This window comes from Diuraphis noxia, unplaced genomic scaffold (assembly GCF_037042655.1).
Source record: "Diuraphis noxia isolate RWA-SAM2 unplaced genomic scaffold, SU_Dnox_SAM2 contig0002, whole genome shotgun sequence".
NCBI classification, from domain to species: Eukaryota; Metazoa; Arthropoda; class Insecta; order Hemiptera; family Aphididae; genus Diuraphis; species Diuraphis noxia.
Window position 1 is genome coordinate 20135265 of NW_028301712.1, and position 123345 is coordinate 20258609.

The following is a 123345-nucleotide window of genomic DNA, read 5'->3' on the forward strand; positions in this document are numbered from 1 at the left end:
ATATTTTAATTATAAACAAATGTATATAATTGTACGCGTACTTTATGTGAATAAAATAATTAAAACCTAACAGAAATTTATATTTGTAGTAGGTACCTTACTTGGTTTTATCATGTATATTTTCCATAACTTTTCTCTACTTTGATACATTTTTCATTCTATACCTACCTAGTTGGTTGATCACTCCAGTTTATCGTTATGTTCATTTATAATTCCAACTATTTGTACAATATTTTCAAAAATTTAAGTCGAAAATGTGGCGCAGGTTACATATTCATTTTTGTTTTCTGTTGTAGTGCAACATTATACGTGTTATATTTTTATATTTTGGCGTAAATTTCACGCGCACTCAAATGTACTTATTTATTAGTGGCCAAAATTACAAGTACCTAATACAATCGGTGCAATAGATACCATCTCTCTAAAATATTGCAAGAACCGTAACATTTATAATTTACAACTCGTTTAAAAAAAATACTAACATGGGGGGAAATTAAAATCGTGTGATGGAAAGTGAAGACTTTCGAGGTGCCAAGATACAATATACAAATAAACGTCACTTCGATAATTAAATTACAAGTTACAGGACTTAAGTTACAAACTACTATAATAGGCACATGTTATACTTTCCTAGCACGGTGGGAAGTCAACATTTTTAATTCAGGTTGCCAGGATAATGGCATACTGGTATACGCATATTTTGTTGTGTGAATTGTTTTCATTCTAAACATTTTCACAAGTTGATAAATTCGAGTATGTATCAAACAATTTTTGAAGATTATTCGTTTTTTAGCTATAATCGCATTATTTATTTTGTTTTAGTTTTTAAATTATTTCACAACAGTACCTTATACGTTTTTATTTTCCCCCATATTAACTATTGCCATGTCGTGTTTACATTGAAAACATTTTACACTCGTTGATTACGAAATTGTTAAAAAAAAAATACAGGGAAAATCGATGCTCATATTTTCTTGGTATTAAACTTGGCAATATGATACATATGTATTGTATAATGCAATATATTATAATAATTAATAAATAATAGCACATTAACATATTATGATCACAATGCAGTTTCTTACTTTTCAGTTTTACTGCTAATGTTGTTTTTATAGTTATAAACTAATTGTCCAGCTCCTATCATTTTCACCAATGTATGACCTCTTAAAGTTGTCATATCTATTATGTATCATTCAATTAAATTTACCATGATTTAAGTGACTAGGGGCATACCCAGTATTTTTTCAAATGAGAGTCTATTTTTTTTTAACATGTAAAAGTACAAAAAAGTCATTAATAAAACAATAAATATATTATTTTTTTTTTTTTTTAATTTGCCTTTTATTAAATATAATTATAGCAATGCAATTATAAAATAATTCTGTATCAAAAAAGAAAATAGACAAAAAAATTAACAGACAATGTAATTAAATATTAGCGTTAAATGAGGAAGCCAGCGGTATGAATGAATTGGATAAGAGGACTGATGATAGGGATGTAACGGGAGTTGAGAAGACGATTAGAATCGGGAGAAATATAGCCTAAAGAAGAAAGAAAAGAGAAAAGGAGTTGTCTACTAGTTATGAAAGAAGGGCAATTGAAAAGGATGTGATCAAGATCGCATATCGATTAGTCGTGACAAAGAGGAGAAGAGTTTAGATTAAGTTTAGAAGAATGGTGAGGAAGTAAGCTATGACCAATGCGAAGACGAGTGAAGGATACGATTAGGTGCTTAGAAATTTAAACCAAGGATGTTTGGGAATAGAAGAATAAATATTTTGATTTATAAACTTTTCAATTGGTAAAAGAAATAAACATAACATTATAATATTACAATTAAAATTAAATAATGTGTTAAATATAATATTTATTATAATTAATATAGTTTTTAATAATTTACAATTTCAATATGATATTATCCCTCTATAGAAGTCGTCATTCATTTGTGCAAATGACCCAAAGCTTACCTGAGTAGAACATGTTATATCATATGGGTGAATTTATATTTATTTTTGTTATATTAAGATTAAGTGTACAATATGCATAGTAGTATATTATACGTATTGCGTATTATAATATAATAAGTTAAATAGAGTATTATAAGTATAATACTCGTAGTATACCTGAAATCACAACTTTTAAAAGGTTGAAAACGTAGATAATTTCTGATTGTGATGATAAAACAGAATCTAAGTCTAGTAGTTTATTTTTTAGAAATTTTTAAAATCAATTATTTAATATATTAATATATTAAATATTTTTTTGGAGTAAATTAATTTATAACGTAATATATTTTTGGGAATTTTCTGATACGAATATATTTATTAAATTATTTATGATCCATATAATTTTCACAATTTTTGTCATACGTTTAACACCAATATTTTTTAGACCTTGTTGTTACTCCCTGTATAAAGCTATATAAAGCTATATAAAGCTATATAAAGCTATATAAAACTATATAAAGCTCGACCAAACGATTTATTAGATATATCATAAATAGGAGACCATTTCAACCGAATAATATACATACATTTGCCCAAAAGATATGCAATTTTGGGTTATTCGGCCAAAACGAAAGCTTCCCATATTTACAATCAATATTTATTATATAAAATAAACTGTTGCATTTTTTTTATTGCGACGGAACGTTTCGTGATTATTTATTACTATATAATAAGAGACCAATCAAATGTATTCTAATATTCTATTTATATTTTATACAATGAATGCATTATTATTGTTCGATATTACAAAGTACAAACATTTTAAGTCAATATAGGTAGAGATAGGTAATTTTTCTTTTATACCTAAAGGTCGAATAGGTGACCAATTCTCTTTCAACGACGAACGTGTTCACGATCAGTTGTGCCATTGATTCTATAATCAATGGTTGTACATTATAATTTTATTTCTGATTAATTTTATCAGAGTAATATATTTTTAAGAAGACACACACATCATAGAGCCACACCCGCATTTGCTGTCTCCGTCTACGTTCAGTATATCACGTGTAGCTTCGTTAATTAGTCTTAATATTAGTTCGAGTTGGTATAAATAATATAATTAAATATAATTTGAGTTGATCTAAGACTTAAACGCAACAGCATTGTTTTTATTTTTATGATATTTTGATTAAGAGCAAGTTATGAGCATCTTTAAATTTATTGCAAATAGGTACTCTGCAGGGTAGTTGATACTCATAACTCGCTTTAAAATTGAAATATCGTTCAAAGCCACTGTATGATTATAGAAAATGCAGTGTCATTAACATTTAAGTTTGAAAATAGTCAGTAGGTGTTTAAACTCTAATAATACACTGTACATACCTATTATAAAATGGCATTCACAAAACCATAAGTTATGATTCATAACTTTTAATCTCAAATCACAACGGTGTGCGATAGTATTGATGGTCTCTGCGAGAAAGGGGCCGATATATTCCCATCACCTAGTTTGTTTCGATATTATAAATTATTCGTAGGTACATTCGGTTTCATGTATGCATTACCGTGTACAAGTAATGATATACAGCTATAATAATAATAATAGTAGTAGTTAATGATATTAATTAACGCGGTTCTTTGAACGGCCATCGCGAGAAAAACAATTCTCAAGGTTAGGCTTTGGATCTAATTCAATGCAAATAATATTGCATGAATGTAATTTTAACAGCACGCGCATGATCTCTTGTGAGATTTTTTTTCAATTCGTTTTTATTCGTTACCCCGTTGCCAAATGGATTATTTTTACAATTTTTTTCACGTTCACCCCCACCTTGACCTGACCTAAACCCAATATGTAACCGTCTATACATGTTTACTAACGGATTCATATTTTTATCAATAACGTTATTACGATTATAATGTATGGTATATAATTATTTTAGTAGGTACATTAAATGTAAATATAGTGTTGACCATCTGGCACGACGACTTTCTCTATATACTATGTACTATGTCGCATACTACATGGATAATATCATTGATTTTAATACATACTTGTATTTTAAAATAAATGATACTACTTAAGCGACAGTAATATTCATACAGATTACGTTATTTATAAGACGCTTAAAAATTGCAATTCAAACCCACCGTTCGTTTTTTAAAATATATAGATAACAAAATACAGCAATTATAGTGAATGGCCGTAGGAGATTGGGAACTATCTAAATTTAGGGTTTTTACGGTTTGTGTGACATGTGCTTTTGTGTAATTTATTGATGTTCGATTAGGTAAGGTTAGTAATTTATCGTTTATGACAACGGTTTGTGTGGATTGCATGGATTAGTGTTCCATAATATAAATTGTAATTAATGTTTACTAATGATATTTTAACATGTGTTTACAACGTTTCCGGAGATAATTATAATGTGTATTCTGCAAAAGAGCCGTTTATTAGTTCGACGAAGAGTTGATGTTGCGGAAATCCTATATAATAATAGGTACGTATATAACGTTCCTATCGGGCTGAAAAACGCCTCAACTCCAAAGGATGTAGGTACATTAGCATGCAGCTCAAATGTTTACCTATATTATATTTACTTACCGTGGTGAACATCGACAACAACAGCTTAGTACTTCAGGATTTTACGAGATAACTTTCTTATATTATAGCAGTATAAGTTAAATGCGCACCATGGACTTTTATCGATTGCAATGATGATTTTCATAAGTGTAAGTATTTCTGTAACGTGATAACTACACTCTATACAATATATACTTAAATACAAGTTTTGATTTACACAAGGAACCAGATAAATTATAAATTATAATGTATGCGTATACGTAGTTTGTGTTGTTTGTAATAGTTATTAACTGCATACTCGATAATGCAGTTATTGCGTTTTAGTATTATACGCAGATGAGTACATACACAGTAGTATAGTACATTAAAATATTAAAAAATAGTTAGAATAATATTAACGGGATTATATTTTAGTATTTCACATATCGAGATCTTAATGTATGTCTTGTTATCATACGTCGAATCATAACAATATTAATAAAAGTGTATTAGATAATTATCCAATCAAGTTTTATACCTCTAAACTTGAGTTGTGTTTCAACGTAATCCAATTTGTTATCCATCTTGTTAAGCGAGCGTTTACTTCCTAAGCGACAACGATATTGTGATTTTCAATTTTTTTTTCCTCGTTGCAGATTGGAAATAAAAATACTGTACTTCGCTTCTCTGAAAATCTAATATTTTCCATGATATATAATTACAAGAGTCGATTAGGTACAAAATGGAGTAATGGACTGATTTAATAGTTACATATATTTAAGTAGAAAAAAGGGGGGATAAGAAACAGCTCTGTTATACAAATATATGTAAAATGCTCCTTGTTCTTGAGTTAACTACTATATGATGTATGTGTTTAACATGTACTCAATTTTTTTTTTTTTTTTTGATAAGTATTTTAGATTCAAATTTTGATAAAATTCGTTAATATCACCAACATTTGCAAATTGTTTTGTGATTATAAATTTATAAAGACGTGCTTAATTTTTATATCCAAGCCTTGAAAATTTAGTGCAAGGTTTCTCATAACATTTTATTTTGAGACTAAAAAATCTGAAAATAATATTAATTAGATTTTTTTGAAAATATAGGATGTAAGATTGGAGACATTTTTGAAAAAATTCGAAATTCAAACGAAAAATATAGATTTTAGATGTTTTAGTATAATTAAAAAATATTATTTATGGAGATTTGAAATTTTTACAGTATTTACGTATAATATTGTATTTTATATACACGTAAGGTCAATTTATAAATATTCAAAATAATTTTATGCTTATTGCCTATTCATAGTTTATAACATTCATCCTGTATTTCTATAATAGTAAAATAATTAACTAATACAATAATTATATTAATATCAATATATTTATATGATAATAGGCCAACAACTACAATTTAACACGTCCATTACAACTAGTAATCTACTCATAACTCATCGTTGACAAGGTACATTAGATTCTTACTAAACATGCAGCAGAGCGGTTACTTACAGTCTTTTTTTACTTTTGACATCCTAAAATACTGATTAGATCCAATTTGCTACCAAAAATCAGCTAGTTATATCAGCTCTTTCAAAGTCAAAAGCCCAAGCATTTTTTTTTTGCACATTTAGAAGAGCTAAAGCGTTAAAACAGTGTTTTTAGACAAAAAAAAACCACACACCCATTATTTTAAAATCAATGGATTTATCGTTTTGCTTAGAATCTTTAAAAATAACATACATATATTTATTTGTATATTTGTCATATTATTATAAGAATTATAAGTAGGAAAAATAATTTTCAGCCATATTTAACAGAATTAGAAGGTTTAAATGTAGAAATCCAAATATTAAATTATCCTGCAGTATAGAATGAATTATAGATTACCAATAATATGCTTTGTGGACCCAATTCTTTTTTTTTTCAAGTTATTCACTCAATTTTGTTATCACACCACTATCGAGTGAATTGAACGACTAATATATACATTTCACTACTACAGTGTTTTATTTCGAATCATATAAAGCCTCTTCATTGATGCATTGCCGCATTGATGCATCGGTGCATATATCTGAGCTTTTTCACTTCTCCAGATTTTATATTAATTTATTATTATTGGAGTACTCCTTATCAGATAAAAAAAGTCACTTACGCTTTGAATACGTGACAAGATTGAAAAAACTATATCAGTGTATTATTTTTAAAGGAAAGCCAATATATTTACTATACAATCAAGTCAAGGTCGTTTCTGGGACTAAGTTTAGTTAGGGATTTTCTAAATTGAAAAAATATGTTAATTTAAGTGATAAATTATAATAATTTGGAACAAATAATAAATTATTATGATAAAAGTTTATTTTTTATCAAATTTAAAATGCACAATAAACGCAAGTCATCATTTATCAACTAAACTAAAGAGCAGAAATCGAAAAAAAAAACAATTCATTACCTACATGCAATTTTCATCATTACAACCAAAACCTTTAACTATAATAAAAAAAAATTGATTTTCTCAAAGACATCCTGGCACAATGTGCGTTTGATTCTCGGTTCATTGAGTCGTTGCAAAATACTTTAGCCCTTTTTACTGTTCCGAAAAGTGTTTTCTGAAAAATAAAATAAGTGAGAAAAACATTTTATTGTAACAACAAATAAATGGAAGACCGTAACAGCTGCCTAACTACTAAAACATAAAAACATATTTTATACATACCAAAGATTCTAAAAAAATTTAACATATTTTTTCATGGGTATATGAAATAGACAATAATTAAATCTGGATATCAAAATCTTATTTCTGATTCTTTTAAGTGGGTACACTAATTATCTCGAAAAGTATTTACTTTTTTCAAAATAGTTTTTTACATGGTTTCAATTTGTTAAAAAACCAACGTTTTTATTAAAAAATTATATTTTTAAATATTTTTTATTCTTTTTAAAGTTTAGACAAGCGGAGTAGTGGACAAACATTTTGTGGGGTAACCCCGTACCACTCCTGCACTCTGCCAATCTAAACTTTAAATACTTATAACTAAAAAACTATTAGCTCTAAATTCGATTTTTATGAATCAAAATACTTAGAAAAATATTCTGCTTTGGAATATGAATTTAAAACTCTATGTTGTCATTCAAAAAAGGAAAAACATAAAAAATGATAAGGATGAAAAATATTTAAAAATATAATTTTTTAATAAAAACGATGGTTTTTTAACAACTTGAAGCCATGTAAAAAAATTATTTTGAAAAAAGTGCATACTTTTCGAGATAATTAGTGTACCCACTTCAAAGCATCACCCAGTATATCATTAGCAGAACACCTTTTCCGATTTTTTTTTCAATCTAGTTAAAAAAGAACATAAACATATTTTATTTATTCAGGCCTTGATAAAATTAAAATTCCAATTCCCTTATTAATTTTTATGTACTAGATTTAACGATATTATTTTTATTCTAATCATATACTTGTTCGAAATATATTAGATTTTAAGCATTCATAAGTATAGTTATAAATTAAGTTTAACCATTCGGGGAAATTAATGCTCATTCAGAAATGTTTTTAGCGACAAATTTAGCGTAACATCAGAATAAAAATGTTTAATTTAAACAAGCAATTAATTGTAATCTAATTTCGGTATTATGAACAATAATTTTTCTTTTCATAAAATTTAAATTTTACGAATGCAACTTTAATTTGAATGCAATTTTTTAAACAACTGATTCATTTAATATTAATACCTATTTGTATATACTTTAATGGAATTATTACGTACCTACGTTGCGGAACGTACATAAGCGTTTTAAATCGTATCACGGCTCCTAGTATAGGCAAGATATTGTACTCGTTAATATTCCGAGACAACAAAGTGTTAATTGGTGGATAAACGGCTATTTTTTTATTGCATTTATAAATATAATATATTATTCATAATATGTATTTATTATTTGAACCAAATATTTATAGTCATACATGTTAATCGCCATTATGTTGATTCTATTTTTATAAAATAATATATTCGCATAGCTGCTCGTGTAGCTGAATTTCCGCATCAGCAGATAATTAATAATGTAAAGAATATTTATTTGTAAATAAAATAATTACCAAAGATATCACGTATTTCCTCCTACGTCGATTACGATCGTACATCAGTCAGATGTAAGAACATCATCATTCGTCACAAACCCATGAAGTCGTGGATTGCGGCAACAGTACATATTTTAAACGGCAATGTACCATTATAATCTTCTCGGTAGGTATATTATTATTATTATGGTGATAGGTATGTGTAAGCTCTATCATAATATTTTACAGTGACCGAATAGGTACGCGTGTCGACAGTGTGCACCTTACGGCAATAAAACAATACGATTTACATTAATTTCTTTCAAATGTTGCATTTTAGATCTGATTTATTGACGTACTGCAGTTGCACACTAATTAGTAATTATACCTGCACCAGTGTCGATACAATACTGCAGTAGTAGGTGTATACCAAAAATATTATACTCACTTGTCGTTTTATTAAAATATATAACTAATAGTGACGGTCGCGTTTTGTTCGCAAATAAAAATGTTAATATTTCTTTTTTTTAGCTTAATTTATGTATAACAGTATATTATTACAGCGTATAAATAGTAATTAATATATATAAATACCTGGTTAAAATAATATAACAATTATATAATCAAATATTTAATTTTAAAAGTTCAGATCATATTGTTCTTTAATTTATATATTCATAATCGATTAGAAAATGTGATTTATGTTATTATTATTTTTCTAAATCAATCTTAGATTAGGTGAGTACCAGATTATACTAGTTATTTTAATGCATATTGATTATTCATAGTTATTGTTCATCAGAGATATATAAAAATAAAATATATTTAAACAAATGTATAAGAATATGTGTGCGTTTTATACTTTCAGTTAAAAAATGCTTACACTTGGCTGAGTTTATGTTAACCATATTATAATTTTATTAATGTTCTTGATTTTTTTTTTTTTTTGGTTTACGTAGTTTATAATATTATTTTAATGAAACTTTTGATGATAAGATGAATCTTATATGTAACTAAATAATGTAATATAATATACCTATATTAGTATTAAATGCCATTTTATAAAAAACATTCGGAAAACACTTTCTACTGTATAGTAGTTTTTGAGTGTATCTCATAATTAGGTACGTTACACTGTGATGAAAAAATTTAATTTGAATTCAATAACGAATCATTGTAGACCTGTTTATACAAAAAACCATTTAGAGTGGTTGAGACTAAAATGCTGCATCTATTTTGAAGGATAGTTTATAATTAAAAAATATTTTTTTCTTCGAAAAACATCATATTCAAGTCAGTACCGTTAAGTTATTAATTGCTTAACATGAGTCTAAATATTTTTAATTTTAATATTAAATATCTTAAAACAATAATAATTTAAATGATTATTCTGGAATGTGTTAAGCTACTTTTGTGATTAATATTTTTTGTAGTTACAAAAAAAAACTAATACAATCTGAGAAAAAATCATTATTTTTAAACTTTTAAGTATTCAACTTGTTAACTGTTAAAAACTACATTTTTTAATTTTTTTTTAAACGTACTGCAGTTGTTTGAAGTTTTTTTATGTTGATCACCCCAAAATACCAATTTGATTCAATTCGCTACTAGTACCATATTCAAAATTAATGCTTGGAGGTAATTTGTTCTTAAATTTACAAAACAAGTTGACTGCAGACACATACATAAAAGTGTAAAACAATTAGTCGTTAAAAAATCAATACACATTCCTCACTGTATTTTGAATTTAAAATAAGTTTGATATTATGTATATATTTAGCAATTTAGTACAATCACACAATATAAAATATATCCTTCAAAAATATTTGATAAACAATAGTTTATTTATAACATTTGAATTATTTATATAAAAATATACTTCAACACTTGTAGTTAGGTAGTTATTAGGTTAAACAGAAAAATATCACAAACATTTTTTTACGATAACAACTAAGAACCAGGAAGTTTTCTCGTATACTTATTTAATGCACTGTTATGTATATTTTTTTATATAATTTGTTCCATATGAAAGAGCACATTGTCATAATATTATATTATGTTCCATTGTTCTGAAATGTTCGTTGCAATATGATTATTTTATATCTTTTCTTTGATTTTACACGAATATTATACACTATAATATTACATATTATTACAAGCTATCATGACGGCCAGTTGTAGTAAAATGTCTTGAGAATTGTTTCAATTCTAACCTAACCTATGTTAATTGAATTTTAAAGACATTCGTGAGGCTATATTATTTATGTACTTGTGATTAGTCACCATATTGGACAGATTAATAGCTTATGAGAATTTTGGATTTGCGATGGTTTCAAGTATATTTGTAAATATCGTCATGATATAAGCAATATAGATATGTCATAATACCTATAGGTGTAGGTGACAAATGGTGACTTAAATTTAATGATTTTATTGGGTAGGTACACTGTTCACTATTATTAAGTATACCTACATAGTACAGATTATTATCATCATAAAAAATGATATGTAATGAATAAAGAATAATGATAAATGATTGATAAATAAATAAAAATCGTGTAAAGAGAAAATAATACGACTGCAGTCTTCTATACAAAACCATTAACTACACATCTATTATTATGCGTCACATGGTTACATTTGTACTTGCCATATTTTTAAAATATCAAATTAATTTCACACATTACGCGATACTGAAATATGGGGCGATAGTCCAAATAGTGTACTAATTTCATTTTATACTTATTACATAATTGATGGATTATAATAAGTGATCACTATAAATGATGATAAGTCTTTTAAAGGGATGTGCATATATGGTTATTACACAAAAAAAATCGTAATATTTTCATAAATATGTTTTTGTTATGTCCCATAAGTAATAATATGGTAGTTTAATGCGTAATGGTAATCGTACCATAACGTACTATACCATCCAATAGTACGCTTCGACGTAATTTGACGAAAAAGTATACATTAATATTATTAATGTTTTTAAAATATCAAAGATGAAGATTTTTAAAAATTTACGTTTGTTAGTTTGTTGCTTATATGGAAATATGGGTTAGAACTTAAAACCGACAATATTGTAGTTTATAGGCGCAATTTTTAATCAATTTTAATGATGTCAGTGTTTTCATGATTAGATTATCAAGTGCTAAAATATATAAGCAAATAAAAATAATAAATCCACGAAGTAGTTATTTAAAATTTATATATTTTCATAATATTACTTATTTCATAAAAATTAAAGACTAATGGTAATTGTAAGTTAAGTGTTTAATTCAATTCCATTATTTATATTCATACTAGATGGGAAATTATGCGTTATGGGGCTTACCTTGAAAATAGTATTACGTTTAGTATACACATTTGAGGGATTAGTATGTTTTGCTTCATTTTTTAAACCAAAAAACTGTTTAACAAGGGCTATAATTACTTTTGTTTATAAATCTTGCCTTTGGTAATAATTAAGTTTTGACGTAGTTCATGAATTTTAAATTTATTTTAACGGAAGAATAAATAGCATGTTTAGATAAAATATGATGGCAGCATTACCCGTATATCAATATATAATATTCAATTTTGTCAATTTTGGAAATATTACTGTAGGAATTGCGCCCCACAAATGTATCTTGTAATAATATGCGTATAATATGTTGTCAATTTAAGTTAGTTTAATCGTTGTAATCGGTGTAATGTTTATCGATTATATCATAATATTATCATCATTCGTAATTTGGACAACAGATTTAAAAAAAAAAAAGACAAAATTCATACTAAACATATAATCATGTCTCTACCCTTAATTTATAAGATCTATATTTACTATTAATAGAATATTACATATTTTTTACTAAGCAATATAGGGGTTATATAGTATATACAGAGTAGTTTGAACACATTTTCCAGGGTGACAATCAAAAGATTTTAACTATTATACACCTTGTTCAATATCGCATAAAAAAATAAAATAATAATTTTAAATGTCAGCACAGTATCATCAATACGATTTGCGTAGTAATGTTTAAAAATATGCAATAGATATAAATTTAAAATGTTATGAATACTTATTTAAACAATTGTTCGTACCTAGTAAATTTGTACCTGTACGTCAATACTATTCTGTTTTTCTTGAATACATTTTAAAATTATAGTATGTATAGTATAGATAAAAATTGTTATACTTGACAGTTGATGGTATCCGACATAAACTGGTCAGTAAATATCTTTGATTACACATCTGCAGAGTCGAGATAATATTATGTCAGCAGTCCTTGTAAATATTCATAATTATTTTTTCTGATTGTTGAATATTGCGCTTAAGATTGTCATTAATATGCCTGTCTTAAAAAGTATTTTTTAAATGTTACTTGCTTGTTACAAGCTCATCGATGAAATTTGTAGTGCAAATTTTTTTTAAGTTGCACCACGCAGTTGTTTTTCGTCAAGACCATTTTATCTGTGGGGTATTGAAGACGTAGTAAGGCAGTAATGAGCAATTTTCCTACCCATAATTACCTAAGGAATAATATGTTTTATAACTTTGAACTGTCACTTATATTTTATTTGGATTATTTGTTTCTAAGTTTTTAACACTATATTATAATATTATGATCAAAAAAGGAAAGAATTATTATTTTTACTCGAACAATCTTTTTTTCTGACATCTATCATTTTCGAATTCTGCTGACAAAAAATCTGAGGATGGAGAGGGTCAACATATAATCTCTTGCTATGCCACTGCATTCATGTTTTTTCCCTAAGTATAGTTTACTAAGTTTAACGATTTTTATATTCTACTCTGGGCTTGTTCATTTTCTTTATTACTTACTTAAAATCAAAAATGTAATTATTTTGAGGAAATTACATACATAGGTATTATTGTTGTCGATAAACCTGTTAGATAGTTAATCTTATTGAAAAGATGTATTTATAATGTGTATTATTGATAAATAAATAGATTTATATTCTATACATAAATCTACATGATCCAATGTTTCTTCAGTTTTTTACTGCTGTAATTTAATTGAAAATATTTATGGCTTTGACAGCTAATGTCTATTTGTCTTGCATGTGAATTTAATATTATAAATGTATAATAATTAATACAATAAATGTATTAAAGAAATCCAAAATTTTGAATTATGTTTCCTACATTTATACAATGAATCTCATACATTATAGTATACTTGATTTGTCGAAGGAATATCACAGTTTTGACAACGTTGCGTTTTTGATGTATCATATCACACATAATTGTATGTTTTTTTTTCATAAAAATGTATTTGTCGGTTTGACCTGCCGACAATATGATGCAATCATATAACTATAAAAAAAGATATAACACGCGTACAAACATAATTTATTAAACTTGATCTAACAGGGCATAAATTCGTACATTTATAAAAGTTGTCAATAATTTCTGATCAGCGTAGTATAAATTTATTACTTTTTTTTATTTACAAACCAAAAAAATATACAAAAATATTGGTGTGTAAGAATATTTTACCAAGAATTTTGTTTTTATAAACATTTTTATAGTATACATTTTTTAAGGAAGTGTGAAAAACAAATATTCAATAAATTGTCGACTAACAACACAATTATTGTAAATTTGACGTTTTGAAATAAAAATCATTTTTTTTTTTTTTTTTTGGATTGTTGGTATTATTTTTCATTATTATGTTAATTACAAATAGAAGGCTATAATATCACACTAAAAATATTCAAAATAATTTAAACAACCTTAAGGATACTTTAATAAGTACGTAATATATATATTATATATATATATTATTATTAATTTTAAAGTTCAATACAATTTATGTACACAATAACAACATAATATTTTGTATACAGCATTATTATTTAAATAAAAATAAACTAGCTTTACCAAAAAGGAAAATATGATTATATACCTGGGTTAATTTTGTTCAAATTTAAATAAATTATTATATAATTTATAGGTATATTATACCTATCTTTACACACTTTCTAAATTGTAATTCATTTATAAAAAGGATATGAGAAAAAGTTTAAGAATAAAAATATTACATTAACTTGTTGTCATAATAATATATTATACGGTGTATAATGTATATCCACGTTTTATCGTATTACATAAAATAAAGACCATAAATTATGATTGCAAATTTTCTGGTGGGTTGAACTTAAAATTTGCAAAACTTATTTCATAAGGATCAGCAATATACAACAATTAATTTTAAATTACAATCAAGCTTAATGTGAAAAACCTATACAGGTTAAACAGTCTTTAATGTAAAATTTATCTGTTTACGTTTCAAAAGACAAAATTTATATGCAGAATGATTTACCATACATGCTCACCCTAATTTTTTTCTCGAATAATTTATTCAATTTTTAATTTTTTTAATTTTCAAATATACTATATAATTTTTTAATTCATAAATTTTTGGTACTCCTTATAAGGAGTTTTTCGTGATGATACACACTTCTGTTTTATAAAGACAATTCCCTTTTTTACTGTAAATAGCTGTACTTAAATGGTCTTCAAGTATGTATAAAAATTCTAAAATCAGGTTTAAACTGCTTAAATACTACATTTTTAAAGAAAAAAAGGAGGTGAGTATGCTTGTCGAATGACTCTGTATACTGTATTAATAATTTAAAAGGATGCCACTTCCACACGTGTTGTCTACGTCTTACAATAGTACAACATGGAAAATAACCGTTTGTTTGAGTACATTTACTTTTTTTTGTGACTCGTTTGCATGCAAATGTACAACTCAATATTGCGCACACGAAATTTTAATACCTGTAATAATTACACAAACGTAGGACGTATTTGCGCAAATTAGTCATGATAGTTTATTTTTTACATTTGTATTTTCTGTGTCTATTGTACTTATGTAGTATATGAATATACTTATATAATAATAGTTTATCGAAAAATATCTTCTATATTTTTTAAATTTAAGACTCTTCAATTCACTTGAAGTACATAGAAGTCATCATTTGCTTTACGTTTTATTTAACTTCTTAAAATTTCTCTAGGCCTTTGTTACCTGGCCAGTGTGTGCCTCATCATCCACATGGTTGCAGTATGTGTTTGATGTATTAATTACTATAAATGCTTTACTCACTCTTGAAGTACATTTTTTATTGGTTGGTACATCTAAACAATAGATAGCGAGATCCCTTGTTTTTAAAACTCGAAATCCTTTAAACTTATAGTTTTTACTATTAAAACAACGTTTTTTTCTGCGAGTTTCAAATCGTTTGATATTTAAATAACCATGGTCTACCTGCTACAATAAATAAAATCACCAAAGCTCTGGTCAAGTGCACTATAGGCACATAGCCTATGGCAATTCGTGTTTCGTTAAAATCGCACATTCAACTAAACCATAGGCATGTAAAATAATAATACGCACATATTTCTCTAAAATCACATTATCGTACGAGTTGTCAGTTTTTAGTTAAATAATTGACTATACTTTGAGCATAAGAGAATCACCGATCAATTTTATCTATTTATAGATTTAATATTAGACCTAACTTAACTTAAAAGTAAGAGCTATGGCTGGTATTGGTTTTTTTCCATTGAAAATCTAAATCAAAATCAAAATCCATATTTTGGTACTTTGGGCATTTAAAATATTTTAATTTCGAAACACGGTATGAGTATTTTAATATTATAAAAAGTAACATATTCATAACTTATTTATAGCAAAAATAAATATTGTAGAAAATCAAAGTACAAACATAGCTAATGTCCTTAACTTTAAATCAAGTTATAGGTGAATGAGATAAACCTCTTATAAAATTAACTATAATGACAGAACATTTTTTTTTCGTTTATTGTTACTAAAATTGTTCAGCATGTTAGGTGCTATTATAAGTACAATGACAAAAAAATGGTTATACTGAACTTACATTTGGAATGTAAGAGAGAGAGACAACATATGCGGGCGTGGCATGCTATTAAACCTGCAGCAAATTGTAAATAATAAATAACATGACAAAATATCCTTTTGGGAACAAAAGTTCTCCTAAAATTTGAAAAATGAAATCAAGGAATCAACATCACCCACCAATTCTCATCGAATAACAATAAAATGCAATTTAACTCCACAAATATAAAATATAATATTTTAAGTAATATTTTTGTCGTAGTATTTCGAATTAATTGAATACGATTGTCAAAAATGCTTTTTGGCTTATGGTCAAAAAATTAATATCATAGTTCATTAAATTAAATTCATAATGAAACGTTATTATTCAACAATAACGTTGCCCTTGGAAGCATACACACGTATTTTTTGTTGTATTGTTTTACAATAGGTATGTCACCTATTCGTATTAAAATGCTCGATTGTATAGGTACAAAACTATTATAATAGTTTATAAGATTATAAGTGATGCATCGTAAAACATAATGCATTAAGATTATAATATTTAAAATTGTATAACTTTAGATCATCATAGTTCATTATTTTACAAATCAAAAGCATAATTCAACTTTTATATTAATTTCAATTTGATCGAAAATTTACGAAACCTGTAATAGAATAGCAGATAATTTTATTTTAAAATGTGGAACATTTGCTATTCAGTAATTATTATTTTAACACGTTTTTTTTCAATATTGAAATAATTAAACGATATAAAAACTCTTCCGAGGTGAGATTACATTACTAAAAGTATGAAACTAATACAAATGATATTATAGTTTAAGTATATTATATATGCATAATATACTCACAACAGAACAAATATTAAAATGCTTAAAGTTAAAGTTATAATTATATATAGTGAAGAATAGTAGATGTCATGATGGGATTCTCTTTAAAATATTTATTTTAAATTATGGAAGTTTTCATGTAGACTATAACAATACGAAACTTTACGTATTACGTAAACGAAATTATATTTCGCTTATTTAATATAAAATAAATAATAATGTTGTTGAATATTGTTTACGTGGACACACAAATAGGATTTTAAATAGATTACAAACTTTCCAATAATGCGAATGTAACAAAATTAAAAAATAGTATTAAAAATAATTAAGTTTTACAACCTATCTAAGTAAAAATGTGAAATGATGCAATATATTTCAAGGGAATAAGGTATAGGTAAACTATACAGTTCGTGTTCTGCAGTAGGTATAATATTTTCTTGTTGAAGTCCTATGTCTAAAATAAAACGTATATTTAACTAACTTAAGATTTCACAATAACGATGAATAATAATATTGTGTTGAAATTTTAATAAAAAATGTCAATATAACCGTAGTATTTACATAAATATTTACTTTAAGAGCCTGTAATGCGAATCAATTTATTCCAAAGGAAGATATCTACATAATTCACTTGAAATAAAAATAAATAAGAGAATAAAATTAATTACAATTACGTATAAATTATGTTAAATTAAATAATAATTAAAATAAAATAGATTTATAGTTTAATGTCTTCAATTTTTTTTATGTAGTTGTTAATATATTTTGACCGAATTTATGACTTTTGTTCTCAAATTAAACTGAATATAATATGTTTTTTATTATATTATGTACACCTAATATTGTTAACAACTGCTGAGAGACATTTGTTAAATAATAATATTATAATTAGACTTACCTATAAACATTTTTAATCTAATAAAAAAGAAAAATATTACGTAAGGTACTTCTGAATATCTTAAGACTTATAAGAACGAATATACAGAGGGATTATTTTAACAGCCCATGTCTAATAATTAAAATACATTGGAATTTTCCAATTGTTTTATTTGAAAATATGTAAAATCAGTCAAATTTCAAATTTCAAATGTGTCAATTTTGTTCATCATTATATTTTTATGTTTTTTTTTATTTTTTATAGTAGTATCAGTTTTTGATTTTTAAATTAAAATACACATACTGGGTGATCCATTTAATTAGATACACTAATTCTCTCGAAAAGTATTAACTTTTTTTGAATAAACCGTATAATATTTCAATTTCTTTCACCCTTATATTGATTGGTGAAACCATTATCAACTTTTGGTTTTCGAATGCTTTCATATAATTAAAATATCACGAATTAATAAAATCATTTTTTTCATGAAATTACATGTTAACATATTTACTTTTCATTGATTGGTTTTTAAAATACAGCTCCTCGAAGTATTGGTGGTTTTTACTATTTTTCCAATATTTTTTAAGACCAGGAGCTTGTGATAAATTAGATATCGCTGAATCTGAAAAAAACAAAATAAATCCAATTAGTCCAATTAGTCGATAAGTTAATACATTGTTAAGGTTCAAAGTACAATAGTAATTTTTAATTAATTGTTGTTTATTTTGTTCCCTCAGATTCAGCGATATCGAATTTATCACTAGCTTCTGACCTTTACAATTATTGGAAAGATAGTAAAAATCACCAATACTTCGAGGAGCTGTATCTTACAAACCAATCAACGAAAAATAAAAATGTTAACATGTAAATTCATGAAAAATATGATTTAATAATTCATGATATTTTAATTATATGTTACCATTTGAAAATCAATAGTTGATAATGGTTTCACCAAATAATTGGTGAAAAAAATTCAAATATTATACGGTTTTAGAAACACATAAACCTAAAAGCTTAGAAAAAAAATTGAATACTCTTTTCAAGATAATTAGTGTACCCACTTAATGGATCACCGATCATCCTGTATATATGTGTTTTATTTTTAATAATTAAAAAAAAAATTATGATCTATAAATTTAATATAGCTTTTAATAAATGCGAATTTCAAGTTTAGATAAGAAGGTTGAAGTGGTCAAGGGGTACCTCGCGAAATGTGTGGTGCACTATCTATAAACTTGAAATGATTAAAGAAAGAACTATTCGTTTAGTGTTTAATATTTGTATTATTCATGTGTCAACAGTTTTATAAAAAGTCTTGTTTTAAATTACGTATAGGAAAATATGAAATTAAAAACATTTATGTTAGGTGTTTGGGTAGGTGGCCATCTGAAAATCAAAAGCTGGCGGTCAATGCTTTTCGAAATAATATGTGTCTTTATTGCTGTTATGAAATAATCACAGTGTAGTATATTATACAATCTATACTTGTGCTAATGACTAATAATTATACATACTATGCACATATAAGGAAGCATAAATTATGAGTACTTACGGAGTACGTAATATTTTATAAAATGTAATCGAATTTAATAAAAAAATTTTTCCAAACAATCAGTGCAGTTAGATATATACGAGTATATATATATATATATAAATAATATTTTATGGATGTCTAAATAAAACAATGTGATTACGGATGATACGATTGTCTCAGTGTTCAAAACCATTTTTTTGTATTATCTACATTAAATTTAAATTACATTTATTTGTACTAATTATCATAAGCAATAATTTGTCTAATGATGGTAGATAATTTTAGTAATATTTTTAATTTATCTCATTATACTAATTTTACTAAATTAAATAGTTATATTTTATTGTAATATTTTTGTCTTTCTGCTCACTAGGTAATAATAATAATATTGTCATAACTCATAAAATATGTTTACCTACATTAAGATAGATACAAATCTAAATCTAAAAAGTAGAATCAGCTTATAATGCCACTTCAAAAGCATAACTTGTGGTGGATGCGGTGAGTTAAAAATACAACATATTTTAACACAATACATACTAAACTTCAATAAACAATATACAAAATGAAATAAAAATACAATTACAAATTTTATTTTTAAATCATACCATAACATGACATGATTAAGATTAAGATCGTTTAAATACTTTTTACAACAATACTTATTTCCGTAAAATGATAAATATTAATATTGAGTAATATTGTTTGTATTTTCTGCACAAATTATGCAATTTTATGAAATAGGACTCATGTCCGTACATTGAAATAAATAAATAAATTTAAAAAAGTATACTTCTTTTCCAATAATTATTATAAGACTTAATCATATACGTTAATAATTATACTTAACATAATATAGTTTGAAGAAGTATAAAAAAAGCTTATCGTTTACAAGTATATTATACGAAAAACGATTGCGCAAACTAATACGCAAAAAGTTTGTACTGATAATTATATTGATAAATGACTGATCGTATAATATTTATCTATTAGCATATTTAGCTTAACTAAGTACCGAATTCATTGTGCTAGTGCTATAACCACACTCACGATATAATACGTTGAACCTGGTAGTTAAGCAACTGTTCAACTGGTCAAGTGTGGTTAAATAAGGTTAAACAAACTAGGTACCTAGAATTATATCTTACAATAGTGTGATAGTGATTTGTTAAGTTATTGAATTGTTTTTCGATCCTGATAGTGACTTCAGAGCCATCGAATGATAGAGCCCACGATGACAATTTTCTCAAAAATAATTAAACAGGTTTATCACCCTTGCACAATTCAACAAATAGCGAATTGAAAATCACATTATTGTACTCATTAATTCAAAATATTGTTCTTTAATTTCACAATGTAATAGTCATACCAGTTACTACTTTGGTATAAATGCGTGGTCATCCGTAATGATATATTATTCATTATATGTTAACAATCGATGTATAGCATAAACTTACATTATATACCTTAGTGTTTATTTATTAGTATAAAAATATTTGACATTTTACAATATTATACTTGCGATAAAACACAATAAATATCGTACACACACACACACACACACACACACACACTTTAGATATACCAACTATAAGTGTGTTATCTTGTTGTATTAATGTTTTTTTTATTTTCAGTTAATAAAACAGTCTGCTCCCACGGACTGAAGATCATTTACGACGCCTCTGCCGTTTTCGATGCAGATACAATAAATATGTAAGTTACCATAATTTTAAATATATTATCTCATCCCTTTCCAATGAGCAATATAATATTATATATTATTACAACACGCGTTCCGTGAAACTTGACGTTCTTACCAATCATAATATAGTGTATTTAAAGTCGTTCCCCACACTGATATTTATTAAAATGTATTCATAAGTCTCGGATTATAATAATATTTAACAATAAAGACAAGCTTATACTGCCAGTTTATATAATATAATATTATATATAGTAATATTGCAATATATTGTATAAATAAGTGTTAATAGTAATAACCATTAATCGACTAATAAAAAAAAAAATAACATAAAAAATGTGTTTTCTAAGGTAGTATACTATAATATTTTTTTTTTTTATTATTATTAGAATTAAGCCTCGGCAGCTATGGCCATTAGCAATATACTATAATAGTATAGTCTGCGCACTACGAATTTTAAATAAAAGACGTTCGAAGTTAAATATATGTATAATGCATATAAATTATACAAAAAAAATCGTGAAAATTGTCATAATAATAGACTATACAGGTCTCTTGTGCATAGAGCTTCGTAATTATTGTTTATCATATCCAAACGCGGAAACATACGATTGTCAAAATAAATTTTAGTCGTTCGTGATGCGACAAAAAATAATAAAGGTAGGTAGGTCTTACCGGAAAACTAACGTTTTAAGTGTTAATCAAACCAACTCGATGATTATTACATAATATATACAATATTATGCACGACAAATGAAACAAATATACAGTCACCCATAAAAGAAACACATTTAATACAACAGTCTATATAGGATAACATAATATTATATATAGTACTTTATAATATACAGGGTGATTCACCAAGCATGTTCTTCATACATTTTTTTCATTCAATATAAAATTTATTAAAAATCTGACTTAGGAATCTATAACCTATATCCTGAAATTAGGTACGTTTAATTATTCCTTAATATACCTGACCAGAAAACACTTGTGCAATTTATTGTGACATAATATGCAGTCCACGTACCGTAAACCGTACACCAAATTTCTAAAAAGTACCAAAAGTCCCATCTCAGGGTATAGACGACTCGACGCTATTACGTCCCCATATTGAACCGTAACTCGTATAGTGCCTATTTATTATATTATTTACTACGATAGTGCGGTAGAAATGTAGAATCTTCGAGTCGTTAATGTTTTGCTGGCAATCTAGCTACAAGTATCTCTCGCGAAATCTTTACGACGAAAATGTAATGTTTTACACATATATTTAAGTATAAAGCATTAATATTAAAGGTACACTATGTATTTTACCCATAACAATCAAACGTTAAAAATATTTACGAATATGTCATAAAAACTTGTCATTAAAGGCTTGAGCGTGTATTGCGTAGGTACATATAATATATTGCAAACCATATACATAATATATAGGTACATATATATATAATATATATGGGATATTGATATACAACATGACGTATAGGTTAGCTTTATTATGTTATAGAATTGGATAACAGTTGTTATGAATTGTCCACACGATCGTCAATGTCGGTCAGCGGTGGTGGGTAAAATATTAGGGTAATTTTTTTTTAACATTTCGTCTTATTCCTATTTATTTGATTATTTTTCAAAATTTAACTTTCCTTATTATCATTATGGTAATCTAATTGTATTCATTTAAATAAATACTTATGTAATATTATATTGTTTAGGATATTTTAAATCGATCTTTCTATACATGAAGTGTTGTTTTAAGCAACGATTTTTATGAATCCATTATATCTAGTAATTTGTAATCAAACGACTCAATTAGTAATTACACAAAAAAAAAACATCGCAAGAATTTGTTTCAATGTTATACATCGTGATATTTTTTAGCTTACATCCACTCTTTTTAAAAATGATTTATCAAAAACATTGATTGCTTTGTCAATTAAAATATAATATATTTTTACAAGATAAAAATGTTACTTGGAAAATGTATAAATAAATCATAATATACAAAATCAAATTTAAATGATAAATATAATATATGTATAGCTATAACTTTATTTAGTAATGATAGTATGAAGAATATTATAGTTTTTTTTTTTTTGTTAAATGGCGAGTGTATATTCTGAATATTAAGATGTTAGAATATTATAATTCGAGCTCTGTGTGGTAAGTTGAAGTGAGTACCAATTTAATTTGATAACAAAACGTGATAAACTGGTGGCAAGACCTGGTAAAACTGTGATAGCTATACAAATGTTAAGTAATGACTAAAGTAAATTCATACTTTAAAAGGCAATACTTCATATTTTTTTCATACTTACATAATGGAAATACATAAATTATTCAATACATGCATAGATTGGAAAGCAGCAACGTAAAATTAAACTTTTTTTTTCACTTTCACTCAAAATTATAATATTAAAAAGAGACTTTTTGGTACTGTTTATCGATCCCCCACTATTTTGAGGATTTATAATTGTATATAATCATCTTGAATCATATTGTAAATTTTGAAATTAATTTATACATAGTTCATACATTAAATGTGGATAATTTTACACAAAATACCACACACACACACACACACATATAGAATTTGGTTAAAAAATAATAAGCTGTTATATTAACTATAATAATAAAAACTATTTATTTTATACACTGAGTTATCGATTTTTTGTGGTCGCATAACGGACACCAACAACCAAATCCAAACATCCTTTGATGTTCGTCAGAATATGAATTATCATTTATCAACGTACGTTCGATCCAAACCAAACGCGATATGTACATTTTAATATAAAACTAGCACGGTAGTGTGCTGTGGTACTGTATTATCACAAATCTGCACGTTTCACACACCGACTATATACGCGTTATAAATGATAAACTTCCAAAATATTTCATAACTTCAAAACCAAGCCTGACCGTCAATGTTTAACTTCACCGTCGTTTTTATAACACCTAACATAAACTAGGATAAAAAAAAAATAGAAAGAAATAGTACCAGATAAAGTAAGATTATACCAAATTTTCATTTCGTTGTGAATTACGAGTGCATGTGTACTTCACCACTTCTGGCCGTAGCCTATGTAAATTGATTTTTATACCTAACCGATAGTCTTCACGTCACCAGCCTCGATTTTCTATATTATTTTGTAATGATGTGGTGTAGTACCTATCACGAAATTTCGATGAAAAAAGTCTTAAATGTCTCCATATCTTCTCCAACTCTACAAAATGCGTCTCTTATTTCCCGAAGATTATGCACCGAGTGGCTGGTAAAGTGGTAAAGGTAAGATGCACATAAGAATATGTTTATTTAAGTATATAAATCGTTAATCGGTATTAGAAAAAGTAGTTTTTGAATTATTTAACTTAGTGTGGTAAATATAATAGGTCCATAATAAATGGGTTTGGCAGGAAGAAGTTATGATTATTCAGCAATATTATATAAAGTAAATATTAGTAGTACATTAAAACATCTAAGGGGGGTTGGTAACCTTTTTGATGTCAAGGGGCAAAAAAAAATATATAATTTCACACGAGTCATAATTTGAATATACCTTCTTTTATTTTTGTACCTAAATGTAGTCGTATACTCATATCAAATTTAATTTAATTTCATAACTATTTAGATTTATTAATTTAACTAGGCATCTACAAATAAACAACGTTTTAATCTGAATTTTCCAGTCCATACTATTTTAGTTCATGATTTTTATACGAATTATAAATTACATTCATTGCTCACATAAAACTACAATGAATGTTTCATACGGCAAATGATTAGGACATTAAATATATTACATATATTTGATTTTACCAATAGGTACGTTTAATATTTAATAACTCAGAAACCACACGTTCTATAATTGTTATTTTAATAAATCTTACTTAAATAAGTAGTAGGTACTCTTCAATAGGTAACCCTGTGCAATTTGTTGCCCGTAAAAATTAAGAACTCTTAATTCTTATATTATAATATTAACTTTTATATTTCAAACTTGGTTCGATTTTGAATTAATATTTGGTGAAATAGTGTTCAAAAATAAAAATGAATCGAAAAAAGTTTAAACTTAACTCAGCTGAAATAGTATAGTATTAGGGTTGGGATTTTTTTTTTAACTCGCGGGACACACAATTTTTTTAAATGTAATATTGTAAAAAATCGGGATATTAACGTCCCGCTTTATTAAAAAGCGGGAATCGGGACAAAAAAAAAATTGTAAATTGATTAGGTATCTTAGTCTCTATAATAAAGTAAAATAATTATGAAAAATTATGGATATTCTTAAATTAATACAACTGATACAAAAGTAGTTATAAAATCTAAAAACAAATCAATAATGTTTTAATGATGTTAGATGTTACAAATATTTTGTTTCAAGTAGTTGTAAAAAAATCGGGACTTTCTTGACCCGCTGGCTTGACGGGACAAAAATTTAAAAAACTCATAAAAATCGTAACATACGCGTCCCGCTAAACATTGAAACAAGACGCGGGACAAGTATATATTAAAAATCGGGAATGTCCCGCCAAATCGGGACGCATCCCAACCCTATATAGTATAGTACTAATTGTATAGTAAGTAATAATACTAATAAGTAATTTTTTTTTTACGAGAAACAAATGTGTTAGTAAAAATAAGCAAATATTTGGTTGTGTTTTTAATCCGCTCGGGTAAAAAATATAGCGATTAAAATTTAATTGTCAAATACAGGTCAAAACTATTATCCAGTCATGATAACGATTTAATTTCATGCAACCAGTAGCAACTATTTATATATAAAAAAAATTCGTCTTTCATTTTGAATCTTTAAGTCCTTTTGTGATCACCACTCTAAAGTGGGAATTTGGAAAATCACGTTTTATTGCACCAATTAATTTATGGCGGAAAGAACTAGAAAGATATACCGTAAAAATGTTAAATTTCTCGTTATCATGTATAGTTAAGTCTGCACCCTGCACGTCTATCAGTCTGTCAGTCTGAAACTGAAACTCTGAACACGTTCGTTTTATATACATAGATTAGAAGGATTAAGTAATAAATAAACAGATGATTTTTTTAAAGTAAACACCTATTTTCTCAAAAAATAATAACGTTTATGGAAATATTCTTTTTATAAAGTTTCGTAGCATAATTTGATGTCGCTTCATATATAATGACTTAATAATTATTTGTAAAATATGTCAATATTTTTCTACGAAATCAGTATTTGCATTTGAAAATATCACTCTGTACAATAATAACAATATCACGACGAACGGTCGGGTTAAATAAAAAAATACAAACTACGTCGTAGACTGCCGCGAGCGGGAATAATTATTGCGTTTTGAAACACGTCACGGGCCAAAAATCCTCGGCTAAGTTTAGCCACGGTATTCCGAAAATAAATGTGAGATCGAGCTAAAGGTACAGTGTATACAGCAAACGTGTACCATTTGCGTGACATATCGTTGGCGTGTATAATATTATACTCATACCCGAGTTCTGTTCCGCGCGAGTTCCGGTAAAGTCCGCAAGTCGTATGTGACACCTCTCGTGCTTTCCCGCGCACTATATACGAGTTACAGTCTATACTCACACGAGTTACGAAAATCATAATAATTTAATTTCATTGACATATTTCAAATCACCTTCAGTGTTTCCGTCTACACTATTATCCTTATTATCATCCAATCACGACTTAACCTACCATTTATCACGGTTGCAATCGACTTTATAGAATTTTTGCTCGCGTCCTGGCACACAGCTGCGGCCAATGCCGCTACTAAATGTCAATAATACATTGGTACACCGTATACTCACAACTCACAGCACGATCGAGGTAGAAATTCTTCAATTTTTCATACGATAAGCTATATATAAAATCAGTCGCAACTGAAACATTTAGTGTTAAATTTATTTTTATCAAATCGATATTTTGGACACACTATACCGTCTGTGAGTCTCGATAAATATATTATATACTTGTCAAAACGGAAAAATTGTGATCATTATCACCACCGCCGCCGCCACCACCGCCACCATCACCACCATCATTATCTTATGTGATGGGAAGAAATTACAAGAAAAAGAAATAAAATTACTGTGCTGTAGCGTGTCTGGGATTAAAATTTCACAAGAACGATTATTGAAGAAGGGCCACATCAAACTGCAAGTAAGTCGTTTTTTGCAGTGGTACTAGATTCTTTGTATTTTATTATAATAATAATTCATCTAAGTATTATATTACGAAAACGATTAACAGTTATAGTTAAAATTTACCTATTTTATGTATAAGCTCTGTACGCCATGTTACCATTATTGTTTTCACTATCACTAATATTCGCAATTATTATCAAAATATTAAAGTTTGTTTTGAAAGTGATTAAAATTTGACACAATATGGTGGTAATCTTTGTAAATAATAAAAACTTGAATCTTACAGTAACAGTTTTGGAATTCTTTTCACGCAGAGAGTATTTTTTAAATTTCCTAGAAAATTTATTCTTTTTGATACATACACGATTTGTATTTGATTCATTAAAACTAATTACAGTATTATAAATATTTGTTTGTATTCTCATATGCGTAAGATATCTATGATAAGATATCTATGATTATTAATTTACACTAAGCATTTAAATCGAACACTTAAATATAATAAGAATTAGGAACAACTAGAAGAAAAACCCCACATACTTTTAATTCATAAACGTCAGATAAAATTATGTAGTGTACTTATATTTTTTGATTTTTATTGATCAATTTTCTTTATTAATGTAATTTGTCTTATAATATTATAACACTATTATGACGTGTATTATCATCAGTATCTTTTCGAAAATTTTATCCATAAGGGTAAATATTTAAACTATCCCACCACTCATACATACATACATACAATAAAAACATGCCTACCTATAATCTATATTTTTTTACTTAATCTATAACTTTCAATAATATAAATACCCTACCTACGCATATAATATCATATGATCTTTCCAGTTCCAATACAACGATAAAACGATAAGCATGTTTTGTTACACATTAAATTAGTTGAATTTTTGAATAAACCAGTAAACTAGATAAAAATGTTAATTATTTAACAATATTAGTTAAATATAAAAATATTTTTCCAAAATTAATAATTACCAACCCACCAAAAATTGTCTCCTAAAAACCACACTAATTATAATCATAAACGGTTACAACTTAAAGAACGGGCTCTGTGAATCTAGTCAGTAGTCATACTGATCGTATATGCGCTAGTCGTCGGATCGATCATTATTTCTTTTAAAGTAGAGCTGCTTTATGACAATAATAAACTCCGAAATTACGTCATTGCGTGGTTCGAGTTTTTGGTTTCGTAAAACCCTATTAGATTTTGATTTCATCTCGATTAACGTTGTTTTATCCGCGTTTCCCCGTTGTGAGCCTAACAACCTAAACAACCGCACACGACTTTAACACTGGTCACCTACTCCAAAATAGAATATCATTCGCTAATAATAATAATAATAATAATAATTGTTTCAAGAGGTGTCCCGCGATAGTATCCATCACCTGTTGAAGCGGCGCTTTGAGGTGAGGTGAAGGCGTGGTGTACGTGTGCGTATTATATGCGTATGAGTGTGTGTGCGTGTGTGTGTGTGTGCGTGTAAGTGTGTATTACTCACTGCGCGATACAACGCGATTGTCATTGTCGAGGCTGATGGACGGACAAACCGGTGGCAGTTTATACCGGGCTTTCGACGAAACCGGTTAATCCGACGAATTCGCTTGCAAGTCTCCCGGCACTTTTGAACTTGTCGGTCAAACGCATCATTCGTTTAAAATATAATCGACCCGCTGCCGAGACAACAGCAGTGACTCCACCACCGTCCCCTATCGTTCTGTCAGCTTCGTATCATTATCAATCCCTGCGACACGTCGTATACGGTAAGCCTATATATATTATCATATTATTATTATACAGTACTACAGTTTGTACGGATTCGTGTACAATCACATGGTTATTATAAGAGCTTGGATTATTTACAACAACAGCGTATATTATCGTAAAGCCTGGTTGTGCTCCACAATACGTGATCTACAAAAAAATTTTAATTAAATAATAACGCGATATTATTATTTGTGTAATTACACGATCTACTGATTTAATTTTAACCGTTATAATCCGTTATCAAAGTTTATTAATTGGAAACAATTTATTAAATTATAGACATTCATCGAATAGATTATCATATTTTTGGTAGATCTCATGTCGAAAAAAACAATTATTGTTGGTACCTACCTAATCTTAATAAATCTTGCACTTATTATTCGGTTATAAAAATAATTTTGTGTACCAATGTCCAATAGGGGTCATATTTTTATTTATTTTTTAAAATTTATTTTTATTGATCGAACGAACCAAATATACACACTACCTCTATAAATTAAAACATGTATATATCTTGAAACGTATAACAAAACATCCTCGTGATATTGGTTCCTCTTGGATTTTATATTTAGCAGTTATTAAAATCAATTTTACTAATATAATATAAATATTTATTATATTATATTATATTATAATAATGTACCATAAATAGGAGAAAACTTACGTGTGAAACAATAATTTTTATAAACAGAATTATATAATATTCATATTACAATATTGTTTAGCGTCGTCTGTCGTTATGAATTATTAAAAACATAATATAGAAATGATATTCTGAGAACATTCGTTCTCGCGTAACTATCGGTTTTTATCATGTTTAATTTTTCAAGTACCTATTAACTATTACCTATATATTTTTTGCATTGCGCGTTTTTTTGGAATTCGTAGAATAGCTTTAAAGTTTAGGTTCTACTTAAATAGTAAATACTGTTAATTTTTAAGCAATGAAATTTAATATAATGTTTATTATTTCTGATTAAAACGTAAAATTTATTCTTTTATGATGTAAAAAAGTCATATTTTTAGGTATATTATAATCGTTTAGGTAAAATTAAAGATTTCAAATATTGTTGAAGTCGTGTTACCTTAGTTCTGAATGAGCCCAATAAAACAAGATCAATTACATATTACGACGATGTTTCATAGTAATTTTTATGAATTAATAAATTGATTAATATTAAAGTGAAAATAAAAATAAACGTTATGGTATGTACAATGTATAAACAGATGATTTTATAACAGTGTGGATAAAAAACGGATTATAATTTTAATAATCAATTTTATATTATTAGGTAGGTAGTGTAAGGCAGAATTTTTATGGCATACAACTGAGACTACCAATCAAATAGTTTAATTTTCAAAAGTCGTTACTATAATCTTAAAATAAATTCAATTAATTTGATTTGGTATACCAATGTTATATGTATATTTTCTAAAAAATTGTTGCATTTGTAATGTATATAATTATATATATATTTACACGGATGATACGAAATATTTACATGAACGCACATGTTTGTATTGTGCGTGTTTGTGTGTGTGTGTAGTGATGGTCATTGGCGGAAGAAATTATATACATTTGTTGTAATATGTAATATATAATAATATTATGTGAGGAATATTAAACCATATTGGCTCGTAGGTATAGGTATGACCTTTCGATAAATATTGTTATTATTTCCATAATCAACTAATTTGAACGTTTTTATAATGTGGCCAAGAAAAAACCTATTCCAGATATTATATTGTCTTTGATTTTACTGTTTTTTAGTGCTTATCCTGAAAACGCAGAATTTAAAGCTTTAAAGTTATACAATGTATTATTGTAGCTTCAACATATTATGTAGTGCGAAGGTTCTTGAAAATCTATTACATATCAACCTACGACACAATATTATATACCTGAATACATAAGGTCATCCACATTATTATATAAATGTCGATATATCGTATACATAAATACCTATCGTTCATATAACAGAAAATAAACTTTGTATAAAATGATTAAAAAAAAATTCTCATCGAAACAAATATAGAAAATTTGATGATAAAATTCAGATAACTAGGTAAAAACTAAAATAACATCGTACACACATTATAATACCTACCTACCTAAATGGGTTTATGAGCAATGGGCGTATATATAAATGATGATTAATAAGATTTTTGTTGAAACGTTTCCAAAGTGCATTTACATGTTATATATTCACAATTGTCTTTTTTTTAAATTGGAAAATATCTAACTTCCCACACAGGTACTTAAATTATGGTTTTTTGTTTAAAAAAATATGAAATAAATGTCATATAGGTAGCTGCGCTGTAAAACCTTTATAAAATAGATAATATTCACATAAATGTATATTTAATATGCAAGTGATTTTAGTGAATTATTTCCAACAAGGATGGATGAATAATTACACATTAATATAAGTATCTAATACTTATACATAATTTTTTTTTACCAACCCATCACACCATATTTTATAAACACGACTAATTTTAATTTAAAAAAAAAAAGTGTGTATAGTTTTTTTTATATTTATGCCGGATATAGAATTATAGTATCTATAGTGTTATGTTTTGCACTAGCAAGTTCATTATTAAATATATAGGCTATAAAGCTGTTAAAATACTCCTAAAAAATTCATTATCACGCAATAATATAATACCTAGTGTAATATTGACGTAACCATAAAATATAAAAAATGTACATTTATTTTTATCATCGAATTGGTTTGATGTCAAGTTATAAAACAAAAGCTTCACTTAAGTATGATGTACTAATTTTCATCAATTTTGAATTTATAGTTTAAACTATATTTAGTACAATATTAGATATAGTTTATTATGTTTTTGAATAAAATAAGAAGAGCAAATTAGAAGAAAATCTTTATAAAAATCAATTTTTATTTATAAATACACCCCTATAATTATAATTATTGTATAACAAATGAGACTGTTGTATAAGCACTTATATTTATATATATATAAATAATACTTATTAATATTCAATCACATTTTTGTTGCCTATAGAAGACCAAAAATCAAATTTACCAAATTTTATTTAATCAAAGGCACATTTTTATATTTAACCAAGAAGATATTTTATTATTAATATGCGTAATGTTCAATATAAAAAAAAATTAAACACTTGATATATTCGTATGCATAGCCTGCCTAGACCTGCTAGTCTTATATAATAAACAATTATTATTATAAATATAAACATATTATAATATAGTCATATAGGTGATAGGATTTTAGAATATAGACTATGTGTTGAAAAAAATTAACACAATATTGCCTCATGATCATTATCACTTAAAAAATATTTAACTTTAATATATTATATAGTGATATTTTAACGTCTATAGTTTATACAGAGTGATTATTTTAACAGCAAATACATGCTTTAGCAAAAGCATAAGCCTTTTTATGATATTTTTTACATTATTTGAAGTCATAATAAAACCATTTTTCACTTTTTCGATTAAGTTTTGTCGTATTAAGTAATTCAGTAATAAAGTATTTATATTAAATTATATTTTACAATATTATTATTACATATCTTTAAACATTTCAAAATGTGTTTTCTTATTACTGAAGTATATTATTAGTTTTTAAATGAAACATTATTTTAAATTAAATTAATATTGTTTTTTTAAATAGAAGAATATTTTCAATGTTACAATTTTAATTTTGATTTTGATTTCAATTACATTATTTCCGTAGTAAATGGTTACCTATTTAGTATTTATAGGAAATATTTAGCAAAGCATATGAAAATATTTTTAATATTTATTTACTATTTGATAAGCTGCCAAGATTTTTATTAAAATATTTATAATTTTAAAAATATTATTATTGGTGAATTCAAAAGTACAACCTGCTAAGTTTATCTCCAACAATGACTACTTAGTAACCTAATTCAAATATACAAAACAATTTACTAGAATATTTAGTAAATTTTTAAATATCACAAAAAAAATAATGTTGATGTAAAAAAAATTAAATTATTATAATAACAATAATAAACTATCTATATAGTTATAATATTTCCGTAATTCATATTTCGAAAAAAATAAAATCGTAATATTAGTGGTTGACGTGTGTTACAAATACGTATATACAACTATAAATTATAATTAGTTTTTGTAGTTTACTTTTTAGCTGTGAATTAGTATAATGAATAATGAGTAAACTATGATTAATTTGATTTGTTTTTCAAATTTTTTTACTAATTATATATTTATATACCTATATTGTTATTAGAAACATAAAATGGAAATAAATAAAAACATTTTCTTTATATAAATTTATCATTAAAATATTTTCATAATAAATTGAAAAACACTATTTTATACTTTAAAAATGTATAATGTACTTATTACTTTCATAAGCGTTGTAATTTTGTATTAAGCTAATATTATTCTATAAACCTCAATTTCTTATCAAGTGAGTAGTTTTAAATTTATAAGAAATATAATAATATTCCGTGATATTTATTTCTAACTTAGCAATAATTTAAATATTATTTTGTACATTTGTGTAATGTAGGACACGCTTAAAATCAATATTTTATGGATATATCTATTTTAAATCAAGAACGAATATGCCGATACGATTATATTTATTTTAATTTTTCTGTGACTTATTTTAGCTAATTTAAATTTAAATTCTCCTTAGGTTTCATGTAAGTAACATCTTTGTATAGATATAAAACCATCTATCAGCTATCAAGTTATAAAATGGTACTTGGTACTTACTACTTGGTTAATTACTCTATATAGGTGTCTTAGGCGTAAATTATATCCATAAAAAATATTGAAGGAATCCCATTAACTCAAAATTTGTGTTCACATTGTTTTTTGTACATAAATGAATAATGTTGGATTATCAATATTTTAGAGTATTATTAATACTTAATACATATATCATTCTGCAACGAAATGATGAGACTATATAGTTTTAAAAGGATATGGTAACTAATATTAATTCAAATTAGGGCGTCTCAACTGGTCCCTCACTAATAATCCCTTAAAACACCCTTAGTTACTCCAGACATATTTAATTTCATTAAAACATACTTGAAATCGTGCCTAACATGTCTAGTCAATGTATTCCAGATTCTTAAGTTCTGCTGTTTTTATTATTATTATTTTTTTTTTTGTGGATATATGATAATGGATATATTTCAATAAAATAAATCTAACGCCTTTGACGAATATTCATAGCTTATATGGACAGCACTCCGTTATTATATGTCTTTTAATAAAAAACTTTAAAACATTAAATAGTTATATTATATTATACTAACATTAACTACACAAAAATAAATAAATAAGGTATATATTTCTTATAAATTTAAATTTATTATTTTTACGTAAATAATTCTATGTAATAATTATATTTATAATATAACAATTTAAAGTCAATGGTAAATAAACTGAACTTTAATTTAAAATTTAAGAACAATAATACAATACGCTAGATTAGAATTTTGTTGAGTTTTTTCTATACAGAATTTTGACTTGTATTCAATATTTATAAATGGAATAATTTAAATATAACCATTATCATATATATTATAATAATAAAAATAATAGTAACAATGATATTATAATTAGATATCTTAAGGTTGATAATCGTTTAACAATGAACACTCATGCGAAAATTAATACCTATCTTTACCTATTTTAATTTATTACTTAATTGATTATTATAATTTATGGAAGACGTACTTAACTTATAATAACATAATTTTTTCCAACGCAGGCAATACATATTAGTACATCACACTTCAACATTATAATATTATGGTGAAAACGACGAAAATATATTTCAATTTGAGCTTAACAATCTTTTTCATTTAAATTTCGATTTAAACTACATTTTTAATTACCTACTGTAATTTATATAATCATATTTTATCAGTATTTTTTAGTTTATCATTTTTATAAATTCTATATTTTTCTTATTTATACCTATATTTGTAACCAGAACTTAATGTTTAGATAGTTAATATACAATAACAAAAAATAAGTAGGCACACTCTACAAACCATCATTTGCTGAACTCGTGGAAATTTAGTTATATAGAAGAATGAATTGGACATTGGTTTGTATTAGTTTGATAACAGTATTGCCTCATATATCAATGCTAGTAATAGGTACTACGTTTTACTTTTGTAATTGAGTATTGACTACTAAAGTGTATAATTGGATTGAAATATTTTTTGTTAATAATATTAAAATAAAAATTGCTCAATAATCATATAAATTTCTGCAGCTAGTCGAAAATGATAAAACCGCAATTTTGCACCAGGAAGGGTTTGTTAAATAGATAAATAAATAAATAAGTAAATATTATCATAAATAATATCTCAGTTAGTAATAGTAAACCTTAGAATATCACACAAAATATTTCTCTTAAAACTTATTGTATCAATTTTTCACCTATTTACAATTTATTATTTTGTAAAAATGAAGTAAACTATAATATGTATTTTGAAACGCCAATAGCCCCGGTAGTTGAGGCGTATTTGTTAAATAAAAAAAAGAAATATAGCTCAGTGTTATAACTATATTATACCAGTATCATTAAATTTTAACAGCTATTAATTATTTACATATCAATTTACAGACAGATGGGCGATTGTAAATTCCATCGATACCTACCTTTTTTCTACATAATTTCCACCAGTATAATTTTTGTACCTGTGAAAAATAAGTAATACCACTTGTACCAACTTTTGACTTGCAATATAAAGTTAATTCCTCCGATAATATTTTTTTAACAATTTTAGTTTTATACTTTTAAATTAAAACTAAATTTGATAATAGTGACATACATTTTCTTTCCTTTCAAAGGTAAAATAATTATATGGTTTACTTTATATTATTTTATAATATTATATTAATAACATTGAAAATAGTATAAAGACTAAGGTCAAATTAAAACGTACAACAAGTTAACACATTATTATATTATATACTATTTAAATTAATTAAGTTAAATCGTAATAAACAATTTATGATTATTATTTAAATGCAGGTACCTATTATTGATAATTTAGTAATGTATTTTAGTATTTATCATTTTTATACATATAAATTGTATATTATACTTTTTGATAATATAAATTAAGCTGTTTGACCATTGAGGCCCAAAATAGGGTATTAATTTAATTTTTCAATGAATATAAACTCATTTAATACAAGATGTTCTAATTGATCAATTAGTGTGATCGTGGGAAATTAAACTGGCAATGTATTCTTATTAAAATATTTAATTACCGTAAATAAATTAATGCATTCGATAACGCTTACCTACTAGAAAAGTTTTTATGTGACGTACGTTCGACATTTATTCTACAAGTATATTATTTATTACATTGTAGTAATTATAATTAAGATACAAATTAAATTATACTAATATAGTAATAGCATTCAAGATAAACTAATTACGGTAAATACGCAAATACAAATTTAATATAGTTATATATGTATATATATTTCAAAAAGAAGTTTTTATATTTAATTCAATATAATCGACCAAATAAAAAAAAATTGGCCGTTATTCAAATATTTATTTTTAATTTATTACCATAAAACAAATTTGAAGTTGTTAGTTATAAGTTCTTTACGTTTGTTTAATATTATATAATAATATACCTTTATGACACTATACCTACAACCTACTAATAATATTAATTGATTCATTAGGTAGGTATGTTATTGATAAACCCTCTTTAAATGCAACAATCATTGAGTCATAATGCATAAAAAATTCTTATAAGAATGTTTAATAGCCATGGTAAATTTTCAAATATAGGTTTAGGTACCTATAATAATGATTTAAAAATCATAATCCATAATTATAGCCATTACGATTAATGAAGTAGACCATAATAGCTATACATCTAACATAAATATTTGCAATCGATAAATATCATATTTTGAGTGAAGCGATAGATGTATTGATTTTACAATACTGTGTCAAAAAAAAAAAAAATGTTAGTGTTATCCTTAAATTTTACCTTTTAAGGCAAATGCTTCGATATTCTATATGCCATGTATTATGTATACCTTTTGTGGTGAAAACTGAATTCATTTTTATATTTAAGGTTTGGGAATTCCATATAATATGATTCTTCATAGTTTTCCTAACTTTAATGAACAAAAAAATGTACCGAAAGGTCACATAACTCACATTAATTTTGTATAAACATTCGAAGTTCAAATGTTTACAACATTGAATATCCATCAAACTTTTTATTATTTAGTTGTAATTCAATATTCAAAAACGAATAACCAGAAACTTTTAATCAAATGTGTATAGTAAAATTTTCTATATGTAATTTTCAAAATTTTCAAAATATTTTAACTTTTTCAAGCTATTAATAACACTCGAAATTTGGATTTTTTTCAAATTTTATTGTAATAAATATTGGTTAAAATTTGAAAATGTAATAGGTACCTATAAGGCTCCTCATAATAAGTTGTTAAAATAGCAGTTCAAAAAATTAAAGATACTCGAGCAGGTTTTTTTATAAGCATTCAAAATTCAAATTTTTATGAAATTCATCAATTTACAAATATTGTATAATTAAACATTTATAAAATGTTTAATTTTTATAGCTAAAGATAAAATATTTAAAATAAGGTTTCTCGTATATAAGTATAGTTCGTGCCTAAACCGAAAATATTTAAATAGTTATTTTTAGTTAAAATTTGAACAAAATCAGTTATTTAAATGAAAGATTACAATTGTGAACACAAAAATGGTATTTTCAAACGAAATGTTTTCAGTATAAAATATTCTTATTAATATATAGGCTGACAGATCGTCTTTGCTTAGAATCGTTTTTCGTAAAGGTACAAAGATGTATCATTGAATTCAAATTTAACACATCCATTACAGTGACGCACACAACTCAGTATAATGTTCAATAGAGCGGTACCCACTTGCCCAGATTTTTTTTTAAATTTCTATACAGTTCGTGTATCGTCGTATACACTGCTGATGTATCCTTTTTTTCGACACATGTGAGCATTATAGACTACAACTGCGTAGTTTTTTTCTAAACTATTCAATGGATTCCATCTGGAGGGACGAAAACGAGTATAGGAAGTGAGGTGTATGGTTTCCCAAATTCCCGTACTCAAAATCACACCCTTATTTAACAAAACCAACGCCCAAACAAAAACAAAAAGCACAAACAAAATATTTGTGAACGTATTCAATATATCGAATATTTATAACATAGCATAACTGTATTAACTCGGTGGAGAAGTTCAATTCGTATATTTAGTACATTTAATCCATATTATACATTTAAAATGTTGATGAATTGTTCTTATTCTTGAAGTTATTAAAAACTTACCGATAATTTTGGGTATAGGTACTGCATACGGTTCTATAATTTGTATAATTGTAAAGATTGTCCCAAGTATTATGACTCGAAAAATTAGTATTGATTAAATAAAACTACAAAACTATAAAACTTATAATACCCGATTTTTACATTTAGGGTCAAATGGGGTAATTGTAAATAAATTTTGTTATTTTTTAATATTTTTTTTATTTTCTAAATTATAATTAACAATACATTTTCTTTCTCATCAAAACCATTCATAAACATATCCTAGGCTTATAAAATTTCCTACACAAGACCAGAATATTAAATCACTTAAGAAAAAAATAATAATTTACATATGCCCCATTTATTTGGGGTAAATGTAAACAATGATTTCACGTTATAAGAGTGAAATAGAATCTGGATCTGGGGCATATGTAAACAACCTGTATTACCTTTTATTTAACGTTTTGATAGACCCAATACACACAAATTTACATTAGCCCCAAATACTATACTTTGACGTTCATACCTCCATGTTATTAATATGAAATACATTAAAAATGATTGGTTAATTTCTTATGATTATTATTTACAAATGCCCCGATTTACAATTACCCCATTAGACCCTAACCATACAACAAAAATCTGATTTTTTAGTAACTTGTTAAAAAGTTCTTTTTAAACTTAAACCCAACTTGAATTTTCAAGAGTCGTGTTTTTATTTTTATTTATAATGTGGTCCATTGGCGTACGCAGGATTTTTCAATGGGGGGGGGGGGCTTGAAAATAAATAATTACTAAGTTGTCACTGGTTTATAAGTTGACGTGTAGATGTGTTGTGTGTCACATGATTAGACATTGATTTAGAATCATTAATATCATCTTCAGCAGTAGACACAGAATTAATGCAATCATCCTATAATTTTTATAATAAAAGTTCATATTTGTTTAATTGTTTAAATATATAAATTACATTACTTACAGTTTTTTTTTTCTTCGAACTGAAAATCGAAAACAAACTTGTCCTTTTTTCTGACATAATGAGAAATTAAAAAAATGAAATGGTATTGTCAAAACTATACAACTTACACTTCAAAACGATTACAAAAAACGTTTACAAAATACCTCGACAGTTGACACTCAAGAGAAAAAAATGAATCAAAAACAACGGATTGCTGTGCAAAAAAATTACATAACCAAAAATATTTCTATAAAGCTTAAAAGCTATATTATATTATATATAACTCGGACATCGGAATAACGATGCTTGGATAGACGGATAGTGTTGCTAACATCAGTTCGATTGTTATCATAGAATATAGATTATAGATTTATATGGACTGTGGCACGGCTATAGATAGTATCATTAATCGTGTTTACTGACTATGGAATGTATAAAAATATTAGCTATGAACCTTAGGAGTTTAGCCAGTTTAGGACAATATGGTCTGCATTGTTTGCAATAAGTAGGTAAACACACGGTTTAAGAAGCTATATTAAATCGAGGTAAATATAAAAACAAAAAACAATAATACGGGCAATGGGGGGGGGGGGCTTCAGCCCGTTAGCCCCCCCCCCCTACGGACGCCACTGATGTGGTCCTTTAAATGCATGTACTATAATATGTGATAATAATAAGATGCTATTAGAATGTGATTACTCGTTCCTAATGTTGCAGCCAAGGTTTAATTAAAACCGTTATCATCCGATACCTTTCGATGATGTTTATAGAAAATTCCAAATATCAGCTCTTTATAATATGTATTTTAAAGGATTCTAGCTTATATCCAAAATAGTGATACATACCTATACTTACACATAACAAAGGAAAAAAAGAAAAATTATCATCGCTCCGCACAGAATCGAAAAAATACAAAGGTTATTATTATATATAGTTAAATAATGTAGTAGAAAAATAAATGTACAAAAATGAATTGTATAATTATTATTATACCATTACTATAAACTCAGACACAATGTTAATGACTCGCCGCTGAGTATTTAAAAAAAGTTAATTAAAATTCCTTACATTTATAAATAGCTTACAACAGTTAACAAATTCAATTCAATCTATGCAAATACAAAGGTGTAACTAGTAGCGTACGCATTGTTTTTATATAACCGTATTTTCTCACTCCGTAAATATTATTCGTATATTTTTCAAGGTGCTGGTGGAAAAAAACTTCAACATTCATTTATGCACGTTTTTTTTTTTTTAAAAAGCTTTCTAGAGCAATGCAATATATTGTTCTATATTTCTATACACATAATAGTGTACCTACATCAACTGCAATAATATAGATTCTAATAAACCGAACAGTGGTTATCATCGTTTATTACGAGTATCATCATCTTCATAATAATTTACAGTAGGTGGAAGTAAAACGAACACCTTATGACTTATTATAATAATGCGCTCGCGGAACCCATTTCTTCACAACACCATGATGAATCACCTATATAGAGTTCATTAATCTAGCAATCGTTTGAAGCCATTTTAAATTTATAACATTGGTATAATGAAGTAAGAGTATATAATGGCAGCAGAAGATTTTATTTATTAATATTATTTCTGATGATCGTCAGTAGGTTTTCCTATGTTTTTTTTAACGTAACTATATGTTTCAAAAGGCTTATCCTTCTCAATCAATACACAAGAAGTGTAAGACAGGGCCATATAAGCATAGGTATTCGCCCGAAACACCTGCAGTTCTATTTATAGGTCTACTCAGAGCCCTTTAAAATTTATAATTATATTATTTTTAATACATGTGTCCTAAGTTAATGTCATGTTTAAAAAAATAAACGTAACTACACCATAAAATTTATATCCGACTTAAATAGATAAAAAATGAAATTTAAATTTAAATTTTTCGTACAACATCAACTAAAATCTTAATAAACCTAACCTATAGGTCAAGTTATTTATTTCAGGTAAAATGCATTTTTTATACGTCAATGATTTTTTTTAAATTTTTGGTCTGAACTTTTTATGGAGATATTTTGATCTGCTTCGCTCTGCATAAATATACTGAACGAAATTTTTAAATTTTAAAAGAATTTAATGACGCATGACTGCAGTAAAAAAATTATTTTATATTATACGCTGGCTGCTACTCATATTATGCAAGCCTAAGTTCATAGTATAATATGAACGTTTTACACTTATACGTATACCTAACTTAACGACACCTGGAACGAAATATATTTTTGAACTTACCTAAGATGGTTCAAAAATAATAGATATTTACCCTTTTGTATTTTGTCCTATAAAATTATAACCATAAACCATGTTTTAATAGAACGCGAATTCAATATACGTCGGCATTATGATGATGTCGTCATCGGCGCCATGTCTTGGCGTTTCGAGAAACGTTGTATACGATACTCGGTATTAACGGTACGCCGCCGTAATCCACTGTAGATACATGATTATGACGTATAAATGTATAATGATAATAATAATAGTAATCGTAATGACGATAAACGGTAATTGCCGAGGGAAAATCCACGGTCCAAAAACGTGGTGCAGGTTTATGGCGAAATATTCGCATAACAATTTCTTTTTTTTTCGACGTGCCGATTTCACGGTAATATTATAATTATATGGAGCGCGCATAGCTCATGGGCCGACATAAATTTCCCACCGCCTACTATACCCATCCCTCCACCACTTTTCATTAACCTCAACATAGCATTTATATTTTATTTTTTAGTTTCCCTTGGAAATACCACGGATAACCCAACCATTTACACATCATACACACTGGTTTATGCCCGAAACGGGTCCCGTGGGATAGGGTATGGAGGTCGGTGGTGGGACGTGGAGGGGCAGCGTGGGGGTGAAGTTTCGTTCCACGGGAAAGTCCGACAATCGGTGCGCACGGTGCGTCATAGCCGTCGAGAATCGAGATGAATGGACAAAGATTTCGTTACGTGATGACGACAATTATAAAATGTACGATTCTCCGATCTCGTTACTATATACCTGTCGTCGCCGTGATATCACTATGATAACCCAACGTTTCCCGTATCCTCGACTCCCCCCACCCCCAACTGCACTTCGATCTCCCACCATTGCATTCGAGCGTCTGATGGACCCCCACCCCGTACGCCCCCACTAAATAAACTTCAGCGGCAACCGGTTCTGACTAATAATAATAATAATATATATATATATATATATTTATATTATTATATTCTACGCGGCAGAGGCGGTGGCATGCCCATACACTGGTGGCACACCGAGTAGGTACCTTCACCCCCCTACTCTTCCGCGGAGAACGCGTATTTTCCTTTCAGTCACGCACCGCACACCGCACCGTCCGCAATAGTATTACACACTCTACTACAACTACTACTACTACTACTACTACTACTACTATTACAATACACTCCGCGACCGCATTTTTTTCACATATTTTATACCAAAGATACCTGTATGATAGTAATGCTATATATTTAAATTTAATATACCTATCAAGTATAATAGTGCAATTTTTTTTCGTACACATAAATACGTTCGCGTGTGGATCATTCGCCTTATTTACGTACGCATCACGCTCGCATCTACAGTCGCGTCATACGCTATATACGCTTTTTTTTTTATTATAATATAATACAATTTAGGTACACGTCACACGCTCAAATATACATATATATATATATATGCTTCATAAAATAACACATAGCGTTTATATATATATATATATTGTATTTCGCGAGTGCGGCCTATATATGTAGATGATAATATATAATATAAAGCTCAGTTCTCGGCGTCTCGTATAGATCACATCGTATTTGCAGTGCACCGCGATCGATCTAAGCGCACCGAAAGCGTTTTTCTTCGATGGGATTTCGCAATCCGTACGTGTCGATACTTTCGGTCGATTACAAGCTGCGCGCCAAACTGATACCACTGAGGTCTTAGTATTATAATATTTTGTATATTACATATTTTGGCTGCATTAGAACTCGCCAGCGAAAACCAAAATTCATAAACACCGTCGTCGACGACTCGAGTACTTACACATATTATATTATATTATACCCTTTATAAATAGGCGCAGTATACATACAATACACATACTACCTATATCGTACCTTTTCATAATATAATATAATAAATGTGTGACTTTGTGTTGTTTACAGACCGTGTCGAGTCATCGCGATTAAAATAGTATATCATACGCATACAATATAAACGAAGACAGAGACAACATTGCAAAAATGGCTTGGATCAGACGCGGTCGCGGAGACAAAGCGACGCAGCAGATGACGTTCACGATCGTAAGTTATTATTATTATTTTTTTTTAAATCAAGACACAGTTCTATCATTATTGTTATTATTATTATCATTACGATCTCGAACACATACAATTAACCGACGTTTTATACGAGCTTCGCGCACTACAATCGCACAACCGTGTGTGTGGCTTTCAATTCGGTTTCTTAACCACTACGTAATTGTACCCGTCGTCGCTGCTAATTGATCGTACTAGAGCTGCAGCAGGACCGGACGACCGATACTAAAACGTGCGTGGAGGACGGTGTGACGTCGTATTGCCAACCTAAATCGACTATGTACCTATTTAATACGATAACAATAATAATATTATTATTATTATTCTTTACCTCGATCTCGTGGTCAACATAATATAACAATATATTATAAATAACAAATAATAATAATATGTCGTGTATTGTACCTTCTACGCGACCTTTTGATATACCATTGAGGTTGTTTCCACATAGCGATGCCTAAATCACGGTAAAATAATCTAAAACGCCATCGAGGCGAGCCACGAACGGTCCGTGGAAATTCCGTTTCCGTCGTCGTGTTGATTTTTCCGGTTGACTTTCCGCGCGAAGATAACTGTTATTGTCATTATATCGTACATGATAATTCATTATAATAATACATAATATATTATATTAGGAGAGGTACGTTCAAGACGCAGCCAATCGCGGTGTAGGTACATGTTTTAACTTAAAATATTACGTTCGTTTTATTATCTTGGCGAAAATCGACTGACGCGCGAAAGACTTCTACAATATAATCGACAAATTGGTGCGCGCACATATGTATAATAGTAATAATAATAACATGTATATGTATATCGTGTGTGTGTATAAACGTTAAAAATGTCTCTAATCAGTACGTTAATTACCGGCCTCTATAAGATGCTAATGGACAATTTTTATGTCAGTCGAAACCTTTTATATATTCGTCGCAGACGTGTGCGTGTTGTGTCCGGTCCGATCGGTTTTTTATACTAACAAAACGCTTTATTATACGGCCGAGACACACGGAATATTATAATTATTATATTATTTTTACTTCCTATATACAATATACATATTATATTCGTTCGATTATCTAATTTTTTTTATGAATTTAAACTCGATATTATTATTATTATATATATTATACACGTTTGATATCGTTCGATTGGTCATGAAACCATCATGCAAGCCACCGTCACGTCGTTAGAAAGTCAAAATACGTTTTTTTCTTCTGTTGTTTTTGCTGCACACAGACTGCAGTCGAACTTACGCGAGTGTCCGGAGATATTATTTTCTTGCGTACCAACGTCTGCCTATATAATATACCCTTTACAGACTGGTACCGCCAACGAAATCATTAAAATGGAAGTCGTGACTCACGGGGGTAAATAAATACCATATTTTTTTATTATTATTATTATTAAATATAATTAATCTGTAATGTCCTTGATTTCTTATAAGTTGCTATATTTTTTAAATTCATTTGGAATAGAAAATTATTAATAATATTTTTGAGAGAAAGAGTTAATACTTAAATGCACTTGACGTTAAAAAAGTTTCGTCTTACCTATTATTTAGGTTCAAATTTTCAAGGAGCGCCAGTGTTATCGTACAGCTCTTAATAATTTTAATGATAATATACGATATGTTGGACTTGACTTAAGACTTTTTGATACGACGCTCTACGCTTATCTACAATCGTTTCCGGTATAGGTACACGAATTTAAAATTGAAGTTTGGACAAATAATTTAAGAAACCTTTTCAATTCAACGATAAATTTCTTAATTTAAATGTATAGCTTATTCATTATTCGCTTAATCCTGAATGTTTATTTAGGCCTTTTGTTTTTGAATAACAATTTAAATATTATTATTCAAGTAATAATATAATAACAGTATATATATACGTACTTACTCATATGTATGGTATTGGTTTATATGCATATAATATAATCATAAATCATACCATTTATTTTTTATATAATTTATGTATAATAGACGTTAATTTTAATTGACTTATACTATCAATTTCGTAAGCTATTTAAGCTATATATTTTATTTAATAATCGTGATGAAGATATCAGGTATTCAGGTATATGCTATTAATAAAACTTAAAAGCTGTAATAAGACATTAATTAATTTACTTGATGATATCAATAGATAATTTATTTTTATTTATATTATATTTTTTAAAGCAAAAATAAAATTGTAATAACTACATACAAAGTTTCAAATTGGTTAAATTGTAATTCGTGGGTTAGTTATTTTGTGTTGAATGAAAAATCATACCTAATATATACTCACATAAAGTAAGCATTATGCCAAAGTGCATATATTTTTTCTGTTTATGAACTATAATCACAAAATAAATATTTACAATATATTGTTGTTTTAAAATATAGCAACATAACTGTAAATTTGCTATACATACGATTTTTGTAGTTATCGAATCTATTATCCTGGGTATAATAATAATATGTCTTCTTTTCAATACATTTAATATACAGATAATAATATATTATACACTACACACATGTTCAGAAAATAAATTGTACTGTTCTATGTTCTGAATTTTTAAAAATACAGTATCACAGAGAAATAAAACAAGCAAAATATTTTATTGGTGCTATATATAGATATATATAATATAATAATTTATTCTAAGTTCAACGTCGATTTTTCCTTGTTTGTATAATATACGCCCATAAATTTTCTTGTTATTAGCAAATCCATTTGTATTGTATACTCGTTAAAACATAATATGTCATCATTAACATGTTCCTATACTCAATTCTGTACATAACCGGGCGAAAATAAATAATATGAAATCAGCAGGTTTTGAAGGTTGTACACGCATTTTTGAAGCTAAATTAAAAACTGATTGCGTTTTATTGCAATTTACCGAAATTTATTTATTCGAGATGATTATTGTACGGTATACTGTATGTATCATGATTTCATTTGAATTCGATATTATGTTCAATGCATCATTCTTAACAATGTGTATTATTTGAGACATAATATTATAAAACTTAATCGTTTTAATGTTTTATACTATGCTTAGTCAACGGAGTAGTAAAATATTTTTCTTTACATATTATTGATTATTTTATATTTATTTTGTTAAAACTGAAATCTATCTATTAGTATTAAGCATGTATAAAATGTTCGCACGTAAGTAGGTATAACCAAGTTGTGACACACCGTGAGCAAAATTGCATACACAGCGTTTAAAATATATAATATGGTGAAAAAAAATGATTTCATTAGTGTTTATTCTAGTAATGACTTATCATTATTCATATTTTTTTTGAAACATGAAATTCTAGAATAATCTTTTATTTTGAAATCGAAGTACAATTTTCACTTTTAATGATTTTGGCCTATGGGACATGGGATTTATATATTTACTTATTTGGACGTATGATATATTTATGCATTTCTATGTATCGATATATAATCATATATTATATTATATACTTCATTTATTTTTATATTCCGACCCTATATAAAAATTGCTTTCAATGGAAGTCATTATATTATAATCAAATCATAGACGGGGGTTATGGGGACCCGATAACACAGCTTTCTATGCAAGACGTTATCATCGTAGACTGAGAAATTATACAATAAAATAATCCGACCTCTAACTGTGTAAAATTTCGATCCCGCGCCAGACAGAATATTGTATACATACACTATGGTTTCAAGAGCAAAGCCACACAGGAACAATACTGCATTGAAGCGTATATGAATTTAAAATGTTTGCATCAAACTAGCGTGGGTGAATTTAAATTCAAAATTAGCACCGTACGTTCGTAGTTGCAAATTTACAATCTAAACATTGCTGGAAATAATTCATACAGACATGAAAAACTGTAAAACTATGACATTGTGTGCAATCGCTCTGTATAAACGACACTTGTACAGATATAATAATAATAATGTTTATCTAGAATAAATGAATGCATGTAAATGTGTAGATTGACATAATCACGACAAATTTGTTAAGACAATTCTTTTTTTTTTAATATAAAATCCAGTGTGTTTCACGGAAATGACAAAGACACTCTTTTCCACGAATCTTACGTAACAATATATAAATTCATATTACATTTTCTTCCCAAAACCATACGTGTGCGTGTAAACAGCTGTACTTATATATTCTAGTTTTAACTTTTAAGTATAGTGGAGTATATAACAGTGCTATGTTTCAATATCGTTTTGCATTTTATTTTTCAATTTTTATATTTATATGCGTCGTCCTTGTCAGCATCTGTCAACCGATCCGCAATGGATTTATGTGTATGCACTTTAATATAAATCACGCTATCGGTCGGATAATGACGTTTTTTCATGATGTATGAAACACAATCTATATCCGGATGTTTCTGGCACGTAAGGCTTATTAAAATTTAAGTTGATTCGCTCGCGGATTTATTGTAATTTAGTATTTTTTATTATTTTTTATTATGTAGAATGTACACATTTTCTTTTTGCGAAGGACAATTTGTGATGTATATAAAAAAAATGTGTGTATACACAGACAATTAAAATACACATTCCTGGCTTTTGCTGAACATTTTATAGGAAGGTGCGTGGAATTAGTGATTCAAAATTTTTGAACTATTTTTTAATTCGCTCGCCAAGTTAAATTCCATCCACATTCAACAACTTATAATGCACTTTTAATTTCAAAATTATGTTTGAATTATTATGTTAGAAATACACTATTAAGTATTGAAAATGTTATTTGGTTTTGGTTGCCATAATTTACATTAAATACCTGCAATAATTTTAAAATTACAGTTGTGGGATATTTCAATATTATTTGTGAACTGAATCAATATGTATATTATGAAATATTAGTAAAAAGTGACAATTATACCTAAGATTTAAATTATTTGCAAATTATTATGTGTGAGTTCCTAATAGACTCTTAAGTTTCTTTTATCTTGAGTAAATATACAATATGCCACTTCAGACATAGGTACCTACAGGCTACAGTCATTGTTTACATGCATGAACATAATTATAATATTGTGTGACTTAGATTATTGTTTAAATAATATATCTAAAAATAAGGAAATTGTATAATAATATGATATAATATATATGCGTATATATTTGTTTTAAATTATTTATGTTGGAAACCTTATCGTTTATTCAAATATATAACCATGCAAACACATTTAAAATTTGCACATTTTTTCCTATATAATTTATGCAAACATTTCAATTTTAGTCATACAAATTATACCGTGTGTTATTCTTGTTATGCTTTTGTAACATGTTTCTAAAAAAAGAAACCGAAAACCGATAATTTATTGTTTTAAGTCATATGCCTATTATAGTGATCTAGGTTAGCAGTTGCAATACGTTAGCATTTATTTTACGTAGGTATATTATATTATTTTTGCTGTTAAGGAAAGAAAATCTTTACTAAACGTCTTTACTAAAACTTACTAAAGATTGCTAATTAAATTAATTATCAAACTTAGACATTTTTTAGTGTATTAAAAGGATTAATTCGATTAATATTGATAACATTCTTTTGGAATATCGTATACCAATAGAACTGCATTATATGACGTATATTATGTAACTTTATGTATATAATATAATATTTAATCAAAGTCAAAAGTTATTCTCACGGTTCTTACTAAATATTTTGATAACCTCTATGCACAATTACTACACAATTGATCTTATTATTTTTAAATATTTTGACCGATATCATAATATTTACTACCTATACAAGTCTTCTCAAATCACATTCACTCTCGGCTTCTATCTTGTCAAACCTTGTAGAACATATCATAATTTCTAATGATATTTTACTTATTTATCTTAACTTAAATTCATACTCAAAGAAGCAAAAATATTTTACAGACAATTTCACAACAGGTTTGTCTTGCACTGTAGACCCCTAATCCAAAATCTACAAAACTTCCTAAAATTACTTAAATTAAACTGGTGATTTATAATAGGTACTGACACACAATTTTTTTTTTTTTTAATAACGAATAAATCTTAATAAAATAATTTACCTATGCATACCTATCACATTAAAGTTGTCATAAATGTCATTAGTCATGTGCTTTTTTTTCAAAATTGTTCAGGTTTATATTTATCTATCATCATATTTTTATTTGATCATAGTTTATATATAGTCTCTAAATAAAGATTTAAAATAAATGATAAATCGAAAATTTTTACTCAAGTAGACATCATCTATCGAATTTTCAAATAATCGATAAACCTAAGTATTAACAATACAAGTTTTCTTTTTAAAAATCAAATATATATTTCAATATGTCATACATAAAATAATGTGTCGCGGGTAGAATAGAATTGCAATAAAAATAAACAAGATTATGCGATGTTTTTAAACCTATTTAATATCGGATCTTAAATTAGCACCGGTTTCGATGTACGGGTATAATGTGTTGTTATATAATTATTAATTTCAGTAATTATTATTGTAATTATTTCGAGACACGCGTGTTATTGCCCATGAATATTTGTCTGCGTATATTTTAAAATTACTCTACAAATTTACTAAGACATATTATTTTATACGAGTAAACAATGTATTCAAAAATTTCCATATACACATTGTATAATAATAATAATAATAATATGTTATTATTATCGTCTCATGATAAAAAATATAATAATATATATAGTCCCTAGCCGACTATGCGACCGTGGCCACTCACAGCCCGTTTTGGAACCAATCTAACCTCGTGTCTGCCTTTGTGTGTGCAACTCTACATAATATTATTATACGTTTTGGCGACACGAACGTTGCAATACGTTTGTTATATCCTTCGGAAGAGTTAGCTCGGCCATCGCGCGTTTTCCGATTCGACTGGCGCGCGGCGATGGGAGGAAATCGCGGAGCTGTGGTGATTGGTGATGGCGATAAAAATCTCCAAACACACTGCAGGCGAAACTCCTTACACGTTATTATTGTTATCACCGTGTTAGGTTAATCGAACACAAGTTATGGTCGGGCTGAGATACGATATCGTTCTTATATTATATTGTTCTGAGGACTCGATTACGTTGTATATAATTATTATGACCGATAAAATCAACGAAAACACGCGCGAACCCCCGTCAAACGTTGTTTTATACGTATCATTGCGGCATGCGTACTTGGGCTGATTAACAATGCCACCGTCTTATCGGCAGCTTCTATACAGGGTGATTATTTTCTCCGACGACCACGCACTTCATATGCGACCTCGGCGGCGTTCGGATAATGTTAGACTATATTATACAACAGCTATTATAATATGCTGCGGGGGGGGGAGGCAATCCTACAGCTGTATACTAATATACAAGGGGCTAGGAAAACCAAACCCTCCCCCTGCAGCAGGTATCACCCCCGCGACTTGTTGGTTTATTCAATAACCATTATGGTTAGAGCCACGACCGCACCTAACATCTGTATAACCGGCTTTTCCAAACGCCGAGCGTTGAAAAGGGATCACACTGTATCGTGGTAATATCTATATGTGGCATTATATATTGTATAACGTAAAACATTATTATGGCTCGTTTTATTCACGACATGAATTTTTTTTTTCGCACTCGCACGAGACTTACTGTTACAATCGCGGCGCCACTAATACTATCGCGTTTGTCTGTCTAGGACATGCCCATCAGCGAGGACCAGGTGGCCGAGCTGTACGGTGAAGGCGCCCGGATCCACAGCGTACACCACAGGTCCAGGCCGGAGCAGTCCGTGTTCGCGTCCACAATGTCGTCCAACGCCTCGGTGGACACGACGGTGGGCTCGACTGCGGCGCTCATACACAGCCACGCGGCCAAAGTCAAGAAGAAGAAGTACGCTTTTCTCAGGCAGGGCCACAGCGGCGGCGCCCAGCAGTCGGCCTCCGCGTCGTCCAACAACGGGTTTTTAACTGGCCGCCACTGCCGGGACGCCGCCATACACAGCCAGAAGGAGCTAAACATCCGGCTGGCCACGCCCACGGTGCCAAACTTTATCGATCAGATTCTCAAGAAAAAACAGGCCACCGAACAGGTGGCCGCAAAGCGTCTGAGCAGCGACGACGACGACTGTGATGACGACAGGGACGACGACGAAGACGACGTGTTCCTGCAGGACCTCAAGTCCGCCGCCAAAATCCGGACGCCACAAAACACATATGTCCCACAGGTAAGTCTATTGGCTTTTTTTTTGTTAAAGACAAAATTTTATTTCTGTCTGTATATATAATGTTAAGTCAGGGATTGGTAGTTACGCCACTCGAATTGTACGTTTATCGACTAACACAATTCTTAAAGATATTACGATGTTATTAGATTTATCATAGTATAAAATAAAATAAAAACGGCCTTTATCGATAAAAATTATGTTATAATTTCCATAACTTTTACTGGCTATATAATATGTATTGTAGTGCCAAACCAAACGTAGTTGTGATAATATCAAAGAGTTTACCCAATTCTTTGGCAAAAGGTGAATCCCGTTTAGATTTATGTAATGAGCGCAGTTACACGCATGTTTTAAAAATATAATAAGCGTTTTTAAATATTTGTGCACGTAACTCGTAACTATTATACAACGTAATCTATAGTTACATAATAACTGTAACTTGTAACTGAGTCATTATTTATGTCCAATAAGATTCGATAGTCACTATTGTTATAATATGTGGTATCTATAGTGACGTTATAGTATAACTTAGTTGGTTGGCCAAGTCTATGGTGGTATTATAGTGAGTTTGAGGAGAAGGAATATACTGTATAAATTGCAGTCAAAGTTTGGGATGTTTGATTTTTCTTATTCCTTTCGCATCCCCTACTCCGATTGGGTTATTCTGTTTTGCGTTTCACCCTGACCCAAATAACTGAGCGAACGCAAGTCCTAATGGGTATAAGACGGGGAGCGGCCTCGTTTCGACTACATCAATTAATATTCTTATATCTGATGTATAATCAATATACGCGCAGTTTTCGTGTGAATCGCGTCTGTCAGCTACTTATATTAATATCAATCGCACTCGGTTGTCTATTTCACTGCGTCTCATCGTCAGACCCTGCACATACCCACGTTATGGCCCAACACTTTAACAGGACCATGTCGTTAAGGGCTTGGCCCTCCATGTACGGCGATTACGAGTTCAACGACGATGACGACGATGATGACGAGAGAAAACACACGAAAGCTAATTACGAACAGGTAAATAGATAATAATAATGGTTGGAAAAAATTATACAAGTCGGATGCCGCGATAGGAGGTTATTTGCGCAATATCCCACGACACATATTGTATAGTAATTATTATCCACAATACACGCTGGTCATGGTTCGTTATAATGTTATATGAGTTCGTCGCGTTCACGGTCCGTCTCGCGAGGTCGACGTATCAATAAATTCGTTTTTATGATGATCTGCAGTACGAAGGGATTTGACCACTAGAACGATAACTAGAGAACTATACATTATTTTACAGATCTGTAAGCAGTGATTTTTTTCATAGATTTTTCGTACCTTTTATTAACCTTTGGAAACTGTTTTATGCCAAACATTTATTTACCAGACGTCCCGGAAGTTAAAAGAATTATTAGAACTAACACATCCGACCGTTATTCTGATCGGACCCATAGTTAAATAATTAAAAGTATGTCTTATTCTCAATACGAGACATTAAATTTCATTTTTTCTTAAACATAAAATATTGACTACTTGTACGTAAAAATTCACCAAATTATTTACGAGAAGGTAAAAAAAGTTATGAAATAAACATTCGTTTATAAGTTCTGTGTAATGAACAGTTTTATATTCTATTTAGTATGTTAATCTAATTAGTCTTACTCACGAAGTTGTTTTTAACAAGGCGTAGTTTTATAAATAGAGCATATTTTACAACGATGCTGTGTTATTCAATAATTATTGTATAATTTATTTTTAAAATGAACTCTACCTTCAACCTGAAGTAAATTCAGTACACGCCCCTCATGTTTGAAGTGGTTTTGTCGATTATTATCACTTTCAATGTATATTGCATGTATTACAATAGTATTTATTAAATGCATGAACCGTAATGTTAATTAAGAAAAATCGTTAAATTTAATGCTTTTAACTGTCGTCTTTATTATAGTGGACAAAAATGTATATCTTAGAAAAAAAGACTGCTTACTTAGCGATATTACTTTTAATCGTTGCATTGTTTTTGTACTTAAAAAAATACAACTAACAATTTGTTTATATTACCTATTTATAATTTGATAGTATCCTTTGTATATTATAATTTATAGGTAACGGCATTAATTTTTTTTATTGTAGGTAAATATGATTTTGCTGTAGTAGATATGATAATAATTTAGAGATTTATTTCCGACGCGTTAGTATTTTCCAATATTATGATTTTAGTTGAGAATTTCTCAATAAAATTAAATAGTATTATTATATTTCCGTTGTTTCGCAATACGTCTAAAACGATAAACGAAGCGTTCAATGTTTTTATTTTTTTCCATAATATATAATAATTTTATAATATTACCATTGATAAAATATATTAATAACATAATATGTTTATCTCACCCATCCTGTGGATATAATATTATCGTTTATAATATACACTTATATTCACTTAAAATACAAACTACCTTCGTTGCAATTGAAATTTCGTTTGATTTAAAACAATAATACATTAATACCTAGGTGTTAGGTATTAATTTCCTTGAATTTCTCGAAGTACGCAACATAGTTGTACGCAGTTAACCGTTTGTTTGCCTACCTTCCGGGCGCGAATATTCCCCGATTACACGCCGCGAATATTAAAATGGGCCATTGATGCGAGAAGGATTGTGACCTTGGAATACACTTACAGACTACAGTAGATCAATCGATCATAAACATTGCGCGTCTGTTACAGGAATTATTGGAAAACTCGTTGATGTGTACTCACGCTGCGAGAGGTATCATAATAATATAATTTTATAATACAGTCGCACGATGGGAATGCAAATTTGCGCGGGTGGCAAGGTTTGAGCGATCATATATTACATATTATATGCGTGATGTGAAAACTTAAAAATATAAATAAAAGAACTCGCGTGGCTTATTAAAAAAAATGAAGAAAAAAAAGATAATGTCAAGCACGTAAGCACGCACACATATTATAAAGAAGTTTGAGCCAAAGGTCGTCCGGCAGACGACATAAATTGGTCGGACTATCAATATGCGAGTGAACGTGCTAAACATATATACACAATAAATATGCGACAATATAACAGCAGAAGCCGGCAGTTGTAGAGGGTCCAACCTTGATCTTGTAATTGACCCTTTGCCGGTAGGTAATTCAAAAAATAAGACAATTTTTTCTTTTTCCGTTCACCAAAATAAATAATATGTTTTTCTGAAATAATAATAATATAATCTATACTAATTTATAGATATGTCATAATACGTACGCTGCTTTTATAATTGATCAATGTTTTTCAAAAACACCATAGATAAAATATGTAACTCGTGCAATGAAATTGTTTTGTTCCAATACTGTTGGAAATCAGTAAACAAAAACAGCAATTAAGATCCTGGCAAAAATTAATTTAAAGATTAAATTGTTTTATTATTTCTATAGTCTTGTTTTTTAGAAAATAATAGTATGGGAAATAAATAGGCGCCTATAATACTATATCTCCTTATCTGTATACTACATTAGCAATTCAGGAAATTGTTGTTGTTTTATACAATTTAATCGGCATACTGAATCAAAGAAAGTTTAGGAAAAATCAAATTATTACATATAAAAACCTTATTAAAAAATAAATATTCTGTCGGCGGACCGAATAAAATTTGTGACATTTGTTGACCCCTGCATGCTATAATATCAAATATTGAAATATGTATATTGTATAGTGTCACTGTTATTTTAGTCTATCTGCTTAATGAAATTGATATAATAATATTATGTTTAGGAATAACAACTTTATCGATATCTTTAAGAATTTCCATTGGTTTGATACCTTGGTATCATATCCAATACACCGAAATAATAGATTGCATTATTTTTGACGCTTAATATCTAACTTTTTATTGTTGAATAAGTAACAGTTTTCATTATTTTTTTTTATTCCGCGCGATAATGATACACAATTTAATGATAACATGATATTCATTATCATTGTAGAAATACTTATTATCAAGTTTTATATTGATCGTGGTTTAAACTACGTGACGGTAGGAAACATATTTTATGTATTGTTACTGTTATGAGGTATCTAGTGAAGTTAAATAGAGGAAAGATAGAAATAAACACAATAATATCGTAAATAATTGTTAAACTTTTAATCGTTGAACTATTTTGTGTATCATACAATTGACGAACCCATATAAATTAATTTCAATTTTACATTACGGTCCTCCTATACATAAATTATAAATAATTTGAATAATATTTAATATTTATACTTTAAATACTGTGTGTTTCATGAATCTCGGTTGCATCAATATTCATTTAGATATTTAGTATATTCCAATGAACATGTATAGTATATTGTAATACAGATATCAAATTAATATGTATTTAAATCACCAACGTTTGTTCGAAATAAATATACAGTGTGGACATTTAGAAAATGCGTTTGTATATTCGTATTATAATTATATCATTATATTATATTATCTTGTAATACAATTTTAAATGTGAATTTCGGTATGCAAATCAGGGCTACCGACAAACGTGTGCTAATTTAAAATCGTATATATTTATAGTGTACAATATAATGATCATCAACAATTGCGTCCATATACCACAATAAAACATAATATTAAATGTATTTTTATTAATATTTTTAGGTATTATACTTGTTGGGATAAAGACTAGCACGATGTCCCTTTGAGATAGTAATAATATTTAAACGCAAACGCATAATATAATTATTTATTTACGAATGTGTTGATACCGTGAAAGCATGATAAATTATATACGCACTACCCGGTGATAATTTTTTTTTACACTCCCTCCTTAAAAATGTAAATATATGACAATAACAATTAATTTGATATATGTTGATACATTAAACGGTAATAACAAATTTTACAAAGAATAATAAAGCTTATTGTTGATTAAACTTTAATAGGCAATAAAACAATCAATACACGACTAGAAAATATTCAAAAATCAATAAATCAATGCTCAATATTAAAGTAGAAATTAATATCTAGTTATTAGAAAACTGGCTTGGATCATAATGAAAATAATAATTTGATATAATAATTACAAGCTATTATATTTTATATATTTTATAATTGTAAATTTTAATAATTATAAACGTGAATATGTCAACATAATAATAAGTTTCGAAATAAAGTTACTCCCCTCCTTAGCCTATCACCAATAAGTATCTACGTCTCCGTACTCCGAGTGTACGCATTTTTCTTGCAGGACCTTTGCAACTTAATTTTATTTACGATTCGAACAGTTGTTAAAAAAACTACACATATATAGCTTATAAGGTTTTAATTACAGACGCCGACGATTCATATGGGATTCGTTATCGTGGTAGTCTGTTTCGTGTTAAAAACCTGCACGTATTATTATCGGCTCGTGTTATTCCTCGAATTGTGTCACGTTTTGTTCGACGGCGTCTGCACGGACTTGAAACCGGCATATTCGCACTCATTTTGACCAAAACAACCGCGCTCGAAAAGCGATATTTTTTGTGTCGCCAGTACGATAAAAATAATATGACATTCAGAAAATATTTTTACAGGCTCTGTAGGACTACAGAGCGAAAAGTATTATGTTCATAAAATATTATATAGGTGAGAAGGTTCGATTTATGGCCACCTATTCGATGATTATCTCCTTAATAATAAGAGAACATAGATTATAGAGAAATATATGAGCAGTATAGCAGTTTAAGTACTTAATTCAAAACGCCGTTGCCGGACTAAGATAAAGAAAAAAAACCACATCTGTGCAACAACCTTTGTCCGTTCATAAAATTTTTCTTGACTTTTGCGTATTAATATTTCCAAGTTCACAGTTAACTAAATTTAAAAATATATCTTCATGACACAAGACTCGTGTTTATTTTCTTTTTCTAAAAAAAATGGTCAATTCTCATAGAGATTTACAGAAATTATTACGGTCTATAGAAGCAGAGATTGGCAAGTTACTCGATGATTAGTAACTTAATAATTTATGTTTATTTCTTCCAAAAAAATATTATAATGACACTACTAAATATTGGTTTGTATGAGAGGGGTGTATATTAAGAAAAATATATTATAGGTTATAGTAGGTAACTAAAATGTTTTAAAAGTATAAACATTAAAATTTATTAAAACGTTAGTAACAAAATATAATAGCTACAGTGATTATAAGCCGCGGTGTAACATTAACAGAAATACAAACATCAAATGTCAAACTATTATAAGGTTGACACGAAATATGGATAACACACATACACAGTTACACATACAAACAGTACACTTATGCACCAATATTACAAATTCCTTTATGTTATGAAATAAAATAGTACATTTACCATTATTGCACTAATACTATAGTAATACTTATCTTTGTAAACTTGTAATATGACTATTATTAGTGAAAACTGAAAATAATGAAAAATAAATACCTGTAGTCAGTAGTCGGTGTATCAAATACGGTAACGTATAATTGAATACCTTAGTCTGTTCAAAATTTAAATAAATATAGTCAGTAGTGATGCTGATAGTTTTGTAAAAAAACCAACTTTCTATTCGATATTCATTAAATAAAATATTTCAATTTTTTTAATTTATATTGATATTGTCTAATTGTTACCTATTTAAACCTAATAAATTTTAGATACCTAGATGTATCTTTCATTTAAAGTTGCAATACAAATTTTTACCACTTACATAATATGTAACTCATTACTACCCAATATTGTGCACAAAGATATTATTTTCTCATTTTTGAGAAAAGTCCATGCATCAATAGCTATTATTATTATTTAAAACTATAGATAGAAGAACTACATCAACTATTCATATAACTATACTTTTTTAATCAATCGTTCGTTTGATGGAATATTATATTGACTATTAATATAGAATTCAATTATTTTTTAAGGGCTCCAAACAACAAAATCGTTCGTAGAAAAACTAAACATTGCGATCCTTTTATCCTGAACTAGGTAGGTAATCTATAACAACGGTTTTGATTCGAATCGAATATTTTAGCTCGTCCTATTATTATATATGCTTCAATCGACAACATATTTTTTGACGCGTCACTAGTATTCTTTTAGAAATTTTTTATTTTAACTACATAATAGCTCAGCACAGGAGAATGAGTGAATGTGGAAGTATAACTTGATAGTAGGTTTGTAACATTATTAATTAAATTTGTACTTTCTCGCATCACGCTGCCGCTGTGTTCTTGATCTTGATCATGCAGTTTTCTAATTCATAACAAAGTAATTACTATTTATCTCGTACATATTACTATGACTTTGTTTCATGAATATGCATTTTCCGTTTCTACCAAATGTCATTGTCACTCGAATATTGGGTATAATCATATAGCAATATATTATCTTTGTAATTTCCATAACGCTTGTGTAATAATTATTTTCGTAATAAATTATGACGGCGGGTCAAGAAATTAAACCTATTTTATTTTTCTGTACGCTTTATAACTACTCACGCACTACTGTAATTAGACATGTGTTATGTATTAACATAGTTGTTTTATTTTCGTTTTGGTGTTCTAGAATTTTTTTCAACCACGCTTCGTCTCCGTTTCACTCGGAATTTACTACATCATGCGCCGTTTAGATACCAGCGTAGGCAAACAATATTACACCGCCACACGTGGTTCAGTATACTGCGCGGCGGTACCGATCAATCGCATCGTATTGTGCATTTCGTTCTAAAGAACGTAACTACGATTTTCGCACGTTCGATGCGATTCGTAATTCAATCTGAGCCCCTAAATACCAATTTATTAAACGTGTTTCGTTCACAAGTTAACATTTATAGAATAATCGAAATTTTCAAGACGCATTTTTCAACTCGTAATATCTTATTCCTACAACAAGTTTAACCCGTTGAATAATTAATATTTTTTCCCTAAAATAAATAATTTATGGTAAACGAATCAGTAAAAACCTTTGGTGATTTGGTAATGTTTTTTAAGTGATTTTTTTTTAAATCTTAAATAGAGAAATACTCTATAAACAAATCACGGTCCAATAATTTTCAGGGGGTCAATTCCAATAGAGCATAGTGCACAGTAAGTTGTCTTTGAAGAAGCGAGAATATTGTTTGTTTTATTATTTTTTCTTTTTAGTGGAAATAATACAATAATACTTTCAGATAAAAAAATAAACATTAGTTAATAATATTTATTGCGCTTTACTTTTGTAAGTGTTACAACTTACAATATTAATTGATTGGAAATATATAATTTTAGTGTTACCCAAATATTTTGGCACTTTAGACGGGGGTCCTCCACACATACACACACATATTTGTATGACTCCGATTTTACTTTTATACATAGGCACTTGTTGGGGCGTGTAATATGCCCAATATTGGCGTAAAACGAATCCTACCTATAACCGGTTGAGTATAGTGGGACGATAATGTTATTAATATTATTAGTGGCCGTCGGGGAATTCGCTTAATACTGTGTGTCACACGAAAACCTCGAGTGCGGTCTTTTCGCACACGTAACAGAGGTGGCCTCGGCCCGTTTACGTTTCTCGTTTGATAAAATAAAATGCAATAATTATTCCAAAAGATATTTTTAGACCACCTTAATGAAACGTCTTTTTCGACGTGGCCTTACGGATGTTTGGAAAATGTTTTATTCAATTGCGCTGTATACGATGAACTGATGATAATTTATTAGAGTTTAAACCTAACCGTTTGTCAAAATATAATTATCGTCTTCTCATCGATTTTGATATTTGATGTGACGACACACCGTACTGTCCGTACTGACAAATAAATCCGATTTAAGGACCCGTATTGACCGAGTGCCTAATCGGATTTCCGTCGGACGTTCGACTGATACGTACGCACGCCAGCAGTACGATACGATTCGAGTGTAATTTATATTCGTTGACGTGGCTGACAAGGGTATACGTTTTTTTTTTTTTTTGCTCCAAAAATAAGAAACGCCCACTAGCCCGGTTTCGGTTTTATAACTCCGTGTAAGTTTTGGGGTGCTCAACTGTGTTCACATGAAGATCCCTCCTGCTAGAAATAACCACCACACCGACCTAGAAAAATCCACCCCCGCGACGCCGAATCGTATCCAAATATAATATATAGCATAGTGTGTTGCGACCGCACCGAAGCGAGATTGGGCCCCCGCCGCGAATCGATCGTAAAACACACCCGACTAAAGTGTAACATTACGCGTATAATGATGTATACTGCGGGCCCAATTGGGCTGGGAGTTACGCCCGTCTCCCGCTCGATCTTTCGACAACGCTGCTGCACATACACATTATGCAATATATTAAAACACAAGTCATCCGCTGAGCGGTGCGCGCGCGCTTTTCAAGTGGGTGATGGGTGAAAACAGACGCGCGGTGGATGAATACAGCCATGAGCGGTGGGCGAGGACGACGAAGTCGGACAAACGCGTGGTGCGGAAATAACTGCGGGTTGGAAAATATATTTTCGGTGGCGGTGAAAGGGGTAAAATACCTCCCTCCGCCCGAGATGTGGATGGGATTGTTTCATACGCGGGGTGCGATCGGCGCGGAAGTTGCCGTTATTATGATGGGGAAGGCGCGGTGGTAACTTGGTTGTGTCCGCGCACGCGTCCGAGAAATCAGCCCTGCAAACCGCGCCGACGACCCTCCGGCTAGGCAGTGCATCTCAGGGGTTGAGCGGAGAGTACACGCGATATCGGTGCTCCGGTTAGTTAACCGTACATCACGTCGTGGCACGTGCAGAGTTTATGAAAATCCGTTATTGTCGGTTTCGTAGTGTCCGTCGGTGCGTTTAAAAAAAATTATCATATAAACAGTTATTATTTATTATAGTTCGCGTAATATGTCATAATAATCGTCATTCGTCGGTCTGCAAAATCGTCGAGCTCAAAGGTCGGGTGGTGTTTCGGGGAAAAAAAACCCCCATTTCATTTTTTACTCAACGCGACAGTGTTGGTGACACGTACGGGGAACACTTTAGACTCATAAATTATGACGTCGCCAACAAGTAAGAAATATTATCACTTATAGGAGGATATTATAAAATTATATTTCATACTCGAGCTCGGGATGATGGGTATTCGTTTCGGTGACGGCCTCGTGTATATATATATATGTGTGTGTGTGTGTGTGTTACTGCAGGGCGTACTCGTTGAATTATAGCACCTAATCATGGTAGGCAATGGACGATTTATCCTCGTGAAACGTTTTTAGGCATACCGTAAACATTCCTATTATTCGAGTGCGTGCGGCTTCTTATCGCATCGTTTTGTTGCGCATTACGAGCTCGGCGCCGTTTTCCAGTCGAAACGATGAACGGATTCGGTGGTATTACCACAATCGTTATCTGACGCGTCGGAATTTGTTACATAATTATCTCGATAATGGAAAAAAAAAAACAAAAAAATCAAGTGTATTTGAATCAGGTCAAGGATCGCTCCGGAGACACATACCCGTCGTATTTTATATAGGCTACTATATTATGTACAGACTTTGGGCTGTACGGGAATCGAAAGTGTGTATATGGTATAGGCTTTTTGAGGGTGACATTTTATTTCGCAGAGTTCGGGTGCGTTCGGTAATCGTCGCCAGCTAAGTAATACGTATTGACCAAAACCAACAAAAACTTTTATTCTTCCGTTTTTTGACAACGCATTCGCACGTATAACCTGATTTTTAAAAATTATTATCTAAAGATTTCGAGTGTAATGGTTTAGGCTTTGGATTTCTTCAACGGCCATGAATTTTAATACTATATTTTTCACCTAAATAATATGCAAAGTCGTTCTAATCCGGGCACGAGATTTTGACGTGACATGCATTAATGTTATATGTTATTTCGAAAACATATTTTTTTATCTTTAAAATACTATTGAAAACAAAATTAATTACGAAGCACTAAATGTTTTAAATCTTAATTTTTATTTCCGCCCACCTATATATGTATCATATTATACTGTGTATGGTTTTTGCAATTATTATAACTACCTACATCTATAAAATTCTACACGAATTCTATGGTATTTAAATTTCATCAACGTTCCAAATTTGCCATATTATTTAAAACGCGTCTTTCATTATACGAATCGAGTTCCCTTGACCACAAACGTACCCTGATCACGTCCCGGTGACCAGAACAATTAACATTTTTATAGCTTCCTAGTTGGCCCACTGTATATAATATTTATACACTCAAGTCTGTACTCGCATAATGATGGTTCGTTATAATAATATAATATCGGCAATTCGGAGAATAAACCTTCGGACACACACTCATCCTGAATGTGAATCATTCGGGACAATCCTGACCACCGAGGCCGCCGTTTGATCACATCCACGCGGTGACTTTGGTTTTGGGACTTGTGCCCGAAACGCGCGTCATTGACATGTCACCGCGGAGAGCTTCATCGTAGCAATGTCATACGTTTAGGCAGATTATTTCTTGGGACTCCAGATTACTGTTATGTGTATGAATGGTGCATTAGAATTGGCGGAAACTCGAAAACAAACTTTTCTATAGTTTTAAACAACAAAAGCTCCGCCACAATGCTCGTTTATACTAAAGCTGCGGCGTATGGTGTGTGTATCAAAACTCGCGGACGTCCGGATTCCCGACGTTTCTATCGATCACGATTTTGTACACAGTTTGCACGTGTTGTATTTTCGTATATTGTTATCGCATACACTTTCCGCTATAGATTTTAACGAAAAGCGTCGAGTTGCGATCATTATGCCCTTCTTCCGGAAGTCTTTAATCTATCTTATAATATAATATAACATTTAACCGAATAAACGTCTTTATATTAATATAATGCATGCCGGCCGAACAATCGGCGTAAACGACACACTGTATCGCAGCCTCTGAGCAACAATAACCATAAATGTTTAAAAATAACCCAATAGATGTTAACGATACTGAATAATAATTACATGCCGGGCTCGTAAACAAATAATAAACACACACAAGGAGCACCTGTATGGGTTGTATACGTATCGTATTGTCGCCTTGAAATTTCTTTGACTAGGTACATTTTAATACTATGAATAGCCAGTAATTTAGTGTCGCTAATGTCCTTACTGTGTGTTTTAAAGGGTGTAACTGGCGGGCGATGACGATTCTGAACCGGACGCGTAATACATTTCGCATGCAGTGGAATAAAAGCCGACGAAATCGCGGCGCGAACAACCGAATGAAAATATTTTGATCGATACTGCTTCCTCCCTCCACTCCCGCCGGACTAGATTTTGTACTATAATGTTAATATATTATGTTTTGCGAACAACCCAGCGACGGAGTCCGCGATGCTTTTATTCCGTTTCTCTTTTATTATTGATTGCGTTCAATTTTCAAAGTTTTGCTAACCTATATGGCTTATATTATACGCGCAAAAAGGAGATTTCATTATTTTTCCACGTCCCGCGCTGATTCAATATTATAATACAAATATAGCACATATCATTATAATATACTGAAAACATATGAAACAATACAATTTTTTTTTCACCCATCTAACATCTAACTATCATTTACACGGTCATCGGTCCTAGAAACTTGTACGAACATGATAATTAATTAACTCTCGCCGTGAACGCAAAAGGCGTGTAACAGCTAGTGTAACACCCTCGGGGACGTATATACCGCTATGTTTAGTATACCTGCGGGTTTCGCATAAAAATCCGCCTATTTTACTTATATACCTATATAATTATTATTATATTATTAATTTTTATCGCACTATATCTACACGCGCATAATATACAAAATTAAACATTGTCCGGACTGTAGGTATACGTTGTTAGGATTTTCTTGCGTTCCTCACTCGCCGACAACGGCCGTATAGTGTGTAATTAAATTCGAGACGAAATTATAATATTATCGTAAATCGTATTCCGATACGTTTTACGATCGTTAACAATTTGTTTTAAACGGTTCTCCAACGTATAATATATCGTTATATAATCGACACCGTCTTTATAACCACAACTCGACGTAAGTAGGTTCGTTTTTGTTAATTTTTTTTTCCAAATTAAACTACGCGTATACTGCATATGTATAGGCGGACATGCATACTTTTGCTTTGTGTAAAACAAACTGGTTCGTCATTTCGTGTCGTCGTGTTGAACACTGTTTTACATAATTTGCCGCGTGTTTTGGATAATATCATCAATTTCCTAATTAAAAAATATTGTAATTTAGTGCCTGTGTATGCAATTTTAAAACCAAAGCGTTGAAACAAATGATATAAGTAGTCGGAAAAACGCTATTGAGTAGGTAGTTCTAATCGATGATCGTCCGATCTCTTTCATAATAACATATAGGTACAGTTGTGATGCAATTTGTTGTCCGAGCTGGATTGAAAAAAACAATTTTACCTTATAATTTTTTATGACGTCAATGTTTCCGAGAGAATGATTAACATAGACTGTCCTATGCATATTACACTATAAAGGACGGTTAGGTTAAATTATTTCGAGTAAAGAAAAATGTTAGTTTTTTTAATTCCGAATAACACAAGTTACATTTCATATCATAATATATGTATTTGGTAGATTAATATGAGATTAATAAAATAATGAATTCGATTATTCCCTAGTCCAATCCAAGTTAGTTTCCGGTAGCGGAGTGTTAATATATGACGAGGTGCTTCTACTGCAGTAATTATATATATATACCTACTATGCGATTTAAAAAAGTTTGTACGGCGTCAATGTCGTGATGTTAAGTGCGACTTTATACTCTATACGAACACTTTTGATCCCGAGCTCGTAAATTTGTCAAATCGCAAGTCACACACTGTCAGTGCGAATGTGTAGTAATATAATAACAACAACAACATTAGGTACAGGCGATTTTGGCGGCTACTATAGGGGAGTATAATAGCTGCTATAAGATACCGGAAGCGGCCCAGCTCTTCGGCGTCTCGGCAATAGTATTTTCGGTTTGAAAACCGGGAAAAGGATATACGTACAGAGAAAAGGTCGCATCCGACGCATCACCACTACGGCGAGCGAACGGCGGTGGTGTCGACGGTGATGGTGGCGGTGCTCCTCGGTCCGCGGCCGAGGGGGTGGCGGCGATCTGGAGGTCACATCGTGAAGGCGTTAGAGGTTTCTACCGCGGCGGAAGTGTCCGCGGCGTCGAAGGCAACAGCGGCGGAGGAGTCGGCGGCGGCGAAGAAGTCCGCGGCGACGAAGGCTGCCGCTACGGCGGTGGTCGCTGGTTGCGGTGGCGGCGGCGGCGGACGTTGACGGCACCGCGGCCCGCCGCACCATTTCCACTACAACTAGTACGGCCGCACGCACGCCACTCCGAACACAAGCGCTTCAGAATCGAAGGCGACGGCAACTCACACGCTCGCACGCTGTCGTCAGCTTCGACTCGACCGTTACCTGTTACACAGCCGCCGACAACGCATCACCAGCACCGTCTTCGTCGTCTTCTTCGTCTCTGCTCAACAACAACGACCGTCGCCGCTACCGCGTGCCAGACGCCTGCTACACACCACCGACCCCGAGACGCGCCGAAACCATGGTTTTGCTCAGGACCGACACCCATCGGCACATCCGGGTGGTCAGACAGGAAAACCAGGCCAAGTCGAAATTAAACGCTTCGCAGGTATATACCAGATACCTATGTACATCGCACGACCGCATAATAATAATAATAATAACCATCATATCGAGTGGTATAGAATATAAATGTTAGTAAATGACTTTTATCCCGTTTTGCTGCTGACCCTAAATGCTGTAGCATGATGTATATATATCACGTATCCAAGTACATATCGTACCATATGCAACTAAACGTAATTAATTTTATAAATATTATTAAGGATGTTTTTGGCAAGTTCCGAGCCAAATTTTCAAACCACTGCTGGCTCATATATTTATTACTTTAAAATGTGATCATCGATAAACAAAAACTATTACTTAAATAAACATTGGTTGTATTATAGGTATTGTTTTGTGCTTGGAAATATAAAAAAATATATATTATATTTATTGTATTATACGAAAATCTATGTGATTATATAGTCTATATATATATATATATATATATATATATATATATATATATATTGTTTTTAAATACAACTATAATATACTTATACTACTGTATTGCTTGCTATGAAATTCGTTGTTCTACATAACTTTATCATTTGGGGTGCAAAGCACCTTTTATATCATTCTGATTTAAGGTTTTTTTTTTAACTCAAGTTTGTAGCATTTTTTGTCTCTACGATAAAAAAAATCAGGGGTAGTCTTTTGAGTCATATTTTCTCCTCGGTGTTTTCATCATATCAAGCGCTTTAAAATCGTTCATTTTTAATTATTTACACTGCTGTATCGTTTCAATAAGAACGTACCAAACAGACAATTTTACCACTTTTGTCGTCATTTATTTGATCGGAGTGCAGATCTCATCCCTCGAATTCACGGTTATTCGCAATTCCGCACAAAGTTCGAAAACCGAAAAAAATCACATCACCGCTCGACCGACAATATATCATTACTGTCTATGATGCCAGTTTTGGAGTGACGAAGAATGTACATATTATACAGATAATGGTATTTTTAAAAACACCAGACGTCGGTATCTCGTCGTTTACATTCGATTTTTGTTTGTATTATAAAAAAAACTACGAATCGTCGTGTTTATGTCGTTTGGATAGATTTCGGTTTATTTTGTTGGCAAGTCAATCTCGGGTAAAGCACAGCGTTAAATACATTTTTAAATAAAACCAAAACGCGTAGGCACGTATAATGGAGTATAATCCAGCTCACTACTCTAGATGATGTTTAATTACAATAAGTATATATATAGCATATTACAGTACCCGAATAGTATCGTTATTTTTTCCCGAAAACTTACTACATCGACCGGTTGGTATAAATCGAACTTTATCAACTTTATCGTAAGCATATTATTGTTCAGTATACCAACCTATAATAAAATAGTTTAGCGGTATATAATAATTGTTGTTATATTCTGTGCAATCGAAAGATTTCTTCAAATTCGTGTTCACCCACATTTTATAGTATAGAATATAGAATATAATAATATGTGTGTATACCGACACAACATCAATAAAATATGTAACGTTATGTTATATATAGTGCCTTATTATTGTCATATCCGTTCACAGTTTTTTTTTTTTTTAGAGACCCGATTCGTTTAACTATTATATACGCTCGTCGTTACCCAACACCGTTTATCGTTTATAATCATTAAATACACGAGGTAAACTGTACAGTAGATTGGTATGCGTAGCTGGTACACACATAGGTATATAACTTTGGAGCGTGATTGTCGACAATAATTAATATGATTACTATACTATGACGAATACAGCGTTTTCTATTTCCACGCGCTCAACCTATACCTAATATATATATAAAATATAGGTATGTAATAATTGATAGACCATTTGTTTTGATCGAAAATCGACGCAGTGTTTTGGTGTTACGGGTAAAAATAATTTCAATATTATGATAATAACCGACAGCTGGACCTAAAACCACCCGTGCTTGTAATGTACAAAATAATAAGTCATATACCTACGCGTTATTCGCAGGTAGGTACCTACACGACTGCAGAATAAGCTACGGAGAATATTTCACGATTTTACGGGTTAGGCGATAACGATTAGTTGCAGGCAACATGGTATTATGACTATCATTTTCATATAATATTGTAACAGCGTACACACGTGGATTTGATATTCGACTACGACTGCCGTCTAGCAGATTCAATAACGCGTTTCCGATTTTATGAACGAATTTCACCGCCTCCGAATATTATTCGAATAATATAAATAATATAATATGGAATTATTGTTAAGGTCCGGGCGAAAGGTCGGAACTGTAATGGCATTACGCAGACGTATTACAATTATCGTGCTTTATGCGAATACGACTATTATACCATAACACCATTCCCTGCTATAACAATGTGCAGAAAAAATACTGTCGGTAATTATTAGGTTTAGCATTTAATTTAAAGAAAAATTCACTGTTCGCAGCCGGTAGGAGGAGTGTATATATAAGACTTGCTTACTAGTCTACTGCAGGGATGTAGGTGAAGGGAAGGTTCAAACACCCTTAAAACAAGAAATTTGTTTACTTGTTTCATTTGTTCCTTTATTATTTAATATGATAATATGTAATTTCTGCAGCTTTTGACGCTCTCATGGTATTGGTTTATTAATAACGATTACACACAAAACATTATTAATGGTAATATAGAAGACTTTAGTCATAAAGGTCTTAAGTAATACGCCTAATAGATCTGTTGATTTGAAAAATATTGTACTTAGGCTATTTCAACTTAGTTTGGCTATGAAATAGGATTCGATAAAATAAAATGTATTATTATTATTACTAACTTACAGGTTACACTCCTGTAACGTGATATTAACTGCTCATCATTTTTATGAATGTTGTACTTGGTTATTGTATTTTAGAGTATACGACAAAATATATATTGTATGGGTGGAATACTAGAACATATACTTTGAACTTTATACTGTCTACTTTCTATTAAATGCTTAGATAGGTCGCAGTTACTGTTGAACGACAGCAGCCACAACAAATATATCTAATGTAATATATGTTTCAGAAATTGTTAAGCTCTAGCGCCGCGGGTCCTCGTAATATACAAACTGCGATTTTCTCCGTGTTGGTTCGCATATTCCCTTTACTTACATACACACACACACACACACACACACACACACACACACACACACACACACACCCACCCACCCACCCACACACACACACACACACACACACACACACACACACACACACACACACACACACACACACACACACACACACACACACACACACACACACACACACACACACACACACACACACACACACACACATATATATAATATTTATATAAATGTCGTGTATAATATAGCCCATGTATGCGCTATAATAAACATATATATTATATCAGTACCTCTGTCCCTTTGACACGTTCGTGCCGTTTTCAGCGCTGCGAGGGGGATCGTGTAAAATATATACTGTAGTACGCCACTCGTAATGCGCTTTCCCGCAGCAGTGCTATCAAATAACGGCGATGGGTTGGTTCCGGCGGAGAGTGAGTTTCGTACCTTTTTCGGGCGAAGCCGCCGGTACACCCTGTGGTTTAAGCGACATGTACCCCGCGGTCACGTGAAAAAGGCAGATCAACTGCACCGATATAGGTACCGGCGACAAAGGGTCGAGGAAAGTCTCCGTTTTCTCATAAATCATATGATATTATATAATTATATCGACAGCGAATCCGTGAGGAGTATCTACACTTTACGAGTTATGATGACTGGCTTCAGAGATGTCTATACAATATCCTATTATATTCCTATCCGCACTCGCATGATATATTATATAGAGTTGGTTAGACGCGATCTTATGTTTAAAAAGCGTATGGATTTTTATAGTTTTTCGATAGAGCGTAGTGAACATTATTAATTTCAAAATATACGGTAAACGAATCGAACGTATCGTCCAAACACTCTTCACCAGCCTGCATATGATGTGCACGTCATAATCGATGATGTTCCTAAAGCTGTACTGACAGTTCTACAGTATAGTACGGATTCGTTTATAATTTTTTATGTGATAAGATGTTCTTGCAAGATTCAAAGTTGCAATAATTTTCGATTGTCTTGAAATTCGTGAAATTCTATATGGAGAGGCCGATGGAGCATAATATAATAATATCACGATGTATTTAAACTTAATGTTGCCAAAACTGTGTCGTCTGTTTTTTTATGCCACGTACCTATAGGTTTAACATAATATCTGACGCGTCGCGTGAAAAAAATAAAAACAAAGCCGAATCTAAGCACTTTGTTATGTTTGGTTTATTTTTAACGAGTTGAATTTAACCGCGACGAGCTGGACTCGAAAACAAGTAACTAGTTAGAATAGTGTTGATGGATCATGATTCGCGACGTGATGACAAATAAACTCATATTATATTGTGGGAATAATTAAAAATTTATAATCTTATCACGCGAATAAGTATTATTTTTCATGATTCAAATCGATGTCATTTGAAACTTAACCCAACACCGACACCTTTCCCAGTACCCAATTACCCCCCCCCCCACACTATCATTCTGTTCTCTCGGTCAGAGCCTTTTTTGGATATTTAGTCCGTGTTAATCGATGGATGACGGACTGCATGCAGCGGGAATTCGACCGATTTAATTATATTCTATTGTGAGTTGTTATTGCGTCGAGTGAGTTCAAACCTATGTTTCAGCTAACCAACGGGTTTATAATATAAAATATGTATCCATATAATTATGTACGCGCGTTATGTTCTCTTAGCGCTAATATATTTTTCACCGGTCGTTATTCTTTACACTCGCAATCAACATCGTTCCGGTGAAAAAAAAAACCGAACTCCCAACGCGCCTTCGATTTATATAACATAAACAATAATAATATAATACGAGAAACGCTCTACCATAACGCATATATTAATATTATCGTCTAACGAATGTCTCCAAATAGTCTCTCCTCGCGGTTGTGCGTAACTCGTCGCACGCAGCAATCGCATTATATATATTATCATCATAATATACGCGGACACGACCGAACGTGGGCGGAGTAAGTTTAAGTTCTCTCATCGTGTCCTACACCTTTGCGGATACGTATTTATGTATTATAATAGATAAAAATTCTTATGTCGTCTTCGGTGGATTTCGTACGTCCGTTTTATTATGTATCGTACCTAAAATCCACATCCATTATTTGGTTATTACAATAACGAACTACGCCCCTCAAGTCCGAGACGACGTATTAGTTCGTCATCCGGTTCCTTTCATCGCGCCGCCGTTGACCATCACAATAACGATTCAATGCCAACGGAAACACGTTTGTACCTATTATGAATTATGATATATTTTATATACATATATATATATGTATATATATATATATATAACACCTGGAGCTTTTTTTCAGTGCGCATTTGGATTGTGTTTCGTAAGGGCCCACGATCCGAATTTTTGTTTTCGTTATTCTTTCTATATTACATTATATTTTCGTTTCGATATTATTGTATATTATTTCGTTGTTGCCATCGCACACGCGTCGAGGTCGACAAATCCTCTCGGTGTGCATGCGATATCGATCGAATTGTTAATTATTATTAATTAATTAACGCGTTCGTCATTATTAACCAACGGTCGATGTATAATATATATATATTGAATACGTATTATATGCACGCGCACGACCGAGTACATATTATCGTCATGATCTATTTAATAAAAGTCGCTATGATGGCATCGTCGAGGCCTTCGGAGGAGACGTGTCGAAGGGCGGTTTAGGAATCAGAGTTGAATACAATTGGTTTCAATAACGTCCTATGCAGAATAATATATATTATATATGCTTAAATTAAATGTTCATGCTCTTTTGCCAAAAGTGAACTATATACTTTTTGAATGCCAACCTCAATAATACTCGCACCTTCAGGTACGCATAATATATATATACATTATATTTTTAAGTTTATAGGTAGGTTACTATATCCTGATTACGGTGGACGTTAACAATGCGAAAACAAACTTTGATGAATGGAAAATTTAATTAACTTAGGTCCACAAACTCAGTATATAATTGCGATTAGTTATGTGTATAATATTACGTATACGAGACTCTAATGAAAATATTATGATCGTATCGGTTTCATACGTTGAAATCAATATAATGTATTATATTTGAAGAACAGACATATTATATAGTTATCCTTCTGCAGTTCTGCATACAATTTCAATGAAAGCAATTATTACCGACGGTTTAGCCTTTAGTGTTAAGACGCCTTCTGGGTCTTTCAGTAAAACACTTTGTAAACTATTATGTCATAGGTACATGGTTAGTGAGAGTTCTTTTAAACCCTTAATTCGTTTCATTCTCACAAAAATAAATAAATAAATAAGTCCGGTGTATGTAAAGAGGTGAACGGTATTGACCATTTAAGCACTAAAATTAAGAATATCGATTTATTGTTAAATAGATTTGGATTTGGATTTTAGAACAAACATAGCCCTGGCGTGTATTTCGGTTCTCAAATGTTTGTGTTTTGATTTAAAATGACTTTATATAGGCATGGCTCATCCGAAAAGGATAATCTCTACGCACATCATATTATTTTAAGCTCGTGCGACGTAAAAAATAAAAAATAAACGATCGTTTGAATGGCGTATAATATAATACAGGAGACGAGTAAAATTCGTTATTGGCGGTCGAAGATCATAAATGTTTTTATTATGTCGGCCAAAAATGTAATATGCTGTGAACCGTATAACATAGTATTATAAATATCATATCGCACGCGTTTCGAATAACCTGCATTGTATTATTTTATTTTTACGAATTAATTAAAACATTTTAGGAGGACATCATATTTCATATATTTTTTCCATCATCTAAAAAATTCTTTATGTTGTACCTATGGGTAGGTAGTGAACTCTGTACTCGTTAAACTAAAAGATTGTAATTCGTGTTATGATTCGAAGTCAATACCGAGGCCAGTATAATATGACTTTAATAATACTATTATATAACGATAAGATTTTATCCGACACCTATTGTCAGGAGTCTTCCGAGCACACACTCGAATCATCATCGATGACGATTTGCCGTGATCACGAATTTAGAGGGCTGACGCGCGTGAACTGCTCTGTAGTTGTACACTTGTAGTACGATCGTCGCAGTAATAGATGCAAGGCCGACTATCGTTCGTAAACTCCTTTAGAATATTGGGGCTTCCGGCACCCGGCGGACTGGTATAGGACCATTATTGTGGACAACGCACTTTATAGTGTTTTCCGCTCTTCAAATCAAAGTCCGATTGTCTCGCGTAGGCTAGTGAAAGACGCGAGGTTATATCATAAGCATAACAACAACAATAATACTTGAATCCTAATAATCCAAGATACCTACTCAGAACATCAACCGAGACCTCGAAATATCAGCAAAGTCAGACCCGTCGTCGCTCACGAACACCCAACTAATTCGCCATTAAAACGCTGCGATTTCTACCGTTCTGTACCTACAACACAATAAGACTATAATAAGCACGCCATTCATTGGTGAATGACGAAAACACATTCTACTTACACATCAATATAATACAAAATCTATGATACCCATTCAACTATTTTACGTATAGCTGCCGCTTTTATAATAATACATTAAAATTACATATAAATCATATTCGTCCGTATAAAAATATTTGAAACATTTGTATATAGTGGCACGTAACGAAATCTGCACGTGGTAGGAAGTACCATTACTGTAACTGGCAGCTGCAGCTATATTTGCATCGCATATTTTCATCCACCACATAATAACCTTGTCTATCGACGTTTTACTACTTATTTACAACGATTCGTACTCTGCACATGTTGTAAAACGTTAATTATTTGCGAACGTCATTTTTTTCAACGTATACTTGAACCTTTTGAACTTGAAAATGTATATGAAAACGCATATAATAATATATAATCATTGAATTCAAAACGAGAGATAATATGGTTTTGTAATTTGGCACAAGTAAAAAAAATACGCACTTAGAAAAACGACTGAAAATATCGAGAGTTAATCCATTGCAATTTATAATCGATAATTCACGAACACGGGGACGTATGTCATTGCGGAGATGTGTGAGAAAGAGAGTCTAATATAATTTTAACACGAGTATGTTGGTGTATATAATGAGTATATTATAATATCCAAATATATTTTTTAAATTTCATATTCTGATCCCGTTTAAAAAAATACTTATCTAAAGTCATGGATCTCACAACGTCGACTTTTCCAAATGGATCTCGTAGAGTATTATAAGCCCGTATGTGTGCGTATGTTATAAACTTATAAATGTTTGGACCAAGAAAAACGAATAGGATGATAATAATATGTACATGATGTCAAGTTAGGCGTATATTTTCGATTTGTAGGGTATAGTGTAGTTATGCATGACAGTTATTGTTGACACTCGTAGAACGTACTTTTGTATCTTACGAGTTTACGACAAATTTAGTATTTTTGGACTCTACTAACTTGCAAATATTACACGTTTTACAGATCCTTGCTTCATTAACAGTATCACTATGCTCAATGGTAGTTGGATTCGCGTCCGCCTACACTTCACCAGCCTTACCGTCAATGAACAGACCGGGCAGTCCGCTGACAGTAACCGAAGAAGAAGTAAGTACCTGTCTTCGTCGACTTTTTAGATATGTTACTGAGGTATTAATGATAAATTGAATTTTTATTACAGGGTTCATGGATCGGCAGTCTCATGCCACTGGCAGCACTCATCGGTGGCATGGCCGGCGGGCCCCTTATAGAATCCATCGGTAGAAAAACCACGATTCTCGCTACCGGAATACCCTTCATTATTTGTAAGTAACACTAGATAGTATAGAAAATTTCATTTAAATTCGAAAACATTTAACATCGATTTCGTAATGAATATTATGGTATTTAGGTCTAGGCCTAGTACCTACTTGTGATTATTGTTAGTATTAATACTATTAACCTACTTTTTGTTTATGTGCATATTTATTGCTAAGCACATCTTAATCTGAGTACTTGTCAATTAGAACAATTATTATTTTCATTTTTATTTATTAAACTCATAAGATAAATATATTTTCAATAATACTTCCATCTACTGTAACACTGTTAACATTTATTATTTGTTTGCAGCCTTTATTCTGATAGCAATGGCTGTTAATGTGCAAATGGTAATGGCCGGTCGGGCCATAGCCGGATTCTGCGTAGGAGTGGCTTCGTTAGGGCTTCCTGTATATTTAGGAGAAACTGTGCAACCTCAAGTCAGAGGGACATTGGGCCTTTTGCCCACCACTCTCGGCAACAGCGGCATTTTATTGTGTTTCATTGCGGGAAAATATCTTAACTGGCAGATGCTCGCTATCCTCGGCGCTTGTATCCCTATACCGTTCTTGGTGTGCATGTTCCTCATCCCCGAAACACCTCAATGGTACATAAGCAGAAGTAAGTCGTACTAGATGTTATTGTTTCTAAATTGAAACCGTATACTTAAAGACTCGTATTTGTTTTATGTGTTCGTGTACAGACAAAAGCAAGAAAGCGAAAAAAGCTCTTCAGTGGCTGCGGGGAAAGGACGCGGACGTAACGCAAGAATTTAGCGAGATCGAAAAAGCTAATCACATGGGCAAAAACGAAGAAATGCCCGGATATCTGAGCTTGTTCTCCAAGATGTACTCGAAACCCTTGCTTATATCTATGGGACTCATGTTGTTCCAACAACTCAGCGGTATCAACGCAGTCATTTTTTACACCGTCAAAATCTTTAAGGTATAACATATTATACGACACTCGAGTCGTTTTGAAATACAATTAATGAAGGCCTTTATTTTTCACAACTAAAAATTTTGATCGTTTTATTTTTCATTGTTGTTATTTAGGAAGCTGGAAGTACCATTGACGAAAACTTGTGCACCATCATCGTGGGTATCGTCAATTTCTTATCCACTTTCATAGCAACCGGTCTCATCGATAAGCTCGGCCGCAAGATCCTTCTGTACGCGTCCAGTGCTACGATGGCGGTCACACTAATCACTCTCGGAACGTTCTTCAACTACAAAAACAACGGTTACGACGTCTCTCAGTACGGATGGTTGCCATTGGTCAGTTTCGTGTTTTTCATCATTGGATTCGCAATTGGCTTCGGGCCAATTCCGTGGCTGATGATGGGTGAAATTTTGCCTGGTAAATATGATAATTGATGATAATTAGCTCGAAGAAACACAAACGGGATATAATATTCTAATTGTGACGATCTGCTGCTTACTAGCTATAGGTTTTTAATTTTTAGGGAAAGGGCTAGATTCCTGCCTATTTTTTTAATATCAAAGAAATACGCCTTTACCATAGTAATAAGCACTTACTATAATAACAATCCGCATTTTTTTTTTTTAAATTTTAAATTGTGATAACAATAAAGTTTTTTATCATACTTAAATCGAATTTCTTCTAGAACACCCTTCCCCTATACACACGCCCAACACCACTATCATATCTAGGTGTATATTAATCCGACCTGTCAAATCATAATATTCTATTTTCAGCTAAAATTCGGGGCACAGCTGCTTCGTTGGCGACAGCTTTCAACTGGGCCTGCACGTTCGTAGTCACAAAGACGTTCGCCGATTTGTTGCGGGTCTTCGGCACTGACGGCACCTTTTGGATGTTTGGCGGAATTTGTCTGATGGGATTGGTATTCATTATATTCTGCGTGCCCGAGACCCAGGGTAAGAGCTTGGAGGACATTGAACGCAATTTAACTGGAGTAGGCAAAGGCCCGGTCAGACAAGTGAGAAGAATGAGCTCGATAGCGCATCTGAAACCACTGCCGATGGCCATCTAAACGACAGAAAAAAATATTTTATTATGTTTTAACTATATAAGAAAATCGGCGTATATATATATATATATATTTTAATAATATTATTATACACCAATTTTTCTTCGGAACATTTTCGGCAATTACAAAATATGAAACCCTCAAGCTTATATTTGGCGCGTACCTCTTTTAATATTTTACAATAATAATAACGTTTTTATCATTAGATCTTTTTAACTATATAATAATATGTAAATGTGCAAAGGCCATTTTTTAAACGCGTTAGACTACACTGTTCTAAAGTGTATTATTTAATGGTGCTAAAATATTTCAGACAATAATTAACAGAATAAAAATGACTTTTTTTAAATTTATATAATATTAACTATATAATATGTACAAAAAAGAAAAATAACGGTTACACCAATAATATAGACGAAGGCCGTCTCATTGCGTTTCCACATTCCGGAGAGTAGGTGAAGTTCCAATTTTTTTATATTAAATTATTATTATTATTATTATTATTTTTCATGCTGTGATAGAGACAGAGAATTCCCTCCCTCCTGCAGTTGTATAATAATGTTTACATCTCGATACGTGTATTTAATATTATATATTTATATAAATAGATCAAATACCGATTTTTGCTATCGGGCCAATCCCTCCTATCCAAACCTTTCGAGTTTTTTTCATTTGACTTAAGAACTTAATAGTATGATACATATATAAAAAAATATATATATATATATTTATATATTATATTATTATAGTTGGGCACTCGTTATTGTACTTACAATTTAATACATTTACATTATTACACTATAATACTATATATACCTATAATATTTGTCGATACGCTTAAGCCACATTTTATATAGGGGGAGGCCTTCAAGTCCATGGAGGTGTGTGTGTGTGTGTGTATGTTTAGATTAATGTTTTTAATATTATTATTATTATTATTATGTAGGTGTAAAATATATGTAATTTGTAACGCTATGATATTATATACACCGTTTAATGGATCGGTATACAAACGATGTTTCTAAGTGTTTATATTTTGTTTTTTTAAACGATTTTTACGTTTCAGTATACTTGATATCTATATTTTTCCAGTTTTCCGATCCATATTTTTAAAACCTGCACGTATGGTTTCATTCATTTTGTGTAATACATCGGATCGAAATTATATAATCACTATAAAATTGTACATCAAGTTACGACTACATTAAAATACAATACAAAAACTGCGACGAAAGGATGATTTTATTTTACTAATATCAAAAAAATTAAATAGTCTTTTATCCGCAAAAGCCGTCCCGTCATTAGTGTGTACAACACAATATTCTTACGATCGATAAATCGGAAAATCGGTACAGTTATGCACGCCTATGATGTAGGTTATATTACATTATGTTTATTATCGATACAACTTTTAAAACGACTAGACTGTTTTTTTTTTATTCTTTAATAATTGTGATTTGATATTATTATGTTATATAATAATATAAATATTGAAAAGCCTCGCGTAAATATCTTTTTTACCAAGTAAATATACTATTAATACAAATACCTACTTATTGAAGTCGACTGTAAAATCGGTGTCACTTTTTTTCCAATCAGGCGGGCAAACTTTGTGATTTTATTATTATTTTTTATTGCATTAAAATTAGTTACCAATATATTAAACCATGATTTTTTTTTTTTTTGTTAGGTCATTATTATTTATTAAAACAATATATAGATTCTCGGATGACATGTTATTTATTTCTAGATTTATTTAAATTATAATATAGATTTATAATTGTGTTTTGAGCTCAAATCACTCTAAAAAAAAAAAAAAAAATGTAGTCCATATATATTTATATTGTCAATTAAATGAATAAAATTAAAGCAATAGATATTATTACTATTATTATTACCTACCAGCCGTAAACCTATAGTTAATCAATTAACATTCCTTATTGTACGAAATTATTTAGTATTTTATCAAACATGTATGAAATATTATTTTATTTTTTATTTTATTTTAATTCGATACATATTTCTGTCTTTAACAAAAAACATTTTTGTGGCTTAAGTGCGTTTTTCGGAAACGTGTTAATTCATTATTATAATATTTATTGTTTAATATAATATACATTTTTAGAGACTTAAACTTTTTTTATGAAACGAACATACGATAAAATATTGTTTTATTTATTTTTGTATTACAAAATTATTTGAATGTTTAGAACGAAAACATTGTTTAATTTATGTGTACAAATAAACATTATTTGTTAAAAATATTTTACTTTTTTTTTCTCCCATTTTATTAACCTATACCTACCTATGCCCTATACCTAATAATAATTTATCTACTCCTGTAGTGGATATTATCTTGTCATAGTGTCATGTACTCTTATCTAAACCATAAAGATATCAAATGCATAGAATTCTAAATTCTTAAGTGTTTATTAAACAGTTATGTTATTAGTTATTACAGTCAATATCGACAAATTTATGATTCAAGTCATGATATATTGTGTAATATATGGTTGTGCGAATGTTCGTTTTTAAAACAATGGTCTAATTTTATCTTAATTGATTTATAATAATTTTTAATAAAATCAGAGAAACATTTTTGTTTCAGAACTGATATCATTATCTTGCGATAATGATTAATTTCTGTAACTCGATCTGTTCAAAAATATTTTATTTTGCTCCATTATTTTTTTTCCTTTATAAAAATGTTACACCGTGAAAGTGAGTTCACGTGTTAAGCGTCGTATTTCGTATGGAATAATACGTATATATATATATATATATATATATATATATATATAAAATATAGATGGCGATTTAAAGTAATTTTGACATTTACAGCACATGCTTGTAACCTACCTTATCTACCTATCATTTGGTAGTAATCGATTTATTTTATAATTATATTTAGAAACCGTGACGCACAGAGGTCTTTTAAGAGTACATACAGTTATAAAAAGTTCACTTATTAATCACTGTAGTTCAACTGTTCAAGGAAATTAATTATTATAGAATATAGTTTAAGTTATAAATTTATAAAATTCTCTGTGACACCTGTAGTATTATATACACCCACCCCCTTCGAGAACACATGTAGTTGCATCACTTGCTAACCTGCATGCCTGGGGGTCACTGCTTATACACAAACAAAAAATTAATGTTGAATAATTTGAACTTATCACAGCATTTAAAAAATATATTTTCTTTCTGTTTACAATAATATGCAATTTTTGTTTCAATGTGACTTGAAAATATTATTCAAGGTTAACCGTCCTCACTATGTAACTACCAAAACTATAAAAATCATTAAATATATTTATTTTTTTAATTATACGATGACGTTTTGAAACACTAAATGAATAAATTTGTTTTGGTTTGTATTATAAATTGTATTATTATAATTTGAAATACAATAATAGGTCCTCGTATAATATTGTGTATATTATACAATGGTGCTGTTTAATATTCATAATTTACTTCCACTTAATGTATACACATAATAATAACCTACATTATGTGGTTTAAGTTTTACTTCAAATAATAGTTAATGTCACGAGAGTGCCATTTTAAGTATACGTACCTATATATATATATATATGTATATATGTATATACCTATATACTGTACATAAATTTATACTTTTACCTTTATGTACAAATAGGCACTATATATATGCATTATATTATTATAATAATATGATTATTATACAAATTAACTGAATACTTACCTACACCTACATGTGACCGAGCTGAATAAATTATTATTGGCGTAAAAACACATGGAAAAAAGTGTCGTCTAAATGAAATATAGTAATTGAAGCCCTTAAACACGTCGCAAGGACAAGAGTGGTCGGAAAACAAAAGAAAAATATCATTGACGTGCGTGTATTATACCTCGAGATCCCAGATTTATTTTTTTTTAATACGAGACATTTTAAATCATACTTATACTTGTAATTTGCTTTGGTGTTAATTTGAAAAGGGTTGATGGGACTTGTGTTAGCAATTATCAAAACTCGTGTCGGGACATCGTGGGACACTTCATTCGAATACGGGACAACTCCTTAAAATACGCGACGTGTGGAATCCCTAGTGAACCCAAGTGCAGTCTGAGTGCACCTGTGGTAAGTATATAGCACGCGATTAAAAAATGCAACCATTTTGTATGAACTTCAACGCCAACCAAATATAATTGTCTTTACATTTAGCAAAAAATAGTACAAAACAGTTTGTACTATCTGAAGCCGAATGTGGTATTATCTGCTGCAAGCATCTAATAAATTATTTTTCACTAGATTTTATGTTGTTTCGTATAACATCCTGCAGTTACGTCACAATTGTTAACATCGAAAAAAATACTTTGAACATTTTTCGTACACGAAAAGTCAGTAGGTCATGAATTTAAAAACGTTGTTCCTATTTTTATTTTATTTTTTATTCAAGACATTTTTAACGATATAAACAAATCCATAAATAAAATATGCCATGCAAATGCAAATTTTAAACTAGTTTTCACAAATATATATGTTTAAGGTATACAATACCTATACATTGGCGAGTACGGATAACCACGAAACGGTTATCCGACGACTTCTAATGTCCGTTTTTTGTTGGTCGATAATATAAGAAAAATTCGATCTTTGTTGACATTCACTCTTCTAACATAATATGACTTCTCGTTCCGGTGGGTTTTCAAACGGAGCACCTAATGTTTCATCGTCCGCAAGTATACATATTATTATGGATGTGTGATATACACACACGCGCGCGTATTGATATACCAAAAAGAACACAGTTTTATGCAGTGCAACTATGTGGGGGGAGGGGATGAAATTCCAGTGGAAATAATTATTAAATCTTAAATAATTATAATATATAGATATATAGTAATCGCCCATCTATATTGCCATAAGTGTGTCTCGACGTAATTCCGTTAAATTTTAATAGAAATTTGTAATTTACCCAGAAAGAATCTATCTATACGTCTGTATTATTTGCTTGGTTGTATATATTGACTTGACTACATAACCTCCTACAATTTAATCGTAATATTGTTTAATATTTTATAGTAATTAAACAATCAATATTGTATTGTTGTAAACTGTTTTAGCTAAGAATACCTGCCGTTATGATTGACAATTATCCATTTATACGATAACTAATTTTTAACTCGTCTAAGTAGAACGTAAATAATTAGGAACATATGCATAGTTAACAGTATCTCAGGGCCACTAAATTAATGCGTATTTAAAAAATAATATATATATATATTGAACTATTGTTTTCTGATTTGAATATTTTGAAATAAACTGAATACGTTTATCTTTTATTTATGTTTATAAAATATTAGTTGAAAACATTGAGCTTAATTTATTTTTCGATTTCATTTATTGTTTAAATAATTAAACCAATCATAATATATATTATACATAATATCGTTTCCGTCGAAATATCTGTACAGGATGATCCAATAAATTATCATTATTTAGTTAACTAATAATGCTTATGTATAATAATTCATTGTTGTTACAAACTTTGTCCTAGTTCTTTATAATTGTTATAGGAATCTCATTATTTTTAAAACAAACTCATTAATTATTTCTCATTACAGCTCATTACTATATTTAGGAATATTATTCAATAAATGTTCAAAACTATTGTTTTATATTGTTATTATTTTTATAGGTTTCAAATACTAACAGACTTTTTAATTCTTAGTTCTTACAAATCTCAGATTATTAAAATTATTCAAACAATTTCTAAAATGATTACAAAAAACGAAATCAGTGGTGATTTATTTTATCTAGAATACCTGCTGAAAAAAAATCGGTGACGAATTAAGTAACCTTAGTAACAATATTTTCTAAATGATCACCTATATAAGCATACAAAATATTGTAATATAATTTCATTGTTAATAAACTACCAATAAATATGAAATACGAATAACGAACACAATTTGACTAATCATGAATTACCTATTGAATTATGTTAAAATCTGAGTTATAATAAAATGATCTTATCGTAGGTATATAGAAAAATTGTTAAAATAACTAATTTATTTACATTTTATCTAATATCTATGTATATTGTATACTTTTGTCTTGTCTGAACTTTAATAATTAATAAATTATTTGCTCATTATTTGATAAAATCTTTCAATAATCAATTTGTAAGCTGTAAACATAATACACAGCCATTTAAAATTACAGTAGGTGTGTTTACAATCTAATACATTCTTTTACTATTCATTATAGTAATGTATGATATATATGGTATAATATAAGTCCTATTTGAAAATATTGGAGATATTATGTAAAAAAAGAAATATCACAACAAAATCAAATAGTTTGTATATAACTAATATACATAGATTTTTCACCTCATTCTGTTCAAATTTTTAACATATAATCAGACAAGAAATATTTTTAAAAAGCTTATTAGTTATGTCTATAATGTTTATATATATTATCGTAGAATCCGAAACTTAAAAAATACAAGCTAAACTCAATATTTTCATATGCAATCATAAATAAACGTCGTAGGGAACACCCTGTGGAATAATTAAGTAATTAAATGAACATATAGTATATGTCACAAATTATTATACTATAGGTAGTATTAAAAGCATATTAATATAACTTATAGAGATAATCACGAATTAAATTAATTTGTCAGTTACGTGCATATATATATATAAATTACATTCATTATAAACTTTACGATATTAAACTAAAAAAGTCATCAAACGAATGGGAATCGATGTTGACGACGAGGTTTTATAGTATACTCGTATATTCGAGTAATATGATATTTTATGTACTTAATGAATGGTCCATTTTATTAGGGATTCACACATTTCGTAAATAATGTCTTGTGACACGCGAAGGGAAAATAAATTATTACAAATATATTTTCACAGAATGGTTTGACGGCATGAGACTCGTCACTATATACTAATGGTTAATTATTTTTAAAAGTGATAAAAGTATACATCGGAAAAAATGATATATAAATTTCAAAATGGTATCGTGAAATAAAAGGAAATATTAGTGACGTTACTTTTAGCCAAGTTACTTTTTAACTTAACTGCAGTATGGCCTCGCCCGCACTCCTGTAGGCAGTTGTGGCACTGAGAAAGTCCACTTATGGACTCGTGGTTTTGTTTGTTTTTTTAAACTTTGATTACAGTGTTCATTGTTTAGTTATAATAATAGACTGAGGGTTTTATCTTATTGTTGTTATTTGGTACCAGATCCACAAATAAAATACGTAACTGATGACAACTTTTTAACGGGTGTTTCAATAAGGAAGCTCGATTTTTCAATGTGAAAAACAAATTGTGTATGAGATATCCACTTAATTTTATTTATTTTTCTAAAGAACGTTTTCGATGCAATTATTATGACAACAAGAAGCCCAGCTCGACAATAGGGCTTCCAAAATATGGAGATTTCTGATAACCTAACCAAAGTTATTATGGAGAGATAAATCTGTTATAGCCTTATAGGCTTATAGCTATAGTAGTATAATCAGTGCTAATAAGATGGTCTTAAATTTCAAGCGTCAATTTGTACGAACAATTAATTGTAATAAGATGTCAATTTACATGAGAAACCGTTTGCACTCGTGAGTACTCGATGCATTAGAATATGTGTTCGTATTCAATAATTTTATATCATTGAATTCAAATTTAACAAATCAATTGCACAGTGACTCTTTTGACTCCAAATGTACATCAAAATAATTATCTACTTATCGCTTATTTTTATATTTTTATTGATCCCGACGCAATGATAACATTTTTTTTTTTTTTAATTATGTTTTATTCAATCTGTTTCAAAGGAGAACAATAAGAACAATTGATGATAGAAGGTAACATAATTTCGAAAAATTGACTGTTTCTCACAAGTTTGAATATTGTGGTATAACTTGTTCAAGTCAATCAAAAAATTGGACAGGCGACAGTAGTGTACGTTTAATTGCCTACCTACAATGTCCCTTACTATATTATCTATACATAGTTTTCTGAGGCATTCCATAACTCTTTTTATCCTGCGTGTATAAAACATTAAAAGATTTAACACATAATTAAATTTTCAAATACTCAAAAATCAACCAAATAACATGGTGCAGTGTAATATACAGGCACGTAACTAGACATTTTTCTATAAGTGGGCCAATATCTTTTGGCCCCTTTTTGTTTTTTACGCCCAATACCACTCCTCTCCTTATCAGACAATATCTATAAAAAATAATACTACATTTCACAATGTATTGTTTGTATTAGTTAATAAGCATTATATTTTTTATTATTTATTTATATAGGTATACAATATACATTTTAAGAGTACGTAACAATGGTATTTGTTGTCTCCGTCTTACCAGTGCGTAATATAGCAAATTTACGCTCAGCAGAACACTGGTGGCTCCTTTAGTTTAAAAAATTACAGTGAATCGACCTATTATGAAACTTGATGGTATATATATTTAACATTAACTATGTTCAATGTTTTTACTTTTTTGTACAATTCTGCAGTGTACATTGCAAATATCTCTGACGCGCAGACTTGCTGTTTTTTCGAATCCTTAATAATTGATAATAGGGATGGTCATTATAATGATGATAATACTATATAGGTCAATAAACTAAACACTTATTTTCTCATAATGTATGTATGTTTTTGAAAAAATGTTTGAAAATTTTCAATTATATGAGGTGTTAATAGTTAGCTCTAAAGGAGACATCTAGTATGATTATATATAGGTACGTTTCTTTGGAGACATTCAACACTCCCAACTGGGCTTACATTTAATTCCTACTAAAAATATCCATCCATCTGGTTGCTTAAAGGTTACGTTTGGGGTGAATTGGTCACTGTCCACTACTGGAGAAAATTATGGTCATCAATACTCATCAGTCATCATTCATCAGTGTCATCAATATTAATTTTGTCCATAGAAAAATTTAAAATATTAAGTAATTGTTACATACATAATTACATAATATATATAATTTATATAATAATATAATTTGAAATATTCCGATCACTATTATAATGTTCCGTTAAAATCCCTGGAAAAATACACGGTAATAAGCACTAATAAATAATAATCTAGCTATATAGATCATAGATGGTATTATGGTAATAGTACTAAGTACTTGCATTTAATAGCAATATCAAGAACAAACCAAATAAATGAAATGAAAAATATAAATTTTGTGAGCGAAAATCGTAAGTAATAGATATCAATTTAATAATAATATTTTTCATTATTTTAGGACGATAATATTTATTAATTTATATACCGAAAGTATCAGTTATCAAAAATAAAGTGGAAAAATGTCAGTAAGTTTTACAGGTTATACTACCCCTTAATCAATCATGTATTCACGTATGTGCAGTTTAGTGTATCTTTTTTTTGTGCGGCACTGTGTATATTATTTATTTTTAACGTTATTGATAAATAAACTGTATTTTACGATTTTGTTTACAAATAAAAATGATCAGAGTCATACCTAATCATTATTACTACAAAGATAAGGATTATTTTGTTTTTCGTCGGAAGTCGTAACCATGCACATAAATCATAACTACATATCCACAGGTGTTATCTGTATTGAAGAAGTAATAAAATTAATAATATAGTACTTAACACCTATGCAGGTACAATATATAGTTTAGACACAATACAAACGACAAACAGTAAACAAATTCAGGATAAGAATAAGGACTCCGTGGCGGTGTAGACAGCTATTGTAATTTATCTAATAATATAATGATCTTACTTTTTCACTCGGTGTCTCGGTTAAGCCGGCCACCGGGAATCGGGATTACACTGATCATAATAATAGTTTTGTGAGGTAGGTATTTAGATTGACATTTTATGTCAACACACACACACACATATATATAAGTTACTACTTTTAATATTAGTTATCTATATTAACTCGAATAATTTATCGGTATCGTCTATGAGTATTATACCTATACTGTAGTATAATATTAATCATATTAAATAGTAGATATAAAATATGCGCTGACTCCGTTTCAGGGATGTTAATCTATACAAGGTTCTTGCGGGTTTATTACGACCTTCGTGGCTTTTAATTTTTAGTAATTCTGTTTAAACAACAAGCACTGCTATTTGATATAAAAATAATATTTATGGATTCATATAAACAAATGTTGATTTTGTTATATCTGAGATTATTTGGCTAAAAAACTTACGCGGACCAATTCTTGTGCCTTTTCTTCGCAAAATAATCCGCGTTTTCGGAGGCAGGTTCTAAGCTTTTTTGATTCGAGTGATTCGACTAAAAGGTCATTAGCTGTAAGTTGGTTAGTTAGTACCAGCTTTTGGAACATTTGTATGCTTAGCAGAATTTATAGTAAGCACCATTAGGTATTTCTACTCATCCAATATCATAATCTGTTTTTTTTTTTTTAATGTATAATAAATTAATATTGGAGCAAGATTTAAGTACAAAGTTGTATTGATCCAACTCCTATCAACGGAAATTTAAGAGATAAAATATAAATATACCAATCATCTGTTCAGACTAACTAAAATGTTAAAGACTAACTGCCTGCTTTAAATTTAATCAACCGAATTTGATGAAAGTTTCAGAAATCGTTTATAGAAATAGCATAAAAGGTTAGAGGGTTTATACCCCATTCGAAAATTACCAAGTGATACATGCAATATGTCACATGGGAGTTGCCCTCTCACGGTCGAATTAGTTCACCAGAAAAATGGCACACAATATAATATATTGGTATTTTTCTTTTAGGGCTTAGCCAGAAATATCTAATATAATACAATTAATATTGAAAAATGTAATTTTCCAATAATTATTTATCCATTCAAACTATATACCTACACAATTATTATATCATTTTTTTTTTTTTTTTTATTAACACGAAATATACCCTCGGCGACATAGACAATTGGGTTACAACATTTAATAGTTACATATTATATCATATTATATACAATATAGGTACATACAATTTGTAAAATGTCAATATTTTTCTAAACAATGAATATTGTTTACTGTTAAAAAAAATCATCTTGTAGGTATATACATTAATAATATAACGCTATATTATTATATATGGGTATACCTAACATATTTTCCTATAAATTCGTCTTCGGTCATCACAATGTACAGTGACGTAAATCATATGAGACATTACAGTATAATACATATACATATATAATATTATATACATAAACTTAATAGTTGATGGCTAAGGTAAGCTCGAAATACTTCAATTATCGTGTAAATATTATGGTACAATTTACAGTATGATACTTAATAAATAATAATGATATACTCGTAATATTTGATAGCAAACCAAACATAGGGAACAGTTTTGGTGTTAATCCTTCTAATTAAAATTTGTAAATAAAAATCAAATACAAATCTGTCATAAATTATGATTGATAGAGTACTTTGTGTCTTTATAATATATTGATATAAAATATTACTCTCTTGGACTTATTTGGCGCAAGGTTCGCACTAATCATATAATAACATAATTATATTGATATTAACGTTTCGATATTTTTGACTCAATAAAAGATATAAAATAATGTTTTTTAGCGTATAATACCTTTTAAGTGATGCTAATTTGTATGATACATTGTGTAAAATATATTGAAAACTCACTCGTATTACATATATTATGTATGATATTATGGTTTTTAATAAATATAACATGAAGCTACTTACAGGCTATATGCATAACCTATATATGACTATTATATAGGTTATATTTATTAATTATTACTTATGTTCATGTTATACGGATTTACTCGACCACACGCAATAAACAAATAAATCGATACACTTGAACCTGACATAGTATACACACTCATCGTATCTTGTAATCCTCTTCACTTTGTCTACGATTTGTAAAATATTGAACATTTCCAAGAACTATAATATTATATTAGGTACCTAGGTACCAATAGAACATAATGAATAATGATGGACATAAATAGTTTGTTAAACTTCTTCGAGTTTTGTATATGGTATTTTATTTTGTACAATATATAAAACAAGTTGATAACAATAATATGATATTTTATTCAATTAAAAAATTACTTATATTATATATGTTTTATAATACGTGATAAAAGTGAACACATGCCATTGTCAGGCGACAGCACTCATAATAGTACTCACTTCCTCAGTTGAGTAAAACAAAAGTTATTGTTATTATTTAGTTTATTAAGCCAGAACCAGAGTTGCCAATCATTTAATACGTATTAAGTATATAATTGATAACATTTTATTATATTATTTATATCACATGAACATAATGCGTTTATATAAAAAAAAATGTTGATTTATAAAATTGTCATATTGACTAATTGCTGCTGAGCTAAGATACAAAAATTTCACGTATTTACGAGTAAATTGTTTATCCGTATATTTAAAAGGTATGTTTATATGACAGTTATTATTAATATTTATATTCATAAGTCATAACCATAATATTTTTATATGATCTATATTATATACTATATGATATTTTTAGATTCTGAGCGGAGCGAGGAATGTATTGATTTTTTGTTTCTGTCATCACGTTTTGGAGCAGTAAAAGTGCTTTGATTTTCGACTTTAGTACCTCGTTCGATCAGTAAGTGAATCTAGTTGGTACTAAAGGGGGTAAAAAATAAAAATTCCCATTAATAATTGGAATAAATAAACTAAAAATTAAGGAAAAAACGGGAATTTTTGTGCACAATCAATTTTCGACAAAATCGATTTTGGTTTTTAATGTAACTCTAAAACAGATGACATCTGACTATCGATACATAAAATTTTCTCCGAATGTTTATATAAGTATTTTCTATCCACCATAAGTTTTCAAATTATTTTAACTTAATTTATACTATTTATAGTCATATGCAATTTTCGATCATTATTAGTTATTTTTAAAATTAATATCGATAAAAATTTATTTGGTCGGTAAAAAAGCTTGAACATTTAATAGAAGGCTCCTGACATATTGTCACAATAGCAGAAATTAAAAAATAAAATAAATTCTTAGTCACAAATTTTTTTTATAAGCATTCAATGTTTGAATTTTGACAAAAAACGTAAAAATCACAAAAATTCGCAAATTATTTTAAGCTAGAAATTCATGAAAAATTTTCTTTTTAAATCTAAGATTTGAAAATTGTATACAAGACTCCTTACAAGTTTGTCAATCTTTATCACCAGAAGTTCAAATTAAATTTTTCAACATTGGATATTCACTACATTTCTCATTTAGCGATTTTCTTATTTTGGTATAACTCTAAAACAAATGACCGCAGATACTTGAAATTTTTACTGAATATTATAGGCATTTTCTATATTTGATAACATTTTCAAAATAATATGATTTTTTTTTTTTTTTAAGCTGTTTACTGACATCAATCTAAAATTTGAAAATTTTTAATAATCTATAATATATCCTAGATAAACCAGATAAACAGTTTCCGCTCAGATTCGATTTTCGTATACAATTATATATGTTATATCATTGGATTCAAATTTAATTCTATCCATTACAGTAACCCACTTGTAACCTACTGTACAGCAAAGCGACATCTACGACTTACCCGTTTTTGTATTTTAGATTCTGTGCTGAGCGATGAATAAATTGATTTTACAATGATAAGTATTTTTGAGTCTTTATACATGATACGTAGTCGAAAACAATGTTTCACTTTTCAATTTCAGTATCTTTTCTGACGGAATCCGGTTTGTGTATTCGGGAGGTTGGACTTTAAAATTCAAAATAGTGTTCTTAAGTGCCGAGAAAAACAAAACAAAAAAAAAAAATAAGGGAAAACGAGAACTTTTACACAAAATAGGCTTTCTACAAAATCGATTTTAGTTTTTCGTGTTACTGAAAAAAATTCCTGTTTGTCTACCTTTATCTATATAAAAACGTCTACCGGAAAGGCAGAAAGTCAATTTTAGTTTTATTATTTTATCTTTTTTATTGATCCTAGGCTTGGCAACTATGGACATTAGCTGTTTATAGCGGGAAACGGTTGGTTTGAAATACGTATACGAGTATTATTGTACCTATATGTGTGGCAAGGATTTTATTGCTATAAATCCCGCTGCTTTAATGTTATTATAATTGGACTAGTGGCAGTTTTAGATAAATGTGTATTGTTAGTTTGTTACTTTTCAAAAATATATAATTAAGGATTAGATGTGTATCTGGTAATATAATAATTGATCATTTTGATGTTCCAAAAATCATAGAAAACCTACCTATCTATTAATGTGAGTATACTGTGGTGAAACACGAAGTAAGTCTAAAATTGAATATTCTAAATGTATATAAATATATATATATATGTACATTATACATATATATATAAATTATCGATGATTTTGTAATCAGCATTAATTGTTTTAACTTTTGTCATTTGATGTTTTGAAGTCATTTAAAAATTCTTCCACATAATAATTAAGATACCTACTTACGCGTATATTAACGTGCGAATATATACATTAACAACGTAAATTGAAAATGTAGCATTTCAATTTTTAATTCGAATTTATTGAGAAATATATGTCAGAGTTTGTAATTATACCTAGAAAAAAAAGTTTACGTTATAGCTATAATATAATCCTGATTATATTCTGTTTAGTAATTTAAATTTAATCTATTCTGTGATATATGATGATCATTTTTTTAAGTGTAAAATTTATTTTATCCCCTTGAACGTCAGTAATTAATCAAACGAAAACTATTATCTACCTATACTATTATGTACGATAGTACGATACCATGGATTTATATTTTATATAACATGTTATATTTATGTATTTATTATAGGTAGGCTGCTGCAATATAAATGTTGAGATACAAAATTAGTTATATAGATATTATAAGTATTCAAAGATTCGATGAGCGGAGTTGCAGAGTGGCACGAGAGCATCACATAAAATGTAGGTATATGTTTATATTATACGTCAATACGTCCAATCGAGTGTGCTTTGCTCTTCTAAACTTCCATAATATGTATGGTGATGATATAAGTATATACTTTTTACTACCTACGTTTGACTAATTAATTATTAGTTTATGAAGGTATAAAAATGGTCAGTAAAATATTGCAGTGTTTCGGTAAATGAAATCAAAAATGTATGTTATTTTAATTTTAAAAAGTAATACTAAAAAAGTTATAAAATTTATTTCCAAAATGTTTTTGTTATGATCTTAAATTACAAAAACCTTAACTTGTGTCAAATACTTTTTTGGATGATGAGAGAAACTATTATAATATTTACCCAGTAAAAAATTAAGTCGTAATTTTTTTATGGTTAAATAGCACATAAGTACCTTCCCAAACTTTATAGTAATTACTAATTAGTAATACCCACTATTACACATAATATTATGGTAAACGGTCACTATGTTTCGTCTATTGTTTAAAATGAACGACGCGGACACTTAAATACATTTTTGTGCAGTGAGGTAAAAATGTAAATTACCAACAGAATGCGAACATTTAGTACGGGCGCAACTCCTGTCGCCCCAAAAAAGTCCTTCCTCTTTTCGCACACGTTCTCTTTTCGACCAAATACCATAAAATAGTTTCCTCTTTTCACCTGAAAACAATTGCATTGTTTTTGCCCACCTTTCATGTTCAAAATTTTGGAAAAAGCACTGTCACACAGCTTTGGGCAGCTAACTCGTCAGAATCAATCAAGACGAATCCTTTCATGCATTCTTTAACAAAATGTTTTTATTGTATTTCTCCACCAATTGGTACGTGGTTGGCTATTATACAAGAAGTCCAAACTGATGTCTATATTTAATTAAATAGTATCCATTTACAACATTTTCCTAAAGATAGTAAAGTTAAAGAACAACTAAAAAACGAAGACAAAATACAACAGTACCTTAGAGGAAAGATAAGTTGGTATGAATTTCTTAAATCTATATCGTTCGACTATACAAAACAATTACATTTAAATTAAATATTTTTTTAAGACGTCATAAAAATTAATGACAAATTACACAAAAGTACATATTTTATTATATAATAATAATTTAATGTCCACAAACACAAAATATATTTTTGGAGAGTAATAGAAGCCGCCTCCTCGTGGTGCTCTCTGGGTTATGCCAAATTACTTGATTAAATTAGTTTAAAAAATTAAATTTTGAGACAGTGCTTTCCAAAATGTTGAACATGAAAATTGGGTAAAAAGAATGCAATTATTTTTAGGTGAAAAGAAAAAATGTTTGATCATATTTGGTCGAAAAGAGGAAGGACGTTTTGGGCGAAAGGAGTACCGCCCCTATTAGTACGATCTACTAGATGCCCGAATCAGATCTAGAATCAGGTTTTAAATACCCAAACGATGATGACACATTGACACACACACACACCATCACTGGAAAATCAATAAGTAACTACATTTATTACTTTGCTCAGAAAATTGTGCCGAATAATTAATCATGCTATTCATTCTTAAATATAATGCTGCATAGTATATTTTCCAATAATCATAAATAATATGAATTATTCAAGTTAAAGCAGAGGCGTCATTTCAATATTTGCCAGAGTCTAACATAATATTATGACCAACCCACTAACTACAAAACTTTAAATTACATATTAAAAATAGTCGCTCACTTTATCCTTCAACAACTATTATTATTAGGGCTGGGAATCTGGGATTTCGATGCACTTTGCATTGTTTTCCAAAGCTTACTGTGCGAAGCTCGTCTGGTCACAAATTTGTTTTATGTACCTATGAATGAGAATAAGAAAGTTTATTTTTCATTTTTTGGGATTTTTTATTTTTTAGGTCAATTTCTTAATTTTTTAGGGCATTTTAGAGCTATTGGATCATTTTTCGAGTTTTTGGAAACCAAGTATGAATTTGAAATTTTATTTTAAGATTTTTACACCAACATGGTTTTTATCTAAATATGAGATTATAAGTAATTCGTAATTCGTATTATATTATTGAACAAGGTTTGAGTAAACACTATCCGTACCTATTTCCTGTTAAATAATCGGTAAAATCGACGTCCGATGTTATCGTTCAACGTTCAGTACGAGTTTTGTCGTCGTAAACACCGTTTTATTACTCTAGTTAATTTTTTTAAGGTCAGTTTTTTTGGTTTTTTATGGCATTATATAGGGTTTTTAGGGGAGGCCGTAATTTTACGGAAAATAATTGACCGGAATGATAAAAAATACGGAAAGTAAAACTACGGACCGCAATACTGCGGAACGTAAAATAACGGAATTTAGTTGTTCATACCATAATTTTGTGGAACGTAAATTTACGGAACCAGAAAAATACGGAATGTAATATCACGGATAGTATAATATTACGGAACCAGAAAAATGCGGAATGTAATATCACGGATAGTAATACTCTGGACTGTATTATCCAGGAACGTAAAATCAGGGACCGTAATTTAGCGGAAAGTAAAATTACGGAATTTATAATACCATGAACCAATGATTCTCAACATAGGTATATAGTATAAGGTCTATGATGATAATGAACAATTTTTGATACTAGTGATAACAATAGTACAGGACGATCCTTATCAATTCTTATCATTTCGTTTGACACAAAATAACGATTTTTTTTTTCATTCAAACGTCGTCTGAAACTCAAAAGTAAAAGTAAGTAAGACTACGAATATTTTTTATACTCTAAAATGTGTTTATTAAGTTCTTGTTAACCATTGAACATACTAATAATAAGAAATTTGTTATTATTTTCATCCTTAGAAAGAAGAATATCAATAATTATAACAAAATCAACAGGTATTAAACCTGTAAAAAGTAAGATTTTTTTTAAATATTGAAACAAATTGCTCAAATTGATGAATAAACAAGGTTAAACAATTGTATATGCTCAAAATGTTGTCTAATGTTTTTTTTTAAAATATAATTTAGTGGTCCACTTCAAAACTAGAATCGATTGAAATAGTTTTTAATGAAAAACAAATGCCTGGTCCACTTGACCCCACATATCTAGGTAAAGTGGACTACTTTTTAGTACAAAAAAAAGGTTTAAAAAAGTTAGAAAAAAAATTTCATTAACTGTAGCATACATACGTATATACACTCCATGTTTCAATCGTTTTAGTCAAATAAATTCTTCGGAATTTTAAGAAATTTACCAAAAACTGGTCCACTTCACCCCGTTCTATGGTACCTATTTAAAGGTTTTTTTGGTGTAGAACACTTTTTAAATACTTTTCGAATATTTTTGCCTTACGGGACCCATAGCCCCTAGTCCATACCTAAATACGCCCCTGCTAGTTTATTTATATAACTCTGTAATATCTGTCAGTCAGTATACTTTGGCCCATCCAATATAAATATCTTTTAAAACGCATGTTGCAAATAGTTACAAGTTAGTTGATATTAATTATGCAAAAACAAACTGTAAGTAAAATCAACGACTATAGTCCACCAAAATGACGAGTCTAAGTGTATTCACTCTTCACTCCTTAAAGCAATGGTGAGAAACGATGTATATTCTACAATATCAAGCTTACAAAATGCTACGTAACCCCATATACATCTTTTTAGTTTGGAAAGGAACACTTTTGTCTATTGCTACCTCTTACAGCAGCGTTTCTCAACCTGTGGTACGCGGAAAGCTCCATAGGCGGTACACTAAGAACATCTCACTTTTACCGTTATAAAAAAAAATGGAATGAATTGTTCATATTAAAAATCATTTGGTATATTTGATATATTTAATAATAATATAAATTATTTTTTTTTTTTTTTTTGTAGTTCCTAATAAAATAAAATTCCGTATATACTTACCTACATGTAAAATAACATTTTTGATACGCAAAAAAACGTTAACTGATCTAGTGGTTCATGACAATTTTTAAATTGTGTAGGACGTGTAGGTGGTACGCGGATATAAAAAGGTGAGAACCGCTGTATTACAGTATTACCATTGATCATAATATTTTTTTTTCGTGAGATGAAAAAAAAATTATGTATGAGCTGTATTTTAGCTACCTGGGTATAGAAAAAGTAAACTATGAACACCCTTTAAATCTTACTTGGTATTACTATAGTATTATAAATGTATAAATAGGTAGGTACCTACTAATATTCATAATTTATGGCATTACTTATAAAATTAGTCGATTTTTTTTATAATACATTCAATAGATTAATTAATCTCTCTACAATTGCAATAGAAAGCTTTAAATTGTTTAATCTGTTTCACAATGTTTCCGAGTTTTTCAAAAGATATTTTATTAGATGATTTTCTTGGTCCATATAGTATCAATCAGGCATTGCCATATTTAGGGGGGAGCTACAGGGTACTGTTGCCCCGGGTGGCCAATTTTTGACACATTTAGGGAGGTTGACAGGCACTGGTGTAGATTATATAAATAACATTTTTTTTTTTTGTAAGAATTTGTTTGAGTACCTATACTTGGTCTTTTTGCATTGCATGACTATGATACGGCAATTTGCCGTCATTTACTCATTTTTCAATCAATGATAATTATTAATTTTTGTAATTTTTTAATAAAAAATGATGCGAAAACGGTCAATCAGCCTATGATATTACTAAGTATATTTGATGATATTATTATTGTGAATAAAGTAATTTACGTAGAACCTTGTTATATATTTTTAATCCTTAGCTATAAAAGTTGAACTTTTTTTAAATTCTTAACTAAAAAATAATTATTAAATAATATATTTGATAAATTTTGTCAAAATTTGTCAAAATTCAAACTTTAAATGCTTATAAAAAAATTGTGCTTATGTATTTTTAATTTTTTAACTGCTATTATAACAATTTATCAAGAGCTTTGCATTTAATTTTCACGCTTTTGTTTATATTTACAAAAAAAAAAACTAAAAAAATTGAAAACTGACAATGTCCGTAAACATCCCAAAAAGAGTTAAAATAATTTCAACATTGTATGGTGTATAGAAAATTAAAATATAAACATTTAATAAAATGTTCTTGTATCTAAAGTTAATCTTTTTTGAATTGCAATAAAATAACAAAACAGCTACATGCAAAATCGAGTGAATATACAATATTGTAAAAATATGAATTTCAAACGTTCATAATAATTTAATTTAATTTGCTTATTGACATTTTTTATTGATAAAAGTAGACAAACTTATTAGAAATCTTGTATTACATTTTCAAAACTTAGATTTAAAAAGAAAATGTTTTATGAATTCTCAACTCAAAATATAAACGACCAGTAAACATTTCCTGTATATACGTTAATTTATTATAGAGTTACCAGTTACACCAAAAACCAAAATCGATTTTACGGAAAACCGATTTTGCGTAAAAATTCCAGTTTTTGCCTTAATTTTTATGTTTTTTTCCGGCGTTTTTGTAAACTATTGGGAATTTTAAATTTTGACCTCCCCAACCAACAATATTCACTTTCCCATCTAACAAGATACTAAAGTTGAAAATAGAAACATTATTTCAACTACTTATCAGTTATCGTGTACAGACACAAAAATAAAAAATTTAAAAATAAAAAAACACATTGTTGTTAAATCAATACATTCATCGTTCCACTCAGAATCTAAAAGGGATTAATTTTTTTTTTTGTGAGGGGGCGTACAAATGTTGTTGACCCAGGGCGCAAAAAGTGTAAATATGGCCCTTGAACCAGGATAAAAAAATCTAATTTACAATTTACTTATAATAATAAGCATATGGTGTATTACAAATCTCTAAAATATTTAATCTATCTTTCTATCTGAACAATATGTATATCCATCGGATATGAACAAAGGTGGGCAAGTTAATGAACACAATTAACTCAAGCTAAGTTAAGTTAGATCGATAAGTTGACAGTTAACAGTTAAAAAATCATACATTTAACTCGATAAGTTAAAAGTTAATAGGGACAAAATATTAACTTAGTTTAAAAAAAGTTAATATACATTTTTTAATTAGTATGTGGATCATATAAATTAGTGACTGCGTTCTTTCTAATTTCCTAAATTATAATAATAAACAATGTTATTTTACTTTCATCGTAATGTACAGTGTCTATACCTATTTTACTTTAAATGATTATTAAATATTTAAACAAATATTTGTTGTTTATGTCCTACACATCACAATAAATAATTTAATAAATATTAATTTTTTTTATACCCAATACAAATTTAAGGTCATATTATAATCTTATTTATTATGCGTATCTAATCTAGGTACAATATAACATAAATATATTTACAAAATTACTTTATCTAGAAAAATAACAGAAGTGTTTGTATTATTATAGTATTGGATTATTTTTATTTTAGTATTAATATTTACGTATAAAACCATTAAACGAAAAATTTCAAAAATGTTTAATTTCATGCTGATTATTTTTAAATAAACCGAAGAAAGCTAAGTTATTTAAACTGTCAATTAAACTAGGTAAATTCATAAGTTGATTAGAAAATTAACTAACTAGTTAATGCCCACCTTTGGATATAAAATCAATTTTAATAATGGACAATTTAAAATGTGTCTTGTCACTGTAGATACAACTTTTTTTGTTTTTTTGAACAAGTCCTATTAACGATTTTCATAAGAAACATTTAAAAATTTGGGAAAAAAAAAGAGTTTATAAAGTAGGTGATATTAATTAGTGTAATAACCAACAGATAACTTGATAACAAAAGGTGATGGCGCTGAGGTAACATAAACTCGACTGACAGCATACAAATAAAATTTAATTAGAAGTATATGGCATCCGTGCAGGACAGCCTGCACAGTCGTCGAAAATCGGTTACTCATTCAAATAGCCCGCCTCGACCAACAACTTAGTAGCGACCTCTAGCAGACCTTAGAGGCAATTAACATTTAATATTTTAGGTACCAATTATTATTTTCCGTAATATTACGTTCCGGTATTTTACGTTCCACACTATAACTTTCCGTCATATTACAGTCCGTCGTTTTACGGTCCGGGATATTGCAGTCCGAAATGTTATGTTCCGTCACTTTACGGTCCGTGGTATTACGGTCCGGAATCTTACGTTCCGCGATAATACTGTCCGAGATATTACGATCCGAGGTTTTACATTCCGTGATTAAACATTCCAAAATATTACGCTCCGCAATTTTAATTTCCGCAAAATTACGTTCCTTTAAATTATTTTCCGCACTATTATAGCCCCCCGTTTTTAGGTCATAAAGCATTGTTTTAAGATTATTTTTGGGGGTTTTTTAGGGCATTTAAATCCCAGCCCTAATTATTATACATGTTATAGTTATATACACATCCAAACAACTATACAGGTGTGATCCTTATATTATCCTATGCTTAACAGCTGATTTTTACGATAAACTGTTGCACGTTATTCGGGTCTCTGAGGCCCAATTTCTATATACCTACGGTCTTGACCGTGTTGAGTACCTAATCTATATAATAGCGGTTCCCAACCTTTTTGGTTTTGCAGACAACGATGATGTAAAAAACAAAATTGAGGCCAACTTACCCATAAAGTTTAGGTATAAAATATAAACCGACATAAATAATATGATGAAAGAAATATAGACGTGTATAAAACATATAAAAATCTCGATGTGTCGATTCCAATACAAAAATTTTCAGACCCTTGACCAGTATACCCGGCCAAATACCACATTTCATTCAGCCCACAAGTGGGCCCCGGCCTATGGGTTAGGAATCGCTGCTATATATTATTATTTTATATCGTAATACCAAGTAATAATATCCGGTGTCGGCACCGATGCGGTCGGGACATTTACGGTCGGCACCTTTTTCGTGCCGTTTGCGGTCAGATTATTTCTATCTACCTGATTATCTAATCTAAGGTTTATACTTATATATTATATTTTTTACTAAATAATTATATATTAAATTGATTCTATACAGTATATAATAATATATTTATTGTAAAAATATGTTTAAGATCGTATTATTATTGGATTTACCGATTTTTTGCTATTTGGTTGTTTATGATGGGTATTATTATAGATAAAGTGTTAGAACTTTGAAAGTATTAAATTAAAATTGTATTATGTCAATTATATAGTTACATGCCATCGATAACATTTACTCAGTCTTTAGTATAGTATACACATTTGTAGAGTTCGTAGCCGGTATATTATAGTGTTATTAAAATGAGTGATTCTTTAGAAATTTTGGAAACTTCTAAAGGAAAAGCTTTAGCTTATGGTTACCAATATAGGAAGTATCGAACCAATAACGAAAATGTAACAACCTTGGTATGTTTGAATGAAAAAAAAAGAGAGAGATGCACAGGAAGATTAAAAACAACAGGTAATACAATTTTAAATGTTACTATTCATCAATTTATAAATATGACTCGGCAAAAATTGAAGTAAAAAAAAAATATAATATTGCAAAAAAACGCGTACGTGATTCATCAAATTCTGCCGCTCAAATTTTTCGTGAAGAGTTTACACCATTAATAGATCAAAGATTAGATTTAGTAACCGAAATTCCAGTTTACTCGTCTGTGAAAACGACATTAAATCGAATACGTAGGAAATCGCTTGGCAATTCATTGGATCCTAAATTAAGGGAAGATATTATTATACCTAGTGATTCTGAATTTGTATTATTTGATGAGATATATTTAGTATATAGAATCAATTTAGTATATAAAGTATATTATATATATATGCCTTAAATTTAGATATAAATAAGCTGACCGCAAACGGCACGAAAAAGGTGCCGACCGCAAATGTCCCGGAACCATAATATCCTGAGAGTAGGTAGGTACCTATAATCTTAAACTCGACGCGTGGTTTGTACAATATTTTACTCGTGTCATTATAGATTAATTGATAAATTCACTTTCAATTCATAATAGTTTAGTTTTTATAATGTATCACGGCTGGCCCAAAGTTATTTTAAAATCAAGAGTTAGGAAAATGCATACTCCTAACCCCCCCCCCCCACCCATAGGCGCCCGCAGAAATTTTTCTAGAGGGGGGGGGGCAATGTTAGGATTTGAGGATAAATATTATTATTTTACTAGGTGTTTTAAAATAATAACCTTTTTTATTATAATCGTATACAATATATTGTATTTTATCATATTACAACTTATTTTATACTTTAAATTTGTTGTGTAGTAGGTATATAGTAATTTATCTTAAAACATTCAATTAAAAAAAAATATTTTGAAAAAGCCAGGGGGGAAATTCCCTAGCTTGCCCCCCCCCCAAGTTTAAATAGCAATTGATGTGACCACTTCATTTTTCATGATCTACTTCTAAAAAAACGTGCAAAAGATAAAATTCGTTTTTAAAAACGTAGTTTGTATTTGTACGTTGTACCTTAAACTCTACTCTTGACTCTTCTAAACTTTTAGTTCGTATGCACTTATAAAAAATAGTCTTTCTTAATCAACTGAATGTCTGGACTTGTATAAATAGTCAAATAAGTATCTTTCGTCATTATTATTTGAATAAGTACCTACTGACTATTACCTATGATCAGGGTCAACCCATGGTACAGGCGCCCGGCGTTCATGTAAATAATTACTTCAAAATATAGGTGTTAGAGTTAGATCTTAGCAGTGCCGTATCTAGGCATTGGCAAGGTGGGCGATGGCCAAGGGCGCAATTTAAAATGATCGCACTAGGGGCGCAATTTTTATACCAATTAAATACAAAAAATTAATTATAAATTTATAACATTGGTTGGTTGCCAAGGGCGCACATAGTTAGTTACGGCACTGGATCTTAGATAAGTGTTCGGGTCCCGGAATTTATTCTGGCCTTAATGTAATAACAATGGATATTAATATAAAATATATTGTTTCAGAAAATAACATTTTCAAACTTTGTCATTCAAAAGCACAGCAATTGACTGACTATTTGAGTGAGTAAGGAAAATATTACTCGAAATATTCAAGACGTGAGGTGAAAATATACAATATATACATATTACATACATTTACTTATATTACACATACGTCAGCATGACAATATTTCTGTAACAGAAATAGTTTTTGGAAAGTGGTGACTGATGACCGATTTTAATTATATTGGGTGTATTAATGTCCAGTTTATATATTGTTTTCGTAGAAATAATGTTTCTCATCCTAAAAAAATAAAAAATATATGTTTATGTTATTATGCTAATTTCGTGAAAGATTTTAAACACCCTTAAAATGCAATCTAATTCTCGTCCTAAAAGTTGAACTTATTAATTTTTTTTACGAATTTTATAAAATATTAAAATCAAGAACATTTAGAAAACAACATTAAACAAATAAAGTAGGTTAGTGATGATGAATAAGTGTTATCCAAAATTATTCTAAGGTAAAAAAGGTCAATTAAGTCTAGAAGAATTCTATAAAATAAATTATTTCTTATTGGATTATACTTAAAAGAATACGTAGCTAATAATTACAAATAAAAACAATAGCTGATATAGTAACAAATACTGTTGAGGGAATATAAAAATATTGTACATTGTGTTGGTTAACATTTAAAATATAAGATGTAAATATTATATTTATTTAAAAAAATTAATTTGCACAACTAATATTCCATCAATTTATTATTTACAAGAATCCAGGTAAAAACAAAATGGAAACAGAATTGACTAAAAAAAAAAAAACGTACAACGGTTTTATTATATAAGTAAAAATACATTCAGACAATATTCTTCATACATACATTCATAAAAAATACAACATGGTTCCATAAAAAAATTAAGAAAATATTATGCAACCAAAGAAAATATTAAATCAGACGCATTAATAACATGGTTCTTGTTTATACATTTTTTAAATTTTTTTTATAGATTTCATACAGTTAATCTTATACTTGGATTATTTACAAAATAATTGAACAATATAAACAATAGGTTTGTTACAAGGTGATTTTGTACAATATTTTGTACAAACGCATTGTTACAAGTGTTTTCTTTGAAACGTAATAATAATAATAATAATAATGATAATAATAATAATAATAATAATAATTGAAAGTTAAAATATAAAAATAATAATAAAATAGAGTCCGGCACAATGACTGAGTAGTAATGATGAATTAATATTGTGTACATGTACAGACTTGTCAGTATATTATTGGTTTTTATTTCATACCCATTTCATGGATATAATATCATACACAACACATTGACAGTTTAGAACATATTGACAACACGTGAAATGCCGTTTATATGGTATGCATTTTATTAGTCTTATATAACAATGATGTTGATACGGCACAGCAACTAATTCACGCAGTATGTAACGTGTTGGAATGCATTTGTTGGTAACCAGCAAACTTTGATAGTTCTAAAAACCTGTCCAAGCAAACACGTAATGTGTCTAACGTGCGAGTACAAAACCTGCGTAGACCTCCCGGGTGCAACTATACATATATAAACAACAATAATGTTTATAGTAACACATCACTGGAAAATCAATAGAACGTTTATTTTGGTATACATAAATCATTAGGATCATGATTTCCAATTGTGTGCAGATGTGGGTGTTTGTGATGCAGACCGGGACTGGCCTTGCTGGGGCATCATCTCCATTAAATACTGTCGTTGCAAATCAACTGCCTGCCTTTGTAGTTCAGCAAGGTTTGCGGCTACCGCAGCAGCCGAATTTTTCCCACTTGCTTGCGCCATGGCTAGTTGGTATGGATACAAAAGTGGCGCAAATTGTAACATGGCTGCTGCTGGATGAGGTGATAATCCTCTGAGCATTTGTTGTTGGAGGGCAAGGTGAGCTGCAGCTGCAGCATTAAATTTACCACCTGTTGGATCTGAAGGATGCATTTTATGTGGTTGCGGAGGTGTTGGGTTACGTTTTGGTGCAGGCGCTGGCTTGGGTATGGACGGCATCGGTGGATTTATATGAATTGGATGCACAGGTGCTGGAGAAACAGAAGATGGCGGCGATACTTGAGCCAACCTTTGTTCTATTTCTTGCTCCTGTTGAAGAGCTTTCACAAATGCAGTCTTCAGTCGATTAGTATGTTCCGCTTTGAGAGATTTCTTTACATTGCTGGTGACGCACAATTCACATATAATTTTAGATTCTTTACCTGAAAATTTATATAAGTTTTAAATTTATGTTTTTGAACATATTGAATTTTATATTTATTAAGACACATACTTCTGGAAGGCTTTTCCAATTTCCAAACTGGTGTAAAGTTTGAATCACATTGAGAACACTTATATGGGTCTTTAGGTATGCTGGCTTCAATCATTTCACCGTTTGTTATGAAATCAACAACATGTTCCAATCCCAGTAAATAAATAAATTCTGTGTTTGATGGATTTGGAATAAAATGCATTTCAGGTGGTGGAGGTTTTGGTGGTGGAATCTAATTATAGTTTCATCAAGATATGTATTATAATTCTGCAAGATAATTTAAATAAAATTAAATTGATTACTTGTAATAGTGTTTTCTCCAGTTGTTTTCTAAGGGCCAATTTTGCAGCAGCTTGCCTCTGAGCAGGTGTTTGACCATCATCATTTCTCAATCGTTCCTGTAAATATTCAGAATAGTTATTAAAAAAAAAATAAAAATAAAAATAAATAAATAATAGGTTTAAAAAAATAAATATTTTTTACCGATTGGGATGCATTGGAAGAATGGTGGTCTTTCATAACTCGTTCAAGTGTAATTGAAGGTGATGAATGTGAAGAATGTGCAGAATGTGATGACCGACCATTGGATGACCTCTGCAAATTTTGTAGACCATTGGAAGGGGGTAATCTACTTGAACCCATTAAAGGATTTGAAGAAGATTGGTGAGATTGATGGACATTAGATCTTGATGACGATGGCTATAAGATAATTTTTGGTTGAAAAAATGTAATACACAACATTAAATATGTTTACATATACCAAACGATTTAATGGGGGTGGAGGTGGTTTTGCATGATGAGGTACATGAGGCATTGGTGGTTGAGCTGACTTCCCAGTAGGCAATTGGGATGACAACAAATTAGAATGATCTTTAGTATGAGCTGCCTGAGGTGTAATGGTGACACTCTGAGCAATTTGGTTAATTTGTTGAGATTGTTGCAATTTCTTCAACAGCACCAAAGTCATTTCTTCTGTTCGGAGATTCTCCTTTAAAACTCTGACAAGTTTTTCTCTTTCATTCAATTCTTCGGGAGTTATCGATTCCTATAAATTGTTTATATTGATGCATTAAAATTAAACATTAAAATTAAAATAAATATTTTATACCTTAGGGGATGGTGGAAGTTCAAGGGGCATGTCATCATCACTTTCCTCTGAAGATTCATTACCAGTTGTGGAGAAACCATTAACCAAATGCCCATTCATATGAATATGAGCTTCATCTGGCTGAGTATATTTTAAGGAAAGTGGTTCATCTCTCAATGACTGACTTGTACGACTGCTAAACATGACAAATAGAAATAAAAACTTTATAGTTAAAGATGTATAGTAGTTGTTAAAATCTATTTTTCAAACGAATGCTAAGCATAAAAACTTGTAACAAGTGCTTGCAGAGTTCAAGAAAAATTGGTTTTGTTAACAATTAATTACGTAAGAAGGCTTATGTGGCGTATAAATCTATAAATATATTTAAAAAAATATATATTTCTAAGAGTTCAGATAATTAATAAAATAAAAAATGAACTTGTTATTTATTTATTTATTTTTAGATAATTTCTATTGTTTAATTCATATAAAATAAAATACAATTTTGATTACTATAAAAAAAAAAAAAAAAATGAAAAATATTTAAATGTTCATTTATTATGAGGTCAGTAAACTTAATTATTTATTTTATGCTGTTTTAACCTAAATATTTTTTAAGACATTTAAGTATACTTTTTATATTTTAAAATGTGATACTAAAATCTTCCTTTTAATTATATATAATATATTATACTATACATACTATACCAAATAATAGTTTATTAGTAGATAGCAAATTTGAAAAACAATAAAATACCATGTTTTTTTTTTTAATTACCTGGAAATACTTAAATCAACAACATCGTCATCAATGTCCATTTGAGATGCCATTATCTATAACATTAAAAAAAAAAAATAATAATAATATATGAATACATAGGTATATTAATAAATTATGTACATGTAATTCAATAAATCTATTGTTATTTGTTAATACTGAGTAAGTACCTATTCCTTTAATCTTTATAATAGAAACATTTAATAAAAATAAACCTAAACCTATAGCCTATATTATATAGGTAATAGACATATTTAACATTAGATTTACATATTTAATAAATCAATAATTTCTTGAAATAAGTAATAATATTTCTATTAATTTGCCTACATTATTCTAATGTTAAATTAAAAATCAAATTATTTCATTATATTTATATATTTATGAAAGACAATTAATATTTTATTCAGCTTATGATCTAGAAAGTAAAATAGGTTTTGAATCAAAAATAGCATTAACGAAGCAAGTAAAATGATTTTGTATAGAAGTAATTAAAAACTGTATTTAGTTTAAGCATATTTACGTGTCAATGACAGTATTTAGTACTGATATATATATAAGATATATAATTGATTGAATAAGAGTAACAATTAAACTTTATTTGTTCATCAACAGTAATTTTTGATGAAATATGAATATCCTTAAAAAATATACTAAAAATTAAAATATAAAAATTAAAAAGGCTATCTGAATTAGATGTTTTACTGTTAAGTAAATAAGTCTGTTGTGTCTAAAGAAAAATTAAGTTTACAGAGTATATACTACATACATAATACAAGACTTAACTTGGAAATGAAAGGAACTAGTAATTAGTGTTAAAACTGCTTAAAATCTCATTAAACCTTACTTAGGTACAACAAAACCACGTAAGTGATATTCAACATTGTTTTAAATGAAATATCACTTATAATATTAGTTCAGGATAGATTTAAAAGGTTATATCCAATTATATACCTAACGCCTTAAGTGAATGTTAATAAAAACAATGACTATTATCAGATTATTACCCAAATAGGACAAAAAAAAAAAAAAAAAGCAATAATAGAATTAATAATCTCGATAAAAATGAATTGGGAATAATATATGAATATAGAAGCCATTGATTATAAAAAATAAAAAATATAAAACAAATGATAATGATACAAATTATGTTAATTAATTAAATAATTATAATAGGTAAACATAAGCCATTTAGTAGGTAGGTATATAATAATATATAACACATTTAATACAAACAACAAAGAATAAAACACACCAGGAAATAAAATTATTGGAATATTAGACAAATATCTTACTAACCATAACATCAACAAGATTGATAGTAGAGCTTTTAAGTTATACTTCTGATAAGAGACTGAAGTGCACAATGTGCCTTTAAGGTGTATATCATTTAAAAGAATCTTAATTTAATTTTGTGTATTTAATTTTAAAAGCTAAAATTACATTAAGATATACAGAATCAAGAATACTTTTAAATTGAGAAAAGTGTAAATACATTAATTTCCATATACCTACCTAGATATTGTTAAAAATAAATATAATCAACACTTTCAAATTGGTTTACATCTAACTGATTTATCATCAGTCGATAAGAAATGTAATTTTGCAAAAGTTCCTAATACTAAAATTTACTGTTATACCTATATTATAATTCACAATGGATTCAGTGTAATACAAAAAGTTATCTTTAGTCCATTATTATTATAGATTTAAGGAACTTTCAATTTAATGATCAAAGCGATTGCCTAAAAAACTGGGTGAAATCCTGTTGAAACTTTAATATTTTCAACATAACACAGGTAGACGTGGACCAATACCTTATTGGCCTGGTGTAGTAGATACTTTGTGAGGAGACTGAGGAGCGTATGAGTTTTTGACCGTGCTTAACTACTTTAGATGGAGGAAGTGATTGGCGTAGACGACTGGTCGGGAGCCTGGAGGCAGACTTCCCTTTATGACGAGTAAGCCAACTAAAGAAAAGCGAGTACACTCAGGACAAAACTTTTGGTCCACGAACGACCGTGTTTCATGTGTACATATTATTATAAGACAATGCGATCCAAAGCATTCGTCAACACGTCCATCTCGTTCGGGCAAAACGTGTAATTTGTATTCGTGTCAAGGTGACGGGAAAACGACAAACGCGGCGGCGGCCATGACGCAGGTACAAGACTTTTCGCCGTCAAGTTTTTTTACCACACACGCACGCACGCACACGCACGCACACACATACACACACGCATATAATAGAAAGCACACACATGGACGAATAATAAATATTGACAAAAACGTAATGAAAATAATATAACGACGAAATCGGTTTTTGCAGGCGAGACGAAAACGAAAACAATAATAATAACAACAATAACGATACTTACGCAGTAAGTTGATCGTCGATAGCGGCGGCGGCGGCGATGGTGGAAACAAAAGACGACGACGACGACGATATAATAATAATAATAATAATAATAACAATATTATCCGTAATCCGTTTTTCGATCGTTGTGTCCGGCGGCGGCGGCGGCTGCGACTACACGGCAAAATGTGATTCCGACATCAAAACAACACTGTAACGACGGATTGATAACAGCGTCAGCGGCATCGTCGACAACGTACTTGTTATTATTGTTGCAGTAGCGGCGGCCCGGTGGTCGTCATCGGCCATCGTGCCGTCGTGGTTCGGCGACAACGGCACGAGCAACAGCAACGAATCGCGAGCATCGCGCGACCCGCGAAGGCGAAAAAGCGACGGTCATCCGGACGACGGCGTCCCGACCCGGAAGGTGAGAGGGGTATGGGGGGGGGGTTCTGTACGAAACAAAAATTAAGGGATCGAGCGATGATCAATGCTGTACTCCTGCGATTTTTTTATTGATATTTTATTTATTTTTACGATTAATAATTGGCGGAGATACGCGGTGGCGGCAGTCTCGACCGCCGGGATTGATACGCCGACGTTCAAACAACACTCGCGGTGTTTAATTGCTGCCGTGTACAGTAGTCGTATTGGACTTGGACGGCGGCGTTTCACGGCGAGAGAATTACTGCGGAAAAAACTGCGGATCGGGCGAAACGGATTTCCACAAACCAAAAATATTTCGATTCGGAGTCGTACGATCGTAGCACGTCACACACACACACACGGCGAGCTCGGGTAATCCGGTAATGGCCGGATACGCGAAAATTAACGCGCGCACACACATACACAAACGCGGACGTCGGATTCAATATGGCGCGTCGCGCGCGAGTTTGCGTGTGTGTTCGTATAATACACTTATTAATGCGCGAGACTGTCGTGTGTGTGCGCGCGAGTTTGTGTCGGTGTGCGCGCGCGGCGTGCGTGCGTGCGACCGGCGCTGCCCGTGTGTTGTTTTTCCACCGATTCTTCTTCGTTTTCGTACACCGATCGGGCCCCCATCCCCACCGCCGCCCCTGACTCTATCGTTCGTCGCGACCCGGCCACCGCCGTCCGTGTGTATCAATGTCCCGCAGTCGGTCACACTCGTACACTCACACACGCGCAAACACCCATCTCGTCATTACGTACCGCTCTCTGCCTTCCCCAACCGCCGGCGACCACCTCCAACGACGACGCTGCAGCTGAACCACCGTGGCCCGCGAACTCCTCCACCAAAGCCGCACGCGACCTCCCCCGACCACCCGCCATCCGACAAGCCAGCACGCCACCCTTCCTTCCCCATTGTGTCGCGGTCCGTTATTATAATATTATTATTATTATTATTATTACTATTATATACACGTCTACGGTATTACATATTTTATTATTATCGTATGTACGTGATGTTGTGTGTGTTGTTATATTCAATATTGAATACCCGTTCACCGGTATGGCGGTATATCGCTAATGACGACGACTGCGGTAATGGTTAACCGACGACGACGAGTCGCGCCGAGTGCCGACTAATTCAATCGCCGTCTGCACGCACAATATATGCATTGACGACTATGACAACACTGTCGGGGTCCAATGGTTTTTGCCAAAAATAATTCCAACCAAATTTTAACTAAAAATCACATGTCATAATGAATCATAATGTAATCCCGCTAATCGCTATCAATGATCAGTACCTAATTTAATTAACAAATAAGAAACTTGAAGCCGATACATATTGGCATATTGCATAGATGATAGATGTAGTATGTAAATCTGTATTCGACAGAATTTAACTAAAAGTAAATATAGTAAATCATCCGAGACTCAGGCCCATCGTCCAACATATGTCTATACATTTTTTTGGTAAATTTCCATCATACATTTTAAACCCAAACATTGAAACGAGCAACACTACTACACTGTATGTGTACTCGTATTCAAAGATCAATAACACGTACAAATAGTATTATGTCAGATGTGCATTCAGTAGTGTGAAACGTTTTAGACGGTTCAAAAATAAACAATATTGGAACCACGAGGCTTTAAAGTTTAAAAAATTAATATGTACTATAAAAAATTATAAACTAATTATTCAAGTTCTTCACAAAAGTTTAAATTTGTTATAATATTAAAGAAATTAAGTAGAACTCTGTGGTCTTTACGGATTACTGGATCGTATACTTATAATATCTACTAAATTATTCTAATAATAATAAATTAAATATAGGGAATATTTCCTTATAGATATGTCTCATTATGTAGGTAATTATTTATTTTCACTTTTACTGTAATTAAATAGTAAACACGAAACAGTGAATTCAGAGAAGGGGCAAGAAAAATAGCAACTTTTGAACCGTTAACAAGTCGGTAAATTGGTTCAATGTTTTCTACACCCGTAAAAAATAATTAATTTGCAAATATACATCAATCAACTACTAAATGCATTTTTTATGTAATAAACCTAATTGTACCTATATCAAAATATTATTATACCTACTATCAGGCAATAATTAAGGAAAAGGATGCCGCACGTTGGAACTAATCAGATCCAATTCAAATTTTTAACATCGTAACAAAAGTTAACGCAATGTCGCAATATAATTGCATAATTTTTTTTTTAACGAGCAAGTTAATATAATGTTGATGCGACACCTAAAATATACGATTTTTCTATCAAATTACTTTAATTCCGAAAAAATGTTGATACCAGAAACTTGAAACATTTCGATGTTCAGTAAATTATCAAAATTTTAATACTAATTTTAAATTTTTTATAGGAATAGGTATTTGAAATTTTTGAATTTTTTTTCTTGAATGTAGAAAAACATTTTAAAGCTCGGTCAACAGGTCAAATGCTTAAAAATGTAATCAATAAACTATATAAACCAATTATAGTTTCTATTCATACATTTCTTAAAAAAATTAGAAAAGTCAAAAATAAAATGTAAGTTTTGCACATAAGTGTTTAATAAATTGATAACCAAACCTGTGGGTACATGGCATGCCATTTGGACATTCCAATTTATATTTATTTTTTTGGCATGCAATTCGGATGCATCGAAAAAATGTTGTGATTTATACAAATTTTGTCAAAATTCTAACTTCAGACGATCATAAAAAATTATTGTGGATTTAGGTACTATCAATTTTTTTTAAATTTCAACTAACAAAAAGTCAAAAACCCATCGACATATTTTTTTAAAAAACTCTTAATAATCGAATATTTCATATAGGTACCTCTATAAAGTATAAATAGTTCAAAGTTACAAAAAGAACCAATACCGATTTTGAGTAAAAACTCCAGTTTTACCTTAATTTTTCTTTTTTTGTTTTTTTTTATCTAGTGCTTTTGAAAATTACTGGGAACCTCCAAAACGCACCAACTAGATTCATTTTTCTACCAGAAAAGATACTGAAGTTGAAAATCGTGTTATTTCAACTAATTATCGTGTAGGTACACAGAAAAAAAATAATAAACATTATTATAAAATTAATACATTCATCGTTCCACTTAAAATCTAAAACAAAAAATTTAATCGTTTGAAAATGGATCAAATTTTTATTGGTACTGAATCTTATCACAGGCAAAGTTAATATATAAGGATAGAAAAAAAAGAATTCTAAAAATATGTCATCAATTTCATTCTAGTACAATTATTAATAACTATTAATTATAACAATATTATGTTTACTGGCACATATTGCTCATAATTTAACGTAATTTTTCATTATTTTTATGAGATAAATATAGGTACTTAATCTTTTTTTTAAAGTATTAAAATGTGTTATTACTTTATTAGCTAAGTTTATGTATTTTTAATTATTTAAATGTATGAAATTATAAAAATTATATTATATATACAACTAAATTATACAGTATTATTATAATATTATAATATAATATCGAATCAAAATACAAAATTCATATTTGTAGATTATTGTGACCAATATGTTTACGCGATAAATGTATTAAAAAGTGACTAATTTGACATGCTATTATTTACACAACCAATTTTGCTGCAACCGCATATTATATTTGATATAGATGAGTAATAAATTATATGTATATGATGACTTATTTCAAAGAATAAATTATATTTTATATGTATATATTAACAATTAACAATTTATATTTTCATACTCAAAATACTCAATAGCCAATAAGCATCTGTTAACAAATATAAGTTGTCACCACATTTTTATTGTGCCCTAATATATATTTGTGATACAGACTTGTTTGTGCAATATGTTAATGTTGCTGTTTGTATTAATTTGTTTAATTAATTAGCCAAAATTATACCATTTGCGAGAAATTTGAGTAAACATTTCTGTAGAGATAATGTATACTTGTATACCTATGACAGTACACTTAATTTTAAAGAAAAAAATTATACAAAATCACATATCAATTTGTAAAACTCTAAGTAGACTATTGAAAAATACGATGAATAGGTACAAAATATGTAATAAATTGAAACTTTAACTGATTCTCAATAAATTAGTAAACGTTGAAGATAGAGGAAGACTTTAAGGACGCTTGAAAAAATTTACATAGTTCAAATTTGAACTCAAAAATGGGGCACCTCCGTGATATTTGTAAAATTTTATTACGCATGCTCAGAATTTCACTTTTTTTTTAAATTAAGATTTATAAAAAAAAAATGTAATTGTATGTCCTTTATGCATTAAAAAAATTTTAAAAAAGCAAATTTAATACAAGGTCATGCGTTCGAAATATTTCGTGTTACCTTTAACGTTGAACACATTGTTAAAGATTATAACTTATAACTTATATAGATGAATCCATGAGAATAGATTGTAACCTAAAGTTAGTGTGGTTGAATTGGGGGAGGACGCAGGGGGACTGAGCTACTCTTCATTTTTCTTCAAATTATAGCGTACCCCTTTATTATATTCATCGATTTTGTTGAATACTAGTTTTGCATACGATCCCCGTTTTACTTATTTTTTTTGTTTTTCCCTATACTTTTGAAAACTCGTGGAAATTCTCCATATATTTTTACCGCTCTTTGAAGTATCAAATAGATTCACTTTCCAACCAATAAAAATACTGAGGTTAAAAATTAATGTATTATCTTGACTACTTAAATAAAACACATAAATTATCATTGTAAAATCAATACTACATTCATCGCTCTGCGCCGAGAAGTAATGAATGATGATGCTTATAGTTCCACAAAGCGACTAAAACAGTAGGTAGAACAGTAACACATTTATAATTTTAAAATTTAACATAATGTTGTAGTAGTTCTCTATTTTCAACAAAAATTCAGCTCAAAGAAAGTAGATTTTTAATTTTTGTAAATCTACCTATTTATTATGTAATCTATATTTTTTCTTTTGATTAAAAAAAAAAATTTCGAACCTAAATACACAATTTTTTCTAAGATATTATAAGAACCACCTTAACGTTTTTTATAACATAATAAACCAATTTTTTGTATTTTAAAATTTAAAATATATTAATATTTAATTATAACACTTAAATTGTATTCACTTCATAATAATTTATCATTTATAACGGCATTGTCAGCACTATAATAATTGATAATATATATATCAATATGTTTTTAAAAAAATTTAATCTCATTAAGCCTTTAATTATTAAAAGTTAAAACGTAGGTGTATGAAGATTTCTTGGTGGGTGTAATTGCTTATACTTTCCGGACTTAGCCGACTGCTAAGTTCTTCCAATAATGGTAAACCGACTGGACAGCTTCCGGGTTACCTGCAGCTGCAGAAAGAGATATTGAAATTGTGTTATGAAATTTTATTCTCACGGCAGTGTTACTTCAGATTTATCTAAAGGTCATGATTCGCGTGTAAGATTTCCAGTGTGCTGACCCTGGCTGCTGGGTTATTATCGGTAGGTATACCGATTATTTTATCGTTTACCTGCCTATTATATAATAATTATAATATCTTATAATAGAGTCATAAATTAAAATCATACTCTATACCTTCTATTATTATGCAATAAAGTATATATATATATATATATATGTATAAGTACTTTTTAGATACTTGGGATATTTTAGCAACAAGACGCTTTCGTTATTTGGCTATACAGGTATAATGAAAGTTATTAGGTTAAAAATGTTGCAAAGTCTGTTATTTCATCTTAAATAAACTAATTTCTTGGATTTTACTTACAAGATTAGTAAAATTATTTAGCGTATAAATAACTTTGATTGAATTGTTTCACTTAATGTTGCTTAGAATATAATATTAATTTACGAAAATATGAGTAAAAAAAATACACGCACTATTTTTCAAGTGCATAATCTAGGAAATTTGTATAAATAAAATATCCTTAAGGTTATTTTTAATAATACGAAATATTTGAATATTATTCTCAAACATTCTGAAAGTTTGATAATTTTCTTAGGTAACTACTCATTATTTATTAATTGTCGCATATAATGTGTATGTCGGTCAAGCGTGTCTTCGATACGGATCCATGAATTATATATTTTAGGTCGGTCAATATTGTTTCACCCCTCTGGTTCCCTTATTCCGTTCAATTTGATCGCCTTTGTAAAAAACAAAATTTTCGTATAGAGGACTATTTTATAATTTACTTGGATTAATAGGTTTGTATATTAGCATTGAATATAATATGATAAATGGTATTATTGTTATTAGTTTTTGATTCTGAGCGGAGCAATGAATGTGTTTAATGTACAACGTTGTGTATTTTTTTTTGTGTCTGTGTACACGATAAGTTGTCGAAATAATACTTCAATTTTCAACTTAATTTTTCAGTAGCTTTTCCCGTTAGAAAGTGAATCTAGTTGGTGAATTGGGGAGGAAAAATTTTAAAATTCCCAGTAGTTTTCAAAAGCATGACCACACCGGGAAAACAAAAAAACATTTAAGGTTAAACGGGAATTTTTACACAAAATCAATTTTTGAGAAAATCGATTTTAGATATTAATGTAACTCTGAAACAAATTAACATAGACACATGAAGATCTCACTGAATGCTTATACTGACATTTTCAATACTTGTTAATATTTTCAAAATATTTCAAATCTTTTTAAGTTATTTATAGCCATTTGAAATAACCAATCTTTTTAGTTTTTTATTTTATAAATTGCAGTAAAATGTTATTCGTTGGGTAAAAGCTTCAAAATTTAATACAAGGCTCCTAATATATTGTCACAATAGTAGTTGAAAAATATTAAAAATATATGCTCAATTATTTTTAATGAGCATTGAAAGTTCGAATTTTGACAAAATACTTAAAATCACTCAAATTTACGGTTTATTATAAATTATAAATTCATAAAAATTTATCTTTTTATATCTAAGATTTAAAAATTCAATACAAGATTCTTCATAAGTTCGTCCACTTTAATCGAATAAAAAATGTCTACCTACCGAAAAGTCAAATTAAATTTTTATGAGGATTTGGATTACAACATTGGATATTTACTCAATTTCTCATGTACCCGATATTCTTATTTTAATGTTATTCAAAAACGAATAACTGTAGAAACTTGAAATTTATATAATGTATTTATTTTATTAATTCCTATGCTTGATAAAATCTTCAAAAATTTTTAAGTTATTTATAGATATTTGCAATTTTCAGTTTTTTAGTTTTTTATTTTATAAATGTCAATAAAATTTTATCTGTTGGGTCGAAAAAAGTGAAAATTTAATACAATTGGTTCCCCATAACCATAAGTTGATATAATATAGCAGTTGGAAAATATTAAAAATACATATAAGCACATTTTTTCATTTTTTTTTTTTCTGTAAACATTTAAAGTTCGAATTTTGACAAAATTTAACTAATCGAAAATTTCCAAATTCTTCAGTTGTTAACATTTATAAAACATTTAAATTGTATAACTAAGGAATGAAAATTTAAAACAAGGTTCCACATAAGTAATTAATTCTACTGCAAAAAAATCTTAAAGTTATTCAAACACAGTTTTTTTAATAGTTATTTTAAGTTCAAATTTGCATGAAATTACATATTAAATAATCAAGAATAATAATTTTAGTTATAGTAGTAATTTGAAAATATTATTTCGTGGCCTGTGGGTACTTCAATTTCGAGAGTATACTTTATATTCTAATATTAATTTAGTTAATGTCGTTAATGACTTATGATAATACTTTATAATAAATTGTATATACCTACTAATTACTATAAATAACTGAGTGAGTATGTCCCTAACATAATGCAGTTGATTTGATTGATTTGGAATTTATTTCAGACGTCTCTAATTTTTTTTAAATAATAGCATTATAATTAATATAGTATAGCATAATATATCCTAGCCTGAAAAACCGTCTTCACTCCGAATAGTTTTTCATCAAGCTTTTCTACCCAACAAATAAATTTTTATCAATATTAATTTAAAAAAAAAAATAATGATCCCCCCCCCCCCCCCCCAAAAAAAAAAAGTACCGACTTAATCGACTTTTAGTGCCCCATACATCATAGTAAAATCAATACATTCCTCGCTCCGCTCAGAATCTAAAAAAGATTTTTCAAAAACAGAATTTATATAAATATTTTAAGATTCTAAAATTTTGTTGTTGTTTTTATAGGTTGTTTCACGATAATAGGGCCAAAGTGAGACATATCTAACTTGGGTTATTACTTATTTCAGACTTATAGTTATGTTATTAATATTAACTATCAATAAATAAGCAAATCATGTCATTCCTCAGGACAACCGAAATATACAAATACATTTAAGTAAAATAAATATAGTCAACAGCCAGAAGCCTCAAAGTTTCAAAGTTATTATTGTAATTAAATTGTCACCTAAAACATGTAATAGTATAATGTAAATTTAAGTATAAAGCTAATGGCCCATGTTGCCGAAGCTACAAAGATCAATAAAAAATAAATAAATAAATAAATATGTAATTTCAGTTTTTTTAAAGGTACATCGAACGTAGAGGGCCAATTTCCATTCCCAAAACGTAATATGAGGAAGCTGTGGAACAACTTGCGTACGACGTGAAGATGGCATTGCGAGGACGTATCCCATCTATATAGTTGAAACCATAAGCATCCAACAATTTGATTGTTTGTCTTCTTTTACACATCTCTGGCCAAAAATTTGTTTTGGCTCAAAATGTTTGATGTTGAAATTAATTCTGAAATTTTACACAAATGAATCAAACACGAACACATGGTGAACGACAATCCATAATCGACGATGGACCATTATAGTGCTAACTAAACGAATTTATCTGACGAATGCAATGAGCTTATCAGAACCACTCCGTGTCTTTGTATACCCAATTTACTCTAAGAAAATCTCATTTATTTTTGGCCGTATTTCCACTCTGTTCGTTGAACGACGTTTTATTAGTAAATTTCTCCTTTCTTTTGACTCGAATTAGACATGAAAAATTGTTCCTACTCCCATTATATCCTAACTTTTAAATACAATAATATAATGAATATTTAAATAATAGCTAATTACAGTTTATTATATTTAAAATTATCACAAACATATTTAATTTAAATAGTCAATTATCGTTTAGTAATAAAAAGTAATTATAATAGCATGCTATTACAATTTAAAATATTGGATACTTTGTTATAAACGCTAATTCCTTACTAAAATTATAAATCCTAACCAGAATAAATCACAAATGTAATTATTTAAATTAATGGTAGGTACCTACCTAAAACTTAATACGAAAATTTCATGATATAATCCTTAATTAAATATTATTAGTAAATTGTCATATTATGATTACTAAACATCGAGCTTAACTATTGCAGATAAATGAATAAATGATAATAAAGAAAAAATTGAAATCATATAGGACTGGACACAGTGTTAATTAAATATGAAACCCATATTTATCTGTAAATAAATAACAAATTACGATTATTGAGAGTTAAAATATTTAAAAACGTGCGTTGTGAAAAATTTTCAATATAGGTATTTCGTATGGTGTAATGCGTCATAATACATCTATGTTGTGAACAACGCAATTATCATAGATAATAGTATCTATATATATACACACACACACACACACACACACACACACACACACACACACACACACACATATATATATATAATATATATACATTATATATAGGTACTATAATAAAGAGTAAACTACATGGTAATGTATTCAGATTTGTTAAGAATGTTTGTAAAATTGATCACTATTTAAGAAGTGAATTATGAATAATGTATTAAAACACTTAAGATTTATATTTATAGAAGCTATATATAGTACCTATATAGGTATACGAAATTGGTAAAATATGAATTTAAAATTATACGTAACCTGCATAAACATGCGTCTTTTGTTACAGCTCTTGCATTTGCTTGGTTAACATTCTCAAAAATAGTGAAGTTGGTAGTTAAGTTAAGTAAGTATATCTGTATCATTTTAAAATTCAAGCCCTCAAATAAGTTTCCCATTTGGAGGTTTCACTGTACATATAGGTTATAAGTAATTTAAATAACTTTGTATCAATGTTTCCGACGAATAGATTACGATTGTTAACATTTTTAAAATAATTCTTATGATAATAATATTATATATACCTACCTACATGTACAATTATTTAGTACAGGTAATTTTAGAGTTATAGGTCTGTTATAGGCTATAGGTACGTATAAGGTATAACGTAATGTAATAGGAACGGCATGCATAATACACCCCCGAAAATCTACCATACGCATATACCATTATGAATATTATTATAAGGTTTATGACGCGATAATGATTGATATAATGCTATAATAATAATTCTTAGAACGACGTATATTATAATATTATAATTCATTCCTCTCCAGAAAGGTTTATCTATGTATACAGTATAAGTTGCGTCATTCGAGTAAAATTTAATGCTGACTCTCCGATATCCAATACTCGGTCGGAAAAAATAACTGTATAGGTATAATAGTTTTAACTTTTAATACATAATCGCATATAATATCTATATCTTCTATAGTTATATCTATGCGACTATATTATGGTTTACATTATGTATATATATATATTTACGTATATATGTTAAATATATGTGTATGTGAGTGTATGTGTATATATGTGCAGCAATATGGAAACAAAGACATTATCATAGAATATAATAATGAATATTATGCAGCATGCTTAAACGATTGCAATTTTTTTTAGAAAATTAAAAAAAATTAAAGATTGTTCGTCGAACACGAATGTTTTGATCGTTTCAACTTTGGGTAACCATGAACACGAAAAACAAGGTCAATGTGGTAGGTATATGGGCGTGAATTATTGTGTGGTTTTTATTGTTTTTAAACACCAGCGAAGATCGACTACAATATCGATAAAATTATATTTAAAAATGCATTGGTGTCCAACTGTAAAAAAATGTTAACACCGGGAGGTACATATTAGTATTTATAAACATAAGTTTCTTTTAAACAATTTTCGTTATTTAACTTTTTTAACATAACTGCCTACATTTTATGCAATTTTTTATTTAACAGGCTGTGTTATCTTTTCATATGTAAGCACCTGCTTAAATACATGGGATGATTTTTATTTAATTTTTTTTAATAAATGTGGATATAAAATATGGGTTATCTTCAATAAGGCTTGATATTTCTTTTTTATAATTATAACTTAAAGCTTATAAAGTATATTTTAAAATTTAAAATTTAATTTTTATAGATAAGTTGTATTAAATTTGAAGCCCTGACTTGTATGTAACTGTAGCCAGGATTTTCTTTAGCGGAGGGTCTGATAATGTGCCTACACAGAGTCACAGAACACCTAAAAAAAACTTTAAAAAAATATATATATACCTAACCTAACCTAACTGTATGGTCTCCTATAAGCTTATAGTATAACTATTGATGTAGAGGTTTTACTTTAGTTTTCCAGTTTTCAGTTCCCGCACGGCTTAACTAGAGTGACCGATGATAATACGACGTCCCGTATTTAAAATTTGTCCAAGCGCGTACACAAAAAATATTTTGTATGGGGCTTAGGTTATACCAGTGGCGTACGTAGGATTTTTCAATGGGGGAGGGGGCTTGAAAATCAAAAAATCACACAGTTGTCTCAATATAAGGTTTGAAAAATAAATTAGATACTTTCTTAGTCTTATATAGTAGTTATAATACGTGTGTATACACCGCAACGCGAAAGCAGTTACTGTGGCGTCGTCGGTTCAAATCTGGAAAAAAAGTAGGTAATTATAATATATATTTAAAGAGTAAATACTATGGTTATAAAATTTAGGTAAGCATTGCACACGATTTAAGATACTATTAAATCATGGGTAATAATTACTAATTAGAAAATAAATAATATTATGATCAATGGTGGCCGGGGAGGGGGGGCTTCATACTATACATTTTCATATTTATATAATCTAACCTAAAAATAAGATTACACAATTTCAACCATGGGATTATTTATTTATTTTTAAAAACTTTAATTTTTAGGTAATGTATATTATGGAAACATGAACATTTAAATTTTATAACATAAAATATAATTTTAAAAACGCTAGCCTGATCGAGCACTACCTAAACGAGATTTAATTCATATTATATACGATGGCTGCATGGTATCTCTACATTAAAACTTTTAATACTATTAATAAAACCAGTTATATTTTTATAAAATATATAAATTATATTTTTAAACAGACACCCCTTTCACTCTATAAAAACATAATTTATAATTTTCATGAAATTTCAGGGGGGGAGTGGGTTAAACTCTTAAATCTTTATACAGGATGCATTTTTCCGGTTTTTCTAAGTCTATCCTGTATGCCTGTATAAATCCCGTTTTTTCGTTTTGTCCTTGAGATATCCTTTTAGATTTAGATGTATTTTATAATAAAATTGTTTTATTTTTAATATTGTACGATATTTTTCAGTAGAATATATTGGTACCTACAACCTACTATCTACTTTCGGAGTATTTTCAGATTCTGGTTTTGATTATTCTAACGAGTATAAAATATTTACATTTGTGTATTATGTCACATTATTGTTTGTATAACGTAAAACCATAATAAATCGTACAAACTATAATATATATAATTTCGTTTAGATTATTACTAGATAATATTACCTATTATTGCAATCACACCGACCAAATCATTGTCAAATCTGTGCATGTTGGCCGAATATAATACATTAATATCAACTTATATTTTGGAATATCCGTTTTCCATGATATTTTATCTATGTAAGAATATTTTAAATGTTTTTTGTACACGAATACATTGCAAATATTCAAACTGTACTCTGTAGGCAGGGACGGCGCTAGGATTTTCGGGGGCCCGCGCAAAATAAATAACAGTCACATTACATATTATCCAAACTAACTAATCTTTGAACAGTATAAAATATCATTTAAGAACTGCGGGGCCTTAATTATAATTTTAAAATCGCGGGGCCCGGTGCAACTGCCCCGAATTCCCCCCCCCCCTCGCGCTGTCCCTGACTGTAGGAGTTCGCAGTGGCATAGTCGTAGTGGGATACTGGGATAGTATATTTAGTCTATTAAATGAACAGTAGATACAATGTATAGATAGGCTTAAAATAATTTAAATAAATCTAAATATTTTGAAGTCAAAAATGAAATAATACTATTAATGTATGGAAAATGTATAAGAGTTTCAAGTTCTCACGAATCATATTTTTTAATTACCAACAACAAAATAACTATAGTATCATTTACACTTTAGTAAATAACTAATTTCGTCCAAACTTAAAAATGTTTTTTTCAGTGAAAACTGAAAACTAGTTATAAAGATAGTAGATACTTTTATTTGATGTCCATATCATACCTATAATAATTGAACATTTTATAAATTATTAAATATGTATAGCATTTGTATAGGTTACACAATTTGTCAACATTTGAACTTCAAATGCTTGTATAAGATTTACGGCTGTAGTCAATTTGCACCAAAATTGACCCAAAATATTTACAACATGTGAAATTTAGTAATTTGCACCATTTTTTTAAAGTGCGTTTGCAATTTCGACCAAAATAAAGATATACAATTTGCACCATCCTCAGGTAGTAAGAAATAGGAATTGTAATTTGCACCAAAATTAAAATCGATTCTTTTTTCGATAGTATTTCGATAGTACAAACTTATAAGTTTTTATATCCTAATATAAATTTGGCTTAGTTTTTATTTATAAAATAGCCGAGCTTATACACATATTGATGTAAATACTAAGTTTATATAAAATTGTATAACTATGAATATAAAAAAAAGTTGGTCAATTAAAAAAATGATATGTTAT

The 123345-nt window shown here is 29.4% G+C and overlaps 2 protein-coding genes and 1 long non-coding RNA gene across 11 annotated transcripts; 2 read left to right on the forward strand and 1 right to left on the reverse strand.

The window, feature by feature from the left end:
- The first annotated feature begins 21347 nt into the window (after positions 1-21347).
- On the forward strand, positions 21348-79917 carry LOC107162286 (facilitated trehalose transporter Tret1-like). 5 transcript variants are annotated; one of them, XM_015509118.2, is made up of 9 exons: positions 21348-21426; positions 43856-43993; positions 51656-52183; positions 75325-75447; positions 75521-75644; positions 75952-76260; positions 76343-76584; positions 76695-76998; positions 77358-79917. In XM_015509118.2, the coding sequence occupies exons 2-9, from the start codon at positions 43934-43936 to the stop codon at positions 77654-77656; spliced, it is 1989 nt and encodes a 662-aa protein (XP_015364604.1). In that variant the 5' UTR covers positions 21348-21426; positions 43856-43933; the 3' UTR covers positions 77657-79917. The 5 variants fall into 5 exon arrangements, with proteins under 5 accessions (XP_015364604.1, XP_015364602.1, XP_015364601.1 ...); XM_015509116.2 differs by lacking the exon at positions 21348-21426 and adding an exon at positions 29132-29339; XM_015509115.2 differs by lacking the exon at positions 21348-21426 and adding an exon at positions 43002-43725.
- Positions 79918-102616: 22699 nt separating this feature from the next.
- LOC107162273 (transcriptional repressor p66-beta simjang) lies at positions 102617-109965 on the reverse strand. Of its 4 annotated transcripts, none has more exons than XM_089219480.1 (8): positions 109040-109965; positions 106662-106717; positions 105905-106076; positions 105557-105841; positions 105280-105495; positions 105099-105194; positions 104818-105028; positions 102617-104746 (listed from the first exon to the last, which is right to left on the reverse strand). In XM_089219480.1, the coding sequence occupies exons 2-8, from the start codon at positions 106712-106714 to the stop codon at positions 104154-104156; spliced, it is 1626 nt and encodes a 541-aa protein (XP_089075606.1). In that variant the 5' UTR covers positions 106715-106717; positions 109040-109965; the 3' UTR covers positions 102617-104153. The 4 variants fall into 4 exon arrangements, with proteins under 4 accessions (XP_089075606.1, XP_089075604.1, XP_089075607.1 ...); XM_089219478.1 differs by having other exon boundaries at positions 105905-106079; positions 109040-109963; XM_089219481.1 differs by lacking the exon at positions 109040-109965 and adding an exon at positions 108479-108996.
- Positions 109306-119119, forward strand: LOC149058194 (uncharacterized). 2 transcript variants are annotated; one of them, XR_016190256.1, is made up of 5 exons: positions 109306-109444; positions 112401-112506; positions 114700-114943; positions 117647-117850; positions 117989-119119. It is a non-coding gene; the product is annotated as an uncharacterized LOC149058194 (long non-coding RNA). The 2 variants fall into 2 exon arrangements; XR_016190257.1 differs by lacking the exon at positions 114700-114943.
- The last annotated feature ends 4226 nt before the right edge of the window (positions 119120-123345 follow it).

Bases quoted from the DNA above. Each gene is read 5' to 3' on its own strand.
- LOC107162273 (XM_089219478.1), bottom strand. From the start codon at position 106,714: ATGGCATCTCAAATGGACATTGATGACGATGTTGTTGATTTAAGTATT. The intron at 105,842-105,904 runs GTATAAAATATT...AACAATTTATAG, and splicing joins AACTTCCACCATCCCCTAAG to GAATCGATAACTCCCGAAGA. The intron at 105,195-105,279 runs GTAAAAAATATT...GAATATTTACAG, and splicing joins CTTCCAATGCATCCCAATCG to GAACGATTGAGAAATGATGA.
- LOC107162286 (XM_015509118.2), top strand. From the start codon at position 43,934: ATGGCTTGGATCAGACGCGGTCGCGGAGACAAAGCGACGCAGCAGATG. The intron at 75,448-75,520 runs GTAAGTACCTGT...TTTTTATTACAG, and splicing joins TGACAGTAACCGAAGAAGAA to GGTTCATGGATCGGCAGTCT. The intron at 76,999-77,357 runs GTAAATATGATA...TTCTATTTTCAG, and splicing joins GATGGGTGAAATTTTGCCTG to CTAAAATTCGGGGCACAGCT.